At 68.9% G+C, this 123,122-nt stretch overlaps 2 protein-coding genes across 4 annotated transcripts in view; both read right to left on the bottom strand.

Moving 5' to 3' along the window:
* Positions 1-1,669: 1,669 nt before the first annotated feature.
* SLIT1 (slit guidance ligand 1) lies at positions 1,670-86,855 on the bottom strand. The gene is given in 39 exon segments (XM_075934482.1): positions 1,670-2,608; positions 2,855-3,066; positions 3,928-4,216; positions 5,716-5,870; positions 6,922-7,052; positions 7,982-8,213; positions 8,346-8,483; positions 8,906-8,999; positions 10,997-11,136; positions 11,538-11,635; positions 11,831-11,957; positions 15,386-15,547; positions 17,744-17,815; positions 20,362-20,433; positions 20,607-20,678; positions 22,776-22,844; positions 23,572-23,704; positions 25,636-25,802; positions 26,948-27,091; positions 28,537-28,680; positions 29,158-29,232; positions 29,822-29,966; positions 30,411-30,434; positions 31,264-31,427; positions 31,506-31,649; positions 31,723-31,794; positions 33,259-33,330; positions 33,998-34,069; positions 35,558-35,705; positions 37,062-37,122; positions 37,124-37,226; positions 37,817-37,830; positions 37,832-37,889; positions 38,228-38,299; positions 40,079-40,150; positions 64,950-65,021; positions 66,820-66,891; positions 67,468-67,539; positions 86,586-86,855. Coding segments are annotated over 39 exon segments (4,581 nt in total). The 5' UTR covers positions 86,765-86,855; the 3' UTR covers positions 1,670-2,369.
* An 11,299-nt stretch (positions 86,856-98,154) lies between these two features.
* Positions 98,155-123,122, bottom strand: part of ARHGAP19 (Rho GTPase activating protein 19) — a 42,365-nt gene continuing 17,397 nt past the window's right edge. For all 3 annotated transcript variants that reach the window (XM_075934477.1, XM_075934478.1, XM_075934479.1), the window contains exons 2-12: positions 119,751-120,004; positions 107,322-107,402; positions 106,927-107,136; positions 106,333-106,559; positions 105,905-105,991; positions 105,060-105,125; positions 104,077-104,265; positions 103,841-103,939; positions 100,117-100,209; positions 99,267-99,338; positions 98,155-98,674 (exon numbers count right to left, since the gene is read on the bottom strand). In XM_075934477.1, coding sequence (XP_075790592.1) covers positions 98,618-98,674; positions 99,267-99,338; positions 100,117-100,209; positions 103,841-103,939; positions 104,077-104,265; positions 105,060-105,125; positions 105,905-105,991; positions 106,333-106,559; positions 106,927-107,136; positions 107,322-107,402; positions 119,751-120,004 — 1,435 coding nt within the window. In that variant the 3' untranslated portion in view covers positions 98,155-98,617. The remainder of the gene's footprint in view (positions 98,675-99,266; positions 99,339-100,116; positions 100,210-103,840; positions 103,940-104,076; positions 104,266-105,059; positions 105,126-105,904; positions 105,992-106,332; positions 106,560-106,926; positions 107,137-107,321; positions 107,403-119,750; positions 120,005-123,122) is intronic.

The following is a 123,122-nucleotide window of genomic DNA, read 5'->3' as shown; positions in this document are numbered from 1 at the left end:
TTAAACTTTCCTTTGATATCGAACTGCTTGGTGTGATCGCTGGGGGGTTTGTGTCTCACCTTCCTGGCTCCTGGCAGCTGCAGGCAAAACTCCCTGGCGCTCGGCTGGGTCCCCCCCGCCCGCCCTGCCCCTGCCCACGCTGGGCATGATCCCGCGGGGCACATGTCGGCCCGGCCCCGGTCACAGGGAATCCTGGCTCCCCGGCACACTCATGCAATTCCCCTGCGGGCGCAGGGCCCCGGGGCACAGGCATCTTCTCCCTCAAGCGCCCAGGCCAGCAGCCCGGAGCCCATGGGAGGGGCTGGGCCCCTCTGCACAGCATGTGAACGCCAGCACGAGGGGCTGCCGGTGCCCAGCCCGCCCCCCCCCGAGCCTAGGATGGAGCCAGGAGGGAGGGGCTACAGGCAGAGCTGTGGGCAACCCCCCAACCCCAGTGGCCTGGCCGTCTCCCTTTCGGTGGGAGGGGCCTGACCCCCAGCTATTGCTATTTGCATGAGGGGCCTGTGCCTGGGATGTCCCTGCAGGCCCCAGCCATGTCCTCAAGGGCTGGAACTCGGGGTTCCTCTGCCAGGCCTCCCCCCGCCTCCCCCACCAGCCCCGGGGCTTCCTTGGGCGCTGGGCCCTGGCGCTGTTTGTCCTCTGTTCTGTGAGGGGAGATGCCTGAGCGGCTCCAGCACCCTCTCCACCTCCCCAGCCATTTGTCACCCCCCTGCCTCTTGCCCTTGACCCGTGGGGCAGGGTCTGTGGTGCCCCATGTCCCTGCACGCCCCGCCCCACGCCGGAGCAGGGGGCTGCCTGGGCGGGGAGTCCAAGCGGGGCCCGAGCCGGCCGGAAAGAAGAGGCCAGCCTGAGCGCCGAGTGAAGACACGTCATGTTCACGGGGAAGACAAAGCGACAATATCACACAGCTCCTAAAACACCGCTCCTCGGCCGCGCCGGCGCCTGCCCGCACGGGAACAGCCAGCAAAGCCGGGCCCTGGGGCGCACGACGGCACGGCCCTGGGCTTGCCCCCAACGTAGAAAAATACTATAACCAACTGAAATACAAATATATATTAGAATCTGTCAGTATCTGTACAAAGGATCCTTTAGGGGTTAGCTTACAGCCCAGCCCAGCCCGCGCCAGGCTCAGCACTGGGCACCGGGCCGGCCTGCAGCAAAGCTCCCAGCCACTTGCTGCACGGGCCCTGCCGGGCGGGGGACCAGCAACCGGTGCCAGAGCGGGAGCAGAGCCAGCCGGGCGCTGGCGGGGGCCCAGGACACGGGGGGAAGGTGGCAGGGCCGCAGGGTGGGGGACTGGCCTGGGATCGCTCCACCTGCTTTGGACAAAGCCCCAGCACCGGCCAGGCAACTGGGCTACCAGGGCCCTGCAGGGCTGGCAGCAGTCGGGTGGGGGCAGGGGACAGCCCAAGGCGCAGGACGGGGGGGGCCGGTGGGTGGTTGGGGGGGGAGGCAGCCCAAGGCGCAGGACGGGGGGGCTGGTGGGTGGTTGGGGGGGGGCAGCCCAAGGTGCAGGACGGGGGGGGCCGGTGGTGTGGTTGGGGGGGGGCAGCCAAAGGCGCAGGACGGGGGGGGCCGGTGGGTGGTTTGGGGGGAGGCAGCCCAAGGTGCAGGACGGGGGGGGGCGGTGGTGGTTTGGGGGGAGGCAGCCCAAGGCGCAGGACGGGGGGGCTGGTGGGTGGTTGGGGGGGGGCAGCCCAAGGTGCAGGACGGGGGGGGCCGGTGGGTGGTTGGGGGGGGAGGCAGCCTAAAGCGCTGTACTGGGGGGGACAGCCCAAGGCGCAGGACACGGGGGGGCCTGGTGAGTGGCATCTCCCCCCCCCGCCCCGAGGCAGGTTCTCCTTTGGTTCTCAGCCCGGCTGCAACTCTAGGCCCCTCCCCTGCAGCCAGGCCCCGGAGCTGCCCTGCCTGAGGCTGCGCCAGCATGCTCTGCCCCACCCCACGTGTGCTGGGACGGGGGGGGGGCCAGGCTGCTCAGCCCAGTGCCGGGCAGCGCGTCCCTGGGGGGCCGACGCTACGTCTGCAGCTCAGCAGCGGGGCCCTGCTCCCTCTGGGCCCCGGGCCCCCAGCTCCTTTGCACCCCACCAAGCCGCCCGCCCCACGGGCCTCTGCCGCTGTGCCCAGGCCCGGGGCTGCGCGAAGGGGGGGGCAGACGGGGGGCGGGGCCTGTGCCCGCCTCCTGCCCTCGAAACCAAGGGGGGGTTGTTCCGCCCCTCCCGATCCACACGCCTGGCTGGGGCCGCTGCACACAGGGCGGGCGCGGCGGGAGGGGGTGTGCCCAAGGGAAGAGCCTGGCTCATGGGCGGAGCCTCCAGCAGCCCCGCCCCTCTGTCTCTAGCGGCCGTCTCCGGGGCGGGCACCTGGCGCCGCTACATGCACCGGGCGCAGCCGCACTTGCTGGGCCGCTCCACCTCCTCCACGAAGGAGGCGCCGTCGCTGCACTCGAAGGCGACCTTCCGCCGCTTGACGCGCAGCCCCGTGCAGCAGCCCTGGCCCGGGCAGGCGCCCCGGCACTCCAGCCAGGCCACGGGGCGGGCGGGCTGGCAGATGGCGTAGCCCCGCTGCACGCGGGGATGGTCCCGCACCAGCGCCCCCCGGCACGGCGACTCTGCAGGGCCAGAAGGACGGGCACAGTCAGAGCCTGGGGGCGCCGGCACCCCCCACCCGCGGGGCACCCCGGGGCCAGCCTGGGCCGCGGCTCCCGGCCTCGGGGCCGAACGCTCCTTGCGGGGAGGCTGAGGCAGGGGCCGTGCTGGGACCCCCGGGCGCAGCCCAGCTGAGCGGCAGGCTGGTGAGAACAGCCTGGTGGGGGGGGGGTCTGCCAGCGCGGAGGCAGGGCCGGGGGGGCGCTGACCTTGGTCGCACAGCGGGCCGGAGAAGCCGCCGTGGCACTCGCAGGACGCCGCGCCCTGGTGGGACACCTGGCAGTGCCCGTGCGCACACTGCAGGCTGGCGCAGGGGTCGGGCCGCTCCCCCGGCTGGTTGCACAGGGCGCCGCGGTACCCGGCCCGGCACTGGCAGCTGTAGGAGAGCGCGTCGAGGGGCACGCAGGCCCCGTGCACACACCTGCCGGAGCAGACGCAGCCTGAGCCTGCCTGGCAGGGCCTTGTCCCTGGGCTCCCGCCATCCCGGCAGCCCCCCCCCCGTGCCCAGCCCCCACGCGCAGGCCCCCTCTGCCCGCCACGCTCCGCCTGCTCCCTCCCCCGCGGCTGCCCCCCCGTGCCCAGCACACACCGCACGGTGAGCATGTGTCTGCTGCCCTGTGCCTGCCCCACCCAGCCTGGGCCCCCCCGCCCTGCCGGGGCCCCTCAGCCCCGCCCCACAGACCCTGCCCCCCGCCCTGCCGGGGCCCCTCAGCCCCGCCCCACAGACCCTGCCCCCAGCCCTGCCGGGGCCTCTCAGCCCCGCCCCACAGACCCTGCCCCCCGCCCTGCCGGGGTCCCTCAGCCCCGCCCCACAGACCCTGCCCCCCGCCCTGCCGGGGCCCCTCAGCCCCCCCACAGACCCTGCCCCCCAGCCCTGCCGGGCCCCTCAGCCTGCCGGGCCCCTCAGCCCCGCCCCACAGACCCTGCCCCCCGCCCTGCCGGGGCCCCTCAGCCCCGCCCCACAGACCCTGCCCCCCGCCCTGCCGGGGCCCCTCAGCCCCCCCCACAGACCCTGCCGGGGCCCCTCAGCCCCCCCCACAGACCCTGGCCCCCGCCCTGCCGGGGCCCCTCAGCCCCGCCCCACAGACCCTGCCCCCCGCCCTGCCGGAGCCCCTCAGCCCCGCCCCACAGACCCTGCCCCCGCCCTGCCGGGGCCCCCCCATTGTCTAGCCCAGCCGTGGCTGCTCCTGCCCCCCGTGGTGCTTAGCTCTTGGGGGGCCGTGCTCTGCCAGCGGGGCCCCGGCTGCGTGCAGGGGGCTGGGAGGGGCGGCCCAACACTCACTTGTGGGCCTGGCAGGGGCCGTGGGCTGGCTGGTCGCAGTGCGGCCCGGCCCAGCCCGGCTGGCAGTGGCAGAGGGGGCCGTGGGCGGCGTGGGGCTGGCACAGGCCATGCAGACAATGCAGCTTGCGGCAGGGCTCACAGCCCGGCACCACGCCCGGCTGCATCTGCGTCTTGGTGAAGTCCTGCAGCTCCTGGTTGATGTAGAGGTTGCGGATGCAGCCGTGGAAGCTGCTGCTGTTCAGGATCTGCCAGAGGCGGAAGGCGGCCGAGTTCACGTCCAGCGGCATGCCTGGGGGGGCAGGGTGAGCTGGGGGGCGCACGGGGCACTCGCCCCTCCCGCTGCCCTCCCCCCTCCGGCCCCTCCCAGCCAGCCCCCTCCCGACTGCTCCTCTCCCCCTCCGGCCCCTCCCAGCCTGGCCCCCTCCCGCTGCCCTCCTCCCTCCGGCCCCTCCCAGCCCGGCCCCCCAGCTCCACCCGGCCTTGGCACCTCCAGCCTGGCCCCCCCGCCCTGCTGCCTGGTCCCGTTTCCCCCCCTCCGACCCCTCCCAGCCCGGCCCCCCAGCTCCACCCGGCCTTGGCACCTCCCAGCCCGCCCCCCCCCCCGCCCTGCTGCCTGGTCCCGTTTCCCCCCCTCCGACCCCTCCCAGCCCGGCCCCCCCCCGCCCTGCTGCCTGGTCCCGTTTCCCCCCCTCCGACCCCTCCCAGCCCGGCCCCCCCCCGCCCTGCTGCCTGGTCCCGTTTCCCCCCTCCGACCCCTCCCAGCCCGGCCCCCCCCCCCGCCTGCTGCCTGTCCCGTTTCCCCCCCTCCGGCCCCTCCCAGCCCGGCCCCCTCCGCCCTGCTGCCTGGTCCCGTTTCCCCCCCTCCGGCCCTCCCAGCCCGGCCCCCCCGCCCTGCTGCCTGTCCCGTTTCCCCCCCTCCGGCCCCTCCCAGCCCAGCCCCCTCCGCTGCCCTCCTCCCTCCGGCCCCTCCCAGCCCAGCCCCCTCCCGCTGCCCTCCCCCCTCCGGCCCCTCCCAGCCTGGCCCCCTCCCGCTGCCCTCCTCCCTCCGGCCCCTCCCAGCCCGGCCCCCTCCCACTGCCCTCCGGCCCCTCCCAGCCCGGCCCCCCCCCCCCCGCCCTGCTGCCTGGTCCCGTTTCCCCCCCTCCGGCCCCTCCCAGCCCAAGCCCCCTCCCGCTGCCCTCCTCCCTCCGCCCCTCCCAGCCCAGCCCCCTCCCGCTGCCCTCCCCCTCCGGCCCCTCCCAGCCTGGCCCCCTCCCGCTGCCCTCCTCCCTCCGGCCCCTCCCAGCCCGGCCCCCTCCCACTGCCCTCCGGCCCCTCCCAGCCCGGGCCCCCCCCCCCCGCCCTGCTGCCTGGTCCCGTTTCCCCCCCTCCGACCCCTCCCAGCCCGGCCCCCTCCTGCTGCCCTCCTCCTCCGGCCCCCTCCCAGCCGGCCCCCCCCCCGCCCTGCTGCCTGGTCCCGTTTTCCCCCCTCCGACCCCTCCCAGCCCGGCCCCCTCCCGCTGCCCTCCTCCCTCCGACCCCTCCCAGCCCGGCCCCCCTAGCTCCACCCGGCCTTGGCACCTCCCAGCCCGCCCCCCCCCCCCCCGCCCTGCTGCCTGGTCCCGTTTCCCCCCCTCCGACCCTCCAGCCCAGCCCCCTCCCGCTGCCCTCCTCCCTCCGACCCCTCCCAGCCCGGCCCCCCTAGCTCCACCCGGCCTTGGCACCTCCAAGCCCGCCCCCCCCCCCCGCTGCCTGGTCCCGTTTCCCCCCCTCCGACCCCTCCCAGCCCGGGCCCCACCCCTGACCCACCTCCCACGTAGAGCGGGGCCTCACTGCTCAGCCTGTGGGGCTGGCCCGAGCTGTCCATGGTCATGGGGCTGCCGCCGTCGATGGAGAGGTTCAGGCTCTGCTCGAAGGTCACCAGCTCCACCGTGTGGAACTGCCCGTCGTTGACGGTCTCGGCGCTGGGGGCAGGACCAGGCCTTGGTTACTGCCCCACTGGGGCCCGGCCCCCCCGCTGCCCTCCCCCGCCGGGCCCCCCGCTGCCCTCCCCCGCCGGGCCCCCCGCTGCCCTCCCCTCACCACCCCCCCGCTGCCCACCCCCGCTGCCCTCCCCCCGCCGAGCTTCCCGCTGCCCTTCCCCCCACCACCCCCCCACTGCCCACCCCCGCCGGCCCCCCCCGCTGCCCTTCCCCGCCGGGCCCCCCCGCTGCCCTCCCCCCACCAGGCCCCCTCCCCGCTGCCCTTTCCCTGCTGGGCCCCCCGCTGCCCTCCCCCCCGCCGGGCCCCCCCGCCGAGCCCTCCACTGCCCTCCCCCTGCTGGGCCCCTCGCTGTCCTCCCCCCGCCGCCCTCCCCCCGCCGGGCCCCCCCCGCTGCCCTCCCTCCGCCGGGTCCCCTTGCTGCCCTCCCACCGCCCGACCCACGGGGGTTGGGGCCAGAGGGACACCCTGGCGAACAGGGAGGCCACCGGGGGGGCAGAGGGCTGGAGGCGCGGGGGGCCAGGGGGCTGGAGGCCGGGGGGCCAGGGGGCTGGAGGCCGGGGGGGGCTGGAGGCCGGGGGGGCAGGGGGCTGGAGGCCGGGGGGCCAGGGGGCCGGAGGCCAGGGGGCAGGGGGCTGGAGGCGTGGGGGGGGGCAGGAGGCCAGAGGCCGGGGGACAGGGGGCTGGAGGCATGGGGGGGGGCAGGGGGCCGGAGGCCGGGGGACAGGGGGCTGGAGGCGTGGGGGGGGCAGGGGGCCGGAGGCCGGGGGACAGGGGGCCGGAGGCGCGGGGGGCTGGAGGCCGGGGGGCAGGGGGCTGGAGGTGTGGGGGGGGCAGGGGGCCGGAGGCCGGGGGACAGGGGGCCGGAGGCGCGGGGGGCTGGAGGCCGGGGGACAGGGGGCTGGAGGCGTGGGGGGGGCAGGGGGCCGGAGGCCGGGGGACAGGGGGCCGGAGGCGCGGGGGGCCGGAGGCCGGGGGGCAGGGGGCTGGAGGCGTGGGGGGGGGCGGGGGGCCGGAGGCCGGGGGGGGCGGTACCTGTAGATGGCGGAGCTGGGGTAGCTGCCTGGGTCGTAGCTGACCCGCACGTGGCCCTGGTACAGCTCCACCGCCATGTGGTCCCGGTCCCCGTTGTACAGCAGGATCCCGTTGTCCTCCGCCGTGGAGACCTAGCGAGGGGGCGGCTCACGCCATTGGCCCGGCACCTGGCCCCGCCCCCTGGCACCCCCGCAGCCCTGGTACCCAGCACTGCCTCCTGGTACCCATCCCCCCCCCCCCCCCCCCCGCGCTCAGCCCCGCCCCCAGGACCCTGTCTTGCATCCCCCCCCCCTAGGTACTCAGGCTCCCTCCCATGACCCTGTCTTGCATACCTGCCCCCCCACCCCTGGCACACAGCCCTGCCCCTAGGATCCTGTCTTGCATACCTACACCCCCCCAGTGCTCAGCCCTGCCCCCCCATGACCCTGTCTTGCATACCTTCCCCCCCATGACCCTGTCTTGCATACCTTCGCCCCCCCAGTACTCAGCCCCCCCCGGTACTCAGCCCTGCCCCCTATGATCCTGTCTTGCATACCTACACCCCCCCAGTGCTCAGCCCTGCCCCCCCATGACCCTGTCTTGCATTCCCCCCCACGTACTTAGCCCCCCCCATGACCCTGTCTTGCATACCTTCGCCCCCCCGGTACTCAGCCCCCCCCCGGTACTCAGCCCTGCCCCCTATGACCCTGTCTTGCATACCTTTCCCCCCCCCCGGTACTCAGCCCCGCCCCCCCCCATGACCCTGTCTTGCATACCTTCGCCCCCCCGGTACTCAGCCCCCCCCGGTACTCAGCCCTGCCCCCCCCATGACCCTGTCTTGCATACCTTCGCCCCCCCGGTACTCAGCCCCCCCACCGGTACTCAGCCCTGCCCCCCCCATGACCCTGTCTTGCATACCTTCGCCCCCCCGGTACTCAGCCCCCCCCCCGGTACTCAGCCCTGCCCCCCCCATGACCCTGTCTTGCATACCTGCCCCCCCAACCTCCCCGGCACGCAGCCCCAGCTCCTGGGAAGGGGGAGCCCTGCAGCCCCCCCCCAGCGCGGGGGCCGGGGGCCGTACCTGCAGCGTGATGTTGGCCCGGGGCCAGCTCTGCAGGTCCGTGAATTGCAGGTACGTGTCCCGGTCCACGAAGTTGACGCTCAGCAGCTTCTCGCACTGGGGGCCGCCGAAGCCGGGGGGGCAGCGGCAGGCGGCCCGGGCGCCCAGCTCCTCGCAGCTGGCCCCGTTCTGGCAGGCGGCCCGGGCGCAGGGGCCGGGCGGGGCCGGCGGCGGCAGCTCGCACAGCGGCCCGCTGGGGAGAGGGACCCCCGGCACCGGTGAGAGGCGCCCACGAGCCACGGCGGGGAACGGCACAGCCCTGCAGCGGGTCCTGGCGCCGCCCCGCCCTGGGCTCCAGCTGCCCCCCGCCCGCCGGGCCCCTCACCTGTAGCCCTGCGCGCAGAGGCAGGAGTAGCCGTTCACCGCGTCCTGGCACCGGGCCCCGTGCTGGCAGCGGTGGGCCTGGCAGTCGTCCAGGTCCCGGCTGCAGTTCTCCCCCCCGTAGCCAGGGGCACACTCACACCTGGGGGGGCACCTTGTCAGGCCACTGCCTCTGCCCCCCCCCCCGCTGCCCTCGCCCACCTGAGCCACAGGGACGGGGCTTTGTGCGGTGCCTCTGGGCCCAGAGACCCCCCAGCCCCCCACAGCCAGCTCCGGGCCAGGCCGGGACCCAGGGACCTCACTGGGCCCCACAGCCCAGGTGGGGCAGCTCTGCCACCCGCAGGCCCTGGCGCGATGGCTGGGTGTGCCCACACGTGGCACCAGGGGGCAAGAGAGGGACACCCCCCCCCAGGCCGGCTGGGAGGGGCCAGGCTGGAGACACCCCACAGGCCCCCCTCGCCGTGAATTCCCTCCCCTCCCCCGCCGGGGGGGCTCTGTGTGCACAGCGGTGGGTCTGCCCGCACAGGCAGCGCTGGGGGTCAGCCCTGGGGGGCAGGCACTCACCGGGGCCCCTCGGCGGTGACGAGACACTGGGCCCCGGGCCCACAGGGGCCGAGCTCCGCGGAACACGGGTCTGCCGGCTCCTCGCAGGCCTGCCCTGCACGAGAGAGAGCAGCCAGGTCAGCTCACGCCCGCAGCCCCCTGCCCGCTGTGCCCCGGGCCGCGCCAGCCTGACCCGTGCAAGCCGCCTGCAGCCGCGAGACGGGCGGGAGGGAGCCACCGTGGCCCTGGGTCCCCGCGGGGGCTGGGATTCCCCCGTGGCCCTGGGTCCCCGCGGGGGCTGGGATTCCCCCGTGGCCCTGGGATTCCCCCCCGTGTCCCTGGGTCCCAGCGGGGGCTGGGATTCCCCCCGTGGCCCTGGGTCCCCGCGGGGGCTGGGATTCCCCCCGTGGCCCTGGGTCCCCGCGGGGGCTGGGATTCCCCCGTGGCCCTGGGATTCCCCCCCGTGTCCCTGGGTCCCAGCGGGGGCTGGGATTCCCCTGTGGCCCTGGGTCCCCGCGGGGTCTGGGATTCCCCCGTGGCCCTGGGTCCCCGCGGGGTCTGGGATTCCCCCGTGGCCCTGGGTCCCCGCGGGGGCTGGGATTCCCCCGTGGCCCTGGGATTCCCCCCGTGGCCCTGGGTCCCCGCGGGGGCTGGGACTCCCCTGTGGCCCTGGGTCCCCGCGGGGGCTGGGATTCCCCCTGTGTCCCTGGGTCCCCGTGGGGGCTGGGATTCCCCCGTGGCCCTGGGTCCCCGCGGGGGCTGGGATTCCCCCGTGGCCCTGGGTCCCCGCGGGGGCTGGGATTCCCCCGTGGCCCTGGGTCCCCGCGGTGGCTGGGATTCCCCCGTGGCCCTGGGTCCCCACGGTGGCTGGGATTCCCCCGTGGCCCTGGGTTCCCGCGGGGGCTGGGATTCCCCCGTGGCCCCGGGTTCCCGCGGGGGCTGGGATTCCCCCGTGGCCTTGGGTCCCTGCAGGCGCTGGGATTCCCCCGTGGCCCTGGGATTCCCCCCGTGGCCCTGGGTCCCCGCGGGGGCTGGGACTCCCCTGTGGCCCTGGGTCCCCGCGGGGGCTGGGATTCCCCCTGTGTCCCTGGGTCCCCGTGGGGGCTGGGATTCCCCCGTGGCCCTGGGTCCCCGCGGGGGCTGGGATTCCCCCGTGGCCCTGGGTCCCCGCGGGGGCTGGGATTCCCCCGTGGCCCTGGGTCCCCGCGGTGGCTGGGATTCCCCCGTGGCCCTGGGTCCCCACGGTGGCTGGGATTCCCCCGTGGCCCTGGGTTCCCGCGGGGGCTGGGATTCCCCCGTGGCCCCGGGTTCCCGCGGGGGCTGGGATTCCCCCGTGGCCTTGGGTCCCTGCAGGCGCTGGGATTCCCCCCGTGTCCCTGGGATTCCCCCGTGGCCTTGGGTCCCTGCAGGCGCTGGGATTCCCCCCGTGGCCCTGGGTCCCCGCGGGGGCTGGGATTCCCCCGTGGCCCTGGGTCCCCACGGGGGCTGGGATTCCCCCGTGGCCCTGGGTCCCTGCAGGCGCTGGGATTCCCCCGTGGCCCTGGGTCCCCGCGGGGGCTGGGATTCCCCCGTGGCCCTGGGTCCCTGCAGGCGCTGGGATTCCCCCGTGGCCCTTGGGCCCCGCAGGGGCTGGGATTCCCCCGTGGCCCTGGGTCCCTGCGGGGGCTGGGCGAGGTGCCCCGCCACGGGCAGCGGGCAGGGCCAAGTGGGGAGGCTGGCGCAAGGCAGAGACGGGCCCCAGTGGCTGCCGTGCCCAGGGCGAGCGTCAGCGGGCAGTTCCTTGGGGTGCTGCGGAGCCGGGTGTGGGGGAGGCTGTGGCCGTGCCCGATGCACACCACAGGGCCGGCCTCAGCACCCACCCAGCCCTGGGCCCTTCGCCGGCTCCCACAGGCCCGTGGCCCAGGCTGCAGCGGGCGAGTGTCGTCAGCGGGGCTGGGGCCGCCTGCCTGTGCCAGCTGCGGGGTCGCACGAGCTCTGGCGGGCGGCTGGTTCCACGTGGGGCGGGGCCAGCGTCCCCCTGGGGGGGCCCTCCCTCCGAGCCACCCACCCACACAGCCCCCGGCTGGGCACCTGGGAGCCGGCGTCCCAGCGGGGCTGCCCTCCCGCCCGTACCTGTGTAGTGGGGCGGGCACAGACAGGTGTGGTTCCCCAGTCCCTCCACGCAGGTGCCCCCGTTGGCGCAGGCGTGGGCCGGGCAGGCCTCGGGGGCGGCGCTGCAGGTCGGGCCCTCGAATCCTGCTGCACAAAGGCACCTGCCGGCGAGGAAACGGCCCCGGTTCAGGCCGGAGCCGCCCGGCTGGCAAGGCAGAGCCCCGTGTGCGGGCGTGTGCACACTCGGGTGTGCAAAGGGGGCGGGGCTGCTTGGCTGGCTGGGCCCAGTGGCTCAGTCCCCTCCAGCCCGGCTCCGTGCCTGCCTGGCATGGGGCCCAGCTCCCGGCCCCCTTGGCCCGGCCCCCAGCTCCCATCCAGCCACGTGGCTCTCAGCCCTCCCATGCCGGGGCCCTGCAATCGTCTGCTCTGGCCTAGTGGCGCCTGGGGGTGCAGGGAGGGGCCGGGGAACCCCAGGGTGCCGGCAGCAGGCAGGTTCCTGGTGCAGCGTCACACCAGCCTGTGTGGGTGCCCAGCGCCGTCCCCCGCGCCCCGCCGCACTCACGTGACCCCAGCTCCCTCCTGCTCAGGGGGCCGGCAGGTCCCGCCGTTGGCGCAGGGGCTCCGGGAGCAGCCGTCCTCCGGCTCGTCACAGTCCTTGCCCTGGGGGCGGAGAGCACAGCGCTGGGAGCAGGTGCCGCAGGGTCCCGGCCCAGCCCCTTGCCTGGGGCCAACTGAGCCCAGCCGCCCCCCCACCCCGACTTGGACTATTGGCAGGGCCCGGGTCCCCTGCTTGCCTCCTGCTGCCCGGTCATGCCCGCGGCAGGTGCCCGGGCCGGCGGCTCCTCCCCGGCTCACCTTGTACCCGCGGGGGCAGGTGCAGCGGTAGGCGGCCGGCGGGTCGCTGTGGCAGGTGCCTTGGTTCTGACAGGGGCTGGAGAGGCAGGGGTCACACTTGGCCTGGATGCTCAGGGCTGGCGGACCTGGTGGGGGAAGGTCCCAGACCGCAGTGAGGGCGGGTCCCGTGCGCAGGCAGCGGGCACCGGCATCAGCAGCCTGGCACAGCCGCCAGCTGAACCAGGGAGCGTTGGCTGGACGGCGCAGCTCCCTCCAGCCCCGAACGTCTGGCCGGGCAGCCTCGTGGGGAGCCGGGAGCCCCCCACCAACACAGCCGGCCCCGCAGACAGGCCCGGAGAGCAGCCGGCACCAGGCTGATCCCCTGAACCCCCACCCGTCCCGCCCCACTGAGGCCACAGCAAGCCTGGGCCAATAGGGCTGAAGGAAACGGGAGGCGGGGCCACGCGGGCAAGGTGTGACGTGGTGGGGACGCTGCCTACGGCTGTAACCCTGCGGGGCTGCCTCTCGCCGGCCTGGCGCCCCTCCTGCCATTGGGGTCGCCAGATGGTCTCCCAAAAAATACCGGACACGCCCCCCCAGTGCAGCGATCGCAACCCTGCTTGCCAGCTGGGACTCCAGCCGCTCCCCCCGCCCCCGCAATCACGGGCTCCCAGCGCCGATCGTGGCCCCGCCTTCGGCCACTCCCCCCGCCCCCACCAGGCTTCTGTGCAATCACGGGCTCCCAGCGCCGATCGTGGCCCCGCCTTCGGCCACTGCCCCCGCCCCCGCCAGGCTTCTGTGCAATCACGGGCTCCCAGCGCCGATCGTGGCCCCGCCTTCGGCCACTCCCCCCGCTCCCACCGGGCTTCTGTGCAATCACGGGCTCCCAGCGCCGACCGTGGCCCCGCCTTCGGCCACTGCCCCCGCCCCCACCGGGCTTCTGTGCAATCACAGGCTCCCAGCGCCGACCGTGGCCCCGCCTTCGGCCACTGCCCCCGCCCCCACCGGGCTTCTGTGCAATCACGGGCTCCCAGCGCCGATCGTAGGCCCCGCCTTCGGCCACTCCCCCCACCCCCGCCAGGCTTCTGTGCAATCACAGGCTCCCAGCGCCGATCGTGGCCCCGCCTTCGGCCACTGCCCCACGCCCCCCGCCAGGCTTCCGTCCGGTGCGCAGCTGGAAATATCAGAGAACACCGGGACACTGCACGTTGCACATCGCACGTTGCACATCGCACGTGTCCGGTATTCTCTGATATTCGTTACCGGACAAAGAGCACAAATACCGGACTGTCCTGGTAGAATACCGGCCACCTGGCAGCACCACCTGCGATCCTCCAATTCCTTTAGCCGCAGCTCGATCTCCAGCTGCCGCAGCTCCGCCGGGGAGAACCCGCCCGGGACGAACCGCTGCTGGCGGAGCGGAGCCTGGTGGGCACCACGTCTGTCTGGCCGACTCCAGCCCTCCCTCCGGTCTGAGAGTCTGAACCCTCCCAGGGGTGTCTGGCTGCTCCCCGCTGGGACAGGAGCTGGGCCCCTGGACGGGTCATTCTCCTGCAGCCGGGCAATCAGCTGGGCCCTGGTTGCTTTCCCTAGGGGCAGGCCCCTCTCCTTGCACCGCCCCACAAGCTCTGCCGATGCTACAGTGCCCACGACTCCCAGGGAGCAGCCCTCAGTGTGCCAGGCTGCTCGAGCACCACTCCCCGTCCTGGGGGGACGGGACACTGCTTCCCCGCGGCCACACTCGGGGTAAGCCGCCTGCCCCGCCGCTTCCTGACTCACTTCTCTGCCTCCAGCGCCTGGCTCTTGCGAGCCCCCTTCCTTCTACTGTGCTCAGGCACTTACTCCATGGGTACAGGCCATCCCACCGCTGGCACCACTGCAGCGGGGGGCCCCCAACTCTGCACCCCCGTCTACAGCCAGAGGGGACGCTCCGCCGGCCAGCAGAGTTGAAAGTTTTACTGGGTCTCAGAGACACGTGGCATAGGATCGGTCCTTAGCACCGGCACCAGAGCAGCAGGCCTTATTCCTCTTGGGGGGGAGGGGGCTCACGGGCCCTGACCCCCCTTCCCTGCTCTAAAGCCTCCTCACCCCTCCTAGCCCCTACTCCCAGGCCCCATTCCCAGCCTGGTGACAGCCCCCGCCTGTGTCCTGTGTCCCTCTGCCTGGAAAGAGCCTGGCTCTCCGGTGATGTGGGCCCAATCCACATCTGGAGTGAGTCACCGGGAACAAGCCCAGCAGAGCGGCCAGTGTCCTGTCTGCTGACAGTGGTCAGGGCCAAGCGCCCCAGAGGGTGTGATCACAACAGGGAACCAGCACGTGATCCCTCCCCTTTCCAGACACACAGCTGGCCAGGGACAACCAGTCCTCCCATGCTGGCCAACAGCCATTGATGGCCCCAACCTCCATGAGTCTATCCAGATCTTTTTTTGAACCCTGTTAAAGTTCTAGCCTTCACCGCATCCTCTGGCGAGGAGTTCCACAGGTTGTGCGCTGCGTGAAGAAAAACTTCCTTTGGTTGTTTTAACCCTGCTGCCTGTTCATTGCAGGTGGTCACTCCTAGTTCTTATATTGTGGAATAAGTAAATACTTTTCCTTAGTCACTTTTTGCACCCTACTTATGAGTGTATAGATCGCTATTGTGTCCCCCGTTGGTCTTTTCAGCTTAGAACAGAGGAGACTCAGTCTTTTTATCTCTCGTCACATGGACCCGCTCCAAACACCTCAGCATTCTTGTTGCCCTTTTCTGAACCTTTTCCAAAGCAAGAGATCTTGTTTGAGATGCGGCGCCCACGTCTGTGCGCAGCGTTCAGGGTGTGGGCGTCCCTGGGTTTTATACAGAGGCAAAATATCTTCTCTGTCGTATCCTCTGGCCCTTCGTTAATGATTCCCAGCGTCCTGCTTGCAGAGAACACTCCACAGAGACTCCGCGCTCTCCCCTACACGTACAGCCAGGCACAAAGCAGCCAGCACCCCCTACTGCACACAAGGGCTGAGGGGGGGAGATTCCAAGCGCTGCTACGGGCCAGGGACCGACCGGCAGAGCAGCCCAGCCCAGCCGCGGCGGCCAGGGGTCACTGTGTTCCTGTGGGGCTGGGCGGGAGGCAGGGGCCGGGCAGGCTCTCTGGCTGTGCTGGGCTGCCTGGCACGGTCCCTCCCGGCCCCAGCGCCTGTTGCTCTTCGCTGCCCCGGACATGCAGGCCGGGGAGGGACTTAGCCACATGCAGGAGGGATCTCAGCCGGGCGTAGAGCTCAGGCTCCCAGCCCGGCACGACCCCCAGCCCGGCACACGACCCCCAGCCCGGCACAGGACCCCCAGCCTGGCAGGACCCCCAGCCCGGCACACGACCCTCAGCCCGGCACAGGACCCCCAGCCCGGCACAGGACCCCCAGCCCGGCACACGACCCCCAGCCCGGCACACGACCCCCAGCCCGGCACAGGACCCTCAGCCCGGCACAGGACCCCCAGCCTGGCACACGACCCCCAGCCCGGCACAGGACCCCCAGCCTGCGACCTGCCCAGCCCATGTGCTCGGTGTGCCCACGGGCCAGGCCAGGCGTTGCACAGGGCCCCTCACCTGGCACTCAAACTTCTTGGCGGGGGTGGTGAGCAGCAGCTTGCCTTCCATGTGGGGCGGGCCGGCGCAGCGGGCGATGCCCGGCTCCTTGTAGCCCGTCTTCACCCAGCTGGAGAGCCAGCGCAGGTGGCAGCTGCAGTGCAGGGGGTTGGCCCCGATGGCGCTGGGCGGGGGGGAACAAAGCCGAGTGAGCGAGAGCCGGCCCAGCCCGGGAACAGCTGCCCTGCCGCTCGGACCCGGCCGGGGCGTGTGCCGGGGAGACCTTGGCGAGAGCCCTGGATTTGTGAACAAGACAGCTGCCCTGCCCTCCCCGACCGCCAGGGACACGGGGCTCCTGGCCTCCCCCGCCCCCCCCGACTGCCCAGAGACACGGGGCTCCTGGCCTCCCCCGCCCCCCCCGACTGCCCAGAGACACGGGGCTCCTGGCCTCCCCCGCCCCCCCCGACTGCCCAGAGACACGGGGCTCCTGGCCTCCCCCGCCCCCCCCGACTGCCCAGAGACACGGGGCTCCTGGCCTCCCCCGCCCCCCCCCGACTGCCCAGAGACACGGGGCTCCTGGCCTCCCCCGCCCCCCCCCCGACTGCCCAGAGACACGGGGCTCCTGGCCTCCCCCGCCCCCCCCCCGACTGCCCAGAGACACGGGGCTCCTGGCCTCCCCCGCCCCCCCCCGACTGCCCAGAGACACGGGGCTCCTGGCCTCCCCCGCCCCCCCCCGACTGCCCAGAGACACGGGGCTCCTGGCCTCTCCCGCCCGCCCCGCCCGCCCAGGGTCTGTCTACACTACCCCCTAGTTCAAACTAGCGGGGTAATGTAGTCATACGGAGTTGCAAATGAAGCCCGGGATTTGAATTTCCCGGGCTTCATTTGCATAAGCCGGGCGCCGCCATTTTTAAATGCCGGCTAGTTCGGACTGCGTGCCCGCGGCTACACGCAGCTACACGCGGCTACACGCGACACGGACTAGCTAGTTCGGATTAGGCTTCCTATTCGAACTAGCTGTACTCCTCGTTCCACGAGTGTAGACATACCCCCAGGGACACAGGGCTCCTGGCCTCTCCCGCCCCTCCCCCCCGCCCACCCCGACCGCCCAGAGACACAGGGCTCCTGGCCTCTCCCGCCCCACCCCCCCGCCCACCCCGACCGCCCAGGGACACAGGGCTCCTGGCCTCTCCCGCCCCTCCCCCCCGCCCACCCCGACCGCCCAGGGACACAGGGCTCCTGGCCTCTCCCGCCCCTCCCCCCCCGCCCACCCCGACCGCCCAGGGACACAGGGCTCCTGGCCTCCCCCACCCCGACCGCCCAGGGACACAGGGCTCCTGGCCTCCCCCGCCCCTCCCCCCGCCCACCCCGACCGCCCAGGGACACAGGGCTCCTGGCCTCTCCTGCCCCCCCCCACCCCAGGACTCTCTCTGCCCCTCCTGCACACGGGGGGCGGGCTCCCCCTCCCTCCCTCCAAAGCGCCCCCAGCACACTCCCAAAGCAGCCAGGCGCTCCTGGAGGTTTGGGCTCGGGGGCCTAGCAGGCAGCGCCCTGCATGCTGGCGGCCAGTGGGCGCTGCCGGGCCACCCAACGCCGGTGGGCATGGCGAGGACAAGGGTGCAGTGCCATGGCTCCTCCTGCAGGGGGCACACAGCTCCCACAAATTGGGCTCCAGCCCCTGCCCGGAGCCTGGGCGCCAGCTGGGAGGGAGGGGGATCCCGGAGCCTGGGCGCCAGCTAGGAGGGAGGGGGATCCCGGAGCCTGGGCGCCAGCTAGGAGGGAGGGGGATCCCGGAGCCAGGCGACTGCCTGTCGGGGGACGTTCCCCTGGAGGCTTCGCACCGACGCTCCGAGGGCCCAGGCCCAGGCGCCGTAGGACGGAGACGGCAGGTCCTGGCTCCGGGATCCGTTCCCCAGGCAGCCTCTCTCCGGGAGACCCCTCCCCAGGAGCCTGGGTCTCTCCCCTGGGAGCCCTCGTCCTGGGCCCAGGGGCGTGGGCCTGCGAGGCTGGCAGGAGGCAGCTGGAGAGCGAGGGCCGCACGGTCCCGCAGCGCAGGGCCTGGAGCAGCTGGGCCCCTCTGCACGGACCAGGCCCACGCCCGCAGCGAGCGAATCCATCGTCAGCTGGCCCAGAGCCCTGTGGCGGGGCCGGGCAGAGCAGGGCGGCATCGTGGTGCAGCGCCAAGCCAGCCCAGGCCTCGGCCAGGCGAGCGCGCCAGGCTGCAGGGGGGCTGGAACGGTCCCGGGGTGGCCTGACGGCTCCGACCCCGAAGGCAAAGGACCCGCCCGGGCACGATCCTGCTCTTTGGGCGCCCGACGGGGCTGGTGGCCTGAGGGAGCCTCCCCGCTCAGCCGGGCCCCGGGCCCCGGGCGCTACTCACAGGTGGGACAAGGAGCTGGCGTCGGCGAAGAGGCCCTCGGGCAGGCTGGAGATGTTGTTGCCGTGCAGAGACCTGTGGGACCAGGCTGTTAGCCAGCGCGGGCCCCTGCGCCCCGGGGCCCCTGGCATTCCCAGCCTGCTCGCCCGCCCGGCGGGGGCCCCCTGATCCCCGGGGCCCCTGGCATTCCCAGCCTGCTCGCCCACCCGGCGGGGGCCCCCTGCGCCCCGGGGCCCCTGGCATTCCCAGCCTGCTCGCCAGCCCGGCGGGGGCCCCCTGATCCCCGGGGCCCCTGGCATTCCCAGCCTGCTCGCCCGCCCGGCGGGGGCCCCTTGCGCCCCGGGGCCCCTGGCATTCCCAGCCTGCTCGCCCACCCGGCGGGGGCCCCCTGCGCCCCGGGGCCCCTGGCATTCCCAGCCTGCTCGCCCGCCCGGCGGGGGCCCCCTGCGCCCTGGGCCCCTGGCATTCCCAGCCTGCTCGCCCGCCCGGCGGGGGCCCCCTGATCCCCGGGGCCCCTGGCATTCCCAGCCTGCTCGCCAGCCCGGCGGGGGCCCCCTGATCCCCGGGGCCCCTGGCATTCCCAGCCTGCTCGCCCGCCCGGCGGGGGCCCCCTGCGCCCCGGGGCCCCTGGCATTCCCAGCCTGCTCGCCCACCCGGCGGGGGCCCCCTGCGCCCCGGGGCCCCTGGCATTCCCAGCCTGCTCGCCCACCCGGCGGGGGCCCCCTGATCCCCGGGGCCCCTGGCATTCCCAGCCTGCTCGCCCACCCGGCGGGGGCCCCCTGCGCCCCGGGGCCCCTGGCATTCCCAGCCTGCTCGCCCACCCGGCGCGGGCCCCCTGATCCCCGGGGCCCCTGGCATTCCCAGCCTGCTCGCCCGCCCGTCGGGGGCCCCCTGCGCCCCGGGGCCCCTGGCATTCCCAGCCTGCTCGCCCGCCCGGCGGGGGCCCCCTGCGCCCCGGGGCCCCTGGCATTCCCAGCCTGCTCGCCAGCCCGGCGGGGGCCCCCTGATCCCCGGGGCCCTTGGCATTCCCAGCCTGCTCGCCCGCCCGGCGGGGGCCCCCTGCGCCCTGGGCCCCTGGCATTCCCAGCCTGCTCGCCCGCCCGGCGGGGGCCCCCTGATCCCCGGGGCCCCTGGCATTCCCAGCCTGCTCGCCCGCCCGGCGGGGGCCCCCTGATCCCCGGGGCCCCTGGCATTCCCAGCCTGCTCGCCAGCCCGGCGGGGGCCCCCTGATCCCCGGGGCCCTTGGCATTCCCAGCCTGCTCGCCCGCCCGGCGGGGGCCCCCTGCGCCCCGGGCCCCTGGCATTCCCAGCCTGCTCGCCCGCCCGGCGCGGGCCCCCTGATCCCTGGGCCCCTGGCATTCCCAGCCTGCTCGCCCGCCCCGGCGGGGGCCCCCTGATCCCCGGGGCCCCTGGCATTCCCAGCCTGCTCGCCCGCCCGGCGGGGGCCCCCTGCACCTCGGGCCCCTGGCATTCCCAGCCTGCTCGCCCGCCCGGCGGGGGCCCCCTGCGCCTCGGGCCCCTGGCATTCCCAGCCTGCTCACCCGCCCGGCACGGGCCCCCTGATCCCCGGGGCCCCTGGCATTCCCAGCCTGCTCGCCCACCCGGCGGGGGCCCCCTGCGCCCCGGGGCCCCTGGCATTCCCAGCCTGCTCGCCAGCCCGGCGGGGGCCCCCTACTCCCCAGGGCCCCTGGCATTCCCAGCCTGCTCACCCGCCCGGCGCGGGCCCCCTGATCCCGGGGCCCCTGGCATTCCCAGCCTGCTCACCCGCCCGGCGGGGGCCCCCTACTCCCCAGGGCCCCTGGCATTCCCAGCCTGCTCACCCGCCCGGCACGGGCCCCCTGATCCCCGGGGCCCCTGGCATTCCCAGCCTGCTCGCCCACCCGGCGGGGACCCCCTGCGCCCCGGGCCCCTGGCATTCCCAGCCTGCTCGCCCGCCCGGCGCGGGCCCCCTGATCCCTGGGGCCCCTGGCATTCCCAGCCTGCTCGCCCACCTGGCGCGGGCCCCCTGCACCCCGGGGCCCCTGGCATTCCCAGCCTGCTCACCCGCCCGGCGGGGACCCCCTGCGCCCCGGGGCCCCTGGCATTCCCAGCCTGCTCGCCCGCCCGGCGGGGGCCCCCTGCACCCCGGGGCCCCTGGCATTCCCAGCCTGCTCGCCCGCCCGGCGGGGGCCCCCTGCACCCCGGGGCCCCTGGCATTCCCAGCCTGCTCGCCCGCCCGGCGGGGGCCCCCTGCGCCCCGGGCCCCTGGCATTCCCAGCCTGCTCGCCCGCCCGGCGGGGGCCCCCTGCGCCCCGGGCCCCTGGCATTCCCAGCCTGCTCGCCCGCCCGGCGGGGGCCCCCTGCGCCCTGGGCCCCTGGCATTCCCAGCCTGCTCGCCCGCCCGGCGGGGGCCCCCTGCGCCCCGGGCCCCTGGCATTCCCAGCCTGCTCGCCTGCCGAAAAGGCGGCAGCAGCCCCGCGCTTTGCCTGTCTGCAGCCCACAGATGCCCCGTTCACTGGCACTGCACAGAATGTGCCTGGCACCTCCCCCCACCCCCGCCCCGAGCCAAGAGGGACCCACGTCCTCAAGCCGCGCCTCTCACCCCGGATCCCCCCCCAGGCCCTGCCCAGGCCCCCACTTACAGCAGCCGCAGCGCCCGGAGCCCCTCGAAGGCCAGCGGGGGGATGCAGCGCAGCGCGTTGTAGCTGAGGATCCTGGGGAGGCAGGAACCGGCCGTCAGGGCCCAACACGCAGGCTGCCCCGCCCCCGCCGTGCCATTCGCCGTCACCCCTCCCCGGGCACAGACCCGGCCCCTGGGCGCCCTCGAGCGGCGCCGCCCGGGGCCTGTTGGCTGCAGCCCCCCCCCCCCCCCCGGCGCAGGACTCACAGCGTGGTGAGCTGGCTCATGTTGCTGAAGGACGAGTTGCTCAAGGAGCTGATCTTGTTGTTGCTCAAGTCCCTGGAAAACAGGAGCACGGCCAGGGGTCAACCGGGGGGGCCACGGCGTCCCACGCTGCCCCGCTCCCGCCCGGGGGGGCCACGGCGTCCCACGCTGCCCCGCTCCCGCCCAGGGGGGCCACGGCGTCCCACGCTGCCCCGCTCCCGCCCGGGGGGGCCACGGCGTCCCACGCTGCCCCGCTCCCGCCCGGGGGGGCCACGGCGTCCCACGCTGCCCCGCTCCCGCCCGGGGGGGCCACGGCGTCCCTTGCTGCCCCGCTCCCGCCCGGGGGGGCCACGGCGTCCCTTGCTGCCCCGCTCCCGCCCGGGGGGGCCACGGCGTCCCACGCTGCCCCACTCCCGCCCGGGGGGGCCACGGCGTCCCTTGCTGCCCCGCTCCCGCCCGGGGGGGCCACGGCGTCCCACGCTGCCCCGCTCCCGCCCGGGGGGGCCACGGCGTCCCACGCTGCCCCCCTCCCGCCCGGGGGGGCCACGGCGTCCCACGCTGCCCCGCTCCCCGCTCCCGCCCGGGGGGGCCACGGCGTCCCACGCTGCCCCGCTCCCCACTCCCGCCCGGGGGGGCCACGGCGTCCCTCGCTGCCCCGCTCCCCGCTCCCCGCCTGGGGGGGCCACGGCGTCCCACGCTGCCCCGCTGCCCGCTCCCGCCCAGGGGGGCCACGGCGTCCCTCGCTGCCCCGCTCCCTGCTCCCGCCCGGGGGGCCACGGCGTCCCTCGCTGCCCCGCTCCCTGCTCCCGCCCGGGGGGGCCACGGCGTCCCTCGCTGCCCCGGTCCCTGCTCCCGCCCGGGGGGGCCACGGCATCCCTCGCTGCCCCGCTCCCTGCTCCCGCCCGGGGGGCCACGGCGTCCCTCGCTGCCCCGCTCCCTGCTCCCGCCCGGGGGGGCCACGGCATCCCTCGCTGCCCCCGCTCCCTGCTCCCGCCCGGGGGGCCACGGCATCCCTCGCTGCCCCGCTCCCTGCTCCCGCCCGGGGGCCACGGCGTCCCTCGCTGCCCCGCTCCCTGCTCCCGCCCGGGGGGCCACGGCGTCCCTCGCTGCCCCGCTCCCTGCTCCCGCCCGGGGGGCCACGGCATCCCTCGCTGCCCCGCTCCCTGCTCCCGCCCGGGGGGCCACGGCGTCCCTCGCTGCCCCGCTCCCTGCTCCCGCCCGGGGGGCCACGGCGTCCCACGCTTCCCTGGTTCTTGATCACTGCATGTCTCCAACCCAGCGATTGGGACTGCGAGGCTCGGGGCCCCCTCCCCCTGCAGTGGGGCGCTCCAGCCACACTGCACCTCAGGCCTTAGCTGGGGCAGGGCCGTGCGGGTGAATTTGACCCACAGAGAGGGCCCAGAATACCCCAGAGCCATCCTCACACAGCACAGAGCTGCACAGGGCACCGCTGGGTCCTAGTGCCCCCCCCCTCGCCCGGCCCTTCCTGGGCAGAGCGGCCAGGTGCCTGAGAGTGACTCAGCTGCAGGCGCGTGGCAGCGCCCTGGGCCCGTGGCAGCCGTCCCGGGGCAAGGAAGCCATTTCCCAGGCGTGGCCAAGCCCAGCTCCGGCCGCCAGCCTGGTTGGTGTACAAGCGGCGTGACCGCGATGTCATCGGTGCGGGGCTGGCGCAGACACAGTCACAGCCCTGGACACCGTCCCGCCTGGACGCCCGCAAGTAGCACTGCCGGCCCCGCGGCCGCGCCGCCCTGGAATGCCCTGCCCTGGGCGTGGCTCTCACGCCGGGCACGTGGCAGGGACGCTGAGCAGCGCCCGGAGCGCGGTGGCAGGATTCCTGGTGGGCACCAGCTGGGGCAGAGCAACGCGCCCCCTGCCCGCCGGGCGGCTGGACGCTCAGGGGCTGTTTCCACCACAGCCGGCTGCCCCTTCCCGAGAGCCCGGGGCTAGGAGGTGGGCGGGCCTGGGCCAGGGGAGAGGCAAGACACAGGCGGGGGCTGGGTAGCCGGAGCCCGGCGAATTTCCTGGCCCACGGGACAGCATGAACGCTGCGGGGCCATGCCCTGTGCCCTCACCCCCTGCACAGGCGGGTCTGCGCCGGCAGGAGCAGGGCTCCGATCCCGGCTCTGCCCACCCAGCCCACGGGACCTGCAGGCAGCCGGGCCGGGTACTCACACCAGCTGCAGGTGTCTGAAGGAGGACAGCTCCCCAGGGACCCGGCTGAGCTGGTTGCCATCTAGGTACCTGCAAGAGACCACAGGCCTGTCACCGGCCGCGCTGGCTCCTGGGGCCCCGGCCCTGCACAGAGACCCCCACCCCCGGCCGAGCGGAGCAGGGGGCGCGAGGCTGAGTCTGTGCCAGGGTTCGTCGGTCTGTGATGTGAGCAGGCCCACGCGTGTGAGCGTGCACATGTGCAGGGGCACGTGCGAGCGCACATGCTTGTGCAGGCACACGTACAGCTGTGGCCCTGCACGTATACATGTGGGTCTGCCACTCCGCGGGTGCCGGTCTGGGGGCGCCCATGTGCTAGTCTGTGTTGTGCCAGCTGGGACCCGCCCCCTGCACCACCTGGCACCTCCTGCAGGGTCGCCCCCGCCCCCTGGGGTGCCCTGTCCTACGTGACACACAAGGGCTGGGGCCCATCCCGCCCGATCCGCCCCGCAGAGCCGCACAGCGCCCCCTGCTGGGCACTAGCAGGACAAGCCGCCCTGGGACGGGTGCCATGTGCCTGTGCAGGCGTGTGCGTGTGCGTGTGCGGCGATGGCTGGACACGCGTGTGCATGTTCTCGCCCCTGCTGCTGGCCCCGCACTGGAGCCGCCCTGCTCGGCCGCCCTGGCCCCCTCTCTGGCCCTGGGAGCCCGTTTCCACCTCCGGGGCGGCCCAGGGCTGCGTGGGTCCAGCTGACCTGGGAGTGGGACCTGCCCTCAGTGGGTCTGGGAGGCCGGGGGGGCCTGCGTCGGGGGCACTCACAGCTCCGTGACATTCTTCGGGATCCCCTTGGGCAGGGCCGAGAGATGCTTGTTGCTGCAGCGAACGACGGTGTCCAGGCAGCTGCACTCCTGGGGGCACTGCGGCCGCGGGGCACAGCCCGGCTCCTCCTGGCCTGCGGGGCGGAGGGCAGACAGAGCAGTCACGGCCCCGCCCTGCTGTGGGCCTGCACCATGTCCTGGAGCCGCTGGGACCACGGGCTGCCCCAGCCTAGAGCCGCTGGGACCACGGCTGCCCCAGCCTAGAGCCGCTGGGACCACGGGCTGCCCCGCCTAGAGCCGCTGGGACCACGGGCTGCCCCGCCTAGAGCCGCTGGGACCACGGGCTGCCCCGCCTAGAGCCGCTGGGACCACGGGCTGCCCCAGCCTAGAGCCGCTGGGACCACGGGCTGCCCCAGCCTAGAGCCGCTGGGACCACGGGCTGCCCCAGCCTAGAGCCGCTGGGACCACGGGCTGCCCCAGCCTAGAGCCGCTGGGACCACGGGCTGCCCCGCCTAGAGCCGCTGGGACCACGGGCTGCCCCGCCTAGAGCCGCTGGGACCACGGGCTGCCCCGCCTAGAGCCGCTGGGACCACGGGCTGCCCCAGCCTAGAGCCGCTGGGACCACGGGCTGCCCCGCCTAGAGCCGCTGGGACCACGGGCTGCCCCCGCCTAGAGCCGCTGGGACCACGGGCTGCCCCAGCCTAGAGCCGCTGGGACCACGGGCTGCCCCAGCCTAGAGCCGCTGGGACCACAGGCTGCCCCAGCCTAGAGCCGCTGGGACCACGGGCTGCCCCAGCCTAGAGCCGCTGGTACCACGGGCTGCCCCAGCCTAGAGCCGCTGGGTCCGTAGGCTGCCCCCGCACTGCATGGCCAGGCCCCTGCCCCGACCCTCCTAGACAAACACCCACCGGAGTTAGAAGTGGCCGGTGCTGGAGACTCCACCTCCCTCCCCTCCCCCCGGGCCCTGGCGCCTGGGACTACGCGTCTTCCCGGCACAAGCCCCCACTGCCCCTGCGAGTGTCGGGGGGGGGGCTGTACACCCTCTGGCTGGGCATCCACTGGGGGCCGAGTTGGGCCGTGGGTGACCCCTGCTGGCCGGTGGCTGTAGCACTGCCCGGGGGGAGGGGGGGGGCTGTACACCCTCTGGCTGGGCATCCACTGGGGGCCGAGTTGGGCCGTGGGTGACCCCTGCTGGCCGGTGGCTGTAGCACTGCCCGGGGGGGGGGGAGGCCCTGGCCTAGCAACTTCTCACCTGGCAGGGGAGGGTGTGAAGGAAGGAAGGGGGGACCTGGGGGTTGAGTGACCCAGGGCTGAGGGGGGCGGGGCAGTCTGGGCTGGGCAAACACGAAGAGAAGGGGCTGAGCCGAGTGCGGGGTCAGGGCCTGTCCCCCCCACGGGGCCTGGGGCTGCCTGCCCCCTGCTCCCCCGTCCCCAAGGCGCCCGGGCCGCGCTGTATCCGCAGCAGCAATGACCCGCCCTACTCTACCGGCCGGCGGATCCCGTCTGGCTGCAGGGTCGGGGTCCCCGGCGCCGTCACACGCCCCCCGTAAGCGACTCTCGGTGGGGCTCCGGGAGCCCGTCACCGCGGGGCAGGCTCCAGCCTCTCCTCAGTCGAGAGGCTCCACTCCGAGGCCTCCCACCGCCAGCTCCCTCCTGCCCTGTGGGCCCCAGACGGGCAGCTCTCCGGCAGCCATGGCCACGGGGCGCCTGGGATCACGCCTGGGCCCCAGCACAGCCCGGCTCTCCGCTCCCACGGCAGGCACCGGCCCCCGGCGCCCTGCCCTGCTTGCACCCTCCGGCAGTGTCTGCCGCTCCCCGGCCCTCGTGTCACCGGCGCACGTTGCGCTTTCTTCCCGTTCCCGGCACCGGCCAAACCACCCCTGCCCTGTGACTCCGCCCCCAGCCCAGAGACTCCGCCCCCAGCCCTGCCTTCTGACTCCGCCCCCATCTCAGCCCTGCGACTCCGCCCCCAGCCCTGTGCGCGCCCCCGCCCCAGCCGCAGCTGAAGGACCCGCCCATTCGCCCCCCACCCGAAGGGCCGTGGGAATTCCCGCCTGGCTCTGACCTGGCTCGCAGCGGAAGTCGGGCAAGGCCACGTCCTGCAGCGGGATCTGGCGCAGGAAGTCGGGGTGCTGGCACCGGGGGTTCCCCGTCACGATCTTCCTCCGCCGCAGCCACTCGCCCAGCCAGCCCAGCCGGCAGTTACAGCGGAAGGAATTGGCCAGCAGGTTCCTGCGCGGCCCGGGGGGCGATGGGTTAACGGGGTGGCAGGGCCTGGGCACCCACCCCAGAGAGCGCAGCCGGCGGGGGAGCAGCGGGCTACCCTGGCAGCAGGGGAGGGTGGGGTTCCTGGGCGGCGGGGAACGAGCAGGGTTCCAAGGCGGTGGGGGAGGGCGGGGCTCCCAGGTGGTGGGGGAGGGCGGGGCTCCCAGGCGGTGGGGGAGGGCAGGGTTCCCAGGCAGGGGGAGGGGCAGGGTTCCCAGGCAGGGGGAGGGGCAGGGTTCCCAGGTGGGGGGGAGGGTGGGTTTCCCAGGCGGTGGGGGAAGGCAGGACTCCCAGGCAGGGGGAGGGGCAGGGTTCCCAGGCGGTGGGGGAGGGGCAGGGTTCCCAGGCGGTGGGGGAGGGGCGGGGCTCCCAGGCGGGGGGGGGAAAGGCGGGGGAGAGGCGGGGCTCCCAGGCGGGGGAGGGGCGGGGCTCCCAGGCGGGGGGGGGGAAGGTGGGGCTCCCAGGCAGGGGAGGGGCGGGGCTCCCAGGCGGGGGGGAAGGCGGGGCTCCCAGGCAGGGATGGGGCGGGGCTCCCAGGCGGGGGAGGGGCGGGGCTCCCAGGCGGGGGGGGAGGGGCAGGGTTCCCAGGCGGTGGGGGAGGGGCGGGGCTCCCAGGCGGGGGGGGAAAGGCGGGGGAGAGGCGGGGCTCCCAGGCGGGGGAGGGGCGGGGCTCCCAGGCGGGGGGGGGGAAGGTGGGGCTCCCAGGCAGGGGAGGGGCGGGGCTCCCAGGCGGGGGAGGGGCGGGGGTTCCCAGGCGGGGGGGCGGGGCTCGCAGGCGGGGGGGAAGGCGGGGCTCGCAGGCGGGGGGGAAGGCGGGGCTCCCAGGCAGGGATGGGGCGGGGCTCCCAGGCAGGGGAGGGGCGGGGCTCCCAGGCAGGGGAGGGGCGGGGTTCCCAGGTGGGGGGGGCGGGGCTCGCAGGTGGGGGGGAAGGCGGGGCTCGCAGGCGGGGGGGGCGGGGCTCCCAGGCGGGGGGGCGGGGCTCCCAGGTGGGGGGGCGGGGCTCGCAGGTGGGGGGGAAGGCGGGGCTCGCAGGCGGGGGGGCGGGGCTCGCAGGCGGGGGGGGGCGGGGCTCCCAGGCGGGGGGGGCGGGGCTCCCAGGCGGGGGACTCACAGCGTGGAGAGCGAGTGCAGCGTGTCGAAGGCGCCGGGCGCGATGGTGCTGATCTGGTTGTCGTACAGCGAGAGCAGACGCACGTTGTGCAGCCCCGTGAAGCTGTCGTTGTGGATGCAGCTGATGCGGTTGTTCCGCAGCATCCTGGCGGGGGGTGGTGGTGGGGGGGGTGAATGGCTCTGCGCACGGTCCCCAGTCTGGCTCCCCAGGCCCGTGCCCCCTCGCCCGCCCCACCCGCCCTGCCCCTTCAGCCCCTCGCCCGCCCCACCCGCCCTGCCCCCTTGCCCCTTCAGCCCCTCGCCTGCCCCACCCGCCCTGCCCCCTTGCCCCTTCAGCCCCTCGCCTGCCACACTCACCTTGCCAGTAGAATCCCAGGGCTGGAGGAGAGCTCAGGAGGCACCGAGTCCAGACCACCCCCCAAGGCAGGACCAGCCCGACTCAACCATCCCAGCCAGGGCTGTGTCCACCCGAGACTGAAACACCCCTAGGGACAGAGATTCCACCCCCCCCCCCAGGGAACCCAGCCCAGCGCTTTCCCGCCCGCCTAGGGAAATTGTTTTTCCTAAACTCCCACCTACACCTGCCCCACTGCAACTTGAGCCCATTGCTCCTCGTTCTGCCCCCACTGAGAACAGCCTCTCTCCATCCTCTCTGGAACCCCCTGCAGGGAGTTGCAGGCTGCTCTCAAATCCCCCCTCACTCTTCGCTTCTGCAGACTGAACAAACCCAAGTCCCTCAGCCTCTCCTCGTAGGTCACGTGCTCCAGCCCCCTCATCATTTTGGTTGCCCTCCACTGGACCCTCTCCAATGCGTCCACATCCCTTCTGTAGTGGGGGGCCCAGAACTGGACACAACACTCCAGATGCGGCCTCACCAGAGCTGAATAAAGGGGAATAATCACGTCTCTAGATCTGGCAGCAATGCTCCTCCTAATGCCCCTAATACGCCATCAGCCTTCTTGGCCACAAGGGCCCCTGCTGACTCCTCTCCAGCTTCTCATCCACTGTCACCCCCGGGCCCTTGTGTGCAGAACGGCTGCCCAGCCCGTCGGCCCCCAGCCTGTACCAGTGCTCGGGATTCTCCCCTCCCACGGGCAGGACTCTGCCCTTGTCCTTGTTGAACCTCATCCGATTTCTTTTGGCCCAACCCTCCAATGCGTCCAGGTCCCTGCCCCCCAGCGTATCTACCTCTCCCCCAGCTTAGTGCCACCTGCAGACTTGCTGAGGGTGCAACCCATCCCCTCCGCCAGGTCATTCATAAAGCTGTTGAACAAAACGGGCCCTAGAACCGACCCCGGGACACCCCGCTAGAAAGCCGCCGCCAGCCTGCCATGGAGCTGTTGGGCCCGACAGTCGAGCCAGCTCCCTGCCCATCCTACCGTCCATTGATCCAACCCAGCCCCTTCCCTGCCCGTGGGAGTCCGTGTCCAAAGCTTTGCCAACGTCAAGGTCTCGCATCCACCTCAAAGCGCCGCCCGGGAGCCCTGCCGCAGAGACGCGCCCCTCCCCGCCTGGCAGGCGCTGCACGCACAGACCCTGGGCAGCCCCAGGAAGCCCCCAGCCCTGCCCCACGCCGGGCACCCCACTCACAGGGTGCGCAGCCCGGCCAGGCCCCGGAACATGCCGCTGCGCACCGACTCCAGGCGATTGGCCGTCAGGTGCAGCTCGCTCACGGACGCCGCCCCCTCGAACGCCCCGTCCTCGATCTCCGCCACCTTGTTGTTACTCAGGTTGCTGGGGAGAGAGGGAAGCGGCAGGCTGGGTCCTAGGTAGGGGATGGGGGGGTCAGCCCCCAAGAGAGCACCCCTGCACAGCAGGGCACCCCCTGCCTGGTCCCAGTCCCTCCCCCGCTGGGTCCCACCCTGCCCCCGGGGTGTCCTTTCCTACGTGACACAGGGACAGCCCATCCCTCGCCAGGGGGATCTGCCCCCACAGAGCCCACACAGCACCCCCTGCTGGGCACTACCCGAATAACCTGCCCTTGGCAGAGCTGCCCTGGGAAGGGAGAGTTACTGCAACTTTGGCTGTTCTCTTGAGCTCTAGAAACACCGCTCCTGCTTGCCTCATGGCCTCAGCGACATCTTGCACCTGTGAGTTCCACAGGTTAATGCTGCAACTTCTGCCTGTATCTGCCACTGCCGCCCCAACTCCCGTCATTTGCCTGCACACACACACCCCTGCCATCCCCAGGGCTCGCTGGGACACACTCACATCTTTTTCAGGTGTGGGAGCTTCTTGAAGAGCCCCGTGGCCTCCAGGACGGAGATTTCGTTGTTGTTCAGGCGCCTGGTGCCGGGGAGAGAAGAGCAGCGAGCGCTGAGACCCCAGCAGCGCATGGAGGGGGAAGGAACCGCCCAGCCCCTGCACAGGGGCAACTGTGTGCCGGGCACTGAGCCCAGGACGGGCGCCGCATGGGAGTCCAGTGAGTCAGACAGACAGAGCACCGGGCAGGACAGGGGGAGGGAGCCACAGGGGAGGGGCCAGCTTGCTGGGGCAGGTCGCGGCGCGGGAGCCGCGGGGGAGGGGCCAGCTTGCTGGGGCAGGTCGCGGCGCGGGAGCCACGGGGCAGGGGCCAGCTTGCTGGGGCAGGTCGCGGCGCGGGAGCCGCGGGGGAGGGGCCAGCTTGCTGGGGCAGGTCGCGGCGCGGTAGCCGCGGGGGAGGGGCCAGCGTGCGGGGGCAGGTCGCGGCGCGGGAGCCGCGGGGGAGGGGCCAGCGTGCCGGGGCGGGAGCCGCGGGGGAGGGGCCAGCATGCGTGGGCAGGTCGCAGCGCGGGAGCCGCGGGGGAGGGGCCAGCGTGCCGGGGCAGGTCGCGGCGCGGGAGCCGCGGGGGAGGGGCCAGCGTGCCGGGGCGGGAGCCGCGGGGGAGGGGCTCACAGCTCGGCCGTGTTCTGCGGGATGCGCTCCGGCAGCTTGGTGAGTTTGAGGCTGGCGCACTCCACCACGCCGGCCTCGCAGCGGCACTTGGGCGGGCAGCTCACGTCGCTGGTGCACTCGCTGTTCAGCTGGTGCCCCTCCGTGCCTGCGGGAAAGAGACGCCCGGGAGAGCTGGCAGCCAGCGGCCCCAATGGGAGAGGCGGCCTGGTGGGGGCGGGGCGCTGGGCTGGGGGCGATGCGGGTGGGGCGCTGGGCCGGGGGCAGTCCCAGGGGGGCGCTGGGCCGGGGGCAGTCCCAGGGGGCGCTGGGCCGGGGGCGATGCGGGTGGGGCGCTGGGCCGGGGGCAGTCCCAGGGGGGCGCTGGGCCGGGGGCAGTCCCAGGGGGGCGCTGGGCACTGGGATGGGGCAGGACTAGTTGGCCTCAGTCCTACCCCAGCGCCTGGAGCGGCACCTCGCCCGCCCGGGGTTCAGGCACAGGATCCAGTCCCGGCAGGGAGCAGTTCCCGTCTGTGCCGGGGGGCCGGCGGGGGAGGGGCCCAGCTGACCTCCTCCCTGTGACCCCCGCCCGCAGCCCTGCTCGGCCGCGTACCTGGGATGAAGTACTGCTCCTTGGCTGCGGGGAGAAAGGCACAAACTCGTCAGCTGTGGGGCTGGCGAGAGCCCCTCCACTCGCCCCGGTGAGACAGGCTGAGCTTGGGCCAGTCCCGCCAGCCCCGTGCCTCAGTTTCCCTGCCTCCCTCGCTCTGCCTGTGCAGATGGTGAGCTCTGCGGAGTCCGGGGCTCAGGTGAGGCCTTAGCGGCCGGGCAGGGCGCTCCCCAGGCTGGGCTCTGGCTCCCCAAAAGAGGGGCAGGAGAAGGAGGCTGCGCCCCAGCTCATCCCACCACCCGCTCTGCACACGGGTGCACCAGCCTCCAGCTCCCCCCATGGGGACCAGGTCCCGGGGACAAGAGCAGCACCCCACTGAGCTGCTCCCTTGCACCCCCAAGGTAGCAGTGGGCAGGGATAGGCCTCAGGCAGCATGGAGGGGCCTTGGGCAGTGGGGGCAGGGAGGGGCCTTGGGAAGTGGGGGTGGAGCCCGGGCACTTGGAGGCAGGGCCCGGGCACTTGGGGGCGAGGCCCAGGCACTGGGGACGGGGCCCTGTGCACTTGGGGGCAGAGCCCCGTGCACTTGGGGGCAGGGCCCCGTGCACTTGGGGGCGGGGCCCGTGCACTGGGGGGCGGGGCCCAGGCACTGGGGGGGGCGGGACCCGGGCTCTGGGGGCGGGGCCCAGGCACTGGGGGGGCGGGGCCCAGGCACTGGGGGGGCGGGGCCCGGGCTCTGGGGGCAGGGCCCAGGCACTGGGGGGGGCGGGGCCCAGGCTCTGGGGGGCGGGGCCCGGGCTCTGGGGGGGCGGGGCCCGGGCTCTGGGGGCGGGGCCCGGGCAGCGGGGGCGGGGCTCACCCGAGCAGCGGAACTTCTTGCTCTTGACCTGGCCGATGCGCTTGTTGGCCAGGCGGCGGGGGCTGGCGCAGCGGGCGCCGCTGGTCTCGATGGGGTTGGCGCGCAGGAAGTCGGCCAGCCAGCGCAGGTGGCAGTCGCAGATGAAGGGGTTCTGAGCCAGGTGCCTGGGGGGACGGGGGCGGGTGAGGGGGGGCTCCGTGCTGGGCTCCGCCGGCAGAGCCCCCCCACCCCCCGGCGCTCACAGGGTCTGGATGGCCCGCAGGGGCGCGAAGGTTCCCTTGGCCAGGCCTTGCAGCTTGTTGTCGTAGAGCGAGAGCAGGGACAGGCTGGCCAGGTCCAGGAAGGCGTCGGCCCGGACGCAGTTGATCTTGTTGGCGTTGAGGAGCCTGCAGGAGGCAGCGAGACGTCAGGGCCGGGCCGGCCGGGCTCCGCCCCCCCAGCCCCCCGCCCCCCACTTACAGGAGCTGCAGCGCGTGGAGCCCCCCGAAGACGCCCCTCGGCAGCTCCGTGATCTTGTTCCCGTACAGCACCCTGCAATGGAGAGCCCCCGTCACTGCTCACAGCCCGGGACCCCCGCCCCGGCCCCCCGCGCCCCACGGCCTACAGCCTTCCCCCCGCCCCGGCCCCCCCGCGCCCCACAGCTACCAGCCTTCCCCCCGTCAGCCTCCACGCGCCCCACGGCCTACAGCCTCCCCCTGCCGCCCCCCGCGCCCCACAGCTACCAGCCTTCCCCCCGCCCCAGCCCCCACGCGCCCCACGGCCTACAGCCTTCCCCCCGCCCCGGCCCCCACGCGCCCCACAGCTACCAGCCTTCCCCCCGTCAGCCTCCACACGCCCCACGGCCTACAGCCTTCCCCCTGCCGCCCCCCGCGCCCTACAGCCTTCCCCCCGCCGCCCCCCGCGCCCCACAGCTACCAGCCTTCCCCCCGCCCCGGCCCCCACGCGCCCCACGGCCTACAGCCTTCCCCCCACCGCCCCCCGCGCCCCACGGCCTACAGCCTTCCCCCCGCCCCGGCCCCCACGCGCCCCACGGCCTACAGCCTTCCCCCCGCCCCGGCCCCCACGCGCCCCACAGCTACCAGCCTTCCCCCCGCCCCGGCCCCCACGCGCCCCACAGCTACCAGCCTTCCCCCCGCCGCCCCTCACGTGCCCCACAGCTACCAGCCTTCCCCCCGCCCCGGCCCCCACGCGCCCCACAGCTACCAGCCTTCCCCCCGCCCCGGCCCCCACGCGCCCCACAGCTACCAGCCTTCCCCCCGTCAGCCTCCATGCACCCCACAGCTACCAGCCTTCCCCCCGTCAGCCCCCACGCGCCCCACAGCTACCAGCCTTCCCCACCCCAGCCTGGGGACCCCCGCCCCCCACGCACCCCACAGCTGCCAGCCTTCCCACTGCTGCCCCAGCCTGGGGATCCCCACCCCCACCTCCCCCCACACTGGCCGCACAAGCCAGGGCTGAGCATCTTCACACAACAGGTCAAAGGCAAGATCTGTAGAGTGGAAGTGATGGCTGCTGGGGGTGGGGATGCAGGGGCTGTGGGGCAGGAGTGGGGGGTGCCGGGGAGCCGTGGGGGGCCCAGGAGCTGTGGGGCAGGAGAGGGGGTGCCGGGGAGCTGTGGGGGACCCAGGGGCTGTGGGGCAGGAGAGGGGGTGCCGGGGAGCCGTGGGGGGCACAGGGGCTGTGGGGCAGGAGAGAGGGTGCCGGGGAGCTGTGGGGGACCCAGGGGCTGTGGGGCAGGAGAGGGGGGTGCCGGGGAGCCGTGGGGGACCCAGGGGCTGTGGGGCAGGAGAGGGGGGTGCCGGGGAGCCGTGGGGGACCCAGGGGCTGTGGGGCAGGAGAGGGGGTGCCGGGGAGCCGTGGGGGGCACAGGGGCTGTGGGGCAGGAGAGGGGGTGCCGGGGAGCTGTGGGGGGCACAGGGGCTGTGGTGCAGGAGAGGGGGTGCCGGGGAGCCGTGGGGGGCGCAGGGGCTGTGGGGTGGGGGGGCAGCGACTCACAGCGAGTTCAGCGAGCGCAGCCCCTGGAAGGCGTCGGGCGCGATCTCCGAGATCTGGTTGTTGCTCAGGTCACTGCAAGGCAAAGGGGAATGGCCAGCGTTGCCCTGCCCCTCGCGGACCTCCCCGCGTCATCCTGCCCCCCCACATTATCCTTGCCCCCCACGCGCCAGCCCTGCCCAGGCACAGGGGCCCCCCTTGGCAGGGCTGCCCGGAATCCCCTGAGCATAATCGCGGCTCGCCCGGGGGAGCCAGGCCTTCGCCCAGCCGCCCTCGCTGTGGGGGGCAAGGACCGGGGGCGCCCCGGGGCAGGCGGGGCCCCAGGCTGGAGGATCGGGCCGGTTCTCTCCCACATGCGCCCTGCTCGGACGACGGGTTACATGCTGCAGCAGGCAGGCGCCCTGACGAGAGGGTGATGGGCTGCGATCTGGCTCCCAAGAGCAAGGCTGGGGGGAGCCTCAGGTGTCTCTGTTGTGAGCCCCGTCCGCAGGCCTAGGTTCCCCACAGACACCCTGGGCCTTGCTGGTGTCTGCGGGGCGAGCCCGGCACTGAGGGGCCCCCGACAGGGCCCCAGCGGGCGTGGAGCTGAGGGGCTGCAGGTCCATGGGGGAGGGGCCAGCCCCCTGGGGCTCCGCTCGGGCTGAAACCCGGAGCCGGCAGCGGGGCCGGGGGCAGGAGCTTGGGGCAATGGGCAGGGGGCTGGGGGCAGTGCTGTGCCCAGGGTCTGGCTTGGGACACTTACATCCGCCGCAGCTTCTTGTAGGGCGAGAAGGTCCCGGGGGGGATGGATCTGATCCCGTTCAGCTCCAGGCGTCTGCGGGAGACGCAAAATGAACCAGCTCTGCTCAACAGCCCCCAGCAGCCTGATCCCGGCCTCACCCTGCAGGGGGCGCTGTGCGGGGGGGGGGGGGCAGGAATGGCTGTGGGGAGGGGTCCCAAATATGCCAGTCCCAGCCTGGCCCTGCAGGGGGCGCTGTGCGGGGGGGCAGGAATGGCTGTGGGGAGGGGTCCCAGCTATGCCAGTCCCAGCCTAGCCCTGCAGGGGGCGCTGTGCGGGGGGGGGCAGGAATGGCTGTGGGGAGGGGTCCCAGCTATGCCAGTCCCAGCCTGGCCCTGCAGGGGGCGCTGTGCGGGGGGGGGGGGGCAGGAATGGCTGTGGGGAGGGGTCCCAGCTATGCCAGTCCCAGCCTGGCCCTGCAGGGGGCACTGGCGGGGAGGATTCTGGCTGTCCCAGTCCCAGCCTCTCCCAGCAGGGGGCGCTTGGGGTCACTGGCTGTAGGGAGTTGCCCCAACCCCATCTCTCCCCTGGGGCGCTTTCTGTGGGCTCGGCCTGGGCTGGCTCCAGGTGACCTTCGAGGCCAGTTCGGGGCTGTCCGGTCGCAGGGCTCAGGGCACGGGGGCTGTGACCCCCCCAGCCAGCGCAGCTGCGGGTGGGTGTCAGCCGGGGCAGGACTTGCGGGAGGTCCCGGGCAGTCAGGGATGGGTGACCAGCCCCTTCTCCTGGCAGGGCTCCCTGGACCATCATGGGGCTGGTGGGGAGTGGTGCTGGGGGGGGCGTTGAAAGGTTGGGTCAGGATTGCTGGGGGGTGGGGCTGCGCTGTGGATGGATTAGAGTGCGGTTAGGGTGGGAGTGCTGGGGCACAGAGGGGTTGGGTGGGGCAGAGGTGCTGGGGCGCAGAGGGGGCGGGGTTGCCAGGGCATGGAGAGGGCGGGGTTGCCAGGTGCAGAGGGGGCGGAGGGACCAGGCGCAGAGGGGATGGAGGGGCCGGGGCGCGGAGGAGGCGGGCGCAGAGGGGGCGGGGTTTCCGGGCACAGAGGGGCCAGGTGCAGAGGAGGCGGGGTTGCCGGGCACAGAGGGGCCAGGTGCAGAGGGGGCGGAGGGGCCGGGGCGCAGAGGAGGCGGGCGCAGAGGGGGCGGGGCACGGAGGGGGCGGGGTTTCCGGGCGCAGAGGGGCGAGGTGCAGAGGGGGCAGAGGGACCGAGGCGCAGAGGAGGCGGGCACAGAGGAGGCGGGGCACGGAGGGGGCGGGGCTTCCGGGCGCAGAGGAGCCAGGTGCAGAGGGGGCGGGGTTTCCGGGCGCAGAGGGGCCAGGCGCAGAGGGGGCGGGGTTGCCGGGCGCAGAGGGGCCAGGCGCAGAAGGGGCGGGGTTGCCGGGCGCAGAGGGGCCAGGCGCAGAAGGGGCGGGGTTGCCGGGCGCAGAGGGGCCAGGCGCAGAAGGGGCGGGGTTGCCGGGCGCAGAGGGGGCGGGGCGCGAAGGGGCCGGGCCGCGCCCGCGGGCAGAGGGCTGCCCCAGGCACTCACATCTCCGTCATGCCCTCGGGCAGGTTGGCGGGGATGGCCGTCAGCCCCTTGCCGCGGCAGTCCACCACGCTGTTGCTGCAGGTGCACATGGCGGGGCAGGAGCCGGAGGGGAGGCTGCAGAGCTGGGCCTGGGCGGCGTCCGTTTGTCCTGCCAGGGAGGCAAAGCAGCAGCTGAGTGAGGGGGAACACGGCTGGGCACCGAGCACCACCCTGCCCCCGGCCCCAGAGAGCCTCCTTCTTCCCCCAGGCCGGCGGCAGCACCCTTCCCTGGCAGCCTGGGCCCTGCTGGCTGCCCAGCCCTGCCCCCAGTCTGTGCCGGGGAGCTGGTAACAGGTGGGCACGTGGCCAGTGCCAGCCGGGCGGCTGGGCAGGGCGGCTCGAGGACCGGCTGACAGGCTCCGTAGCTCGCCCTCCCGGCTCTGGCAAAGGGCCCGCGGAGGGTGGCACCGAACGGCGAGAGGTCACACGTCCGCCCGGGCCCCGGGGCAGCACAAGGGCAGGGGGGTCAGTGCCGCTCAGGGCTCAGCGCCGCTCGATGGCACCTACCTCAGCCGCGGGCGAGCCTGGCGCGGTGCCGGAGCCTTGTCAGAGACTAGAGCCCCACCGGGGGGAGGGCGCCACGCTGCCTCTGCGCCCGCCTCTCCCCAGGGTGGCTGGCGGCCGAAAGGAGCCGGAGCCCTGACCCCGCGCCACAGTGAGACACCGGGACTGCTTGGCGGAGAGGGCGCCGGGGGTCTCAGCAGCCAGGCAGGAACGGGGCCACGCTAGACACTCCTGCAAGTAACGCGTCCCCGGAGCCCGAGAGCCCAGGCGCAGGCAACACGCCCAGGCTGGGTCTCTCCCTGTCCCGGCGGCGAAGGCCGAGACTAGAACTAGACCAGTTCCTCGGGGGCGCTGAGCCAGGGTGGGCAGGGAGCCGGCCCCGAGCCCCGCACGGCCCTCGCCTCCTTGCCGCAAGCTGGGCACGGGACAAGCAGGGTGGGGCCGAAGCCACCCCCCTCAGTGCCGGTTGCCCTCAGCCCCCCGGGGCGCCTGGCACTGGCCACACGGGCAGCTCCTCCACGTCGGTGACGTGCCGCGTGGGCAGGAGGGGGCGGCCGCGGCCGAGAGCCCAGGTTAGAGATGCCGGAGGCGCCCTGGTCCCCGGGCGGCTCTAACGCAGCCGAGGGAGCCGGCCGAGCTCTCGGAGCCCTCCAGGTGAGCGGGAGGTCCCGGACTGCGGGGAGGGGCCGGAGGAGCGGCCCGCCGAGGGCTCAGCCGGGCCCATCGTCTCGGCTCCCAGCTTGGCAGAGCAGGGCGGGCGAGGCCTCGCGGACCCTCAGCGGGGGGCTCCCGCCAGCTCCCGGCCAAACCGGCTCCCCCGCGTCCAGCCAGCCCCGGATCCTGGGCTGACGTCGGGCCCCCCATCTGAGCGGCACCTGCGCCCCCCCCCCGCAGCCCAGCCCCCAAGGCAGGGTCCCTGTAGCCCAGTCGCCCCCCCCCCGAGGCCAGGGCAGCCCCTCACCTGAGCAGCTGAACTCGCTTTTCTGGAGCTGGGCCAGGGGCAGGCCGCGGAGCGGGGGGGGGGGCAGCGCACTGTGTGAACAGCCCCACGGCGGGGCGCTGCCGCAGCCACGGCGAGAGCCAGCCCAGGCGGCAGTCGCAGAGCAGCTGGTTGGAGTGGAGGCGGCTGGGGACGGGCAGAGGGTCGGTGTCAGGGTCTCCCGGGGGCCCAGGCACCTGCGGGACCCCAGCGAGGGGAAGGGGCAGCAGCCGAGGGGGGCAGCTCCTGCAGCGTGTCCCCCTGCTGCCCCCCAACGTCCCTTCCCGTGCCCAGCCCGGTGCACCCCAGCCCCGGGGCCCTCCCCTCCCCCGTCCCAGGGCCCTCCCTCCCCTCCCCTCCCCCACCCCAGGGCCCTCCCTCCCCTCCCCCCTCCCCCTCCCTTCCCCTCTCCTCCCCATCCGGCCCTTCCCCTCTCCTCCCCTCCCCAATCCGGCCCTTCCCTCCCCCGCCCCAGGGCCCTCCCCTCCTCTCCCCATCCAGCCCCAGGGCCCTCCCCTCTCCTCCCCTCCCCTCCCCTGCCCCAGGGCCCTCCTCTCCCCCATCCAGCCCCGGGGCCCTCCCCTCCCCAGAGCCCTTCCTCCCCTCCCCTCCTCTCCTCATCCGGCCCTCCCCTCCCCTCCCCTCCCCTCCCCCAAGCCCTCTCCTCCCCATCCCACTCATGAGCCCTCCCCTCCCCTGCCCATCCTGCCCCGCCCCCAGGCCCCCCCCCCACTCACAAGGTGCGCAGCCTCTGGCATGTGGTTGAAGCTGGAGACGGGGATGGTGCTGATGTTGTTGTTGTTGAGCGTCCTGGGGGGGATGGAGACGGGTCGGGTCTCGCGTGGGACAGCACAGAGCAGCAGGCCCCCCGGGGCTGCGGGGCCGGGAGGGGGAGGGGCACCCCGCAGACGGGCGCGCGGCTGCCGGGGGCGGAGGGCTGGGGAGCTCCTGGCCCAGCGCCCACGTTCCGCACCACGCGGGGACACGGTGTGACGAGGCCCCGCTCTGCAGGTCGTGACGGGGGGGGTGCACCCGGGCAGGGGGTCCCCAGGGCTGGGCCCCGGTGGCTCCCCGAGGCCGGGCTGCCCACCCCCGACAGGCGGGAGCTCACCCCAGCCCCCGAGACAGCTGGGCCCGAAGCCACTTACAGAACCTCCAGGCCCCGCAGCGCTCGGAAGGCCCCGTCCTCGATGCAGCCGATCTGGTTCTTGTCCAGCTGCCTGCGCCGGGAAAGGGGGACGTTTGGCTCAAGACTCCAGGGCCCGGGACAGGCTGCAGGCCAGGGCCGGCGCCCGCCCTGGGCAGGGGAACAGCAGGGCCCAGGACAGATACGGCCGGGGCCGCAGGTGGGCAGGGCTGGGGGGCGGGGGCTGCGGGCGGGGAGCGAGGGGCACTGGCAGGGCTGGGGGAGGGGGCTGCGGGTGGGAGCGAGGGGGCACTGGCAGGGCTGGGGCAGGGGCTGCGGGCGGGAGCGAGGGGCACTGGCAGGGCTGGGGGGCAGGGGCTGCGGGCGGGAGCGAGGGGCACTGGCAGGGCTGGGGCGGGGGCTGCGGGCAGGGAGCAAGGGGCACTGGCAGGGCTGGGGGAGGGGCTGCGGGTGGGAGCGAGGGGCACCGGCAGGGCTGGGGCAGGGGCTGCGGGCGGGAGCGAGGGGCACTGGCAGGGCTGGGGGAGGGGCTGCGGGCGGGAGCGAGGGTCACTGGCAGGGCTGGGGCAGGGGCTGCGGGTGGGGAGCGAGGGGCACTGGCAGGGCTGGGGGAGGGGCTGCGTGCAGGGAGCGAGGGGCACCGGCAGGGGCTGGGGCAGGGGCTGCGGCGTGGTGGGGAGCGAGGGGCACCGGCAGGGCTGGGGGGCAGGGGCTGGCGGGGTGGGGAGCGAGGGGGCACCGGCAGGGCTGGGGGGCAGGGGCTGCGGGGTGGGGAGCGAGGGGCACCGGCAGGGCTGGGGGGCAGGGGCTGCGGGTGGTGGGAGCGAGGGGCACCGGCAGGGCTGGGGGGCAGGGGCTGCGGGTGGGGAGCGAGGGGCACTGGCAGGGCTGGGGGGCAGGAGGGAGAGGTACCAGCAGGGCTGGGGGAGACCAGGGTTGGGGGGGCAGGGCTGCGGGGGCAGGAGGGAGAGGCACCAGCAGGGCTGGGGAGACCAGGGCTGGGGGGCAGGGGCTGCGGGTGGGGAGCGAGGGGCACTGGCAGGGCTGTGGGGCAGGAGGGAGAGGTACCAGCAGGGCTGGGGGAGACCAGGGCTGGGGGCAGGGGCTGCGGGTGGGGAGCGAGGGGCACTGGCAGGGGCTGGGGGCAGGAGGGAGAGGTACCAGCAGGGCTGGGGGAGACCAGGGCTGGGGGGCAGGGGCTGCGGGTGGGGGAGCGAGGGGGCACCGGCAGGGCTGGGGGGCAGGGGCTGCGGGGCAGGAGGGAGAGGCACCAGCAGGGCTGGGGGAGACCAGGGCTGGGGGGCAGGGGGCTGCGGGTGGGGAGCGAGGGGCACCGGCAGGGCTGGGGGGCAGGGGCTGCGGAGGCAGGAGGGAGAGGTACCAGCAGGGCTGGGGGAGACCAGGGCTGGGGGGCAGGGGCTGTGGGTGGGGAGCGAGGGGAGCACTGCCCTGCTCTCCAAACACAGGACCCCCAGGCCTGTGGGCAGGGCGCCCGCCGGAGGCCTGGCACTGCAGAGGGCGGCCGTGTGGCAGAGCTGTCTGGGGAAGGCTCCCCAGTGTCTGCCCCCGGCCCTCCTGGGCTGAGCTAAGCGCACGGAGCCCAGTGCAGGGCCAGGCCCTGGGCACCCCCTGCCGTGGGGCCGCGTCTCTCCTGGGACCCTCCTGCTGCTCCGTGCTCCCCTGCGGGCGGGAACGGCGGCGCCCAGGGGCCAGGCTGGCCCTGCCGGCGAGGGGTGCAGCCACTGGCAGGCGCGTTGTGACGGGGGAGGGGCGGGACCCCTGGACTCCAGCCCCCCGGAGAGGCGTGGGCAGCCCGTCCCGGGGCGGGGGCCAGGCTGAGTCTGGCACTCACAGGTTCTTGAGGTCGGTGGCCCCGCGGAAGGCTTTCCTGGGCACGGCCTGCAGCAGGTTCTCGCTCAGGTCCCTGGGGAACGACAGGGGGCAGGGAAATCAGCGAGGCCCCCGCCCTGCGAGCGGGGCAGCACCCGGCCAGCCCCAGGCCCTGGGCAGGGACAGCGCCCCCCAGTGGGCAGCAGGCTCGTCAGCGCCCCAGGGACCTGCCCCGCGCCCCAGGCTGCTTCCAAAGGGCAGGGACGTGGCGCTTCCCACGGGAGCCCCGGCAGGAGCTGGGCTGGGCTGCAGGGAGGCCGGTTACCCGCAGCCTGTGCCGTGGGGCGACTTGCCCCGGTGTGGGCACTGCCCGGCGGGGGCAAACCCTGTCCTGCCACCCCCGCCCCACTCCCTGGGCCGGCGGGGCCCGGCCTGGCTGCAAAGGGCTCAGATTCCAAGTGCTGCTCGCCAGGGCAGTGGGTCCCAGCCCACAGGGCCAGGGCGGGCTCGGGCGACCTAGCAGCCCCGCGGGCAGCGCCCACTGCAGCCAAGCGGAGGCGGCCGGGCAGCGGCCACGGTTCAGGGCAGAGGCAGCAGCAGAAGGGCCAGGACGCCGGGACGCCGCAGCAGGGGAGGGAGGGAAAATCTCCTTAGACGCAGCCGAGCCGGGGGAGCGTCGGGCCCTGGGCCTCGGAGCTCGGAGCGGGGGCTGCCCGGCGGGATCGGGGGCAGACCGGCCATGCTGGAGCGGAAGGGCAGCGGAGTCAGAGCCAGGCAAAGCTCCCGCCCTTCTCCCCCGGGGGGCTCCCCTCACCCACGGCCCGTCCTGCTCCCACAGCTGGGGGCTCCCGCCGCACCTTCCGCCCCCTTGCCCTGCCGCAGCTGCCCCGCCTCTCGGCCACCCGCCCTGCAGGAAAGCAGCGACTCTGGGCACCTTCCTGCCTCTCCCCCATCTGCCCCCAACGCCAGGCCCTGCCCCTCGCCCGCAGCCTCCCTCCCCCGATCGGCCCTGCCCCTCGCCCCCGGCCCTCCCTCCCCCGATCGGCTCTGCCCCTCGCCCCCGGCCTCCCTCCCCCGATCGGCTCTGCCCCTCGCCCCCGGCCCTCCCTCCCCCGATCGGCCCTGCCCCTCGCCCCCGGCCTCCCTCCCCCGATCGGCTCTGCCCCTCGCCCCCGGCCTCCCTCCCCCGATCGGCCCTGCCCCTCGCCCCCGGCCTCCCTCCCCCGATCGGCCCTGCCCCTCGCCCCCGGCCTCCCTCCCCCGATCGGCTCTGCCCCTCGCCCCCGGCCTCCCTCCCCCGATCGGCTCTGCCCCTCGCCCCCGGCCTCCCTCCCCCGATCGGCCCTGCTCCTCCCCCCGGCCTCCCTCCCCCGATCGGCTCTGCCCCTCGCCCCCGGCCTCCCTCCCCCGATCGGCCCTGCTCCTCCCCCCGGCCTCCCTCCCCCGATCGGCTCTGCCCCTCGCCCCCGGCCCTCCCTCCCCCGATCGGCTCTGCCCCTCGCCCCCGGCCCTCCCTCCCCCGATCGGCTCTGCCCCTCGCCCCCGGCCCTCCCCCGATCGGCTCTGCCCCTCGCCCCCGGCCTCCCTCCCCCGATCGGCCCTGCCCCTCGCCCCCGGCCCTCCCCCGATCGGCTCTGCCCCTCGCCCCCGGCCTCCCTCCCCCGATCGGCTCTGCCCCTCGCCCCCGGCCTCCCTCCCCCGATCGGCTCTGCCCCTCGCCCCCGGCCCTCCCTCCCCCGATCGGCTCTGCCCCTTCGCCCCCGGCCTCCCTCCCCCGATCGGCTCTGCCCCTCGCCCGCAGCCTCCCTCCCCCGATCGGCTCTGCCCCTCGCCCGCAGCCTCCCTCCCCCGATCGGCTCTGCCCCTCGCCCCCGGCCCTCCCCCGATCGGCTCTGCCCCTCGCCCCCGGCCTCCCTCCCCCGATCGGCTCTGCCCCTCGCCCCCGGCCTCCCTCCCCCGATCGGCCCTGCCCCTCGCCCCCGGCCCTTCCTCCCCCGATCGGCCCTGCCCCTCGCCCCCGGCCTCCCTCCCCCGATCGGCTCTGCCCCTCGCCCCCGGCCTCCCTCCCCCGATCGGCTCTGCCCCTCGCCCCCGGCCCTCCCTCCCCCGATCGGCTCTGCCCCTCGCCCCCGGCCCTCCCCCGATCGGCTCTGCCCCTCGCCCCCGGCCTCCCTCCCCCGATCGGCCCTGCCCCTCGCCCCCGGCCTCCCTCCCCCGATCGGCCCTGCCCCTCGCCCCCGGCCTCCCTCCCCCGATCGGCCCTGCCCCTCGCCCCCGGCCTCCCTCCCCCGATCGGCTCTGCCCCTCGCCCCCGGCCCTCCCTGGCCTCTCTGTGGCCTTCCACAGTGGTGGCCAAACCCGCCCGGTCTCCAGCCGAGGCCTCCCCAGCAAGGAGCACGGGAGCCTGCGGCTCTGCCTGCCAACCCCTCGCCTGGCGCCTTTCGGCTGCTGCCCGGCTGCCTTGGGATCCCCCAACTCCCAGACCCTGCTCAGCTGGCGGCTGTCCCCATCCACCAGTGGCTTCGTGTGGGCTGGGGTGACCCCTGCTGGCCGGTTCCTGTAGCTCTGCCCAGCAGGACGGCTGCCTAAGGCCACGTAAAGACCCAACCTGTCCGACCGGCTGGGGGCAGGCAGGGGACGAAGGGAGGGAGGTTTCAGGGGAAGGGGCAGTTGCTGGCTGGGAAACATGGAAGAAGCAGCCTTAGCTGAGGGCTGAGCATCTCGGGATGACAACGGACCTCTACCCCCAAGGGGTCTGAGACAGCCGGGCCCTGGCTCCTGTAACCACGTCCCATCTGTGCCGGGCTGTGTCCCAGAGGAGCAATAACCCCCCGTTCCACTGGCTGGCAGAGTCTCATCTTGCTGCTTTGGGGGTGCAGGATCGGGGGGGGGTACCTGGGCATTTGGCTTTTCTTCCCTGAGCATCTCACATTTGTCTTGGTTGAATTTCAGGTTGTTGCCCAAAGGCCCAGCTCTGCAAGTTCTCAAGTTCCCTTTGAAATGTTGGTTCTATTCCCGTGTTGGGCCCCTCCAGCTTTGTGCCCTCTGGAAATGGGACCAGTATGCTTTCTTCCTACAGCCAGGTTGTTGTTCAAGGGGTTTTAACAACCCGGAACAAATCCCTGTGGCACCCCACATGGGACTTACCTTCAACTCGACTCATTCCATTCACAGTTTTTGCTAGTGGCTGTTTAACTAGGACCACAGAATCCTAGAGCACGAGGATTGGACGGGACCTTGAGACTCATCGAGTCCCATCCCCTGCCCACGGCAGGACCAAGCACCGTCTAGCCCATCCCTGACAGGTGTGTGTCCAACCTGCTCTTCCATATCTCCAGTGACGGGGATTCCACATCCCCCAGGCAATTTATTAACCCCCCCGGACAGGCAGGAAGTTTTTCCTAATGTCCAACTGAAACCTCCCCTGCTGCAGTTGAAGCCCCTTGCTGCTTGTCCTGTCCTCAGAGGCCAAGGGGAACAATTTTTCTCCCTCCTCCTGTTTAACACTCTGTTGAATACATGAAAACTGTTATGTCCCCTCTCAGCCTTCTCCTTTCCAAACTAAACAAGCCAAATTCTTTCAGTCTTCCCTCCCAGCTCATGTTCTCCAGACCTCCCATCATTCCTGTTGCTCTTCTCTGGCCCCTCTCCCATTTCTCCACATCTTTCCTGCCACGCAGTGCCCAGAACTGGACACAAGACTCCAGCTGAGGCCTGACCAGCGCAGAGCAGAGCGGTGAACGACTCCTCGTGTCTTGCTCACACACTCCTGTTAGTGCTGCCCAGAAGCACGTTTGACTCATATTTAGCTTGCGGTCCACTGACCCCCTAGATCCATCCCCTTTGGGCTCCTTCCAAGACTGTCGCTGCCCATTGTGTAGAATAGTGAGAGAGATGCAGCCGTGTCAGTCTGGTGTAGCTGAAACAAAAACCAGGACTATGCAGCACTTTAAAGACTAACAAGACTTTAAAGACTAACTTGTTAGTCTTTAAAGTGCTACATAGCCCTGGTTTTTGTTTCACTTCCCATTGTGTGTGTGAAATGGATCGTTCCTTCCCAAGTGGAGCACTTGGCATTTGTCCTTATTAAACTTCATCCCATTGACCCCAGACCCTTTCTCCGGTTTGTCCAGATCAGTTGGAATTCTGACCCTGCCCCCAAAGCTCTCGCCACCCCTCCCAGCTTGTATCATCTGCAGACTCAATAAGCGTCCTCTCTATGCCAGTATCCAAATCGTTGAACAGAACCGGGCCCAAACCAGACCCCTGCGGAACCCCCCTTGTTCTGCCCGTCCAGCAGGACTGGGAACCGTTAAGAACTCCTGAGAACGGTTCTCCAGCCAGTTAGTTCTGCACCCACCTTACAGGTGGCATTTGCCTAGTTTATTGATAAGATCGTGCGAGACCGTGTCAAACGCCTCCCTGACGTCTAGGTAGCCCACGTCCAGGCGTCTCCCTTAGCCACAAGCCTGGCTATCGGAGCACAGGCAGCACTCGGACTGCTTTGACACGACGTGTTCCTTACCAATCCAGGCTGGCTGTTCCCCGTCTCCCGATTGTCTCGCAGATGGATCCCTAATTACCACTTCACGGCAGCTCTGCCAAGCCGGCATTTCGTCAGCTGCCTTGTTGGACTGTCCCAGGGCTGCGTAGGGTGCAGGACCCAGGGGCTGCCCAGCCCCCCTTGCAGGTTCAGTCCCGCCCCAGGCTGCATCAGGAACACGCCTGAAGTCCAGGTCTGTTATGTGCACTGCATTCCCCACTCCCGCCCCGTCGCCGTCCCCCCAGCGTTTTCCTGAACCTCTCTGCAGCCCGCAGAAGCGGGAGCAGTGGTCGGGTGTGCGCCCTGCCCTGAGCCCGTCCCGGGACCCCCGCCTTGGCCTGAGGAACAGGGTCTGGCGGGGCTCCTGCAACCCATGAGCAGCCCCAGCCCCAGCCCAGCCCCATCCTAGGCGCTCATGCCAGGGCAGTGCCCGTGCCTGCCGCTGGCATCGCGAGCGTTTCCTCCAGGGGATACACCGCTCAAGGCCCTGGGACCTCCCGCCAGCTGCCTGGAGTGCCCCCTTGCTCCGCCACGCCAGTCCCGTCCTGCCCGCCCCGGGCAAGGGAAATCTAAGCAGTGCTCAGTGCCCAGGGAGCTGCCCGCAGACACTGTCAGCCCCTGGCCTTCCAGAGCCTGCGCCCAGCCCGCCTGCGACCTGACAAACCCCCGACCCCAGGCGCCCGCCTGCCCCGCAGCTCCAGGCCACTGCCAGCAAGCTCCATGGGAAAAGCCCGCAGGGGACTCCTGGCGCAGCCCTGGGACGTCGGCGCCCGGTCTGGCCCTGGGGCACCCGCAGGCTCAAGTCTCAGCCCTCCTCTGCCCGGCCGTTCTATGGCACCATCACTAGGCCGCGCTGTCACTTTGGGGGCACAGACAGAGCCAGAGCTGGGCAGGGACTGACCCTGGCCCCACAGTGGTGTCTGGATGAGGACAGGGACATCACACCTCCCGCCTGCAGGACCCCCACCCCCTGTGCTGGTCTCCTCGGCCTCTGGCCCGCGCTGGGGCCTTTGCTCCCGGGGCCGTGCAAAGCCAGGTTCCCGGCACAGGCAGCAGCTCGCTGCTCTCAGCTGGGCTGCGCGTTGGTGCTGGGTGACAGGATCGTCTCCTTTCGCGGCTCCCGTCCTACGGATGCTCGTTTCCTGCCACCGCAGCCGTCCAAACAGCCACGACACCGATCGCCGCCTTGCAACGCTGGCCGGCCCGGCAGCCCCCCCTGCGCCGCGCCCAGAGCCGAGCGCCCGGAGCACGGTGCAGAACGGAGCCCCAGGCGGCGCCCTGAGAGACCCGCCCAGCCCCAAGCCCCTGGCCCGGGCCGCAGGCGGGAATCCTTGCGGAGTCCTGCCGGGTGCTCGTCTCGTCTCCTGCCAGAAGTTCTCGGGTAGCTCAGGAAGAAGCAATAGCCCTGGGCTTGTTCAAATGGGTTTGTGCACAGCAAATGCCACTGCCCCGCCACCCCCAGCTCGGCCGCCTCCGAGACAGCAGCTGCCTCCTTCGCACCGACCCACCCATCCCCTGCCTGCCACACGGGCGCGCTGGCCCCGCGCACGCCCAGCAAGAGGCTGCTCAGAGCTGGAGGCCGAGGCGGCGTCTCACCTCTCAGCCCCACCGTGGCCAGAGGGACCCGAAGGACAAAACTCGACAACGGGCCAGACCCTGCCCGCAACCCCCCACCCTGCGCCCATCAGCTCCCCTCCCTGCCACTCCCCTGTCTGCCGGCCGACGGGGGCTGAGCCCCCATGGGCACCGGGCGCCGCCGTGACACAGGAAGGCCTGGGCCGGCAGCTGTCTGGGGAGGCGAGTGGCCGCCTGACGGCTCCGGCCACCGTGCGCTGTGACAATGCCCCGCCAGGAGCAGCGGGCTAATCCCCCGGCTGGCTGGGTGGTCAGCGAAACCTCCCAGCGCGACTGGCAGGGAGGGGCTGCAGCTCGTGCCGAGGCAGGGGGGCTGCCCATGCCCCGCACTCCCGCCTGGCGGCCAAATTCCCCAGGCCCCGGCTGCTTGGGCACCAGGAGACGCCCCGGGGAGGCCGCCTGGCTGCTCCAGGCTGGGACTCAGGAGGGCGGCCCCTGCCCTCGGCGCGGCGCGGCTGGCTGGCGAGTGGCGGGGGAGCCTGGCTCGGCACGCGGCGGGCGCCACGGGAGGCCGTGCGGCGGCTCGAGGCCACGGCTGCCCGGCGGGGAGCCCGCTCCGGCACGCAGCCCAGCCAGGCTAAGCTGCAGCCCCCGCTGGCGGGGCCGGGGGCTCTCCCCACGGCTCGGGCTAATCCTGCCTTCACGCTCCAGCCTGACTGAGCCGTTTGGCAGCGGGCGCCGGGCCCAGGTGGGATTAGGGCGGGACGCAGCGGGGAGGCGATTGCTGCCTGGCGCCTGGGCCCGGCGTGCGCTGAGCCCGCTGCCTGCCAGCCGGGACCCGGCCTCAGCCGCCAGGAGGGAGGGCTGGCTCCTGCCATCTCCCTGTGGCCTGGACTTCCCACCCCCCCAGCAGCACTGGGCGGCTGGGCCTGCCCCCCAGCTAGGGGGCCGGACGCTCAGCTGGCTCCACCGCAGAGGCAGCCCAGAGCCGGGCAAGGGGTCCCATTCCAGTCGTGCGGAGCGGTCGGAGCACCCCCGTCCCGGACAGCGCCCAGCGGGCAGCTCCGCCCTTTGCCAGGTGGGCAGGGTCTGGTGCCACGCACGGAGCGCAGCAGCCGGGGGATGTGCCGGTCCCCACTGGCTGGAGATCCCTGTGTGCGGGTGGGGCAGCCCCCGGGAGCGCAGGCGGGTGGGTGCCAGGGAGGCACAGGGCCCTGTGTGCAGGGTGGGGCAGCCCCCGGGAGCGCAGGCGGGTGGGTGCCAGGGAGGCACAGGGCCCTGCGTGTGGGTGGGGCAGCCCCCGGGAGCGCAGGCGGGTGGGTGCCAGGGAGGCACAGGGCCCTGTGTGCAGGGTGGGGCAGCCCCCGGGAGCGCAGGCGGGTGGGTGCCAGGGAGGCCCAGGGCCCTGTGTGCAGGGTGGGGCAGCCCCCGGGAGCGCAGGCGGGTGGGTGCCAGGGAGGCACAGGGCCCTGCGTGTGGGTGGGGCAGCCCCCGGGAGCGCAGGCGGGTGGGTGCCAGGGAGGCCCAGGGCCCTGCGTGTGGGTGGGGCAGCCCCTGGGAGCGCAGGCGGGTGGGTGCCAGGGAGGCACAGGGCCCTGCGTGTGGGTGGGGCAGCCCCCGGGAGCGCAGGCGGGTGGGTGCCAGGGAGGCCCAGGGCCCTGTGTGCAGGGTGGGGCAGCCCCCGGGAGCGCAGGCGGGTGGGTGCCAGGGAGGCCCAGGGCCCTGTGTGCAGGGTGGGGCAGCCCCCGGGAGCGCAGGCGGGTGGGTGCCAGGGAGGCCCAGGGCCCTGTGTGCAGAGTGGGGCAGCCCCCGGGAGCACAGGGTCTCATGCCCGCCCTTTTGCCCACTCCCGTCTGAGCCTCAGCCCTGCCACGTGCCCAGGGATGGCCCCAGCCTGCTCCGGCTCCCTGGCGCCTGGGCACAGACTGGACAAGCACCGAGCCAGGCGTCCGCGGGGCTGGCGGGAATTGCCCCACATCCCCCCCCTGCACGCGGGGCGGGAGGGTGGTGCCCTGCGTAGGCGAGAGTCGGAGAGTCCCTCCCTTCCCGTGACCCTGCCCCCCTGGCTAGTGCCCCCCCAGGCTCTGCTCCGGCCCCAGACAGACCCTGCCCCGCCCTGCCAAGCCGGGAGCAAGGCAGAACTTTGCCTCCCTCGCCAGCATCACTGCCGGCTCCACGTCCCGCAGCCGCACCCCAGTGCCCCCCCCCCGCCGGTACAATCCCCCGGCTCGTTAGCTCCTGCCTCGCCAGCCCCTGCGCGGGGAACTCGTTAGCGTCCCGCGGGCGCCGCGGCCCGGCCCGGCTCCGCAGATGAAAGGCGGGTGCTACATGCCGGTTTGGGCCGCTTTAACTCCTACGTGCCACCGATGCGGGTACTGGCTGGCACCGCGGGGCCCGGGACGGCAGCCAATGCCCCACGCCCGGCCACTGGGCAGCATCCGCGCTGGGTGCCAACCCCGGCCGAGCAGCGGGCTCCGTCCGTCCTGCCAGCGGGGCTGGGCCGCGACAGGGATGCAGCTGCTCCCTGTGTCCCACCTGCCTCCGCGGAGAAGAGGGGCCAGATCCTGCCGCCAGCGGCGCCTCAGCCGGGACCAGTCCCAAACGGAGCCAGAACAGACACTGGGCAGCCCAGCACTCCTGCACCGGGCCTAGAGCCCAGCTCTGGGACCCCCTAGCAAGGAGGAGCCAGGCTGGCTCAGGCCCGGCAGCGGGAGGGATCCCGGCCCTGCCCAACAGGCTGCCGGACAGTCTCCCAGAAACGTCCAGCCCGCTGAGCCCTGGGCTGCAGCGCCGTCCAGCAGCAGTGAGTTCCCCAGGTTACGTGGGCGATGCATTGTCTCAGTCTGATTTCCCGCTGGTTGCTTGTCCCATGCTAATGGCTCCTGGCTGCCCAATGGGCCGGCCTCAGCACGCGGCCAAGGCCAGAGCGAACCCCAGACTCGGAGCACCCTCTTGCACCTGGGGGGTGAGCAAGCAGGGCAGAGGAGGCACACCAGCAGGGGAGGGCGCTGGGCAAGCTGGGGGCTCCTGGGGCCTGGGCCCCGCTTTTGCCCTGACCCAGCCTGGCCGCTCTGATGCTCTGCTCTCTGGCTCCAATTGCTCAGGACTGTGTCTGGCCTCGGGCCCTGGCTCCCTGCGAGCGGGAGCCCGGCTCTCACCTGGGCCGGAAGCAAGGCGCGGGCGGCAGCGCCGGGAAGGCTGCACTGACTGGGCAGGGGGCTCTGACGCTCGGGGGAGGCATGGCAGGGTCTCTGGTCCCAGCCCGGCCAGCGGGAGGGCAAGCGCCGGCAGCTGGGGGGCGTCGGTGTCCCGCCCAGCTCCGGAGCTCAGGCTGGCGGCGGGGGCAGGCAGCGCGCAGGCCCCCGGCTCCGGCGCGACCGGACATCGACACTCGCCAGCATCGCGTTAGCCGCGCCAGGCCCCAGCAGACAGCGCTGCCGCGGGTGTCTGGCCCCGCGCTTCCCGCCAGCCCCACGTTCTCACGCTCTGGGCGCCAGGCCCCTTGTGACAGCAGCTGTCCCGGCCCCGCTCCCTGCTCATTCACGCCTGGGCTCTGGGCGCGTCGCTGCTAATGAGTGTGAAGCCGGCCCCGCGGCGCCCAGGCAGGTGAGAATGAATCCGAGCAGAGCCGCGAACCGAGTCCCAGCTGGCGCCCCGCTCTGCCAGCCGTGAGGTGTGATGCTGCTGCAGGCCTGTCTGCCCCGCTGGCCAACCCCGCAAACAGCGAAGAGGGAACCCGCCGCCCAGCTCGGCTCCCGCCGTCACTGCATCATCCCACCCGTACTGCCAAACCCTGAGCCAGAGCCAAGGCTCGGTAACGGGCTGAGCCCAGCCCGGGTCCACGCAGTCTGGAAGGTCTGAACCCCACATCTGACCCCACTGCTGTGGCACCAAGAGACTCATCCCAGCAGCAAACTGCTTGACAGAGAGGAAAGGCTCTACGGAGACTGAAAGCTCCCCCGGCTCCCCACTCTCAGTGCACATGCTTGAAAACAGGCAACAGAAAGGAAGGCAGAAATTCTTGGTCTTGTTCCAGCCTCCCTGGAAGGACTCGGGTGCATCCGTAGAGCGCACACTGCAGCAGGAGACAAGGCAGTGCCTATAAAGGGTGTTTCGAATGTACAGGTGAATGTCAGAACTGTCCAGGTGCCTTGTAAGTGAATATAAAGCAGAAGCTAGAAATTGTAGAAAATTGATAAGGGAAGTAAAGGGACAGTAGGCGATTGCTATGGCTAGCAGCATTAAGAACAATAAAAAGAAGGTTTTAAAGTATAACAAAAAGAACCCTAACTCTGTTACTGGTGCATTACTAGGTGGAAACTAGAATTATCACTAATGCAGAAAAGGCAAAAATGTTCAATACGTATTTCTTTTGTATATTTGATGTACTAACATCGTATGGTGATGACAAGGCGCCTTCTATTCCACTAGTGTCTTGGAGAATGTTAAACAGCAGCTATAAAGTCACTTGTTTTTAAATCAGTAGCCCTGGGTAACTTGCACCCAAGAGTTTGAGAAGAGCTGGCTGAGGGGCTTGCGGGACTGATCATGTTGATTGTCCATCTCTGGGAAGATCCTGAAGGCTGGAGGAAAGGTGCTGTGTGAAACTCTGAAAAGGGTAAACAAGATGACTGGGGTACATCTAAGTCCGTCAGCCTCACTTTGATCCCAGGCAAGGTGATGGACTGGCTTATGGAATGATAGTTGCAAAAAAAGCAAACATGATTCTGGGATGAATGACAGGTGTGTTCTGAGCAAGACACGAGAAGTCATTCTTCCACTCTACTCTGCACTAGTTAGGCCTCAGTTGGAATATTGTGTCCAGTTGTGGACACCGCATTTCAAGAAGGATGTGGAGAAATTGGAGAAGGTCCAGAGACGAGCAACAAGAATGATGAAAGGTCTAGAGAACATGACCTATGAGGGAAGGCTGAAAGAATTGGGTTTGTTTAGTTTGGAAAAGAGAAGATTGAGGGGGACATGATAGCAATTTTCAGGTATCTAAAAGGGTGTCACAAGGAGGAAGGAGAAAACTTGTTCATCTTGGCCTCTGAGGATAGAACAAGAAGCAAGGGGCTTAAACTGCAGCAAGGGAGGTTTAGGTTGGACATTAGGAAAAACTTCCTGCCTGTCAGGGTGGTCAGACACTGGGATAAATTGCCCAGGGAGGTTGTGGAATCCCCATCTCTGGAGATATTTCAGAGCAGGTTAGATAAATGTCTGTCAGGGATGGTCTAGACAGTGCTTGGTCCTGCCGTGGGGGCAGGGGGCTGGACTCGATGACTCTCGAGGTCCCTCCCAGTCCTCATGTTCTCCGATTCTATGATACGGGCCCGAGTGATAAAGAATGAAATGAAGGTAAGACGACGGCAATCACCGGGGTTTATGGAAACGAGCGCCCCTCAACCGAGCGTCCTTTCGGATGAGGTCACAAGCGGGGCTGCTGACGGGCAGAGCGCGAATGCGATGCACTCAGACAGCCGAGGGTTGGACCTGGCACCGCTGGAAAACCAGGCTACACCACTCACGCAACCCAGTCGGCGGGTTGAAAACTGGCGACGGGGTAAGTCTCCGTGGGTGAGAGTGGGGAACAAGCGAGGGCGATTTTACCGCACGAAAACGATTCCGGGTCCTCGATTCCCAGCCCAGCAAGCCCCACTGTGATCGTCTCATCTGCGCTCCACGTAACATGGCCCCGGAGTCACCGCAGCAATTCCCAGGACAGGCGCCCGGTCTTCACTCGACACTGGCCACGTGATGGAGAACCCCTGGCCCTGGGAAGGTTCCATGCCTCCCCCTCCCTTAGTTCCAGTCTGGACGGGTCTCCCAGCCCCCGGCGCGCCAGGCCTTTCTCAGCTAGACAGAGAAGCCCCGTACCAGATACTCGCGCCCCCTGGAGATGCTCAGACTGGGACCAAGTCCCCCTCAACCGCCTTTTGTCAAGCTAAACACACCGAGCGCCGCCCGTCTGCCCCGCAAACCCGCCTCTGGCCCCGCCAGATTATCAGCCCCGGGCACGGCCAGGCGGCGCGGCACCAGGCCCGGGGCTGCGGAGGGGAGCAAAGGGGACGGCAACGTGGACAGCGCCGAGGGGAGGCCCAGGCCCTTCCGGGAATGAAGGGGCACTGCCCCTTGGGGACACCCCCTGCCGGGCTCCCACCAGGCCAGCTGGTTCCGCTTTCCGAGGCCCAAGCCGAGGCTGGCAGGGGCCCCAAGCCCCCCGGCTGGAGGGGGAGCAGCGGCTGGGGATGCTGGGAGAACACGGCAGGGCGGTCGGTCCCTCCCAGGCCAGGAGAGCGGAGCTGCCCCGAGCCCCGCAGGGCAAGGAGAGGGGGCGGCCGGCCCCAGGCCTACGGGCCTCGCAGCGTTTTACCTGCGGGCCGCGGTGGGAACACACGCTTGGGTTCACTTTGCTGGGTGCCAGCTCCCCCGGCAAAGGGCCCCGGGGGCCAGACCCCGCTGGGTCCATCGCGTAGCCCAGCTGGCGAGCAGGGGCCACGCCCACACTGGGACCCAGGGGAAGGGCACAATCTGGCACCAGAGGGGCTGAAAGAGGCTGACCTGCAGCTCCCCTCCAGCCGTGACACTGGGACTCTCAGCCTGGCCCTCCCGGTACCCAGGGCTCCTGGACCTGCAGCTGGCTCTGTGCTCTAGCCTAGATCTGGCTCTAGGACCCAGCGGAAAGAGCCGCTCCACCGCCAGTGCGCGGGCGGGCAGGGGGAGGGAGGGAAGTGGGGGGGAGCCAGCCGCCTGGGGGGTTAACAGCTCTGATTGAAGCCTCCTGCTGGCACCGGCACTCCTCCCTCATTAGCAGCTCCCGCTTCCGCAGCCAAGCCGAAAGGGGGCATCTCCCCTCAGGGCGCTGGCTGCCAGAGCCAGGGGCGCTCCCAGGGAACCCAGCCCCCCACCCGGCAGGCTGGGGGCCCCGAGCAGCACCCAGCGGACGTGCCGTGGGCCCCGCACTGCACAGCCCCGGGAGCCTGGTGCTCGCTCTACCCCGTCCAGGCGCCGGGCCCACGAGCGCACTGCAAGGAATAGAGTAGAATAGGAAGCCTAATCCGAACTACGTACTCCGTGCCGCGTGGAGCCGCGTGGAGCCGCGTGTGGCCGCGGGCAGCCGCGGGCACGGAGTTCGAACTAGCAGGGATTTAAAAATGGCGGCTCCCGGCAAGATGCAAATGAAGCCCGGGAAATTCAAATCCCAGGCTTCATTTGCAACTTTGGTTACCTACATTAACCACCCTCGTTCGAACTAGGGGGTAGTGTATCATAGAATCATAGAATCATAGGACTGGAAGGGACCTCGAGAGGTCATCGAGTCCAGCCCCCCGCCCTCAAGGCAGGACCAAGCTCCGTCTACACCATCCCTGACAGATGTCTATCCAACCTGTTCTTAAATATCTCCAGAGAGGGAGATTCCACCACCTCCCTTGGCAATTTATTGTGTAGACAGACCCTAGTAGATTCGTAAGACAGGATTTCCCTTTACAGAAACCATGTTGACTTTTGTCTAACAAATTCTGTTCTTCTACATGCCTCACAATTTTATTCTTTACTATTGTTTCGACTAATTTGCCCGGTACTGAAGTTAGACTTACCGGTCTGTAATTGCCAGGATCGCCTCTAGAGCCCTTTTTAAATACTGGTGTCATGTTGGCTCCCTTCCAGTCATTAGGTACGGAAGCCGATTTAAAGGGCAGGTTACAAACCACAGATAATAGCCCAGCAATTTCCCATTTAAGTTCTTTTAGAACCCTTGGATGAATGCCATCCGGCCCCGGAGATTTGTTAACATTACGTTTTTCTATTTGTTCCAAAACCTCCTCTAAGGACACTTCAATCCGGGATAGTTCCTCATTCATCACCCACAAAGGACGGTGCAGATTTGGGAATCTCCCCAGCGTCCTCAGCCGTAAAGACTGAAGCAAAGAAATCATTTAGTTTCTCCGCAATGGTTTCCCCCACGAGGACTCTTCTGAGGCTGTCGAGTTTTCCTGTGGGCTCCATCAGCTGCTGTCCCATAGGACTCAGCCGCAGGCCGCACTGCCATCGGTGCAGACTCCGGCAGCCCGCGAGCCGAGCCCAGAAATGACCCCAGGGGCGTCCGTCAAGAGTAATCGTCCCTGAACCTGTTTGGATTAATTCCCCACCGACCACATCCTGGATCGGTCTCCCCGCAGCAGCCCCGGATCGACGTCAGACTCAGCAGCCTGGAGCTACCGGGTCGATAAACCCGTGTCCAGCAGCCTCCGCGGCGCTCCAGGCCTGCGAGCCCCCCCCCTGGAGATCACACCCCCAGGGCCAGCCCAGGACAATGCGAGTACCGCGGTGCAGCCCAGGCAAGCCCCAGGTGGGGACCAGCAGCGGCTGGTTGCTAGGAGACAGAGGATGCTCAATTTACATCTGAGTCCCTCCAGACACTCGCCAGCAGAGCCCGGACAGGGCAGGACTCCACAGTCCAGCTATTCGGTCACAAAAAACAGAAACTATCGTCTGAAAACCTGGTCACGACAGAATGGAGCAAAGCCCATCCTTGGCCCCCCGACGCATCAGAACAAAGCCACTCAGGCCACAAAGCCAGCTTTACGATGCCACTGCAAATCCCATGGTACAAACGGGGAAACTGAGGCACGGAGCGCAGGCAGGTCCCTCCTGAAGTCACACAGCAAGTTGGTGGCTGAGCCAGGGTCAGTTCCTGGCCCCTAGGCCTGAGCTCAGGCCACTAGGCCAAGATCTGCTAAGGAGAGGAAGAGACGCCAGACCCCACGGGGGTCCCATCAAGTCCTGCCCAGGGCCCGGATGCTCCATCCCTTCCTCGACTCCTGCCCACCTGCAGGGCCAGCATCCCGCCCCAGCCCACTGCAACCCCGTTCTTGCGCCTGACCTACAACCACACACACCGGCCCTGGTTTCCCTGGCGACACCTGACGGCCCATGTCTCCTAGCAACTGCACAATGGCTCCTGGGAGACAGGCAGGCGGCCCGTCCTACCGTAGCTCTGGCCTCTGACCACCAAGCCCGGGGAGGCTTCAAGCTGCTGCCGTGGGCCCCTGGGGCTCGGGGCCCACCCGCCGTGGCGGTGGTAGCCGGCTCTCAAGGAAACAGCAGCATCTGCGAGACCCCAGCCCGCGCGGCGGCGTCACACCCAGCCCTGGGCTCCCATTTAGTTCTGTTTCCAGGAGCTGGAGCCACCGGATAAACTCAACTGCCCGGAGTGTGTGCACTGGGCCATCCCTGGCCCCCTCAAGGCATCCCCAAACCACCAGTGTCCAGTGCTCCCAGCCCAGGGCTGGCAGCCAGACCTGCCGGGCCTCCTCCCAGCTCCGGGAGACAGTCACATGCTGCCCAGCTGATGAGCAGAGCGCCCAGAGCTGGCAGCACGGCCGTCTCCTGGTGGTGCACATGCCTCTGTGCACAGAACAACAGTTATTCCACACAGAGAATCATAGACTCATAGAACTGGAAGGGACCTCGAGAGTCATCGAGTCCAGCCCCCTGCCCCCATGGCAGGACCAAATACTGTCTAGACCATCCCCGATAGACGTTTATCTAACCTGCTCTGAAATACGAGCAGAAACGAGAGGGAACGTTGTTTGCCACCAGGCATTCTGACCTGGAAGGTCCGTGCTGTCACCTTCCCTGCAGGACCGCTCTGCTCCAACGCCATTAACCCGGAGTGGTCCTGGACCCCCTCCCCTCCCAGGCCCGCTGGAAGTGAAGCCGGGCGGTGAGGAAGGGGCCGGAGGGTGGGGGGGCTAGCGACACCCACTGGAAAACCCCCAGCGCCGGTTCCTGCCCGTTCCCCACAGCCCCGCAGGGGAGTGAGTTAGCCTGCCGGCCCCTGCCTTTAAGAAAAACGCACGCAAAGGACTTAGCCCGTGGGACTCCGTAATCCACCGGCCGGCGGGGGCGTTAATGCCAGACGGCTGCCTCTAGGTGGCTAAGTGGGGATAAGCAGAGATGATACTTAAGTGAGCCCAGCCAAGCATCTGGGGAACAAATTTCCTTTCTTCCTAGCACCTAGACCAAGCCCGCTCCACAACGGGGGTTCAGCCTGCGTGTCGCACGCCCTCGCACGGACCCACCCTCGCACGCACCCGCCGAGAGACACCATCCCCTTGCACATGTTGCACGGCTGCATCTCACCCCAGCCAGGGAACTCCCTCAGGCTGGCTGCTGGCACTGACCCGTCCCCGCCCTCGCACGAAGGAGCAATCAGACTCCCCGTGGGTAGGACTGGAAGTCACCCTCCAGCCAGGGCCACGTAATAACTGGCCGGCCCTGACGGGCGTGTCCCACCTGCTCTTAGACAGTCCAGGGCCCCAGCCCCAGGCGACGTCTTCCCGTGTTTCACCACCTGCCGTCGCTGCTTGTCGCTCCTCAGAGGCCAAAGGGAACAACCCCCCTGTCCCCATCCCCATGACCCCCTTGAGGCCTCAGAGCTGCTCTCACGTCCCCCGCCCGTCTCCTCCGACTCGGGGCTTCGGCTCAGCCACGCCAGCGGCAATGCACAGGCCGCTCTCCTCACCTGCCCTCAGTCCGGCGCTCTGGCCACGGCTCGCTCGCCCCCCGCTGCGAACGGACGCAGGGCCCGGGGAGCTCTCTGGCCGGGCTTTCAGGCAGCGGCTCCATCATCTATGACTCCATGAAACAGGCCCAGGCCTGGGGCAGTACCTCCGTCTGGCTGCCAGCCGAGAAGCAGCCTTCCCCTCCGCCCCCCGGATACAGTGTGCGTGTGGTAACCACGCCCTTACCTCTGGGCACGGGGCCGGGGGGCAGGCCTGCCGCCGGGGGGCAGATGGAGGTTGGCAGAAGAGGGAGCCAAGGTTCAGCCAAGGGGTGGAAACGCAGCTTTGCACCTTAGAGAGCTACAGCAGCCGCGGCGCCAGGCAGGTTCCCCGCAGGCCCCACGTGGCAGCACAGACGGGGGCACGGACCACGTACGTGGCTGGCACGAGGGAGAGCAGCCGGTGAGGGGCACCCAGAGACAGGGCCCAGGAGAGAGCAACGCCGCACCGAGCGCCCAGAGCTGGCCCAGCCTGGGGCCGGAGGCTGCTCCAGGGCTGAAAGGCCCTGAGGCCCTGGAGGCTGAATCCGGCTGCCTCAGACGCCCGGGGAAGGAAGGGCAGGTCTGAAAGGGTTCAGAGGCAGGGGTTAAACACTGCACGGGGCCTCCGCCTCGCACCCCCGCGCACGGGGCCTCCGCCTCGCACCCCCGCGCACGGGGCCTCCGCCTCGCACCCCCGCGCACGGGGCCTCCGCCTCGCACCCCCGCGCACGGGGCCTCGGCCTCGCACTCCCGCGCACGGGGCCTCCGCCTCGCACCCCCGCGCACGGGGCCTGCGCCTTGCACCCCCGCGCACGGGGCCTCGGCCTTGCACCCCCGCGCACGGGGCCTGCGCCTTGCACCCCCGCGCACGGGGCCTCGGCCTTGCACCCCCGCGCACGGGGCCTCGGCCTCGCACTCCCGCGCACGGGGCCTGCGCCTTGCACCCCCGCGCACGGGGCCTCGGCTCTCTCTGCCGCCCCGCCCTCCCTCGGGCACCCTCTCCAGACACAGCTTCCCCCCCAGCCGCCACCAGGCCCGGCGATGCTGAGGGAGGGGGAGACCCCAGCAGGCCAGGGGGCGAGGTGCCAGGGGAGGCTGCTGCTGCCAACGCCCAGCACGAAGGCCTGGCTCCAGGACCGTGGGCTGCCCCCAGGCGCCGAGGCCGCGTCTCCGGGGCCGGCCCCACTGCGGCCAGGCTGCGGCCCTGCGCTTCCCCCGGCTCGGCCCTTTCTCCTGCAGGCCGGCTCTGTGCCGGCTGCCTGGCCTGCCCGCTCGGCTTGGCCCCTTTTCCTAGGTAACCGCCCCACCTATTAGCGCCTCGTTCGTCTCCCAGCTGTCAGCAGGCCACAGTGACTCTTTGTTCGGGGGGCAGCGCCGCCCGGGGGCCGGGGAGTTTGCATTCTCCCGGCGTGGCGGCTCCGGCGGGCACAGGGGCTCTCCTGGCGCCGAAAGGCCTGATTGGTATTCGGCGAGCACCTTCCGGCCGGGCTCCCTCCCTGACAGAGGGGCCTTTGTTGGGGCGTGGGGGGGACGCCGCGGCCCCCCGGCAAAGGGCAAGCGCAGCCCCAGTGGCAGAGGAGCCAGCTTGGAGGGCAGAGGGAGAGGTGGGGGGGTGCCCTGCAGCAGACAACCTGCGCCAGGCAGCCGCACGGCGAGGAGCCAACGCCCCGGGCACCAAGGGCAGGCGGAGCGGCCAGGAGCTCACGTTCGCCCTCCACGGCTCAGGCCATGGAGCCCAAAACAGCCCCGTGACCCGTCCCCAGAACCCGACGGCTTCCAGCCCAGGGCCGCGCCGGGGGAGCCCCTGGGGGGCTGTGACTGGGTCCCCCCCTGGCCCTCAGCCACTAACAGATGGAGTCAGGCTGGCGGGACTGGCCTGGCTCTGCCCACCCACGGGAGAGCCAGGCTTGGGGCACGGTGCTGGAGGGACCCAGCGCAGGGAAACGGCCACGGAGCAAAGCCTTTCCGGCTCCCCCGAAGGGCTCAAGCACCTCTGGACACGCCCCATGCACCCAAGGGGGGTGCTGGGCACGCGGGGGCCCCTCGCCCGCTGGGCCGTGCCGGTGCAGGCAGGTGGGCCCCAGGCCCTGGCTCCCCCGGCGGGGGGCTGCAGCGCCGACGAGGCCAGGGGCTACCAACACAGCACTCAGCCAGGCGGGCAGACGAGGCGCCTCACCCTGGTCTCTGGGCTCAGGCCACAGATCTCACTCAGTGCGCGGGGCCCAGTGCCGCGGGGCCAGGGGACCCTTCAACTCACAGCCCCGCCCCTGGCTGTGTTGGGGGGGCCTGCTACGGCCCTGAGGAATGGGGGGGACGCCGGCCCCACAGCAGCTACTCCAACCCCCAGCCAGCCCCGGCTCTGCCAAGGCCCCTGCGCCTGTTCCCCTGCTCCCGCAGCGCGGCTCCGTGGGGCCGGGCTCCGCGTGACCCCTGCCGGCTGGCCTCAGCCCCCCACGCTGCCTTCGCTCAGAGCCTGGCCCCCAGCACAGGGGGAGGCTGCGTCAGGCACCTCTCCGGGCCCCTGCCAACCACTCCCAGCGCGTGTGCGCACGGCTCCCCTCCCCGCTGCCACCCCCCCAGAAATGCCCCGCAGCCCTCGGGTCCCGCCCACGCAGGGGCCTAGAGGCACAGACCCCCTGGCCAGCAGGGCAGGGACGGGCAGGGGAGGGGGGAGGCTCCTGGGGCTGTGGGGGAGTCTGGCCTCGAGCCCCCGCCCTGCTGGTGAAGGAGCGAGCTGGAAACGGGCCAGGGGCTCTCCCGCCGGGGGAGACGCGCCCGCCCGCCCGCTGGGGGTGCTCGCACAAAGCCTCCCTCCCCTCCGCGCCCTCCCCTCCGCGGGGCGAGGCCGGGGGCTCCTCCCTCCCCTCCGCGGGGCGAGGCCGGGGGCTCCTCCCTCCCCTGCGCGGGGCGAGGCCGGGGGCTCCTCCCTCCCCTGCGCGGGGCGAGGCCGGGGGCTCCTCCCTCCCCTCCGCCGGGCGAGGCCGGGGGCTCCTCCCTCCCCTGCGCGGGGCGAGGCCGGGGGCTCCTCCCTCCCCTGCGCGGGGCGAGGCCGGGGGCTCCTCCCTCCCCTCCGTGGGGCGAGGCCGGGGGCTCCTCCCTCCCTTCCGCGAGGCGAGGCCGGGGGCTCCTCCCTCCCCTGCGCGGGGCGAGGCCGGGGGCTCCTCCCTCCCCTGCGCGGGGCGAGGCCGGGGGCTCCTCCCTCCCCTGCGCGGGGCGAGGCCGGGGGCTCCTCCCTCCCCTCCGTGGGGCGAGGCCGGGGGCTCCTCCCTCCCTTCCGCGGGGCGAGGCCGGGGGCTCCTCCCTCCCCTCCGCGGGGCGAGGCCGGGGGCTCCTCCCTGAGGCACCCGAAAGGGCCCCGTGCTCATGGGTGCTGGGCTCCAGCGCCCCAACAATCAAGGCCATGAGATGCCTCAAGTGCACCCCAAAAACCGAGGCACCCAGAATCAGCAGCCACTTTGCCGTGCTGGCCGTGCCGCGTCGCAGCTGCCTGCGCCCAGCCTCCCCGTGGCGCACGCTGACCTTTCGTTCACAGCTCCCCTCGTTAGCACCCTCTGACGAGCGGCCCTGACTCCCCGCCAGCGCGGGCCCATCTGCGCACACGGCTCCCCGCCCCGGGCTTGGGTCTCCGTTGCCAGCCCCTTATTTATAGTGTTTCTTAACACCTCCGGCTCCCAGGCCCAGCCCACGCGCCTGCCTCCCTGGCACGGTGCCTGCCGCATTTAGCCAGCGCCATACGCTTTTATTCTGCTGCTGGGGCCTTTCCCCTCTCGGGCGCCGGGCCTGTGGCAGCTGCCGGGGAAGTGGTTTCTGGAGAGGCAGGGCCGGGCAGAGACTCGGGGCAATTACAAGCCCTTCCCAGTGCAGGATTCTGGGAGCGGGGGCCTGAGCCAAGGCACCGAAGTCACGGGCTGGAGCCCAGGCGCTCTCAGAGAAGCGGGGGAGAAGGCCGGAGCCTCCCGGAGGGGTGATGGGAGCCGGGGAGCCGTGCACGGGGAGCGAATGGAAATGGTGTTTAACTGCGCGGGCCCAGAGCAGAGCCGGGGTCACCTTCCTGCCTGGGTAATTTTCCTCGATGGAAAGAAAGAGCCATTTCTACCAGCTCTGCACTTCGCAGGAGCCCCCGGCTCCCGGCTGCACGGGGGGGGCCGCAGGCCTTTGTTCCTCCGCCCAGCGCTGACAGTTTAATTAAAGCCAGCGTGTGACGGGTCGGCAGGGTCACGCGCTCGCCGGGAAGTCTCAGATCCGCCCCGTTTCCAGCCACGGGCCGATGAACGAGTTAACCCCTCGGTCCGGTGGAGGCAGCGCGGCGCATTGGCTTGTCCGCCTGGCTCTTTCCGCAGCCTCCGGCCCCCCGCCCTGGCACGGATACAAGGGATTCGGGCCACCCCGGTAGCAGCGCCTTTGCCCGCGTGCGCCGGGCGGGGAGACCAAAGCAGCGAGGCGCCCATCACCCCTGGAGAGCTCAGTAGGGAAACAAGCCGCTGGATCTCCAACCCCTCCCTGCGCTAGCCCTGCCCCCACCCGATGGCTGTCTGCCCCCAGCCTCCAGCAACGCCCACAGCCTGACCGGGGGTCCGGGAGCCACAGACCGGTGCCTGGCTGAGGGCACAGGGAACCACTCGCCGGGGCGTGGGAGGGAAGCCAGGAACCGGTCCAAGCCCAGGCCCGGGCTGGCCCTGACCAGCAGCCAGCAGGAGGCAGCAGCCCTGGCTGTCCCCAGCCACTGGCCCTGAGCCCTCCCGGCAGCCCGAGGCAGAGTGCGTGGGGCGTGGTGAGCCGGCAGCCCGGGGCGGAGTGCGTGGGGCGTGGCGAGCCGGCAGCCCGGGGCGGAGTGCGTGGGGCGTGGGGCGTGGCGAGCCGGCAGCCCGGGGCGGAGTGCGTGGGGCGTGGGGCGTGGCGAGCCGGCAGCCCGGGGCGGAGTGCGTGGGGCGTGGGGCGTGGCGAGCCGGCAGCCCGGGGAGGAGTGCGTGGGGCGTGGCGAGCCGGCAGCCTGGGGCGGAGTGCGTGGGGCGTGGCGAGCCGGCAACCCGGGGCGGAGTGCGTGGGGCGTGGGGCGTGGCGAGCCGGCAGCCCGGGGCGGAGTGCGTGGGGCGTGGGGCGTGGCGAGCCGGCAGCCCGGGGAGGAGTGCGTGGGGCGTGGCGAGCCGGCAGCCCGGGGCGGAGTGCATGGGGCGTGGGGCGTGGCGAGCCGGCAGCCTGGGGCGGAGTGCGTGGGGCGTGGCGAGCCGGCAGCCCGGGGAGGAGTGCGTGGGGCGTGGCGAGCCGGCAGCCCGGGGCGGAGTGCGTGGGGCGTGGGGCGTGGCGAGCCGGCAGCCTGGGGCGGAGTGCGTGGGGCGTGGCGAGCCGGCAGCCCGGGGAGGAGTGCGTGGGGCGTGGCGAGCCGGCAGCCCGGGGCGGAGTGCATGGGGCGTGGGGCGTGGCGAGCCGGCAGCCTGGGGCGGAGTGCGTGGGGCGTGGCGAGCCGGCAGCCCGGGGAGGAGTGCGTGGGGCGTGGCGAGCCGGCAGCTCGGGGCGGAGTGCGTGGGGCGTGGTGAGCCGGCAGCTCGGGGCGGAGTGCGTGGGGCGTGGCGAGCCGGCAGCCCGGGGTGGAGTGCGTGGGGCGTGGCGAGCCGGCAGCTCGGGGCGGAGTGCGTGGGGCGTGGCGAGCCGGCAGCCTGGGGCGGAGTGCGTGGGGCGTGGCGAGCCGGCAGCCTGGGGCGGAGTGCGTGGGGCGTGGCGAGCCGGCAGCCCGGGGAGGAGTGCGTGGGGCGTGGCGAGCCGACGGCCCTGCCTGCTCCGAGAGCTCGGGGCGAAGGCTCCTTTCAGCAAGGGCCCTGCGCTTGCATCCCGGGGCCGGCTCCGGCGGCTCCGGCCTCTCGTTCCCAGGGGGCTCAAAGCCAGGGCCAGCCGGAGGTCCAGTCCCCTGCGTGGTCGTGGTCGTGGTCGTGGCACGGCCTTGGCCACAGACGTGGATCAGGTTTGCTAGCCCGGCCGGGAGCCCAGCTCTGAGTCCGTGTGCCTGGGGCTCAGGCTGCCAGCAGCGCCGTGCGGCTGAGCCCCGGCTCACCCCGCAGGGACCGTGGGGGGGGAGGGGAGCACCGCAGCCAAGCGACACACTAAAAATACAGCGAGGCACCAGGATGGCTCTCACCATCCCCGCCTCCTCCATCCTTCGGGGGCACTTTGCTCCGGCGCCTGCTCTCCAAACTAGCACCGGGCCACGGAAACGCTCTGGTTCTACACGCACCGCCCTGCCGGGTTTACGTAATGGGGCCTCTGAGGCAGCACCCACGTGGCAGAGCGGAGCCCGAGAGAAATGCCAACCCCTAATTCATTGGAAGGATGCACCATCAGCTGCCACCACATATGCCAATTTCGGGCACGGATCCACCGTTCCGCATCCTCCACGCTGGCAGCCCAGGCTGGCTGTAACCCTCGAGGACACGTGGGACGGACGCCGGAGACCGGTCCTGCGGAGGGAGGCGCCTATTCCAAAGTGCTGGCGCTGGCTCCCCCAGCATCGTCGCGCCCACCCGGGGGCCCTACCCCCGCCCGCCCTGCGAGGCAGGGACCCCCGGCCCCGCCAGGTGAGACAAGGGACTTGCCTGAGGTCTCACAGGGAGCCGCCAGGAACCCAGCCCCGCGCTCTGCCCAAGCCAGCCAGCCTGCCGACGGCGGCACCAAGCCACGAGGGAGCGAGCGCCACTGCAGGCCGGCACCGTGTGACTCGGGCTCCAGGCGCCCCCGCCTCAGAGACAGCCGGCGTGCGCCCAGCCAGCCCGTGGCCAGAATCCCAGGAGCATCTGGTGTTTATGTGCCAGGGAAGCTGGATGCAGATCAGGGGATGATTATTACTGAGAATGTTTAATTGCTCTGTTAAAAGGCTCCCCCCGCCCCCCAGGAACGGTTCTGAGATCCCAGTCACCCACAGCGCCCAACCCGCCCCGACTACCGCAGCCCAGGGCAAACCCAGCCGCCCCAGGGCAGCTAACACCAGCTTAGAAAGCACAACCCCTCCCGCCGAGTCATGAGACATGCCCGAAGCTCGGTGGAGTCCCCGAGGGACGTGGCGCCCCGATGCCACAGTGATGGGCAGCAGGCCGGGCGGCTGGAACATTTGTCAGAAGAGAGACGCTGCGCACGTCATAGCGCAAACCCGACCCCCTCTCCCTGCTGCTCCCCTCCAACGTCAGTCCCCCGACGCCACCGACGCCATCCAAATCCGGCAGGGCACGTGCTGGCTAGGCCCAACCGGGCCTCTGGCTCGCCAGCATTCCCCCCAGCCCCAATGCAGCCCGTTAACCGCGCCGGGGGGTTGCTGCCCAGCCCCGCAGCTGGAGGGGGCTGCCTCGGTTTCCCTCTCCGGTCGCTGTGGCCTGGGGAGGGGGACGAATCCGGGCGCTCCCAGACCGGGGAGACAGGGACGTCGAACCCGGCGTCCACTCAGCATGGACTGGCCCCCGGGACAGCCGCAGCCCTGCAGCCCTTCCCCCGGGCGAGCGTCTCCGAGGGGAAGGAGCTACCCGGAGCGGAGCCGCTGACCGATGGCAAGGCGCCAGATGGAGGCATTGGGCGCCATAGTAACGGCGGCCTCAGAAATGGCCCTTTCCGGGCGCTTGGCACAGGCCGCCTCGTCTCTGCTCCTTTTCTCTCCCACACAAAACGGAGGAAGTCATCTTCCAGCCCCTCCCCCCGGCGCCACACCTGGAGGGGGAGCAGGGCCCAGCCTGTGCGGAGAAACGGTCCCCAGGAGCGCGGCGCGTCCGGAACCGGCCCCCAGGAGCGCGGCACGTCCGGAACCGGCCCCCAGGAGCGCGGCGCGTCCGGAACCGGCCCCCAGGAGCGCGGCGCGTCCGGAACCCGGCCCCCAGGAGCGCGGCGCGTCCGGAACCCGGCCCCCAGGAGCGCGGCGCGTCCGGAACCGGCCCCCAGGAGCGCGGCGCGTCCGGAACCGGCCCCCAGGAGCGCGGCGCGTCCGGAACCCGGCCCCCAGGAGCGCGGCGCGTCCGGAACCCGGCCCCCAGGAGCGCGGCGCGTCCGGAACCGGCCCCCAGGAGCGCGGCGCGTCCGGAACCGGCCCCCAGGAGCGCAGCGCGTCCGGAACCGGCCCCCAGGAGCGCGGCGCGTCCGGAACCGGCCCCCAGGAGGCCAGCAGAGACTGTGTGGCGAGCCAGAGCCCACCAGAGCCAGAGCCCACCGGAGCCAGCCGGAAGGCCGAGGACAGGCCCTCGAGGGAGGGGTACTCACAGTCGTGCCAGGGCCTGGTTGTGCTGGAACAGAAGCTCCGGCAGCGTGTGCAGCTGGTTCCGATTCAGCCGTCTGGGAGGGGGAGACAGAGAGTTACAGGGAGTCGCACTGGCAAGGAGGAAGGCGAAGATCCCAGCCCGGCTCAGCCCCGGGGACCGGACCCGAGGGTGGCTCCAGCGAGAGGGAAGTGGAGGGAGCCAGAGGCTGGAAGGGCCCAGGTTCGCCGTCCGGGCGCTGGCCGAGTAACTCGCATTCCTGGGCCACGATCGGGCCTTTCCCCCGGTCCGAGGAGCCGGCGGCTGGTCCGTAGCTAGCGGAGGGCCCTGCCAGACGCCCTGCCCATGCCCCTCCGGGTGCTACCCGATTTTCCGAGGAGGGCTCTGGCAGCCGGACACAAGCACCGAACTACGTGGCCTGGCTTTCAGCAGCTCGCCCTGCAGCCCTCGGAGCCCAGCAACGTCTGAGCCGTGGTCTCCTGCCAGCCCCGGCAGGCTCCAGCCCTGAGCCCTTCTATTCAGCCTGTCGCTCGGCGTCGGCACGGCTCCCTCCGCGACAAAGCCCAGGGCCGCGCTCCGTACGGCCTCCCGCCGGCGCTCCCCGGCCCTGGCAGTCAGCGGCCCAGCACGTGCTGCTGCCAGCCGCTCCTGGCAGGCCCGGCGATGCTCCTTCTCCGGGCACAAGAGTGACCCTGAGTAAACGGGGCGGCTTCAGAAACGGCAGCCTTGCCCGGGCACGTCCCGGCGTGGGAGCCGTGGCCGGCAGCGAGGTGCCTACAGCAGCCCATGGAGCTCACAGTCCATTGGGTCTCTCCCCCAGCCCGGCAGCGCCCGCCGGGCCACACAGGGCGTGGGGACGGGGGCCGCCCAGCGCACTGCTGCACAGGCAGCCCACGTGGCAAACAGGTTGGGCGCCACGGCTCTCGCCTGGAGAGCACCAGCGACGGCGCGTCCCCACGGGGCTCTGGAAATTGGGGGGAGGGGTGCGGCGTTACGTCTCATTCAGAGCAGCCGGCACGTGCAGCCCAGGCTCGGCGCAGGGCGGTGCCCACTCGGGAGAGAGTCTGGCTGGCAGAGTGCCCACCGCCGGCAGCCTGTTTCTACTGGCAGTGCGCTGGCACATAACAAAATTGATTCCGCACGTAGATGGGAAAAATCAGAAGGAACGTTGTGGTTGACCCGGGCGCGGAGCCTGGCTGCCGTGGGGTTTGTTGTCGCGATGGAGGCGTCCTGGGAGAGGGGCCAGGCCCCTGCTGAGTCACGGCGGGGCACCCCCGGGAACGAGCCAGGTCTGCTCCCCGAGGAGCGTCCGGCCTGATTCCGGCTGGTGCACCTGGGAGGCTGCCCGGCCCAGCCCCGAGCAGGCCTGAGCGTCCTGCGGGCTCACGGTGCTGCGGGTGCTGTGCACTGCCCGGGAGGGATGCTAGGGGAGGCTCCGGCTGTGCCCGGGGCTGGCTGGCACACAGTGCAGGAACCCACCCCAGGGAGGTCTGGCCCCCGAGGGACGTGGCAGCAGCTTGGGAAGGTCTGCGGGCGGGCGGGCAGGCGGGCGGGCGTGGGCAGCTCCGTGGCTGGGGGTGAAAGGTCGGACCCCCAGCCGTCCAGTGCGAGCAAGAGAGCGGGGCCCACCCCCAGCGCGGCGCCCGCCCGGCCCTCGAGCGCCACCCTCCCCCGGCTCACCCCGCCCCCTCCTTCACCCCGCCCCCTCCCCGCACGGTTCTTCGGAGCAGCCCGGTGCCCCTCCTGGCCCTGCAGCCGTGTTCCCCACGCCAGCCACTGCCCACCCCGGCTGGCCACCCACCCGTCTGCTGGCTGCCACGGTCCTGTAGCACCAGGCTCTCCCCCGGCCGCCCCCGCCGCCCCCAGGCACTCACAGCCGCTCCAGCTCCCTCAGGTCATCAAAGGCTCCGCGCTCCACGGCGCTGATCTGGTTTTCCATCAGCTGCCTGCAAGGGAGGCACACGGGGTGAGGGCTGCCACGGCGGCGGGGCCCGCTCCTCCCAGGGGCAATGGCCACGTCCCCGTCTGGGGCAGGGTCCCTCCCGGCGGGGTGGCCAGCCAGCTCCGGGGCAGGCGGCTTTGGTCAGACATTCTCCGGGCCCCTCCGGCACCCGGCTCCCAGCCACCGAGCCCGGGCGCCCGCCAGCCCTGGGGCCGCACGGCTGCTCCTCGGCACCAGGTTCGCGTTCGCTCCGGAGGGGCCGCGCCGGTCCAGCCCCCAGCCCGGTCCCCGGCCATCGGCCCTGCCCCCGCCCCACACAGGCAGCACCCTGGGGGGCCAGACAGTCGCCTGGGGCAGGGCCCTCCTGCAGCCGCTCTCTTGCGTCCCAGCCCCTTCCCTGCCGGAGCCCTCGCCCACCCCCCGCGGCCTCTGGCCCCTTCCCATCCTGCTCCCATGGCAGGGCCCTCCTGGGAGCCCAGCTCTGCTGAGGGCCTGCCGCCCCCCACCCAGCCGCCTGCCCCCGGCCCATGGGCTGCAGAATAGCAACCCCCCCCCCCCCGTGGCAGGGGCAGGGACTCACAGGACACGCAGCTGCTTCAGCCCCGAGAAGTCGCTCCTGCCGATGCGGGTGATGTTGTTCCCATTCAGCTCCCTGCGGAGAGGAGGGGGGTCAGCGAGAGGGGCAGAGCCCAGAGACCCCCAGAGGCGGGAGGACGCCAGCCCCCTTCCCCGTGCGCTGGGGAACAGGACAAAGGGGCTGGACAGGGGCCGAAAGCCCAGAGCCCACGTCCCGGCTCCGCACCCGCCACCGCGGCCACTGCCCCGGAGGGAGGGCGTCTCCAAAGGGCCCCGAGCAGGGGGGGTTGCAGCCCCGCGTGGGTCTGGCGGGACGGCCCCTTATCCACCCCCAGCCAACGCTGGGCTCCGGCAGCAGGCTCCCTGGGGGCAAAGCAGTTTGGAATGGGATGCGGTGGCAAGGCGCATACACGGCCCCCCAGTTAGACACCGCGGGGTCCCTACAGCAGGGCCCGCGCCCTCAGACCGGCTCGGCGGGGTCCATACGGCGGGGCCCGCGCCCTCACACCGGCTCGGCGGGGTCCATACGGCGGGGCCTGCGCCCTCAGACCGGCTCGGCGGGGTCCATACGGCGGGGCCCGCGCCCTCACACCGGCTCGGCGGGGTCCATACGGCGGGGCCTGCGCCCTCAGACCGGCTCGGCGGGGTCCATACGGCGGGGCCCGCGCCCTCACACCGGCTCGGCGGGGTCCGTACGGCGGGGCCTGCGCCCTCACACCGGCTCGGCGGGGTCCGTACGGCGGGGCCCGCGCCCCCAGACCGGCTCGGCGGGGTCCGTACGGCGGGGCCCGCGCCCTCAGACCGGCACGGCGGGGTCCGTACGGCGGGGCCCGCGCCCCCAGACCGGCTCGGCGGGGTCCGTACGGCGGGGCCTGCGCCCCCAGACCGGCTCGGCGGGGTCCATACGGCGGGGCCCGCGCCCAGACCGGCTCGGCGGGGTCCGTACGGCGGGGCCTGCGCCCCCAGACCGGCTCGGCGGGGTCCGTACGGCGGGGCCTGCGCCCCCAGACCGGCTCGGCGGGGTCCGTACGGCGGGGCCCGCGCCCCCAGACCGGCTCGGCGGGGTCCGTACGGCGGGGCCTGCGCCCCCAGACCGGCTCGGCGGGGTCCGTACGGCGGGGCCCGCGCCCCCAGACCGGCTCGGCGGGGTCCGTACGGCGGGGCCTGCGCCCCCAGACCGGCTCGGCGGGGTCCGTACGGCGGGGCCTGCGCCCTCAGACCGGCTCGGCGGGGTCCGTACGGCGGGGCCTGCGCCCTCAGACCGGCTCGGCGGGGTCCGTACGGCGGGGCCCGCGCCCCCAGACCGGCTCGGCAGGGTCCGTACGGCGGGGCCTGCGCCCCCAGACCGGCTCGGCGGGGTCCGTACGGCGGGGCCTGCGCCCCCAGACCGGCTCGGCGGGGTCCGTACGGCGGGGACTGAGCCCCCAGACCGGCTCGGCGGGGTCCGTACGGCGGGGCCCGCGCCCCCAGACCGGCTCGGCGGGGTCCGTACGGCGGGGCCCGCGCCCTCAGACCGGCTCGGCGGGGTCCATACGGCGGGGCCTGAGCCCCCAGACCGGCTCGGCGGGGTCCGTACGGCGGGGCCCGCGCCCCCAGACCGGCTCGGCAGGGTCCGTACGGCGGGGCCCGCGCCCCCAGACCGGCTCGGCGGGGTCCGTACGGCGGGGCCCGCGCCCTCAGACCGGCTCGGCGGGGTCCATACGGCGGGGCCTGAGCCCCCAGACCGGCTCGGCGGGGTCCGTACGGCGGGGCCCGCGCCCCCAGACCGGCTCGGCAGGGTCCGTACGGCGGGGCCCGCGCCCCCAGACCGGCTCGGCGGGGTCCGTACGGCGGGGCCTGCGCCCTCAGACCGGCTCGGCGGGGTCCGTACGGCGGGGCCTGCGCCCCCAGACCGGCTCGGCGGGGTCCGTACGGCGGGGCCCGCGCCCTCAGACCGGCTCGGCGGGGTCCATACGGCGGGGCCCGCGCCCTCAGACCGGCTCGGCGGGGTCCATACGGCGGGGCCCGCGCCCTCAGACCGGCTCGGCGGGGTCCGTACGGCGGGGCCTGAGCCCCCAGACCGGCTCGGCGGGGTCCGTACGGCGGGGCCTGCGCCCTCAGACCGGCTCGGCGGGGTCCGTACGGCGGGGCCCGCGCCCCCAGACCGGCTCGGCGGGGTCCGTACGGCGGGGCCTGCGCCCCCAGACCGGCTCGGTGGGGTCCGTACGGCGGGGCCTGCGCCCCCAGACCGGCTCGGCGGGGTCCGTACGGCGGGGCCTGAGCCCCCAGACCGGCTCGGCGGGGTCCGTACGGCGGGGCCCGCGCCCTCACACCGGCTCGGCGGGGTCCGTACGGCGGGGCCTGAGCCCCCAGACCGGCACGGCGGGGTCCGTACGGCGGGGCCCGCGCCCTCAGACCGGCTCGGCGGGGTCCGTACGGCGGGGCCTGCGCCCTCACACCGGCTCGGCGGGGTCCGTACGGCGGGGCCTGCGCCCTCACACCGGCTCGGCGGGGTCCGTACGGCGGGGCCCGCGCCCCCAGACCGGCTCGGCGGGGTCCGTACGGCGGGGCCTGCGCCCCCAGACCGGCTCGGCGGGGTCCATACGGCGGGGCCTGCGCCCCCAGACCGGCTCGGCGGGGTCCGTACGGCGGGGCCTGCGCCCCCAGACCGGCTCGGCGGGGTCCGTACGGCGGGGCCTGCGCCCCCAGACCGGCACGGCGGGGTCCGTACGGCGGGGCCTGCGCCCCCAGACCGGCTCGGCAGGGTCCGTACGGCGGGGCCCGCGCCCTCAGACCGGCTCGGCGGGGTCCGTACGGCGGGGCCCGCGCCCCCAGACCGGCTCGGCGGGGTCCGTACGGCGGGGCCTGCGCCCCCAGACCGGCTCGGCGGGGTCCGTACGGCGGGGCCTGCGCCCTCAGACCGGCTCGGCGGGGTCCGTACGGCGGGGCCCGCGCCCTCAGACCGGCTCGGCGGGGTCCGTACGGCGGGGCCCGCGCCCCCAGACCGGCTCGGCAGGGTCCGTACGGCGGGGCCTGCGCCCCCAGACCGGCTCGGCGGGGTCCGTACGGCGGGGCCTGCGCCCCCAGACCGGCTCGGCGGGGTCCGTACGGCGGGGACTGAGCCCCCAGACCGGCTCGGCGGGGTCCGTACGGCGGGGCCCGCGCCCCCAGACCGGCTCGGCGGGGTCCGTACGGCGGGGCCCGCGCCCTCAGACCGGCTCGGCGGGGTCCATACGGCGGGGCCTGAGCCCCCAGACCGGCTCGGCGGGGTCCGTACGGCGGGGCCCGCGCCCCCAGACCGGCTCGGCAGGGTCCGTACGGCGGGGCCCGCGCCCCCAGACCGGCTCGGCGGGGTCCGTACGGCGGGGCCTGCGCCCTCAGACCGGCTCGGCGGGGTCCGTACGGCGGGGCCTGCGCCCTCAGACCGGCTCGGCGGGGTCCGTACGGCGGGGCCTGCGCCCCCAGACCGGCTCGGCGGGGTCCGTACGGCGGGGCCCGCGCCCTCAGACCGGCTCGGCGGGGTCCATACGGCGGGGCCCGCGCCCTCAGACCGGCTCGGCGGGGTCCATACGGCGGGGCCCGCGCCCTCAGACCGGCTCGGCGGGGTCCGTACGGCGGGGCCTGAGCCCCCAGACCGGCTCGGCGGGGTCCGTACGGCGGGGCCTGCGCCCTCAGACCGGCTCGGCGGGGTCCGTACGGCGGGGCCCGCGCCCCCAGACCGGCTCGGCGGGGTCCGTACGGCGGGGCCTGCGCCCCCAGACCGGCTCGGTGGGGTCCGTACGGCGGGGCCTGCGCCCCCAGACCGGCTCGGCGGGGTCCGTACGGCGGGGCCTGAGCCCCCAGACCGGCTCGGCGGGGTCCGTACGGCGGGGCCCGCGCCCCCAGACCGGCTCGGCGGGGTCCGTACGGCGGGGCCCGCGCCCTCAGACCGGCTCGGCGGGGTCCGTACGGCGGGGCCTGCGCCCCCAGACCGGCTCGGCGGGGTCCGTACGGCGGGGCCTGCGCCCCCAGACCGGCTCGGCGGGGTCCGTACGGCGGGGCCCGCGCCCCCAGACCGGCTCGGCGGGGTCCGTACGGCGGGGCCCGCGCCCTCAGACCGGCTCGGCGGGGTCCGTACGGCGGGGCCCGCGCCCTCAGACCGGCTCGGCGGGGTCCGTACGGCGGGGCCTGCGCCCCCAGACCGGCTCGGCGGGGTCCGTACGGCGGGGCCTGCGCCCTCAGACCGGCTCGGCGGGGTCCGTACGGCGGGGCCTGCGCCCCCAGACCGGCTCGGCGGGGTCCGTACGGCGGGGCCTGAGCCCCCAGACCGGCACGGCGGGGTCCGTACGGCGGGGCCCGCGCCCCCAGACCGGCTCGGCGGGGTCCGTACGGCGGGGCCCGCGCCCCCAGACCGGCTCGGCGGGGTCCGTACGGCGGGGCCTGCGCCCCCAGACCGGCACGGCGGGGTCCGTACGGCGGGGCCTGCGCCCTCAGACCGGCACGGCGGGGTCCGTACGGCGGGGCCCGCGCCCTCAGACCGGCTCGGCGGGGTCCGTACGGCGGGGCCTGCGCCCTCAGACCGGCTCGGCGGGGTCCGTACGGCGGGGCCTGCGCCCTCAGACCGGCACGGCGGGGTCCGTACGGCGGGGCCCGCGCCCTCAGACCGGCTCGGCGGGGTCCGTACGGCGGGGCCTGCGCCCTCAGACCGGCTCGGCGGGGTCCGTACGGCGGGGCCCGCGCCCTCAGACCGGCTCGGCGGGGTCCGTACGGCGGGGCCCGCGCCCTCAGACCGGCTCGGCGGGGTCCATACGGCGGGGCCTGAGCCCCCAGACCGGCTCGGCGGGGTCCGTACGGCGGGGCCCGCGCCCCCAGACCGGCTCGGCAGGGTCCGTACGGCGGGGCCCGCGCCCTCAGACCGGCTCGGCGGGGTCCGTACGGCGGGGCCCGCGCCCTCAGACCGGCTCGGCGGGGTCCATACGGCGGGGCCTGAGCCCCCAGACCGGCTCGGCGGGGTCCGTACGGCGGGGCCCGCGCCCTCAGACCGGCTCGGCGGGGTCCGTACGGCGGGGCCTGCGCCCTCAGACCGGCACGGCGGGGTCCGTACGGCGGGGACTGAGCCCCCAGACCGGCTCGGCGGGGTCCATACGGCGGGGCCCGCGCCCTCAGACCGGCTCGGCGGGGTCCGTACGGCGGGGCCTGAGCCCCCAGACCGGCTCGGCGGGGTCCGTACGGCGGGGCCTGCGCCCTCAGACCGGCTCGGCGGGGTCCGTACGGCGGGGCCTGCGCCCCCAGACCGGCTCGGCGGGGTCCGTACGGCGGGGCCCGCGCCCTCAGACCGGCTCGGCGGGGTCCATACGGCGGGGCCTGAGCCCCCAGACCGGCTCGGCGGGGTCCGTACGGCGGGGCCTGCGCCCTCAGACCGGCTCGGCGGGGTCCGTACGGCGGGGCCCGCGCCCCCAGACCGGCTCGGCGGGGTCCGTACGGCGGGGCCTGCGCCCCCAGACCGGCTCGGTGGGGTCCGTACGGCGGGGCCTGCGCCCCCAGACCGGCTCGGCGGGGTCCGTACGGCGGGGCCCGAGCCCCCAGACCGGCTCGGCGGGGTCCGTACGGCGGGGCCCGCGCCCCCAGACCGGCTCGGCGGGGTCCGTACGGCGGGGCCTGCGCCCCCAGACCGGCTCGGCGGGGTCCGTACGGCGGGGCCCGCGCCCCCAGACCGGCTCGGCGGGGTCCGTACGGCGGGGCCCGAGCCCCCAGACCGGCTCGGCGGGGTCCGTACGGCGGGGCCCGCGCCCCCAGACCGGCTCGGCGGGGTCCGTACGGCGGGGCCCGAGCCCCCAGACCGGCTCGGCGGGGTCCGTACGGCGGGGCCCGCGCCCCCAGACCGGCTCGGCGGGGTCCGTACGGCGGGGCCTGCGCCCCCAGACCGGCTCGGCGGGGTCCGTACGGCGGGGCCTGCGCCCTCAGACCGGCTCGGCGGGGTCCGTACGGCGGGGCCCGCGCCCTCAGACCGGCTCGGCGGGGTCCGTACGGCGGGGCCTGCGCCCTCAGACCGGCTCGGCGGGGTCCGTACGGCGGGGCCCGCGCCCTCAGACCGGCTCGGCGGGGTCCGTACGGCGGGGCCCGCGCCCTCAGACCGGCTCGGCGGGGTCCATACGGCGGGGCCTGAGCCCCCAGACCGGCTCGGCGGGGTCCGTACGGCGGGGCCTGCGCCCTCAGACCGGCTCGGCGGGGTCCGTACGGCGGGGCCCGCGCCCTCAGACCGGCTCGGCAGGGTCCGTACGGCGGGGCCCGCGCCCCCAGACCGGCTCGGCGGGGTCCGTACGGCGGGGCCCGCGCCCTCAGACCGGCTCGGCGGGGTCCGTACGGCGGGGCCCGCGCCCTCAGACCGGCTCGGCGGGGTCCATACGGCGGGGCCTGAGCCCCCAGACCGGCTCGGCGGGGTCCGTACGGCGGGGCCTGAGCCCCCAGACCGGCTCGGCGGGGTCCGTACGGCGGGGCCTGCGCCCTCAGACCGGCTCGGCGGGGTCCGTACGGCGGGGCCCGCGCCCCCAGACCGGCTCGGCGGGGTCCGTACGGCGGGGCCCGCGCCCTCAGACCGGCTCGGCGGGGTCCATACGGCGGGGCCTGAGCCCCCAGACCGGCACGGCGGGGTCCGTACGGCGGGGCCCGCGCCCCCAGACCGGCTCGGCGGGGTCCGTACGGCGGGGCCCGCGCCCTCAGACCGGCTCGGCGGGGTCCGTACGGCGGGGCCTGCGCCCCCAGACCGGCTCGGCGGGGTCCGTACGGCGGGGCCCGCGCCCTCAGACCGGCTCGGCGGGGTCCGTACGGCGGGGCCCGCGCCCTCAGACCGGCTCGGCGGGGTCCGTACGGCGGGGCCTGCGCCCCCAGACCGGCTCGGCGGGGTCCGTACGGCGGGGCCCGCGCCCTCAGACCGGCTCGGCGGGGTCCGTACGGCGGGGCCCGCGCCCTCACACCGGCACGGCGGGGTCCATACCCGGGTCCCCAGCGCTGGGCTGTGATTCCCACGGACTCCCCCACCTGTGTATGGCCCAGACACCCCGGCCCAGCCTGGGCAGGGAACAAGGCTCTTCCCAGGGAGAGACAAAGGGAGGGAGGCGGAGACGGACACCAGGTTTCGGGGGAGGGGGCAGTGGTGGCTGGGAACCATGAAGGGAACAGCCTAAGCTGAGGGCCTATGGGGGGCGATGGACCCCTAACCCCAGGGGGCTGAGGCTGCCTGGCCCTGACTCCAGTACCCACGTCCCGTCTGTGCCGGGCTGTACCCGGAGGAGCAATAACCCCCCCGTTCTACTGGCTGGCGGAGTCTGTTCTTACTGCTACTGGGGTGCAGGACCAGGGGGACCCCGACGCGCCATCACACCCATCCCCCCCTGCTCCCAGCCACCATGGAGCCTGCACAGCACACACCCCGCTCGAGACGGCCCTGCCTCCCCTAAGGCAGCCGCCCCGCAGCCTGGCCAGAGCCCCCCTTCCCTGGAGCCCTCCCAACGCTCGCCCGCCCCAACCTGTGGGGCTCCACCCCCCGGGGAGTCCAGGAGAGACCCCAGCGGAGAGGCACTACCCTGGGCAGAGACGCTGCCTCCTACCCTCAGCGGGAACCAAAGAGGCAGGAAACATGGACAGAAAGGGAGCCTGAAATTAGAAGTAAATGTAAATACTGTCATCAGCCGCTGGAGTGTGTGTTTGCACGTGTGTGTGGTTGCACATGCGTAAGTGTGTTTGTGTACATGTGTTTGCATGTAGTTGTGCATGCATGTGCGTATTTGTGTGCATGTTTGTACCCATGAACTTGTGTTAGCATGTGTTTGCATGCACACATATGCATGTGTTTGTGTGTGTTTGCATGCCTGCTTGTCTGCACACATGTGCATGCATGTGTTTGTGCACATGTGCATTTGAGTGCATGTGTTTGCCTGCGTGTGTGCGTTTGTGTGCATGCTTCAGTGTTTGTGTGTGTGCGTGTTTGTGTGCATGCATGTGCGTGTTTGTGTGCATGCTTCAGTGTTTGCGTGTGTGTGCGTGTTTGCGTGCATGCATGTGCGTGTGTTTGCGTGCATGCGTGTGCGTGTGTTTGCGTGCATGCGTGTGTTTATGTGTGTGTGTTTGCGTACCTGCGTGCGCACATGAACACCTTCGTTATTTTCAAACAAGCACTTGGTTTCCTGCCTGGCTGCTCCTCACCCTGGGGAGAAGCTCCCTGTGGACATGGGCAACGCCACCCTCAGTGCCGCCCTCCAAGCCCCTCCCCAAAACCCGCCCAGATCCGTCCCTGCCCCTCCGTCTGACACGTGCTCTGCCAGCTCTTTGGGGCAGGGACTTGGCTCTGCATCTGCCCGGCCAGCGGCCCAGCGGGGCCCTGCAAAGACTGAACACCCCCTGCAGGATGGACACGGAACTGCTCCCCCGGACACCAGCATCCCTCTACTGCCGACGGGGATTCTCTCCCAGGTCCCGGGCGTTTGGAGCAGGCTGGCGGCTGGGTCGGTGAGGAGCGCAGAGGGTGCCCAGTAGAACGCGCTGCCAAGGCCGGGCGTGCGGCACGGGGAAGCACCACCCTAAACAACAACCCCATTCTGCACAGGCGTCCCGTCACGGCCGGAGTCGCCTCGCACCCGGGTCCGCTGCGGCGAGGCCGAGAGCCCTGCGGGGGGACCACGCGGCCGCTCACGGGAGACAAAGAGAAGCAAACCAGGCACAGCTCAGACTTCCCGGGACACTCTGACACCCCGGACACCAGCCAGCGGCTTCGCTCTCTCGTGCCCCGACGCGGGGACAGCGGCCTCCGCCCCCAGCCCCCAGCCCCGGCTCCGGCTCCGGCAAGACAAACACGACATCGGCCTTAAACTAATATTTTTCCAGCCGGGAACGCCGCGGGGAAAGAGCGTTGCCATGGCGACAGATAGACAGCATCTGGGGCGGCCGGGAGCAGCGGGCTGGGAATTGCAGATTTGCTCCGTGCGGAGGAGACGCCGAGGGAATCCAGCCGAGGCCGCCGGCTTGCAGAGAGCTCTGGGGCAGCGGGGCCGTGGCCACCTGCAGAGAGCGCCCCCGTGCTGCTGGGACGCACTGCCCCCCCTCGGTACCCCCGGCGACAGCGTGCCGAGCGCCGCCGCAGCAAAAGCGCCCAGCGAGTACCGTCCCCCGCGGCCTCCCCTGCCTCCTTCGCGCCCGGGCTGTCCCAGCCAGCGAGGGACACGGCGCGCGGGCTGCTGCGGTCAGGTTGGCCAGCTCGCCTGGGCACGAAACGGGCAGAGCGGCTGCTGTCAGCAGGGAGCCCCCCTCGGGCAGGTCTGACCCTGGGGGGGCCCAGGGCAGCTTCAAAGCCTGCGGTAACGCCCCAGAGACTGTCTGACTGCCTCCGCCAGCGCCATGGGCCGCCCCCACCGTGAACGCTGCGCAGGCCTGGCCGCCTCCCCAGACACACACCTTGGCTTTGGGACGGGGGCAGAAAAAGGCAACAAACATGCGGAGGGGGGTGGCAGGGCTGCCACCTGGAGGGAAACCACTCACGGGGAGCTATGACGGGGGCTATAAAATCACGCCTGGGGTGCAAAAGGCAGGTACAGAAATGCTCTTTACTCCTTAGAACACAAGAATGAGGGTCCCCAAATGAAATGAATGGGCAGCAGATTTAGAATGAACACCAGGCAGTTTTTCTCACACAGTCAACCTGTGGAACTCCTCGCCAGAGGATGGTGTGAAGACCAAGGTTCAAAAAAGAGCTGGCTAAGTTCCTGGAGGACAGGTCCCTTAGCAGGGATGCACCCCCCTGCTCTGGGTGTCTCTAGCCTGTGATGGTCAGAGGCTGGGAATGCTGGATGGCTCCCTGCTCTGGTCACTCCCTCTGGGGCACCTGGCACTGGTGCTGGGAGGTGAGGTGCCCGGGGCCGGCCGTGGCTGGGCTCTGGGGCCGGGGTCAGAGGGAAGAAGAGGAAGCGCTTGGCGAGAAGGGAGCCGCCAGAGCGGAAGGGGCAGACAGCGGCCTTGCCACGAGAGTGCAGGGGACGGCTGGGGGGGCGCAGGCTGTAAATACCCACAAGGCGCTTTAACCCAGCAGGGAGAGCTACGGCAAGACAAGGCCCAGGGCTGAGAGCTCCGCAGTAGCAAGGTGGCGCCATGCGGGTCATAGTCCCCCCGGAACAGCTGGCCCTGGGCGAGTCTCATGTCGGCCGGGGCAGGATGAGCCAGGCTCCGCTCTAACTCAGCCCAGCAGCTCCCTGGCCAGTGCCCAAGAGGGGCGCTCGAGACGCTCCCTAGGGGCCGCGCTCAGCCTGTGCCGTGCCCCCACGGACGTGTCCGGCCCCCGAGCCCACAGCCGAACCGAGAGAAGAGACGCAGGAACCCGGCCAGAGCGGCTCAGCAAGGTTGGCATGCCGGCACTGGGATGGGCGCTCCGACCATGGCACCGACCAGCATCTCGCACGCTCGGCTGCGGCGCGGTTGGCATGCCGGCACCGGGATGGGCGCTCCGACCATGGCACCGACCAGCATCTCGCACGCTCGGCTGCGGCGCGGTTGGCATGCCGGCACCGGGATGGGCGCTCCGACCGTGGCAACGACCAGCATCTCGCGCGCTCGGCTGCGGCGTGGTTGGCATGCCGGCACCAGGACGGGGCGCTCAGACCATGGCACCAACTGGCATCTCGCGCGCTCGGCTGCGGCACGGTTGGCATGCTGGCACCGGGATGGGCGCTCCGACCGTGGCAACGACCAGCATCTCGCGCGCTCGGCTGCGGCGCGGTTGGCATGCCGGCACCAGGACAGGGCGCTCAGACCGTGGCACCGACCAGCATCTCGCACGCTCGGCTGCGGCGCGGTTGGCATGCCGGCACCGGGACTGGGCGCTCAGACCGTGGCACCAACCGGCATCTCGCACGCTCGGCTGCGGCGCGGTTGGCATGCCGGCACCAGGAGGGGCGCTCAGACCGTGGCACCGACCGGCATCTCGCACGCTCGGCTGCGGCGCGGTTGGCATGCCGGCACCGGGATGGGCGCTCCGACCGTGGCAAATGACCAGCATCTCGCACGCTCGGCTGCGGCGCAGTTGGCATGCCGGCACCAGGACTGGGCGCTCAGACCATGGCACCGACCGGCATCTCGCACGCTCGGCTGCGGCGCGGTTGGCATGCCGGCACCGGGATGGGCGCTCAGACCGTGGCACCGACCGGCATCTCGCATGCTTGGCTGCGGCGCGGTTGGCATGCCGGCACCGGGAGGGGCGCTCCGACCGTGGCAACGACCAGCATCTCGCGCGCTCGGCTGCGGCGCGGTTGGCATGCCGGCACCAGGACTGGGCGCTCAGACCGTGGCACCGACCGGCATCTCGCACGCTCAGCTGCGGCACGGTTGGCATGCCGGCACCAGGACAGGGCGCTCAGACCGTGGCACCGACCGGCATCTCGCATGCTTGGCTGCGGCGCGGTTGGCATGCCGGCACCGGGAGGGGCGCTCCGACCGTGGCAAATGACCAGCATCTCGCGCGCTCGGCTGCGGCGCGGTTGGCATGCCGGCACCGGGAGGGGCGCTCAGACCATGGCACCGACCGGCATCTCGCACGCTCGGCTGCGGCGCGGTTGGCATGCCGGCACCAGGAGGGGCGCTCAGACCGTGGCACCGACCGGAATCTCGCACGCTCGGCTGCAGCACGGTTGGCATGCCGGCACCAGGACGGGGCGCTCAGACCGTGGCACCGACCGGAATCTCGCACGCTCGGCTGCAGCACGGTTGGCATGCCGGCACCAGGAGGGGCGCTCAGACCGTGGCACCGACCGGAATCTCGCACGCTCGGCTGCGGCACGGTTGGCATGCCGGCACCAGGAGGGGCGCTCAGACCGTGGCACCGACCGGCATCTCGCACGCTCGGCTGCGGCGCGGTTGGCATGCCGGCACCAGGAGGGGCGCTCAGACCGTGGCACCGACCGGAATCTCGCACGCTCGGCTGCAGCGTGGCTCAGGCGCTGCAGGGCAGGGGAACCGGCAGAACTCAGGACTGCGCCAGGGAAAAGACGAGGCCCCGCCCACGCCCCCTCTCGGCTCCGCTGCCTACCCGAGGGTGGCTCCAGCATCAGATCCGAGAGCCAAGAGCAGAACAAAGGGCTCAATGGGCCATGAAATGGCCCGGGAAGCAGGCTGCCCAGACAGGCAATTACCGGGGGCAGGCGAGGGGGCCGTGCCGCGGGCTGACGGATGGCAGGGACAGGTCAGCGGGGCTCGAGGGAGGGTGGAGTCGTCCGGCCCTGGCTCGTTCCCCGCTAATTACCCCGTTTCCATTGGCGACGTGGAGGAGGCGGCAAATGGCGGTCGCCTCCAACGGGACGGTGCCGGGCACGGGGCCGCGTGCTGACGGGGAAGCCCCCCCACACCGTGGGGCCAGCCCTGCCTCAACTTCCCCTGCGAGGGGCTTCGGGGGGGCCATCCCCAGACACCCACAGGGCCCAGGGACGCTGCCAGAGACGCAGCAGGCGGGGGGAGGGGCTGAGGCGCCCCGGCCGGCTCTGCCTTTCTGCGCCCCGACCCCATGCGCCAGCCACTGCCGGGCCCTGCCGAGCGCTGCCAGTGCCCCAGGCCAGGGCGGCACACGCAGGCACAGGGCTGGCTCCTGGCTTCTCTGGGCCCCGAGCTCCAGAGACCCCCCAGCCTGAGCATCTGATGGGGGGGCCGGCACGGAGCTCGCCCTGTCCCAGTGTGACGCAGTGGGGGGCTGTGTGCTCTGTGCCCGGTGTCCCCGCCGGCTGTGTCCTGCGCTGGGTGGGTCCCACTGACTCACTCCACCAGTGGATTGGCCCAGACACCTCGGCCCAGCCCGGGCAGGTAACAACCCTGCTCCCAGAGAGACAGAGGGAGGGAGGCAGGGACTGGCCCCAGGCTGGGCGCAGGGCCGGGGAGCTGGGTCAGTCTCGGGGCTAGGGCAGTGAGGATGCTCTGGACCAAGGAAGGGGGTGACACACCCCCCCAGGAGGACTAAGGCTCTGCCCTGGCCCCTGTCAGCATGGACCCTGCGCTGCGCCGTGTCGGAGACGCAGTTAAACCTTCTCCTCTCCCGGCCGGCGGAGAATCCCCTCTGGCTGCGGACGGGGGGCAGGGCCGGGGCGCCCCGCCGCGCCGTCACACCCAGCTTGCCCACCCACCCCCAAGAGAGCCGGGGAGAGCAGGAGACCCGCACGCAGAGCAGTCCGTGGGGACAGGCCTGTCCTGCTGGTAATGCAGCTCCGGGTAACGCCACATGCCCCAGCCCTCCGGGATCAGGTCCCCTTGGGCCAGGCTGCCCCAAGGAGTTGGCAGCCTCCAGCGCTGTGCCAAGCCAGGCAGGCTGCAGGGACCAGTGGGCGCAGCTCCTCGGTGCTGGGTCGGCTTCGCTCACTGCCCAGGCTGCAAGCGCGCGTGGGGGAGGGGAGAAGAGTCGAACCCAGCCCTGCCCGCCCCCCAACCCCCGCCCAAAGGCGGAGCAGCAAAGGGCGGCTCGGTCGTTAGCGCGTCCCTGCACTGCGCAGTGTAACCGTCGCTGCTACGAGGAACACTACAGCCAGAGAAACCCCTGAAAGAGCTCCCCTGAGTGCGGCTGACGTGCTGGGCACCGGCAGGGCGGCTGTGCTCACACCCGGGCAGTCACAGGCGGCTGGCTGCTGACGCGCGGGGCGCCGGCAGGGCGGCTGTGCTCACACCCGGGCAGTCACAGGCGGCTGGCTGCTGACGCGCGAGGCGCCGGCAGGGCGGCTGTGCTCACACCCGGGCAGTCACAGGCGGCTGGCTGCTGACGCGCGGGGCGCCGGCAGGGCGGCTGTGCTCACACCCGGGCAGTCACAGGCGGCTGGCTGCTGACGCGCGGGGCGCCGGCAGGGCGGCTGTGCTCACACCCGGGCAGTCACAGGCGGCTGGCTGCTGACGCGCGGGGCGCCGGCAGGGCGGCTGTGCTCACACCCGGGCAGTCACAGGCGGCTGGCTGCTGACGCGCGGGGCGCCGGCAGGGCGGCTGTGCTCACACCCGGGCAGTCACAGGCGGCTGGCTGCTGACGCGCGGGGCGCCGGCAGGGCGGCTGTGCTCACACCCGGGCAGTCACAGGCGGCTGGCTGCTGACGCGCTGGGCACCGGCAGGGCGGCTGTGCTCACACCCGGGCAGTCACAGCCGGCTGGCTGCTGACGCGCGGGGCGCCGGCAGGGCGGCTGTGCTCACACCCGGGCAGTCACAGCCGGCTGGCTGCTGACGCGCTGGGCGCCGGCAGGGCGGCTGTGCTCACACCCCGGCAGTCACAAGCGGCTGGCTGCTGACGCGCGGGGCGCCGGCAGGGCGGCTGTGCTCACACCCGGGCAGTCACAGGCGGCTGGCTGCTGACGCGCGGGGCGCCGGCAGGGCGGCTGTGCTCACACCCGGGCAGTCACAGGCGGCTGGCTGCCCTTCCTGAGAAGCTCCCCTGACCTAATTAGGCTCAGTGCTAGCAAGCGAATGGTCTGGGGAAAGGCTGCCTTGAGGGGCGCCGTTCTGGCAGGGGACTCTCCGCGCACCTGGACAGCTCTGCTGGGCCAAGCTTGGCCTGGATCCTGTCCTCCCCAGTGGGCAGCGCCGGGGAGTCCAGGGGGAGCGAAGAGGGAACCCTGGAGCGATCCATGCGGCACCACGCCCAGCTTTGGGCAGCCCGGGCCTAGGCATGCGAGTCCCTGCCCATCTCGGCTAGCAGCCATGGGCGCCCCTGCCCCCCCCGAGCCCTGTCATGCTTGTGGCTTTCACACCTGCCCGGGCCGGGAGCTCCCTGGGCTGGCAGTGCCCTGCGTGCAGCAGCCCGGACGTGGCTTTGCTTTCAGCCGGCTGCCTGGCACTGTGGCTAGGTGCCCCCCGGCTCTTGTGCAGCAGGAAGGGGCGAGTCCCACGTCCCGCCTCGCGCTCTGCGCACCCACCAAGATTTTATAGTCCTGTCACAGCCCCTGTACTTGTCTCTTTTCCATACGAACGTCAGAGCAGCCAAGCTGGGTCAGACCAAAGGCCCAGCCAGCCCAGGGCCCTGTCGGCCCACAGTGGCCAAGGCCAGGTGCCCCAGAGGGACGGGACGGAACAGGGAACCATCCAGTGATCCCTCCCCTGTCGCCCATTCCCAGCCTGACAAAGAGAGGCCAGAGACACCCTCCTTGCCCAGCTTGGCTAACAGCCCTTGATGAATCCTCCATGAATTTATCTAGCTCTTTTTTGAATCCCATTAAAGTCCTGGTTTCCACATCATCCTCTGGCGAGGAGTTCCACAGGTTGACTGTGCACTGAGTGAAGAAAAACTTCCTTTTGTTTATTTTAAACCTGCTGCCTGTTCATTGCATTGGGTGACCCCTAGTTCTTGTGTTATGGAACAAGTACATTACTTTTCCTTATTCACGTTCCCAATACCTGTCATGATCTCATAGACCTCAGTCATATCCCCTCAGTCGCCTCTTTTCTAAACCAAAGTCCCCGTCTCTTTAATCTCTTCACATGGACCCGTTCCAAACCCCTCAGCATTTGTGTTGCCCTTTTCTGAACCTTTTCCGATGCCAAGAGATGAGGCGCCCATGTCTGTGCGCAGCGTTCAGGGTGTGGGCGCCCCTGGGTTCTATAGAGGCAATAAGATCTTCTCTGTCTTATTCTCTAGCCGACTCCCAGCACTCGGGTTGCTTTCTGACGGCCCTGCACACAGAGCGGATGGCTTCAGAGAAGGCTCCCAGCGACTCCGAGATCTCTCTGGAGTGTACCAGCTCAATTAGCCCCCCCCCGCGGAACAGTCCCAGCCTTTTCCAGCCGTCCTCCGGCGGGAGCTGTTCCACCCGGCTCGTCCCTTCTCCTCCCCTTCGCTCGGCGCCCCCCGTTGCAACGTGGCTTTGTGCGAGACGGGGCGGCAGCGCCACACGCCGTGGCCAGGGCTCGGGGCCCACGGCTGGTGGCATTAGGGGACTTTCTCTTTCCCGGGCTGGGAGCATGGGGGTCACTTTTCCCCCGGTGCCGCACTTGGAGCAGCTGTTCTCGGAGAACCGTCCCCGCTGATTCCGAGCTCTCCTGAAGTGGGCGCCGCTGACGTGCACCCTCGCGCCTAGTGCGCGTCGCTGGGACGGTGCTTCCCGCCGTGCAGCACTTTGCATTGATCGACATTAAATTCCATCTGCCATTTTGTCGCCCAGTCACTCCGCTTTGGGAGGTTTCTTTGTAGCTCTTCCCAGCCTGCTCCGGGCTTAACAATCCGCAGTAATTTTGTATTGTCTGCAAACTGCCCCTCGCTGGTGGCCTTTGCCAGATCGCTGATGAGCACGTTGAACAGCACAGGCGCTGGACAGACCCCTGGCCCCGGCGAGCTACCCCTCCCCATTCTGAAAAGGGACCCTTTCCCCCGCCTCCGGGTCCTGTCTATAACCAGCGGAGCTTCCTTCCAGCCCCATGGCAGCTCTCTTGCAGACCAGCCTTTGGTGGGGGGCTTGGCACAGGCTTTCTGGAACCCTCAGGCCAGCAGACCCCTTGGCCATGTGCTTGCTGAGCCCTCTGGGAATTCTCACAGGTGGGGGAGGCCGGACTTCCTTCCCCGACAGTCCCCGCTGGGTCTGGCCATCCTGCCCCTTACTCCGGTCTCACCCCTTGGCCTGGCACTGACGTTACGCTCGCTGGCCCCCGGGCAGCCGGGGCAGCTCTCTGCAGCCATCCACAGCCTGCGCCAGTCGGCCCACGGCCCGGGCCCTCCCTTGGCTCCAGCTGCAGAGCTGAGCCCCCCTGCACCACAGCTTGTGATGCACGACAGTCTCCTCCCTCCAGTGCCTTGGGACGGCTCCTTCTGACAGCCCCTCCTGCCCACCCGCACACCGAGCCCCCGGGGATCTGGCTCTGCACCTGAGCTTGGGAGCTTCCAGGCAGACAGGAAGTTACTTGGGCAGTGCAAATCCCAGCAGGCAGCCATGGGGCTGTGCCCCCGGAAAGAGCCCCGAGCCCACAGTAACGGCGTTCCTGCCAAAACGTGAATAACCCCGACATTACGGTCCAGGGTTATCGCTCCGCTCAGAGGCATGCAGTAGCGCCCGGCTCCCAGGGCTGCCCCTTCACTCCAGCCCAGCCTCGCAGCAGCAGCACAGCCCCACCGGCTAGACCTGCAGCGTGGATCCTGCTCCACGGGCCAGCCCGCGCCCAGCCTGCACCCGGAGACCCGGACCAGCAGTGGAGAAAACGAATGGAAGCAGCCGGGTCCCCCTGCACTGCCCGCTGGGTCCGCCGCTCGGGGCCACGCAGCAGCCCAGACACCCCTATGCCGGAGCCTGGGGCACCCGTTTACAAACCCTCCTGCAGGGCCACTGGTGCCTGCGGGGCAGAGGCGCGGGGACAGCGGGGCAGAGCGGGGGGGCATTTAGCCACTACCATTGTGGGGGGAACGGGGGGCGTGCACCTCGCCAGGGCTACCGGAGCCACCTGTGACCTGCCACACTAGCCTGGCCCCCAGCCACGCCCCTAGCTCCCCGGGGCAGAGATTCCCCCAAACCTCTCTGGATGGAACAGACTGGGCCGGGGGGGGGGGTCCCGGGTAGCAGTGGGGGCCTGGGGCAGTACCGGGGAGCACTGGGATCCTGCCCCGCCCCCCACACACACTGGGGCTCAGGGCCGGGTCAGGCCGGACCAGACCTCACTGGGAAGAGCCCCCAGCGCCAGGCCAGGCTGAGTGGGGGCAGCTGGCGCGGGGGGGCTGGCAGAGCCCCGACCCCAAGGACCCGCTCCGCCCCTGCACCCCCCAGAGACCTGCCGGGACACTCGGGGAGCACAAAGGGCCGGGCCGGCTCCCCTGTCCCGGCCACGCTGAGAGCCCCCAGCGGCTGGGGGGGGGGGGGCCGGGGCCGGGGTCTCTCCCTGGCCCAGGGGCGGGGCCGGCAGGGGGCAGGAGCAGCCGGACCTGGGGGGGGCGGAGCCCCGGGAACGTGCGGGGGGCGCGTGGGACGGAGCCGGGGACCCCGGCGCGCTCCGCAGACAGTGGGGGGGGGGCGCGGCTGGAGAGCGCGGGGACCCCGCCCGGTCCCACCTGCAGCCCCGCGCGGAGACAGACGCAGCCCCCCCCGGCTCCGCAACAAAGACAATTGGCGGCGGCTCCGGATCCGTCTGGCTCCCCGCCCCTTTGTGCGCCCCGCACGGACCGGCCCTCGGCAAAGCCCCCGCACTCGGGGGGGGTCACGGGGCTCCCCGCACTCGGGGGGGGGGTCACAGGGCTCCCCGCACTCGGGGGAGGGAGGGACACGGGGCGCCCCGCACTCGGGGGGGGGGGTCACAGGGCTCCCCGCACTCGGGGGGGGGTCACGAGGCGCCCCGCACTCGGGGGAGCGGGGGTCCCGGCGCTCCCCGCACTCGGGGGAGGGAGGGACACGGGGCGCCCCGCACTCGGGGGGGGGTCACAGGGCTCCCCGCACTCGGGGGGGGGGTCACGAGGCGCCCCGCACTCGGGGGAGCGGGGGTCCCGGCGCTCCCCGCACTCGGGGGAGGGGGGGACACGGGGCTCCCCGCACTCGGGGGGGGTCACAGGGCTCCCCGCACTCGGGGGGGGGGGGTTACGAGGCGCCCCGCACTCGGGGGAGCGGGGGTCCCGGCGCTCCCCGCACTCGGGGGAGGGGGGGACACGGGGCTCCCCGCACTCGGGGGGGGACACGGGGCTCCCCGCACTCGGGGGAGGGGGGGACACGGGGCGCCCCGCACTCGGGGGGGGGGGACACGGGGCTCCCCGCACTCGGGGGAGGGGGGGTCCCGGCGCGCCCCGCACTCGGGGGAGGGGGGGTCCCGGCGCGCCCCGCACTCGGGGGAGGGGGGTCACGGGGCGCCCCGCACTCGGGGGAGGGGGGGTCCCGGCGCGCCCCGCACTCGGGGGAGGGGGGGTCCCGGCGCGCCCCGCACTCGGGGGAGGGGAGTCCCGGCGCGCCCCGCACTCGGAGGAAGGGGGGTCCCGGCGCGCCCCGCACTCGGGGGTGGGGGGTCCCGGCGCGCCCCGCACTCGGGGGAGGGGGGTCACGGGGCGCCCCGCACTCGGGGGAGGGGGGTCACGGGGCGCCCCGCACTCGGGGGAGGGGGGTCACGGGGCGCCCCGCACTCGGGGGAGGGGGGTCACGGGGCGCCCCGCACTCGGGGGAGGGGGGGTCCCGGCGGTCCCCACGCGCGGGGCGGGGCGGGCCGTACTCACAGGCGCTCGGTGCCGCGGGGGATGTTCTTGGGGACGCCGCGGAGGCCGGCGCCGTGACAGTCCACGGTGGTGCCGCTGCAGGTGCAGAGCGCGGGGCAGGCGGCGGCCCGCAGCCCGCTCACTGCCGCCCAGGCCAGCAGCCAGGCGCCGGCTCGCAGCCACCTGCCCTGCGGGGCCATGCCGGGCCGGCTCCGCTCCTGCGCCCTCCCCCGCCAGCAGCCCGGCTGCGTCTGAGCGCGGCTCGGAGCGAGGGGAGCGCGCCCCCCGCCCGCCCATCAATCGCCGCCGCGGCGCCCGGACGGCTCCTCCCCCGGCCCGCCCCGCCCCGCGCCCCGGGGATGGGCGCACCCACAAGGCAGGGCCCCCCCGCCACGCTCCGGGCAGCGGGGCGGCTGGGGCGGAGGGGAGGGGCGGGCCTGCCCCCCTGCTGCCCCAGGGGTTCCCGGTCTGTGCAGGGCACCCGCCGCTGCCAGGGCCTGGCCCAAGGTCAGCTCTGCCACCAGCCACCCAGACGTGGCCTGGCCCCTCCAGCCTTGCGCCCCCAGGAGCCATGGGGCCTGAGCCGGGCAGCATGTGGCTCCTTCTGGCCTTAGTGCGAGTCCCTGCCCTGTGCCCCTTTGCCCAGACGCTGCGGGTAGCTCCGGGTCCGCCCAGCCCGGTGCCTGGTTCCAGGTCCGCCCAGCCCAGCACCCAGCTCCGGGTCCGCCCAGCCCGGTGCCTGGTTCCAGGTCTGCCCAGCCCAGTTCCCGGGTCCGCCCAGCCCGGTTCCTGGTTCTGGGTCCGCCCAGCCCGGTGCCTGGTTCCAGGTCTGCCCAGCCCAGTTCCCGGGTCCGCCCAGCCCGGTTCCTGGTTCTGGGTCCGCCCAGCCCGGTGCCTGGTTCCAGGTCTGCCCAGCCCAGCACCCAGCTCCAGGTCCGCCCAGCCCGGTTCCTGGTTCTGGGTCCGCCCAGCCCGGTGCCTGGTTCCAGGTCTGCCCAGCCCAGCACCCAGCTCCAGGTCCGCCCAGCCCGGTTCCCGGTTCCGGGTCCGCCCAGCCCGGTGCCTGGTTCCAGGTCCGCCCAGCCCGGTGCCTGGTTCCAGGTCCGCCCAGCCCAGCACCCAGCTCCAGGTCCGCCCAGCCCAGTTCCCGGTTCCGGGTCCGCCCAGCCCGGTGCCTGGTTCCAGGTCCAGCTGAGCTCCGGTTCTGCTCAGCCCGGCGCCCGGCTCGGGTCCGCCCAGCCAAGCTCCGAGTCCACCCGGTTCCGGGTCCACTCAGCCCTGTTCCCGGTTCCGCCCAGCCGAGCTCTGGGTCCGCCCAGCCTGGCGCCCAGCTCCAGGTCCAGCCGAGCTCCGGTTCTGCCCAGCCCAGCGCCCAGCTCCGGGTCCGCCCGGCTCTGGGTGCATGGAGACAAAAGCCAAGTTGCTCCACTGAAAAGCAAATGGAGGCTCCTGGGACCAGTGACCAAGCAAGGCCGAGTCACTTCACAAGCCAGGGGCTGGGCTCTAGCAGGGAGACGTGTCCAGCCTGCCTGGGACAAAAGAAGGGAGCTGGCCCCAGGCCCTGAGCTCGGCCCCTGAAGCCCTTACCTGCCCTCACCTGGCGTCTGAGCAGGGCCCGGTCGCTCCCCATCGCTCCGCAAGGCGGGGCAGGCCTGGGATCCCTGCTGGGCAGAGGGGTGTGAGACACACGCTCATCAGAGCGGCCAAGGTCCCTCCAGCCCCGGTCCTGTCTGCCCACAGCCCGGGAGCGAATGAGCAGAAGTGGGAATCCCCCGTGGCCCAGTCCCAGCGTGTGGCGGGCAGAGGCCAGGGACAGCCCGAGCAGGGAGCTGCATCCGGGCCCATCCCGGCTACTAGGCACGGAGGGACCTACCCTCCCGGGACTCATCCGGCTCTTCTCTGTCACGGCCTCCCCACCCTGCCCTCGCTGGCGGTGCCCTGTGTGCAGCAGCCCGGCCGTGGCTTGGCTGGGTGCCCCCCGGCTCTGCACCTGCTTTCTCCACAGCGGCCCTGACGGAGCAGCCTCTGCCGTACCCGCTTTTCCAAGCTGCCAGTCCCAGGCGGATTCCCCCCCCCCCCGACGGCAGCCCTGCCCCCCCTCGCATGGCGCTGCCTTTTTCCCAAAGCCAAGGTCTCCGTCTGGGGGGCGGCCAGGCCCGCGCAGCGTCCACGGTGGGGGCGCCCGGGGGCTGCGACAGAGGAGTCAGGCTGCCCGACTCCGTCCCTCTCTCAGTCCCACGTTCCGCTGCTGGGCTGCCCTCAGCTCCCACCGGCCTGGCGTCGAGACCTTCTGCAGTGAAGAGCGGGGGGCTGCTGGCATGGGGGCGCCAGCCTGTCCTTTCCCAGCAGGGCCGGAGCCGGCCCTTGTTGCCGTGACAACGGAGAGGCTCCCACTACCCCCGGAGCTGGGACCGTGGGGGCGTTTGCAGCACTCGGCTCCGTGCGTCTCGCCCCGGAGCCCCCTGGAAGAGACGAGGCCGGTGCCCCCCTGGGCTCCATGCGCGCGGCCGGGCGGCCGTGGCTGCAGAGGGAGGCTCCGGGAGGCGTGGGGGCGGATTGCAGGGCCCGCAGCGGGGTGCACAGACCTGCCCTGTGCACCAGCCTCCTGGACACGCCCATTTGTCACACCCACGGCTGCAGGCTGCCTGCCCCCACCCGCTGGTGTCTTACCCCAGGCAGGCCGCTCTCCGCTGGCTCCCTGGGGCCAGTGGGTGGCTCCGGGCTGCTGTTGAACCCCCAGGGCTGGGCAGGCTGCGGAGCACCAGCTAGCGTGCAGGGGCGGTGCCGGGCCAGCCCCGTGTCCAGGGCTGCCCCCCTCGTACCAGACGTCTGCGCCAGCGCCAGGGAGGGCAGCCGGGACACACGCTTGGCCCACCCCGAGCAGCCTCCCCCCCGCCTGGTTCACAGGCTCCTCATCCGTCTGCGTCTCTCGCTGGCGTCTCCCTGGGCAGGGAGCCGAGTCCCAGCCGTGTGAGCAGGGGGGGTCTTGTTGCTACACAGAAGCCCTGACCTTCAGGAAGGAGAACGTCTTCCCCAGCCTCCGGGAGCCGCTCCGTCATGGGCACGGCGCCAGGCCAACAGGGCCCTGCGGGAGGAGGAAACGGGCCCGTGGGAGCCCCATGGACTCCCCTTCTCTCTGCTGCAGGTAACCTCAGAGCCGCTGGCCTAGGGACAGCCTGCCCCTGCCAGCGCTGGGCCAGACAGAGGGGCTGCTCGTCAGCAGGCCTGCCCTGCCCCCCAGCCATTGGGGGCTCCCTGGCCACGCTAGCCCGGCAGCGGGACTTAGGGAGCAGGGCACAGAGCGTGAGCCGGGCCAGGGCCACTCAGCTGGAAGCACCCTGCTGGTCGGGGGACGAATGGGCCCCTGGCCAGCGTGAGAGCAAGACGTGGCCTTGGTGCAGACGCCGCCACACCAGGAACTCAGGAAAGCAATGGGGTTGAAGAACATCAGGGCAAGAAGGGTCCAGGGACTGGGCTGGGCTGGGCCTCAAGTGTGTGTGTGTGTGGGGGGGGGGGTCAGTTCCCAGCTCTGCCACAGACACCCAGATGTCCTCGGGCAAGTCACTTATCCTCTGGGCCACAACACCGAAGTCACTAGCCTCCCCCGCCCTGCCAGAAAATACCGGGCCTGCGTCAGCACCCAGAGGCTCTGGGGATAGAACCAACGAAGTACCTACATTGTCGGCTGCTGCCATCGCCGCTGGCCCTGCGGAGGGCAGGTGTTCTGCTGCAAAAGCCCCCCCGGCCTGCCAGCCTCACACGCTGCAGCAAGGCCAGGGACCCTGGAGCCCCCTCGCCTCTCAAGCCATTGCTGGGGGGCAGGCTGCAGGCACAGCCCCACCGTGGCCGAGTTCGGTGCTTCGCTTTCAGGGGGGACACCACAGGTGCTGCCCAGGCAGTGCCCCGGACCCTGCAACACCCCTCCACCCCATGAGCTGCCTTTGTGACAGCCGGGCCCTTCCAGCCTGGCTCACGGCATCACTCCCCGCGCCTGGGGGCTCACCCCACAGACAGCGCCGGCGGCCGGCCCGCCCGTCTCGCTACGGGGGAGCGCAGGCAAAGGGGACGCGGGGGGGAGGGGAAGAGACACAGGGAGCAACACAAGCTGGTGCAGTGACCCTACAACCCTGACACCAACCCAACCCGCATTGCCTCTGTCTAGGGCGCAGCAGCACGGGCAGGGCTGGGGCCGGCCGGCACCCTTGTGTTCCCAGCCGAGGCCGGGGGGGAGAGCCGCGGGCGCTGGGAGGGAAGGGGGCGGGGCGTGTCACTTGAACATATTGGGGCCTCTAGGCCCAAGCGGTTTCCCTACAGCACAGGGCTGATCCCTCAGGAGCCATCGGTGCCCCGAGTCAGCCAAGCCGTCTCCCAGAGCACAGGCACAGCAGCTGCGGAATAAATGTATGTGCACTAAGGCCGGTGTGACTGTGCACCACCAGTGCAAACACAAACCCAACTGTGGGCGCTCTGCCAAGCAGTGGGGAGGCCCCGGAATCTCTCCTGAGCAGCCACACAGGCGCCCGGCGTCACAGCGCCCCGGGGAGCCCCCGACCCTGCACCCTACCCGCAACCAGAGGGACTCAGGCGGCAGGGGAACAGAAGGTTCATTGGTTCCCAGGGACACAGGGCAGCGCGGGAGCGATGGTACCACAGGAGCCAGGGCAGGGGCCTTATTCCTCGGGGGGGGGGATCACGGGCTCTGAACCCCCCTTTCCTGCTCCCAGCCTGCTCTCCTCATCCTACCCAGACTAACCCACCCCCACGGCCACTGCTCGCTCACCCCTCGCAGCCCCACCTCCTCCATTGTCCTTCCAGGCCCAAGGTGCTCTGTGCTGTCCCCTGGGCCTCAGGAGGTGAGAGACGGCCGGTACCTCCCCAGTGGGTCCCCCCCGCCCCGCCCCATGCAGCCCAGCCCTGAGTCGGCCTTGCACTGTCACCAGTTTCACAATTTCCAAATTGTTGACCAGTCTAGGCACCTGCAGGCAGATTCTCTGCAGGGTGCGCTGAAGGCTAATACTCAGCTGGTCTCCCTCCGAGACCTCAAAGCCCTTTGTTATCCCTGAATTATACAGCTTGAGGGCTCGTCTCCACTGCTACTTCACTGCGCTGTAACTTTCTCAGTCACGGGTGTGAAAAACACCCCCCTCCCTTCCCCCGAGTGCAGCAAGTTACAGCACCGAAAGCGCTAGTGTCAACAGGCGCCCGGCGCTGTCAGCTACTCCCCTGGTGTTTTAGGTGGTTTAACTAACGCACTCCCAGCACCGGTGCTGTGACCACACTCGTGTCAAGGTGTTGCCGCAACAGCGCTTTAAACTTACAACTGCAAAGAAAAGATAAGGCACAGCGAGATGTATGGTGTGCAGCAAAGCAGCTGTTGGAGAAGTCAGCGCCAGAGGTGGGAACAGGTCCCACAGCTCTGGACTCCCAGCATTAGCCATTTCGATGGTTTTTCCTCTCCTGCGTGTTCACTGGCTCCTGTGAGTGTCTCGCCACAGCCGTTAGAACTCTCAGTGACTGGCCAGACCGGGTCAGACCAAAGATCCATCCAGCCCAGCATCCTGTCTGCCCAGGGAATCCTCACGCGAGCCCTCCCGTCACCCATTTACAGACAAGCCACCCCGCCGGGTGGCTGTGGCATCAGGCAGCGCGAGGCTCCGGCCGGGCTGAGGGCTGCAGCAGAGAGGCCTTTGCTGGTCACACACAGGCTGGGTTACGGGGGGTCCGCGCCCGGCCCAGCCCCACACGGCCAGCGCTGCTCAGCCACCATAAAGCCCGGAGACCCGGGGGAACCAGCCAAGGCCACGGACGTGGGCACAGCCTGCCTGGACCAGAGGCAAAAGCCCTGCAGGAGGACCCAGGAAGCTGCCCGCTCTCCCCGCCTGGAGCAGCAGGACCGTCTGGGGGAGACCCACAAGGCTGTGCCTGCTGGGCCGGCGCTGCCCCTGGAGCCCACCGATCCTTGGGCCCGGGCTGAGTGCTGCAGCCGCTGCGCCCCTGCTTGCCCTTTGCGTCCCCGTTTTATTCACCCCCCCGCCTGCAGGGACTGCGGCCTGAGCCCAGGGCCGACCAAGCTGCTGCACCTGTCCCTTGCATCACCCGCCTGCCCCGGGCCTGGCCCTCCCTCTGGGGCTGGGCACAGCTCACTGGGCTCGAGCTCCCCCTCGTGGCTCCGCAGCAGAAAGGCCCTCGCTGGAGCGGGCCGTGGAGCTGTGTGGTCCAGCCGAGGGATTTTACATGCTGGCCTGGAGCCCTGATGGAGGCTGGGCAGGGGCGGGGGGTAGATGTCGTAAGGCAGGTTTGGCAGAGCGCGTGGGCGCCGGCACACGCACACACACGTACGTGCACACGGCCAGTCGCGCACCCTGGGCCTCGGGCAGTGGAGGAAGCCCACGGCCTGGGCGTCTGGGAGGAGGAGGCCGAGGGAAGGTTTGACACAAACGATTTGCACTAAAATTAGCAGCACACGGTTCCTGCTGAGAGGCACCAGGCCCTGGCCGGGCGCAGCACCGGGACCAGCCTCCATCTGGCGTCGTCCCAGGGATTAGTCCCGCAATTAACCCCCCACCCGACAGGTCTTCTCCAAGCGGGATGGGGACCGACGGCCTCGGAGACCGGCCCGCAGACGAACTGCCGGCGGCACCCAGGCGTGCCGGAACCCCATGGGAACACAGCCCATCTCCAGACACAGCTCAGCAGCTCCTGCCCACGAGCAAGGGGATGAGCGCAAACGGCCCCGTGAATAACTGCTCCGCCAGAATTACGGCTTGTTCCGGGCAAGCACGAATCCAGAGAGCGAATGCAGCCAGCACTCGGGAGAAACAGCCGCTGTGCGACAGCTCCCAGCAACACGACATGACCATAGAAGAGATTAAATAGCCCACGATCAGGATGCAGTGACTTGTCCCCAAGGCAATTTAAGTAATTGATTCAAATGAGCTCATGGTTTCAGAAAACTAACGTGACAATCTGTGTGCGGAAAGTCTAGACAAAACATACGAGGAAGTAAATGAGAAACCCTGGGGAGGGGGGTTCCCCCAGTCCAACCCCGGGCTCGGTCTCTAAACTGAATTGACAAAATGACTCTTGGAGAAACTGTGGCTCTCTCACTATTTTCATTAAAACTTCTCCTAGGTGCATAAAACTGTTGTCACCTCGAACCCAAACTTGTGGGGTTAACACTGCGAAGGGCATTCGATTTCCAGCACAAACAAAGCTCACCCACGGCTTGAATACTGGGTGCAGACGTGGGCGCCTCATCTCAAACAAGATCTCTTAGCATCGGAAAAGGTTCAGAAAAGGGCAACAAAAGTGACGAGGGGTTTGGAACGGGTCATATGAAGAGATTAAAAAGACTTGGACTTTTCAGCTTAGAGGAAACTAAGAGGGGATAGGCTAGAGGGTTATAAAGTGATGACTGGGGTGGAAAAAGTGAATAAGGAAAAGTGATTTACTTGTTCCCACAATATAAGAACTAGGGGTCACCAAATGAAATTAATAGGCAGCAGGTTTTAAACAAGCAAAAGGAAGGTTTCTTCACTCAGCGCTCAGTCAACCTGTGGAACTCCTCGCCAGAGGATGTGGTGAAGGCTAGAACTTTAACAGAGTTCGAAAAAGAGCTGGATAGATTCACAGAGGTTAGGCCCATCAGTGGCTGGTGTCCTTAGCCTGTGTGTGTCAGACTGGGAATGGGCGACAGGGGAGGGATCGCTGGATGGTTCCCTGTTCTGTTCCCTCCCTCGGGGCACCTGGCATTGGCCACTGGGGGCAGACAGGACGCTGGGCTGGCTGGACCTTGGCTCTGCACCAGTCTGGCCGCTCTGAGGTTCTTATGCCGGCCATGCACGTTCTGCCTGTGGCATCGGAGAGCGCGATGGGCGAATCCTGGGCTGGCCTGTGCTGGTGCTCGGCCCCGCGCTCTGCGGAAGAGCCCTTGCGCGGTGCGGAGGTTCCTGTGCGGTGCTGGAGGGGAAGCGCTGACTCCAGGCGAGTCCCACTCCTCAGCCGCAGGCGGAAGGTTGCTCCAGATGTTGCACGTGGCTGCCTGAGGCCCCTCCCCGAGCGGTGGGGTCACCTCTGGGCCTAGGCTTGGAGCACATGCCTCCCCGCTCAAAGCCCTGGGACCCAGGCACACCCCAGGCCAGGAAAAGTGGACTTGGGGCAGGGGGCTCCAAAGAACCTCACTGGCACACGAGCGAATTGCTCAGTGCTCTCCGGTGGCTGTCACTGGGGATTAGGAGCTGAGCAGGGGGTGGCAGGCTGGAGGCTAGACACGCCCTCGAAGGGGCCATGCCAGGAGGCTTGCCAGCTGGCCTGCCGGGTATCACCTGGGGGGAAGTTTTCCAAGGATCAGGCCCAGGATCAGCCCCGGGAATGCAGACGAGCAAGCATGCCACGAAGAACGTGAAATGCTGCTAAGGGTCAGGAAATGAGAGAAACAGGCGCCAGCCATGTCAGCAATCCGCCACGAGACCACGAAAGCTCCCGCTGAACCCTCTGAACCAGCCACCCGGATTAAAAGCGGTGGGCGCTTCCGGAGACCATCGGAACGAATGCACCAGCCGCGGGGAGCCGCTTCGCACAGGAGACCTGCAGACCTGCCACGGGGCCGAGCAGGGCGTCCCTCCCGGAGGGGCTGCTCTCAGGGGTGGCAGAACGAGGAGCAATGGGCTCAAGTGGCGGGGGGGGAGATCAGGACAAGGCGGGTGGGAAGCGCTGGGCTGGGTTCCCTGGGGAGGGGGTGGACTCTCCATCCTGGGAGGCACCTAAGTCCTGGCTGGGGCGATTGAGTGGGGCTGAGGTCTCTTCCAGCCCTATGGGCCTATGACTCAGCGTCTCCTTCCCTGCCCCCAGCCCGCGGGGTCAGCGCTGAGACCCCCGCCCAGGCCCCGTTGCTTGACCTGCCCGGCTGAGAGCTGCCCCCATAGCGCATAAGCCCGCCCCAACCCCGCTGCACGGCCGGTGATCCACGGACGCCAGGGACGGGCCACTGGGGGCAGCGCTAGCGGGCGCGTGACGAGGCGCCAGGCTGACAACGCACACACGTATAAACCACCATCACGAAAGCCAGGCCACAAGGCCCAGGCTCCTTTGGCAGCAGCCGGCACGGGGCACAGCCCAGGTGTGCTCTGCACCTACTGCAGCCTGTGCCCGCAGATGCCGAGCTGGCACTCGGTGGCTTCCCATGGGCTCTGCAGCGACGCCATGAGCCCCCTCTGCCCCAGAGCGCCACAGGAAGGAGGGTGCGGCCAGGGGACTGAGTAAGGGGGCCTGGGGCCCCGCACTGAAACCCCCCAGGACCGCGGCCCGGCAGTGGTGCCAGAAACCCTCAGCCTAGGGCTCCCCTGCTACCAGCCAGGCCGGGAACTAGGAGACAGGCCACACCCTGGGCAAGGGCGGGGGCACTGCCCAGGCACCTGAGAAGAGCTGGCGGCGGTGGGGAGGCCCGCGTGCCCCTGCTGGGCAGAGGGGAACGGGCCTGTCCTGTACCGGGATAGCACCAGGCTCCAGCGAAGGGCTGCCCCAGAACCACGCTGGCCGTCCAGTGGGTCTCCGCCCCAGGGGGTGGCCCAACGGGTGAGGTGGCAGGAGGCTTGTGCTCTCCCAGGGACACCGCTCAGGGCAGGAGCACCCTGACTTCCCTCCGCGCAGGCCCTAGCGCCCCATTGGGCTTCCCAGCCCCACTGCTGCCCTCGTGCTCTGGGGCCCGGTGGCTCTGCCTCGCGCCCGACGCTGCTTCCCTCAGCCTGGCGGCACACGAGCAGTCTGCCCACCGGCCCCAGGCTACGCCCCTGCGGGTGCCTGGCGGGGTCAGTCCGCCCCATGAACCCGGCCCTGAACACACGACCGGGCCCAGCCCCCTGCGACTGAGCCGCTAGTGGCACGGGACAGGCCCGGGCCAGCCTCCAGCAGGCGGTGGCAAGGGCGGGGCTGGGCCAGGCCACAGGGCAACGCCAGCAGGCCCAGGCGAGGGAGGCAGGGAGAAGCTGCCGGAACAGGACCCTCTGGACCGGTGGAGCTGAGCCAGGCCGGTTGATCCCAAAGGGTTACCTGGCCGTGCAGACTGGCAGGAGCCCCAAGGCCATGAGTTGTTGCCAGGTGGGGGTGGGGGGAGGCCTTGCAGCCCCGGCCATGAAGCAGCCGATGGAGACAGGCTGAGCGCCGGAGTCCGCAAGGAGCATCCCCTTGGCTAGGTGGGGGCGGGTCTGGGCCCCGGCAGACCTCACCCTGCCCTGTCCCTGGAACCCGACCAGCCCCCTCGCTAACGGCAGAGAGCAAGGCTGATGTGGCTGGGAAGGCAGAGACAAGCTCCCCAGCCAGAGCAGGAGGCAGTGCGAGGACCCAGCCCCTGCGTCTGGCTCCAGCAGCGGGGAGAGGCTGTTCCATGCTGCTGGCCACGCAGACGGGCTGTGTGGGGCACTGGAGGGGGAGCCCCCTTTCCCCACCGCTGCCTGGGAACTGGAGCCGCTTTGACCCACGGAAGCCGGGGGGAGGCTGGGTTTGGGGGGGGGAGGCCATTTTAGATGCACACGAATGCAGTAGCTCCAATCGACTCCCTTGGCGGCATTCAGGGAGTCTGGCAGCATCAGGAAGAGACGCCTACTCCGCTTCTCTGGCCTGGTGCCAAGGGGGCAGAGTACGGGCAGCGCAGCCTAGTGGGAAACGAGACCCACAGCCACACTCCAGCCTCAGGGCCAGGCCGTAACCCCTGCTGCCAGACCCCCCCCCCCCGGCCAGCCAGCAGTCGCCTCTCTCCCGGGGCAACGCAGCCAGTGGGCTCCGGGCTCTTAGCCTCTTCCTGCCGAAGCGCCAAGCGGTGGCCAGGGCAAAGCGGAGCTCGGGGGCAGAGCAGGGCTCGCACACGGATGTCATCAGTCCCGGCGAGTCCCCGCAGCTCGGCCCTGCTGGCTCCTGGAGATTAGGAGACATTTCTAATTGGATTTCACTGATTATTTGCTCCTCCCAGGAGGGCTGAGAAGTGTTTAGCCGGCTCCCCTACTGATTAAATCTTGGCTTCTCAGTGGCCAGCCTGCGTGCTCAGACAGACATGTGGCCAGGGTATCAGCGTTGAGCTCCCCAGCCTAAGGAGCCAGGCAGCTGGCAGTGACCAGCTGTGACGGGGGCTCAGTCCGGGTCTAGGTGATTTCATCTCTGGGGGCAGCGCTCCGATTGCTCCAGCACGCCCCAGGCCCTGCCAGCCTGCACGGCGGCTCATGCTGGCTCCAATGCACAGCGGCCGCCCAGGCAAACCTACCTCCACAGCAGCACCTGGAGAGCTGCCGCTCCAAGCGTCCTGGCCCCGCCCTCACGCCCCACCTCTGCCTGGCTGCCCCGTTAGCCCCAGGCAAGCTGCCTGCCCTGCGCTCCCGCCCCCCGCGGCGTACTCCAGAGACCGGAGCCGGGGAAGCAGGCGGTGACAAGCGCGGTGCTGCGGATTCCAAAGCAGGTGCCTCGCAGGTTGGCCAGTCCGCGGGGCTGGGGGAGGAAGCACAGGGGATGAGGCCTGTCCTTCGGGGAGTGGCTTCGCTGGGTGCTCCCTGTGGGCCACCCCACGCCCCAGAGCGCGGCAGGGACTGCAGCAAGGCGGCGCCAGTAGCATCAAGACGAGAGTTTATTGTGGTATCTGCCTCTTGCCCGTTTGACATGCAGGTGCCGCCCCTCGCCCTCCCCTGCAGCTGCCCGGGGCGGACATGGCCCAGCCAGGCAGGTGAGGCGCTTGCTGGGGCTGAGACACACTGGAGGCTGCTGCAGAACAGCTGGCAAGATGGAGCCAGCAGCTGGGCCGGGGGTCGTGTTAAAAGCGCCATGCGAAGCCCAGCCTGGCGCATCCCAAAGCAAGCTCCGGCCGGCGTCCAAGCGGGGCGCTCTCTCCGGGCGGAGGCTGCCAGGATAGAGGCTTGCCCGCAGCCACCCACATTCGAGCCCTGGCTGCTCAAGACGGGTTAGAGGGAGGGCCGGAGCCGCGGCCGAGCTCTTCCCCCGGTGGAGACGCCGCAGGCATCGTTCACAGCTTCCAAGTCCTGGCTCGTGCCGCGCACCAGGCGGGTGCTGGCTGTTCAGAGGGCTGGCTCCCTGGCGGAAGGCGCGAGGCCCTGCCGGTGTCTGCGGGAGCCCTGGCCAGGGGAAGCACAGTGATTAGTGCGCCTGGAACGCGGGTAACTGAGCGCGAAGGGGCCGCGTCTCCCCACACGCCGAGCTCTCGGAGCCCCAGAGGGGGGAGGGGAGACCCTGGGTCTTCGCTACGGCGCCATTGCAGGTACAATCCTTCTAGGAGCCGCCTGGCCAGCACCCCCTCCTGGCTGGCCTCAGCTCTGCCCCCACCCTCCCGCTGAGTCACCATGCCCCCCTCGCCCTGGCAGCCAGCTGCCCATTTCAGCGGGTCTTGTCTGACCACTCCCCCACCGGGGCTGAGCTGACTCCCCTGCCCAGGGCGCTTCCGCCCATGCTTAGACCCCACCACACAACCCTTACGCTGCAAACCAGGCGCCTGAGAAGCGCGTTCCGTTGTCGCGCCTCCTGGGAGAGGCCGTCTGGAGCCCCACCCCGCCCTGGGGCCAGGCGCACAGCTCGCTGTGAAGAGGCTGCAACCCAGCACAAGCCAGCCGAGACAGAGCACTGCCCTGCAGGCCTCAGCCCCGCGCCAGGCGAAGGAGCTTGCGCTGGCACACGCGGAGGACAAGCCGTGCCCCTGGCAGAATCTCTCACCTCTTTCCTGCCCTCGGGCAGTTTCACGCTCGCTCGGCTCCCCTGGGCTGTGGGAGAGTCGGGTCTCTGGAACTGACACAGGCGGCACGATGAGACAGGCAGAAGGACCCAAGGGGCAGGGGCAGGCCGGGGATGGACGGGCACTCCCAGCCCATGCTAAGTAGATGATCAGTCCCTCCCCCGACTGGTGCAGGCCTGGCGTCACCCCACCCCACGAAGGACAGCGAGTTAAACTGCTGGTTAGACTAGACCCACAGAGCAGAGCGCAGGGGCGAGGGGGGAGGCGCCCGGCTGCACTAGGGGATTATTCAGAACAACTGCTCCTGAACTCTCTCAGTCGCACGGCCACGCCACAGGGAAGCCTGGGAACGAGTCCGGGCTGGCTCCCTAACGTGGAGGCGCCGCCTCGACCTGCAGCCCCGGGAGGCGCTGGGGAGTGGTCATTTCGAAATGGAGGCAGGGGAGCGCCTGCACGCCCGCGGCTTTCAGCCACCACTTCGGAGGGAGCGCCGTTCCTCGCGGGAGCTGCTTCGGGATAGCGGGCTGGGGAGTGCGGACGCGCCGCTGGAAGTAACTCCCTAGCGCAGGCCCTGGGAACAGTGCAGAGCAAGCAGCCCTGGGCGCTCTGGGGAGCGGGGCCGGCGCTCCGGAGGGGAGCCTGGGCGACGGAGCGCGAGCCCCCAGGCCCAGACAGAACACCGGTGCAGTCTCCATTCCCAGCCCCGGGCTGGCCCCGCAGTGTCACCTCCTCCTGGCTGCCCACAGCCCAGCAGCACGCAGGCAGCTCTCCCCGGGAGGCGAAGGGGCTGTCCGGTCACACCGCACACGCAGGCCCTGGGCCAGCCCTTACCAGGCGGAGGTTCTCTTTGCTGGCTTGCTTGGATCCAGGTGAGTCCCCGCTGCTCTGCCTGTCCAGGGCCATCGGGTTCCCCAGCACCCTGCGCTGAGGGAGCAAGAGCAGAGGCGCTGCTAAGTGCCGCAGGACACTCCCCAGGGAGGGACAGGGGAAGTCACAGCCTGGCGTGGCCAGCAGACCCACCACAACCAGGGCCTCCTTGGAATCTGACCCCACAGGGCACAGCCCCGCCCTGCGACGGCCAGTGTGGGTGAATTGGGCAGGTCCGTGTGCGGAATGAATTTTGTGATGCGCACCGATGGGAAGATGTGTGACGGAGGCAACCTGCAACACCTCACCTCCACGTAGGTGCGCATAACAAAATTCATTGTGCGGCGGCGCCGAGGGGTTCAGCGTGTGAGGCGCTCGGAGTTGGGGGGGACGAGGGCTCTGGCTGGGGGTGCAGGCTTGGGGGGAGGGGAAGGGACTGGTGCAGACTCGCTGGGGATGCAGATCTGGGCCGGGGCATTCCGAGTACCATCTCCTGTGGGGGAAAGGGCTCCTCCCAGTGCTCTCGCGGCAGTAGCTCCGGGCCAGGCAAGAGGCACCTCTCTGCCGGCCATGGCAGCTCCCGTGAGGCTGGGTTAGCCTGGGGGAGGGGCCCCTCTCTCCCAGCTACAGCAGGTCTGTGCTACAGGGATGGGGGTGGGGGGATCTTTGAAAAGGAACCTCTCCCCACCCTGGCAGCTCCCTGCTGGGGCCAGAGGTGCATGCCTCTCCCCCGGCCGCGGCAGTCCCGAGACCCTGCACAGGGGCTGTTAGACAGCTGTGCGGCCACGCTGCTTAGAGGGAGCCCTGGCGCTGGCGGGGCCTGGGGTAAAGCAGCTCACTCTAGGTTTGCTTATCAGAATCAGAACGAGGGGTCACCAAATGAAATGAACAGGCGGCAGGTTTAAAACAAGCAAAAGGAAGGTTTTCTTCACGCAGCGCAGTCAACCTGTGGAACTCCTCGCCAGAGGAGGTGGTGAAGAACAGGGCTTTAACAGGGTTCAGCAAAGAACTAGACAGATTCCTGGAGGTTCGGTCCCTCAGTGGCTGCTGGCCAGGCTGGGCAGGGCTGGTGTCCCTAGTCTCTGTGTCAGGGGCTGGGAATGGGCGACAGGGAGGGATCACGTGATGGTTCCCTGTTGTGTTCACTCCCCAAGGCACCTGGCGCTGGCCGCTGTCGGCAGACAGGACCCTGGGCTCTGACCCCGCCTGGCTGTGCTGATGCTCTCAGGAGCACTCTTCCCCCAAACAGAGGGAACCAATTTACAAGCAACCCTTCCCCTGGGCCCTGGGGGCGGGGTGTGGTCGCGTGGTAGGCGGGGTCAGTCCCTCCCTAGCCAGGTATTCAGTTCTCGCCCGGGGAGGGGTTTGTGAAGGCCTCCAACAGCCCTTGACTGGGCGGGGTGCCCCGGACGGACCTGGCTTCCCCGCCTGTAGGAAAACGGGGTGCCCCAGACGGACCTGGCTTCCCAGCCTGTAGGAAAACGGGGTGCCCCAGACGGACCTGGCTTCCCCGCCTGTAGGAAAACGGGGTGCCCCAGACGGACCTGGCTTCCCAGCCTGTAGGAAAACGGGGTGCCCCAGACGGACCTGGCTTCCCAGCCTGTAGGAAAACGGGGTGCCCCAGACGGACCTGGCTTCCCCGCCTGTAGGAAAACGGGGTGCCCCAGACGGACCTGGCTTCCCAGCCTGTAGGAAAACGGGGTGCCCCAGACGGACCTGGCTTCCCCGCCTGTAGGAAAACGGGGTGCCCCAGACGGACCTGGCTTCCCCGCCTGTAGGAAAACGGGGTGCCCCAGACGGACCTGGCTTCCCAGCCTGTAGGAAAACGGGGTGCCCCAGACGGACCTGGCTTCCCCGCCTGTAGGAAAACGGGGTGCCCCAGACGGACCTGGCTTCTCCGCCTGTAGGAAAACGGGGTGCCCCAGACGGACCTGGCTTCCCAGCCTGTAGGAAAACGGGGTGCCCCAGACGGACCTGGCTTCCCAGCCTGTAGGAAAACGGGGTGCCCCGGACGGACCTGGCTTCCCCGCCTGTAGGAAAACGGGGTGCCCCGGACGGACCTGGCTTCCCTGCCTGTAGGAAAACGGGGTGCCCCGGACGGACCTGGCTTCCCTGCCTGTAGGAAAACGGGGTGCCCCGGACGGACCTGGCTTCCCAGCCTGTAGGAAAACGGGGTGCCCCGGACGGACCTGGCTTCCCCGCCTGTAGGAAAACGGGGTGCCCCAGACGGACCTGGCTTCCCCGCCTGTAGGAAAACGGGGTGCCCCAGACGGACCTGGCTTCCCAGCCTGTAGGAAAACGGGGTGCCCCAGACGGACCTGGCTTCCCCGCCTGTAGGAAAACGGGGTGCCCCAGACGGACCTGGCTTCCCCGCCTGTAGGAAAACGGGGTGCCCCAGACGGACCTGGCTTCCCTGCCTGTAGGAAAACGGGGTGCCCCGGACGGACCTGGCTTCCCTGCCTGTAGGAAAACGGGGTGCCCCGGACGGACCTGGCTTCCCAGCCTGTAGGAAAACGGGGTGCCCCAGACGGACCTGGCTTCCCCGCCTGTAGGAAAACGGGGTGCCCCGGACGGACCTGGCTTCCCCGCCTGTAGGAAAACGGGGTGCCCCAGACGGACCTGGCTTCCCCGCCTGTAGGAAAACGGGGTGCCCCAGACGGACCTGGCTTCCCCGCCTGTAGGAAAACGGGGTGCCCCAGACGGACCTGGCTTCCCAGCCTGTAGGAAAACGGGGTGCCCCAGACGGACCTGGCTTCCCCGCCGGACTGACTGTCACCCCAGGGTGCGAGACGCTTGCTTCCCTTTGCCTGGGCACCGCCAGTGGGCTGAGAGCACAGCAGGCCCACGTGGCCCCAGGCCTGTCTGACAACGGCAGGCACAAGCCGGAGGGGAAGTCGAGCCGGCCAGCCGAAGGGGCGTCGCGAAGCGCACAGCAGGGGAAATAGCTGAGCGGGGCTGTCAGCGCTGTCTGTGCAGCCGGAGGCCGAAGGGGGCGCTCTTCCCCCGCCCGCACCCCTCGTGCCATGAGGGGAGTCGGAGTCGGAGGAGTCCCCCCGCTCGACAGTGCGTCGACATAACCGCTTGCTGCGCAGACGCTGCTGGGTCGGCGGGCCCCGGGGGAGTTTCCAGCCCACAAAGGAAGCGTCTTCCCCAGCCGCAGGTGGGGGCTGCCTCATGCGCTCCCCACACAGACCCCATTTGAACGGACGCTGGGGAACTTCCGAATGGCTGGCCGGCAGCACAGAGGCCTCGCGAGGGTTCGGAAGGAGGCGGGGGCGGGTGAGACTCCAGGCATCCCGCGTCTGGCAGGGCGGAGGGGCTGCGTGCCAGTCTGCCACCGGCGCCGAGCCCCACAAGCCGGGCGCCAGGACCAAACTGGGTCGGATCTCTGCGGGCCCTTCGAACCCTGAGACTGCACGTGTCGGCTCCTAATACACTGCTCTCCCACGAGCCCAGTCCGTTTCCTCGGATACCTCTCCTGGCCCTCTGCAAAGCAACCTGCTCCAGGCCTTGCCGCCGTCCCTGGGCCCTCCCCGCTCTCCTCCCGCCAGGAAGCACACCCCATCCGCGGGCTGGGGGGCTGGAAGAGTCTCCCCCTTCCTCGGGCTCCTCCGAGCGCTGCGCCCGAGCAGGGGGCTTCTGAGCTGCGTGGCGAGGCGGAGGAGAGCCAGCTCGGGGCTGCAGTTACCTTAAGGAGGCCGCTGAAGGAGCGGGAGCGGGTGCGCCTCGGTGCCGGGGGGGTGGGCACGTGGGGCCCAGGAGTGAGTGTGCCGGGGTGCTTCTGGAACTAGGAGAGATCACACAGGGCAGCACGGTAAGAGTAAACCGACAGCGACGCCACCTCCCAGCCAGCGGCTCGGCGCCAGGCCGCCCTCCCCGCCTGCCCAGGCGCCGTGGGAGCAGGCAGCCGCCCCCCAGCGCTACCTGCCGGATGAGCTTTTTCTTCTGAGCCGAGTCGGGCATGCTGTGGACGTGGCGGAACAGCTCCTGCAGCGCCTCCTCTGTGCGCTGCTGCGTCTCCTGCTGGGGGGAAGGGCCCCGCCTGCTCCGCTTCTGAGGCCTCAGGGGCTGCAGCGCCGTGGACCCCGGCGACGGCAGCAAAGCCAGGTCATCCTGCGCAGGTTGGAGGGCACAGTCACCGCCTGCCCTGGTGCTGCCCGCTGTGCCCTGCGGGATCCCGGAGAGCCACGCGGCTCGCTACGAACCCCGAACCAGCCAGCTTGTCTGAGGGCCCCGCAGGGCTGGTGCCCCCGTTCCCAGGCCGCGCAGCAAGGCCCGGGCCGGCCGCTGGCTCCTCCCTTCCCCCGCACACCCCAGGGCAGCGCCTGGGCTTGCTGCCGCTCTCCCAGCCGTGCATCGCGCCAGGCAGGACAGGCTTGCTGAGAGCGAGGGGGCAATTCCCTTCCCCGGCTGGCAGAGGGTCCGATCTCGGAGCCCACTCGCTGCAGCAGCTCACGCAGCACCCGCACCACGCGTGGCCGCCCCAGTTTGAACTCGGCAGCTCAGCAAGGAAGTGTCTCGTCAGTACACACTGCGCCTGGGTGCTCCAGCTCCCCCCTCCTGCGTCCCCAGCACCGTCACCTGGACAGCAGGGACGGCCCAAGCTACGGGCTGACCGGGCTACTGCCCGGGGCACCCCACTGTAGGGGGGCGCTGCGTGGGGCTGCGCATGCGCCGGGCGCCTGGGCAGGGGTGGGGCCGCACATGCGCCGGGCGCCCAGGAGCATGAATGGCTCTGGCCGGCCCTGCCGGACAGCGGTGAGCCCGCCCCAGAGACCCGCGACTTCCAACTCCCCTCCTGCCCGTTCTCAGCACTGGCCCCCTTTCCAGCTTCTCTCACTTGGAAAGCCCTGGGCACAGCAACCTTGGCCCTGCCCCGGCGGCAGCCACTCCCCTGCTGCCCTCACCTTTGAGGCGTGAGCTCTGGAGCCCAGGTAGTGCAGCCTGGCACATTCCCGAACGTACGCCGGAGCCTGGCGGGGAGGCAAAGCAGGGACACAAGCTGTCATTTCCCCACGCTGCACGCCCCACCGGCCCATGGCATCACAGTAGCCAGGGGCTTCTCTAGCACCTCTGCCAGCACAGCGCCAGCGACCGTTACAACGCGCCTCCGCTGAGACCGAAACACGCCTCATGGAGGAGAGAGCACGGCCGGCCCTGAACAGGCTCCCACACCCCCAGCCCAGCGCCTGGGCCACAGCCCCACTCCGAGGGAGGAACAGCTCACTGGGGTGGCCTGCTGAGAATGGCAGCCCAGGCCTTGGAGACCTGCAGCATGGCTGGCAGGTGTGCTGGATGGCCACGGCTCTGTCCTCCGAGGCCTGTACTGGTGCCGAGAGCCCCCAGCAGCATCCTGCCCTGCACCGGGAGCCCGCAGTGCGGGCCCTTCCCTACAGCCACGGTCTCCCAGCTCGGCCCAGCCCCGGGAGAGGCTTGGCCAGGGGCATGAATATTGTAGGACCAAGGACATCCCACCTGGAGCCGGGCACTCCCCCAGGAGACCTCCCCCTGTAAACAGGGACCCTCGGCCCGGGGAAGCGGGCTGCAGAGCCTGCCCGAGCCAGCGCAGGGACTGGCCTGCAGGGGGCGCTGTTCCCCTGCCCTGGGCTTCCCAGCTCCTGCAGCCGCCCGCCCGCCAGCTGGTCCCGGCAGGTCTGGGCCGCCCCTGCAGGGACACAGGCCTGGCTGCAGCGCCGGGCGCCCTCCGGGAAGGGCCACGGCAGAGCAGGGCTCCCAGGCCCGGCGCACGGACCTTGAAGAGTTTCTGCGAGTGCTTGATCATGAAGGCCACACCGTCGTTCAGCTTTGAGATGCTCTCCTGCAGGTCGCTGGCTGTCACCTGGGGGGCGGAAAGGCCGGCAGGATGGTTAGAAGGGAGCGGGCTGGCTCTCTGGGGAAGTTCCTGGCTACGGGACAGGCAGCATGCCCGGAGGCAGAGCGCACGGGCCCAAAGCCCCAGAGCACAAGCGGAGAGGCATCCAGAAGGGGCCCTGCGGAGAAGGGCTGCGGGGCACCCCCCAGGAGCTGGGTGACTGGGGTCACTGCGATGGCCAGCAGCAGCGCCCCCCAGGCCCACTCTGCCAGCGCCCCTCAACCTGGGCCGTCACACAGCCTCAGCCATTGCCCCCCGAGCCTCTCCCGGCTCCGCCGTTGGGCCCGCAGCTGCCCCGCATTGCTTACGTGTCTGGGCCACAGGATGTGGGGGGCAAACATGAGCGCCAGGTTGTGGGCTGACATCTTGTTCTTGTCCTGCTTCTTGGCCGTCTGGTAGAGCAGGTCCAGCAGCAGCTTAAGCAGGTTGCGATTGGGCGGGGGGAGGATCAGGAAGAGCAGCTGCAGGGCTTCGATCTGCCGCTCCTTGTCCGGCCTGCGGGTCTTGTTCCCCTTGTCATCAAACTGCATCAGGTCTGCAAGCCAGGTGCAGGCGCCTGAGCCACCTGGAGCCCCTTAGGGCTCCGTAGCCAGGTCCATACTAGCCAGATTTCCTCCCCACACATCGTACTCCTCCAGCCACGCCAACCCTGGCTCCACGCCACTGACCGATGGAACCCCCCATGCCCCAGGTGGGTCTGCCCAACTCCTGACCCCGGGCTGAAGAGCCCACAGGAAACCCCCTCGAGGTCGCTGTTCCCCCTTTGGCCCCTCCTCTGTCCACCAGGCCCAAGCTCTGGGAGAGGAACAGCCCAGGCTGAGGCCCCTTGCCACCAGCTGCCCCGAGAGGCTCGGTTGGCTGCCCCTCCCTCGTGTCTCTCATGGCCCCTCTTGCCAACTCACCTGCAATTTTGAGGTGGGCTTGGAAGTGCTTGTGTGTCAGCAGGGGCTCTGGTAGCTCCCCCAGGAACGCCTTCAGCAGGGATGCCACGTCATTGGAGTGAAACTCCCCCGATTCCAGGTCCACGTCGGCCCCACTGTTCAGAGCGTCCTTCAGGATCTGCTGCCTGACGCTGTTCCCCGGCACCCGGAACAAGCCCTCCATTCGCAGGTCTGCCGGGCAGGGAGCGGGAGAGGGATGGCTCATCGTGCGGTGCCCTCTCCCAGTCCCCTCCTAGCGGCTAGCCACATCCCAAGGCCCTGGCAAAATCAGAGGGGACGGGGAGGGTTGGGGCTGCCAGCGGTGGCTCTGGGCCTGGCAGTGCTCTAGGAATGGCAAGGGGGCGAGCGTCACTTACGCTTGTGCAGGTGCTCGATGAGCTGCGAGACCTGGGCGATGCCCTCCTCAGTCAGCGGGGAGCCAAACACCACCCCCTTATCTGGAACAAAGTGATTCAGTCAGCGCACGTGGCACAGGGCCACGCCAGCCTGGCCCCTCTGGGGGAAGAAGCCACGCGGCTTCGGAGGCATTCTCATGCCGTGAGACCAGGTTTCCAGCAGGGGGTTCTCTTGCTGGGAACCCAGTGACCAAGAGAGTTGGGGTCAAGGTCCCAGGCGAACCCCACTGCTCTGACACCCCAAACACACACGTTTACCTGGCAAAGGCCGTGCCCCAAGCAGCTGTCACAAGGGGCTGCCGGTATCAATGTGGCTGCAGATTAATTTTCCCCACCGGTCTAGGAAAGCCACGCCAGACCCGGGACACGTGCCCCTTGCAGAACGTGCTGGCTACAGACCAGACCCACCGGGAGCAGGCTCTCTCGTCTTGGGGAAGCTTCCCTGCCAATGCCACGCCAGACTGCAGGCTTGTTTAACTGACCCTTTGGGACTCGGTTCTGACACAGCAGCCCCCCGTTTTGTCTCACGGTGTGGAGGGGGCCGAACTGGCTTTGCCATGCCCTGGCTGTGCGAGGCAGGGATGTGAGTAGTAACTTAAAACGTCGCCGTGTAACCACGGCCAATTGGAGCGGCTCCCCGGCGCCAAGCACTGCAGGCAAAGCTCATATATGCGCCCGGGAGGCTTCGGTGCGGGCTCTGCAGCCTGCCGGCCCCGTTCCTGGGGAGCCGGCACGTAACCTGCAGTGTGGGGAGTGGACCCAGCCTGCTGCTCCAGCCGGCTGGAGCACCCCTGCCTGCAGTGGGCCCCGAGGGCTGGAGCAGCCCCCTGCACTGGGGGGGGGGGGTGAGCTGCTCCAGTCCCTGTGGGTTGACCACTTAGCCATTTCCATCCCTCGGGGGAGGCTGGGGCACAGGTAAAGCCCGGCTGACGCAGCCACGTCTGATTCTGTCCAGGGACACCCCTTTGGTCCCCACCTTCCCTGGCTGGCTGGAGTGCAGGGCCAAGCCGGCGCAGCATGCTACTGTGCCCAGGGAGAACGAGGCAGGAGGCTGCACAAAGTGGAAGTGGGGAGAGGTGGGGGCAGGGGAACAGGGGCATGGGCAGCGGCAGGAGAGCTCCCCTGCCGGCACTCGATGAGCTCTGCGTCGGTCCCAGCAACGAAGTCGACCCTCGTCCTCTGCTCATGGAACTAGAAGTGACGGAGCCAGAAGGAAGGAGGAAATCACCAGGAGAGAAGGTAGGGACGAGGGCTCTGCTTACGTCACTTGGGCCAGCAGCCAAGCTGCAGGTGTGAGACGCCAGCCTGAATCCCCTGCCTCCGCTCAGCCACGCAGGCCCCCGCAGAGCAGGGCAAAGCCAGCAGGCGCCTGCATGGGGGGGAGGTTTGAGATGCTTCATCAAGTGAAAGACTCTTGCTTAAGCAACACAGAGAATTGTTCCTAGCTGGAGAGACTTTCCAGAGCGGGTCAGTGTTCACAACAGGCGGAGAACTCTGCCTGTAACGTCAAGCAGAGGGATTGTCGGGGAATAAGTGACAAGAACAGAACACTGTTCTCCAGGGGCCTGATCTAACTCCCACTAGCTACAGCCGCCAGTGGGCCAGCAAAGAGAACTGATCGCACAACTAAGTTAGTGGTTGCTTAGGTGCAAATGACTGTGACTTGATGATGTGAGTAGTAAGATGAAGGCCTAAAACAGAAGCCCTTGCGGCACAGGCCTGGCCTGAGGCCCAGCTAACAATGGCCAAACATGGGGAACATAAAGCTAAGCTGAGCTGTGAGCAAGAGGCAGGCCCCTGCTCCCAGGACTTGGCACACACAGGGCTGAGAGTGCAAAACACTCATTGGTAATAGGCCCAGGTGCAGAGCAATCATTGGGCCTGGCCACAAGTGGAAAGCACACGATCTCACTAGCTCATTTCAAAAGACCTTGGTACCCACTGCTCACAGATACACCAGGGTCTAATCAAACCCCGAGGTGCAGGGTGATGGGAGGTATCTAAGTAGCATCAGAGGGTGGTAACCAATGTCAGAGGGTAGCAACCTGATACATCAGCAGTGAGGTGTGATTTGTTGTACCTCTATATAAGGTGGTGTCTTGGGGGAACAGTCTTTGGATGACCTAGGGGGCAGTGGAAATTTCCCACTGGCTGAGTCATTCCATTGTGGCAAGTACATGTGTGTAGTGGTTCAGTAGAGTCTACTGACACCTCTGACTGTACTTCGCTTAACAATAAGCCTGGCCTGGCCCCTTCGATCCTTATCTGGGTTGTGGTCTTTGGGGCTCTCTTGGGGTCTGCTGTGGAGACTAAGTGCACAAGTCGACACGGCCCATATCACTGAGCACACACGCGAGCAGCCTTCCGGTTCTCATCACCGGAGCCAGAGACCTGCAAGGACACCTTGGCAGTAAAACCCGACTGCCTCCTGAATACTACAATGTGCAAACACAATACAATCCAAGCCAGCAATACACACGCACGCATGCGCGCACGGTGCTTTAACAGGGACAATTTCACAAAGCCGAAAATTAGGAGCCAAATCAACTGGGAGAAAAGCGGAAGCATGTGAATGTAACTTTCAGAACCCTGCGTTACATGTTCAGGCTGCACTCACTGGGAACCAGGAATGGCAGAAAATTGAGAAGGGAGTGCAAACGAAACCTATGGCCAGCAGAGTCCAGAAGAGTAAAGCAGGAGGCTCTTTAAAGAACATTAGGCGCAAGACAAGTTCTAACAATGGCACTGGTCCATTAAAGATGGAGGTGGCAGAACTCGGTAATAGGAGATGGCAGACACAGTCAATAAAAGTTCTGAACCGCGTTTGGGGGAGAGGCCAGCTATGCTGACCGAGGAGGAGGACATGGATGAAATACCTTCCATTCCAATGGTGGCTGCGGGGGGTTTGAAAAGGCAGCTACTAAAGTTTGATTTTTTCAAAAGCCAGGTTCTGCTCAAGAGCTGCAGTGAAGGGTTTAAAGAGCTGGCCTAAGCGCGGAGTTTAGGGACACCAGGGAAGTCCTAGGAGACTGGAAGGGAACGAGAATTGTGCCAATATGTAAAAAGTGCAAACAGGACGAGCGGGGTAAGTGTAGGCCTGTCACAATCGGACTTGCGGCTTGGTAAAGGAGTGCAACAGCCACCACAGACTCAGTTAACAGACTGGAAGGCGGGTATGGCATTACGGCTAGTCACATGGATGTATAGAATCACAGAATCCCAGGGCTGGAAGAGACCTCAGGAGGCATCGAGTTCAGCCCCCTGCCCAAGGCAGGACCAGCCCCGACTCAATCAGCCCAGCCAGGGCTTTGTCCAGCCGGGACTTAAACACCTCTAGGGATGGAGACTCCACCCCCTCCCTAGGGAACCCAGCCCAGTGCCTCCCCACCCGCCTAGGGAAAGAGTTTTTCCTAATCTCCAACATGGACCTCCCCCACTGCAACTTGAGCCCATTGCTCCTCGTTCTGCCATCTGCCCCCACTGAGAACAGCCTCTCACCAGCCTCTCTGGAACCTCCCTTCAGGAAGTTGAAGGCTGCTCTCAAATCCCCCCCAAATCCCTCAGCCTCTCCTCATAGGTCATGTGCTCCAGCCCTCTCGTCATTTTAGTTGCCCTCCGCTGGACCCTCTCCAATGCGTCCAAACCTTTTCTGTAGTGGGGGGCCCAGAACTGGACACAACACTCCAGATGTGGCCTCACCAATGCAGAATAAATGGGAATAATGACTTCTCTAGATCTGGCAGCAATGCTCCTCCTAATGCACCTTAATATGTCGTTAGCCCTCTTGGCTGCAAGGGCACACTGTTATCTCATATCCAGCTTCTCATCCACTGCAATCCCCAGGTCCTTTTCTGCCGAACTGCTACTTAGCCAGTCGGCCCCCAGCCTGTACCAGTGCTTGGGATTCTTCCGTCCCAAGGACAGGACTCTGCACTTCTCCTTGTTGAACCCATCAGATTTCTTGTGGCCCAATCCTCCAATTTGTTTAGGCCACTCTGGACCCTATCCCTGCCTTCCAACATATCTACCTCTCCCCCAGCTTAGTGCCATTTGCAAATTTGCTGAGGGTGCAATCCATCCCCTCATCTAGGTCATTGATAAAGATGCTGAACAAAACCAGCCCTAGAACCGATCCTTGGGGCACTCCCTCTTGAAACCTACCGCCAACCTGACACTGAGCTGTTGATCACTACCCGCTGGGCCCGACAGTCTAGCCAGCTTTCTGTGCACCTTACAGTCCATTTATCCAATCCAGACTTTCTTAACTCGCTGGCAAGAATATTGTGGGGGACCGTATCAAAAGCCTTGCTAAAGTCGAGGTCTATCACAGCCACTGAGTTCCCCATGTCCACAGAGCCAGGTACACATCAGTGAGGGTTGGAGGAGGTTTTTTGCCTCTCACTTGTGTGGTCTCCAACCGATTTTTTTCTGTGGGTCAGTGGCTCCCGACACAAAAAAAGGTTCCTCATACTTGCCACAAAGAAAGAAAACACTGAAAACTTTTGTGTTGGACATAAGGTTTTACTTTATTTAAAATGAAGTTTGATAAACTAACATGAGAAAGGTAAAGTGCTTAATCTGTTTCCTAGTTCAAATTAAACCAGTCTCCCTAGCTGCAGCACTAGCAAAATGGCTCAGGCGTAATTATATAATTAATGGTGAGTTTTCATTAGCAACTGGTGGTCTGTGGAAAGGTTTACATTGGGCCAGGTGGTCCACAGGCCAAACAGTTTGAGAACCACTGGTCTAGAGCAGTGTTTCTTAAACTTTGAGACCATGGAACACCAGGTTTTTTTAAATGCGGAACACCTATGAAAATTTTCTTTAAAAAAATTGCCAGACAAAAAGAGACAAAAACAAAGAAGAGGTCGCAGCACACCTGCAAGTTGCTCCCAGAACACAGCTTAAGAACCGCTGGTCTAGAGCATTGATTTTAATGCCTTTCAGAGCGGATGTCTCCACCAGCACAGATTCTATTGAGAACAGCCCAGAGAGCTTGACCTTTCTTGATACAATCTAAAAGTGTTTTCACAGCTATGCATCACACCCATAGTTCTAAGCTAGAGGGGACTTCTCTCTCAAGTAGCCAATTAGCCCATCATAAAACGGGATTTTCAGGTCTCTCCTCCATGTCTTATTCCCTTTCTATCTCGGTCTTCTCTCCTGAGCTTCCAGTCTCTCGCTCCGTCTCTCTCTCTCCCCTCCTCCTACTGCCTCCCCCACCTTCAGCTCTTCTCCCCCTCCTGCCTCTCACTCTCTCTTTCTCTTCTCCTCCCCCTCCTGCACAGGGAGCGCGGAGCCCAAACGGCTGTTTGCACCACTTGCTCCCGCACGGCAGCCCGGCTGCCTGTAAGCTCCAGTTGCCCCCCTGCACCATGTCCCTTCACCCCAGCACTGATCCTGCAGCCTCCCAGTTGTCTTCCCTCTCCCCCTCATTCCCTCACCCTTCCCCCGGCCAGGGTGCTGCATGGGGAGCGCGGGGCCCACACGGCCGCTTGCGCCCACATGGCGGCCCGGCTGAGCAGCGCAGAAGTCGGCCGAGCACCACAGCGGAAGGCAACAGCGCCCCCCAGAGGCAACACAACGCCACAGTGTTACAGAGTCACAGACATTGGGCTACTATATATAGGATGGGCTGATCTCCATCACTGGATGGATCTATGCAGTGGCAACCCATCCACTGATGGTCCATTTAGCAAGCCTAGTAAAGACCCACCAAATTAACCACCTGTTGCTCACTCTGTCACTCCAGCAGAACAACAGGAGTAAGGGGAATGAGAGATCTGTCTGTTGACCCCTTCCCAACAGTGTGGACCTGCTGGTAATTAGCAGGGGCGTTAGATGTCATTGAATTGACTAGTGGTGTAACCACACCACATCTTATCATTTACACATTATTCAATGGTCCCTGGCAGCCAGTGTGCTCCTGGCCCAGAGCCCCTACCACTGCACACTGCTGCCGCTGTATCACTGCCAGGCGGAATGAGCAGGAGCAAAGATGGATGCAGGAGCAGGGTGAGCTGGCCAGGGGCAGGGAGATGGGGGCAGAGTGGTTGTGGGGGGTCAGAGAGCCCCTGGGAATAGGGCTGGGGTCAGGGTGGCTCAGGGAAATGGGGGAACAGGGCAACACTGGATGTGTTGAGTGGATGACCCTGAGGTGTCTGCCCTGCTGGGATCTGGTCCATGGTGCCCTCAGGGGGTGGGCACTGAGGTGACTCAGCCTCTCACCCCCCAGACAGAGTCCCTGAAGGGCTCCAAGCCCCCACCTGTGTCCTGCAGGGTCCTCAGCCCCAGCGCGGCCTCTTCCCACCCCTGCTGGGCCCTGCGCAGCCCAACCTGCCCCATGGGACACTCTGCTCTTACCATGGCGACCGTGAGCTCGGTGGGGCCTAGGCAAGGCAGACACCCAGCAGCGGGCAGGACTCTCTCATGGGGGGGGAGGGATCCTCCACGTGAAGCTCCGTGGCCCGCATGGTAGGGGGAGTTTTCCTTCGTCACCTCCCTGCTCAACCTGGTGCTGCAGCCTCATGGCTGTGTGCGGGCCACAAGACTCCAGGGGCAGCGCGGGCTCCCCACTGCATGAGAGCCAGGGAGGCTGAGCTCCCACCGTGAACCAACTGGGAGACAGCCACTGCTCTAGTCTAGACAAGTACAATGAATAAAAGCACCAAGCAGATGAAGGAGGAAGCCTCATAAGGCTGACCTCTCCTCTCAAGAGATCCTCATGAGAGCTCTGCAAAGGGAGCGTTGCCTTCAAAGGAAGATTAACTCAACAAGTAGTCCTGTGGCAACTCAGAGACTACAAATCTGCAGGATCATGAGCTTTCCTGGGTAAAACCCACTTCGGATGAGTTGGAGTGGAAATAACAGAAATCAAGGTATACATGATGGCAAAAGCAATTACCGGTCAATTGTAGGGACCATGTAATGAAGCTAATTAAGTGGACTGGATGTGTCCCGTTCAAAGCTTTGGGTGCAAAAATGTGAACGTCAAAGGCAGAGTAAATTGGCTTTGTAGTGTTAACCAGTTAATGGTCTTTATTCAAGCCCGGGTTGACCGTGTCAGATTTGTAAATAAACCCCAGTCTAAGGTGCCACAGGACCACCTGTTGCTTTTACAGTTACAGTCTAACAAGGCTCCCGCTCTGAGGTGTCAAAGCTACCGCTGCAGCTACTTGAGAGCAGCAGTCCACAGCTATGCCTCTTCAGTGGCAGCAGGTTTAAGGGGCTGCCCTGGCTGATGGGGAGTGAGTATCAGGGGTGCACTGATGGGGTTCGTTAGTTTCTCTCCCCGGCCAGCTGGGCAGAAATGGATGAGGAATGTCTAGGCCTGCCTTGAAGCATGGGAGGGCGACAGAAACACTTCTGGAAAGGCTGGCTAGTCCAGTAGGACAGTGCCATGACTGTGCTGTGGTGCCAGCTAGCGAGGAGGAGGAAAGGCAGAACATGTAAACAGCTCAGAACACCTGAAGACCAGAGACAAAGGGACTTGGGCGCCTACCCGGCACTTAGCACCTACGTCCAATATCTCAGCAGTACTGGCATTCACCAAAGCCCAGCTCAGCTGCCGCTTGACCTGTAGGCCTCTCAGCTTCGCAGGCGCTTGTGTCTGCCTCGAACGTCTCCATCGTGCCTAGGCTTCCAGTGCTGGGCATGAGCAGAACTGCTAAGTTCTGACCCAGCTGAGCTGTCCAGAGCCCTGGCTCCGGTCTAAAGTATGATGGGATTGTTCCCCCACCCGTGGGCCTGATCCACTTACCTTGCATGCTCTGAGCATGACCAACCCACCCAGAAGACAGTAGGGACAAGAGCATGGGGGCGCAGGCGGGTATATCCCCCCCTTACACTGCAGACGCAGAAGATCCAGATTTGTAAGCCACACTCTGCCTTGACTTACCCACATCCCGGAGCAGTCAGGGGCTGTGGTGGCCCAAAGGCCAAACTTTGAAAAATAATTTTCACGTACATTATTTTGAAGGATAATATTTGCATTCAGTTTTGTTAGTGTACCTTTAAGAATTAGGAAGAGTAAGTCGCTTTTGGGTCTATTTATTGTTAGCAGCAGTAAAAGAACTGTTTTATTAGCGCTCACTTGCTTTGCTTTCTTCCTACTCTGCAAGAAAGCTTGTTTTTTATATTTACTGTTCTTTGTTACTACTTTGTAGGAGTAAAGAAATGCTATGCTAACAAATAAGAAATAGAAGGTACCAGAACCATCTGATCAGAAAAAAAAAAAAAAGCAGCTTGAGAATGCTCAAGCAGAAGCCTATACGCCCAAGGATGAAATAAAGAATGAAACACCCCTCCCCCTACACACACAAAAATAAAACACACTATGGCCAACAACCCATCTGAAGCATCCTTAACTGGTCCTGCCATGGGAGCAGGGGACTGGACCCAATGGCCTCTCGAGGCCCCTCCCAGGTCTAGTATTCTATGACAGCAGGGCTCAGACCTGCATGGAAACTTATTGCTATAAAAATAAGAGTCTATTGCCATGGGACTTTGGATTCATTTTTCAAAAACATCAGAGCTTCAAATGCATGAGAGGGACCCCAGCTCCTCCTCCCTTGTGCGTCATCTCGGCTGCCCACCGAAACCCTCCAAGCAATGCTAAGGACTTGTAACTGTAAAACCCAGCTGCACAACATTTGAGTGTCTCTCTCTGGAAGCATATGCTGATTTTAATGCCTGAACTGTATCTGTTACATATTTTAAAGAGTTTGTGGATTTTTTTGTGCAAAATAAAGTCATACTTCGCAATTACCTACAGATCCCAACATTTGCATAAACAATCTTGTCACTTAAATTAGCGAAATGCACTACTGTGCATACTGCAATATGCTGGGCGAAAGGTGTAAGCCAGTGTCTCTCAAATGGCAAACCACAGCCAATGGGAGCCGCGAGACTCCATGGCTGCAGAGCTGATAAGTGAACAAACCGGAGTGGCCCAGTAGCAGCTCTGAATGGGTCCGTGACCACTTTGAGAAACACTGGTTTAAATCATTATTTTGGTTTTTCCATCGGAAAGAAAGCCATGACACTACGATTAGAGCTCATAAAAAGTATTTGCAAACAAAATTAAAATCAAGTCGCCCATTCAACTGTCATTTTAGTGCAAAGAACTATGCAAAATAATGGAACAGTAATGGAAGCTTGATGGGTTTCTGATTCAAATTTACTGTATGGGATAAGTATTCAATAACAGGATTCCTGTTTGAAGTTGAAATCCTACAAATTCCAAACTGTTCTTTTACTTCCCTTTTACAAGCACATTAACAACACATTCTATGACACGTTTAATTTCCTGAACTTTCCTACAAGTGCAATCTATGCAAAATGACAGCCTAGTCAACGACGGGCCCACCTGCTAATTCTTAATAAATGCAGCTTTTGCCTCATCCCCTTCAACAGTGTGCTTCTTATAAGCATAACATTTGCGGTAGAGAATGAGGGCGAAGGGAGCAAGGTGCTACGCTGTGCTGCTTATAAAGGATGCAGAAAACCGGATTGATCAGTCATTATAGAACTTGGTGTGCACACCCATGGCTACAGCAAGCCAAGTAAGTAAAGGGAGAAAGGCTTTTGTACAACCCAACTCTGAAAAATACAGGTGTGTGGGCAAATAATAGCACACGCGGCAATAGCGTGGAATTGAAGTATTCTGCAAAGTGTTTAAAAGGAAGCTGTCTAAAAATAACGCTGCTGAGGAAAAACGGATCATTGCCTCTTCCTCAAGAAGTTTCTCCTTTTCAAGTACCTGATTACACTATTGCCTCGTGTGCTATTTGCCTGACCCTGGGCTCTGGAGTGAATCTCTCTCTCCCACTGACTATTTAATTACTTCTACCAAACAGAACAGCTCCAGGACAACCCCAGCCCAGAATGCTCAATAGCCAGCTGGGAGGGCACTCTCCCGGGACATGAGCGAGCAGGCTCCAAGTCCCCGGCAGGTTACAAAGGGCTGGAGTCTCTTTCACTCTGGGTGGCAGTGTTCTGCCAGCAAGGGCTGGTCTGGCTTAGGTGCCCAATTCCAGGAACCACGGGCAGAGACAGGTCCCCCCGCCAGAGTGTGTTGCCAGGGTAGAAAGGCCTAGTGAGCTTGGGCATTACTGTTTCTCCACAAAGCTGGTCCTCTGGCCTTTTGTGCTCAGGCTTTAGTAATGCCCCAGTGCTAACGTGGAAGCCTGCTCGGCCTGGGAAACGAAGCCAAGGACAATTCTGGGAGTCCTGAATGGAACAGAAGCTCAGAACCCGAGTGGCAGACACAAGATGCCTGGTGTGATGGGGCACTCCGGGCGCTCTAGGAAAACATGCTCATGACTAGGGCAAATGGAATAGGCTTCATCCAAAATACTTTATAGATGATCTCGCTGGCAAAGTGAGCATCTACTGACTGTGGGTTGCCCATTGGTATGCGTGTTGCATCTTTGCAGAGCCAGGTAGGACTCTGGAGAAGCTGGGTTTTTAATGAAGTCTTGCTGAAGGAGGGCCACTCGTGGTATTTCAGGCTAGAATGGCCCATTCTCAGAGACAATGCAGCTTGGCCTCCTGTGGGCACATGGGTCAGCCCAGGAAGTATGGAGACACGGGCCTCGCAGAGACGGACCACGCCACCCGACACTAGAATCCATCTTAAACCATGAACTTTTCCATGAGTACCTGGGAGGGGAACTCCCGCCTTGTGTAAATCCTATGCAAGGGGGAGGAGCGAGGTAATTGTCAGTTCTCCCCACCCACAAAAACTGCTGGAAATAGCTTAGACTGAAAGCGGGGGAAGGATTGGGCCCAGACTGGAAGGCTTTCCAGTCTGTGAAAGAAGCTTATTAGAACACCACTGAGGGTGAGCCATTACATGTAGCTGGTGTCTCTAGTGCATTAAGCTTGGCTCGCGTGCTGTTTGTTTAGGAGCTGTCTTTGGTCCATCAGCCAGCTCTAACGATCGCTTAAACCCCCCTTTTATACTTCATAGAATCACTTTTGTTTGTTACTAGGTCCAGTGTACAGAACTGTTCTGGAGGGGCAGAGCAGCTGTGCATCTCTCTCTACCCTGAGATGGAGGGCAAACAGCTTTCCCTGCATATACCTTTCTGGGGTTCAGGTCCCACTGAGGCTCTGCATTGTTCCCTCTAAGTTTTCCATTTGTGTGTGGAACAGACTTTATGATCTGCACTGAGGCATGTGCAGATGTGCACTACCAGTAGAAACACATGCTGCCTGTTGTACATGCTCCGCTAATCAGCTGGGCAGCATTTAAATCTCTCCTGGGTGGCTGCCCAACTGCTCAGCTCACAGGGAACACTGGTACCGAGGCAAGTCCCTGTAGCTGAGCCTTCCAAGAGCCGACCTGATCTCTGTCTGCAATACACTGCAGAGGGCTGGGACCCTGGAGGGGGCCAGAGGGTCTGGGCCAGGAGGACAGAGTGAGGGGCACTCGCTCCATGCGATTTCAGAACATCGAGTGACAGTCCCAAGGGCGTCCCAGAGTCCAAACCTGTCCCACCTGGGCTGCAGTTTGATTGCCCAAGTCTGATAGAACCCAACCAGTTAAGGACTGACCTTGTTCTCAGACTGCCAGCTCTCCAGGGTAGGGAGCAGCTCCATAGGTGTCTGTACTGACTCTGGCACACTGGGGCTGCCTCCTCATGAGTTTGAGGAGTGGGCACAGGAAACTGATTACGAAATAAGACAACTCCTCCAAGAAAGACGAACGCTTTGGGAGTCATGAGAACAGATGCAGCCATCTCCCTACAGCTACTCCTACGGTCAGACTCCACAGCGCAAGGAGGAACAAGAGGGATTACCTTGCATTCACCTACTGCTACTGAGACTAGGGATGTTAACTATCGAGTAATAGACTAACCAAATAGTCGGTGCATTTTGCATCGACTAGTCGATAGGGCGCCTCTGCCTTTGAAGTGTAGCAACAGCCCAAAGGCAAAAGTGCCGCATGGAGCCCGGGTCTGGCCCCAGTCTCCATGCGTCGCTGATGCTTTGACGTACCCTCTCCTCTTTCTGATAGAGGCAGCAAAGGGGGGAGCAACTAGTTGGCTAGCCTATTGACTATCCGATAAGCATTTGCCTGTCAGATAGTCGAATAGTCCTTCACGTCCCTAAATCGGACCTTCTGGGCTTGGCGCTTTCCTTTCGGGGAAGAGCCTAGTCTGGGATTGCAGCCTGAGTGTCAGGGGAGGAATACGCCTGCAGAGACAGGGCTGCTCTGCAGAGCTTACAATCTCAACAGACAAGGAGACACAAGGGGTGGATGCAGCAAAGAGCACAGGGAATGTGCCTGGCCCCTGGGAGCCTGCGGGGGGGTGGTATGTGGTGCTGCAGGAGTCTGGACCCACACCACACTATGGAGACGGGCCGACAGAGCATCGGGCCTACCTTTCCGCTTCAGAGACATTAGGGACCGAAAGAAGCCGGTGCCACCCGGCAGCTTGGGGTCCTCCTCCCCCATCAGCTGGGCCAGCTCTGCTCCCGGCAGGTCGATGAGCCTGGTGATGTTGCTGACCACCAGCTCTGTGAAGACTTCAGGCTTCTCATGCCGCAGCTTCTCCACAAAGAAGTCAGGGTTGAAGATGACGGTTTGCCCGTGGAACGAGGAGTCGTTGCAGGTGATAAACCTGCAGACGGCGTCACTGGGAAAGAACGGGAAGCAGGTTGTAAGACACCTTCCAGCATTCGCGCCTCCCTCCCGTGTCCCCCCCCACTCCAGATCCCAGACCTCCTGAGCAACATCCCTCTGGAAAAGATACCCACTGGCCCTGCAGCTGCCTGTGCTCCTCAGGACCATCGCCTGGCCCATGCTTGAGCACGTGGGCTTCAGCACAGCGGGGACAGCAGGCTTCTGGGCTTTTAACAGTCTCAACTGTACCTAAGGCAGGGGTGCCCAAACTTTTTTCAAAGAGGGCCAGATTTGATGAAGTGAACATGCGTGAGGGCCGACCATTTTGCCTGACATTCTTTGAACCATTAAAATTAAATGCAAATTAACTATTTTATGCAAAGTTTATTGCAAACGGCATACTTTTCATTTCGTCACATGGATGACAAATCTAAACAGGTGTTAAATCACTCTGCCTTTCATATCTGAAGGCCAGATGAAAAAAAAATCCAGGAAGCTGAAATATATGTCAGGAACATTGTAAAGTACATTACATATTATTGGTAATAAAGGTTGTCTGTCAACTTTTAAGTTAAAAAAATATGAACAGGAACATAACACCAAGTATACATGTTGTGTCCAAATATATTTATAACTGATTTAGACCAACTGACATTAACTGAGATTTTACAATGTATTCATCTCAATACATATGGATTCGTTGGGGGCCATAAAAGATAGATATTGCCAAATTACCTGTGGGGCCGTATTAAACCGGAACACGGGCCGCAATTGGCCCGCGGGCCGGACTTTGGACATGCCTGACCTAAGGCAAAGGCCACAAAGCTGCACAGTCTCACAACCCTGGCTAAGCTTGCCAGCAAGATTCACACCATTGAATGCCTCCGGATAGAAACCCCAGAGCTAGGGGGTTAAGCCCTCAAAGTAGCTATTTTAACCATTGATCAGACTTCAAACCCGAAGGCTCCAGTCCAGGGGTGGGCAAAAGGGCCTCCCTGGGCCAGATCCGGCCCGCCAAGTGGTTGATCCAGCCCGCGGCGGCCCTGCCACTCCAAACATTTCTGAAGTGGCCCCTGGTCAAAACGTATTGCCCACCGCTGCTCTAGTCACAGCCCAAAGCAACAGACGCTCGTGCCAGTGAATATACAGCAGGTAACAAAAGCAGCGCCACACATGGGAGTTGCAGGCTGCCTTGTAGCATTCCAAAGGCTTATCTACAAAGCGAGGCCACAGGAACAACAGGCCCCACTGTACTCAGATCAAGAATAAGAACTAAACACTGGGCCTGGATTCTCCACTAGCCGGACCTCTCACCGAAGACACGGGCAGTTGCAAGTGAATGGCTTTGGTCTCAGTTAGGTGCAGCCTACATAAATGACTAGTGGAGACCTACATTTGGGCAAAGACGGGGCATCTGCAACGTATACAGACACCACTGACAGTCAGGAGCCAGACAAATAGCAAGACTTTCCACTAGCTTTCACAGTCAGACTAGTAGCACAGAATCAAACGTGTGCTGACATTGAACTTCCCGCTTGGGAGTGTTCAACACTTTTTCTGCTGTAAACCAATAAATTAAAATAGTAACTAATGGAAGGCCCAGAAGAACCCTACGCTAGTAACACAGAGGGGTAACCTCAATCTACAGTCTGTTGTCCCCTGTTCTATCTATATCTTTGTGTTAGTCTCCAAGGGCTATAGGACCACTGGTTTAAGTTGTTTCTCTGTTCTTTGCAAGCCTCAATAACGATGTGAACGACTCTGACCCAAAAAGCAGGACAGTGGTGTGATTTCTAGGGTACAGGAACAGAACAAGAGACAAGAGGGCTTGGGACTAACTAGGGATGTTTACAAGTCGGTGAGTACAGCATTCATACCATTCTCCAAGAAGCCTGGGCGTATCCGTTAATCTTCTCAACTACCTGCATGTCCCCCTCCTTTGCTGCCTCAGTATCAGAGGCAGTAAGGGGGAGGCAGGAGCCAGTGCTGGGGACAGCCAGCTTACAAGGCGGTCCAGTGCCGCCTGCCTCCTCTCCCCCAAGTCCCACTGCTGCTTCTATCAGAGGCAGCATCACGGGGGATGGGACAGGGGAGGCAATCCCAGCCCGGCCCCTGGTCCAGCAAGAGCGCAGCCTTGGCCTCAGGGCCCCCTCGCTTACTCTACTTCCCACCCCCAGGGCTCTGCCCTGCCTCTGCACCCCCCCCCCCACCAGAGGGATTTCCCAGACATTTGTTGCACTATGGACTTCAGGCCAAGATGGAGCAATTCAGCACCAACTGGCAAACACGGCTGCTGACTGATCTCCCATACTCTGTACACAGGGTTAAAACCACCCCCCCCCCCTTCCCAGAGCTCTGTCCTGAAATCCACAACGATGCATTTTGGCACAACACAAACCTCTTGCTGCCTGCGAAGAGTTACCAGGGATCTCACAATCTTGGTGAGGAGGCAGCAAACAGAGGAAATTCGAAGCTGATCCATACAAAGTACTGTACACTGAAAACCATGAATTCCCAATTACATACAAAATGGCAGGGTCCACATTAGCTGTTTCCTCTTAAGCAAGAGATCTTGGAGTCACCCTGGATAGGTCTCCGAAAAATGTCTGCTCAATGGGCAGCAGCAATCAAAACAATCTACGTGTCAGGAACCATTAGGAAAAGGAGAAATAAGATAGCAACTGCCTCTATACAAATCTATGGCACTCCCACACCTTGAACACAGCATGCAGCTTTGCTGGCCCCATCTCCAAAAAGATATTAGAACTGGAAAGAGTACAGAGAAGGGCAACAAAATTCATCAGGGTATGAAACAGTTTCCACAAGAGGAGAGGTTGAAAACATTGGGTCTGTTCAGTTTGGAAAAGAGATGTCTGGGGGAGACATGAGAGGTCTAATACAATTATGAATGATGGAAAAAAGTGTCATTTACCCCTTCACAATCCACAAGAACTGGGGATCACCGAATGCAATTCATAGACAACAGGTTTAAAATAGGGACATAATATGGTGTAGTCAATTAACCAATAAGCAAAAGCTTATAGGTTAATGCTATAGACTACACACAGTCCCCCTAACCCTTGCCAGTACATTTTTTAGTAGGCTGGCCAACAGCCTGGCTCTGGGACCTA

Source organism: Pelodiscus sinensis, chromosome 8, assembly GCF_049634645.1.
Source record: "Pelodiscus sinensis isolate JC-2024 chromosome 8, ASM4963464v1, whole genome shotgun sequence".
Classification (NCBI taxonomy): Eukaryota; Metazoa; Chordata; order Testudines; family Trionychidae; genus Pelodiscus; species Pelodiscus sinensis.
This window is presented reverse-complemented; position numbering and strand designations above follow the sequence as displayed.